Source organism: Mytilus trossulus, chromosome 14, assembly GCF_036588685.1.
Source record: "Mytilus trossulus isolate FHL-02 chromosome 14, PNRI_Mtr1.1.1.hap1, whole genome shotgun sequence".
Taxonomy (NCBI): domain Eukaryota; kingdom Metazoa; phylum Mollusca; class Bivalvia; order Mytilida; family Mytilidae; genus Mytilus; species Mytilus trossulus.
This window is the reverse complement of record NC_086386.1, coordinates 51,377,985-51,522,163: the sequence shown is the minus strand read 5'-3', so window position 1 is coordinate 51,522,163 and position 144,179 is coordinate 51,377,985. Positions and strand designations below refer to the sequence as shown.

The following is a 144,179-nucleotide window of genomic DNA, read 5'->3' as shown; positions in this document are numbered from 1 at the left end:
CAGTTGCATGTATGCTCACTTAGTTGGCCTTATCATGCAGCCAATATATTTTAACTGTGATGGATACGTACTTATTTGCCATACTTTCAATCATACCACATTACCCTTTATTTTTATATCAATTTTTTTTTAAAGAATTGAAGTAACCGGTTTTATCAATGCATTATTATATATACATTTGTGGGGTAAGTTGGAGTATTTTTTCTTTTTAAATGTTTGGTGATACGACTTCGTAGAAAAGTACAGTTTTGAGATGAGAAACAACAAAACAAGAGCTGGGCCTCGCCTGTTCGATTGGCTGTGCACACAATGATTTTGTTGTATTAATGTATGCCTAGTTATTTTTTTCTCTAATGGTAAGTCTTTACGAGCTTTAATGTGAATACGAGTACAGTTATATAAACAATTCTAATTTTATGTTTGGAAAAAGATGGATTGCTTAGAAGTGCAACATGAAAAGCATGCTAAAAACCATATTTTGTGGGAACCCCACCAGAAGCCTGAGGTTAAATCGTGTCTTATGCTAGGAAACCGAGTCCACTACAGAAATTAGTCTCTTGTTAATGATTTAGTGTAGTAAATCGTTCCAATCTTCGAAAACATAGTTTAGTAAAATCTAGATAATGTTTTTGACAAGTTGAGAATACGTGACAAGTTGATAATACTTATATTCCTGTTTTAAACATACATTTTAATACTCATGCAACGTATATAAATAAAAGAATATTTTTGTTAAAAGTTTTACTAAACTCAAGTCGGTGATTTCGAAAAGAACTCAAACACCCATCTTCTGAAAACATCATTATTTATCTTTAGGTTGTTTGCCATTCGTTTGATGTGTTTGAACTTTTGGTTAGGGACTTTTTTCATTTTCATTTTAATCGATGTTCAGTATGTTTGTGATTTAACTTTATCCGTAAGCAGAAACTGTTATAGTTAATTCTGACTAACCGTTTACAACTGGTTGTAGCACAGCTGTTTCTTCATTCATCTCTGTTTGGATCTGTTGCAGCTCTAATTCAACAGTACAACTATCTTTTTCTGTTTGAAATGATAAAGATTTATTGATATCCTTGTTGATCAATGAACGCAAAAATCATTTAGTAAAATGAGGAATGCAAGAGAACCTTAATACAGTAATAATCGACATGTGAATTAACCAAGGTATTTGTCGCTGCTAATATTGTCTTGTAATGCATATATTTATAAATATATATTTGCGAATAAACTCATTCTATTATCTATTCATAATGACTTGGTTATCAAATGAATGTTGTATTGTATGCATGACGACCACAATGTCGATGCTATGAATAGGAAACTTACAGATGTAAGGGCACACTAATCATGCATATAATCGTTCATCTGGTTCACAATTAATTTCTCCTAGCTTTTTTGTAAATCACGATGTGATATATACAACCAGTAACTTTTAGATGGGTTCATGATATACCGCCATCTTTGGTTGTACTATTGCAGTGCACAATAAGTCTAGTTATTCGCTGAAATGTGCAAATCTGTAGACAGATGTGCAATTTTATTTATTAGACTGTTTATTCACATAAAGAACATTTGCTGATTTATTACATTATCCAACATACCAAACATTAGTGTTTTACATGTTTTAGAATTATTGTTTTTTTCAACTAAGCCATTCAAGGGGAGATAACTCTTTAAGTAACACTGGACTGAAAGGGATTTTTAAACAATTTTACTTGTAGCAAGAAAACGAGTTCGGGGATATAATTTTTTTCTTTTTATTTTGTTAAAAGATATTTTATACCTATCTTCTCACAACTTATTTCTCAAAGCATTTTTTTATGAACAAAAATATTTTTTAAATTATTATTTTAAGCAAATTAAGGCAATTTTCAGCGAAACAAAAATAGCACAGAAACCCATCATTTTATTATATTTTTCAAGAGAGCATAGTAAAATCGTCATTTAGGCAAAGTATAGGAAACTTCTGTCTCAAGAAACATATACCTATGATCTACCTTAATACATAAAAAACCTTGTTGTTCTTTTTTTGTAAATAGCTGTTGATCTGAATCTAAATCCTGTTTTTTGTTTAGGCATATTGTATAATCGTTAAATAAATGAAATAATAATTACACCGATTATGATTTTTAACAGATCGCGAGAATAATTATCATTCAAAACTGAACTTGTGGCAGTGATATATGCATTTGTGTATAAAAACTGAGGACATTTAACAAATGATATGAATCACAATGTTGTTTACTACCAACCTAAGACTGTTTATACTAATTTAGATAAAAAATCAATATATTCTTTTATTCTTGTTTCTGATTTTTTACTTTTCCTCATTCAAGGAAACTTCCACTTCACGTTTGCATGGAGTGTCAATCTTTTTTGAAATGCGTTCCATCAACGTTTTGTTTTTTTATAAAAGGTTTCTGTTGTAAACATAGGTTAGTCAGAACACCAGCTATCTATAGCTAAAAACACAATCATAGTAATCTGTCAATACAGTTTTGTTTTCTTATTTTAGTACAAAGAATGTATACTGACGTCTTTTAATGATAATATTACTCACGTTTGTCTGTTTTTACTGTCATGCCTGTACAAACCCTCACAAACGGAATAATAATAATGAAAACTACAATAAACAAAACATCCTTTACAAAAATTGTGAAAAATGAGATGAATATGAAATGAAAAATGTGCTATTTTCACTTCATCTATAAGGGGAACTATATGTTAGCATCAATACAACATTTGGATGGGAACCAAAACATAGGCCAAGCAGTGAACCATCAAATCAGGTTCATAAGAAAGAAAAAAGATAATATGATATTTTAGTATTTCCTATCACAATTTTCGATTGAAAATTAGTGTATAGAATTGATTGCTATGTTCCATAAACAACACTGTATATACATGTATAGTAAAACTGACAATCAAAGGGTTGTAATTAGCATCTGAGAGGAAATGAGGGATGGGGAGTAAAAATGCTTTGCCCAAACGAGGATCATACCATGACAATTCATATGATTTTTTGTAAGGTAATGCACCCATTATATAAGTTCAAGACAGATTGGAGCTTGACATTTAACGTTTTTGGCTGGATTAACTGTGTTTCAAACTTGTTTTATGAGAGCTATTATCAATAATATAAATCAAAACATAAAGGTTATTCCTGAATAACTTTTCGAATTCTTTAATTGTTAGAGGTGTTAAGAACCTTTGGTGACCCCACAGTTTAAATTCTATAATAAGTAAGAAGTGAGCAATGGTCGTTACAGACAAACGTTCACCTAATCTATCCCAGTCAATGGGATAATTCAGATCGTCAATCAATGGCCGCGACCACACTGTTTTGAACATGATTCTATATGTTTTTTTAATTATTCTGTTTTTTAACAAATGAATGTATGTGAAAATAATCTTGTTTAACCAGCGATATTATTGTTTAATTTAACCTAGATATTGAAGTATCTTTAATATAATTAATTTACCTGCAATTAGTGTCAAAACACAAGTAAATACTGGTATTGTGTTCGTGAATCTCTGTTGACCTGGTTTTGGATTTACTGAAAATAATTAAAGCTGGATTAACGCAGATGAATAACTCTTAATCGAATGATGCATTTTTACTGTAACAGTAAGTTAACAGTTTATAACATTATGTATCGAAAATAAAAACTTCTGAAAAACAAACTACATCTTTGACAATCCTGGCTGTGTATGTCCATTTGAGTGGTGTGATGCTCTCAGTAAATGTATCTCAACCAAACATTATCAATTTTTTTAATTATTTTTCTCTAAAAGAGGGGTGAAAGAAAAAATCATTATGAGAAGAAACATGTCTGAATAACTTACCAGGAAGAAATACTATTTCTGCTGATTTATTTCTGAAAATACAATTAAAGTGTTACGAATCACATACATGCAACTAAACTCTCTTTGTTCTCATACATACAGACACAAATTGAAGATAAAGACATATGCTAGATCTTTTTTTTTTCGTGACCAATTTATGCCTTTCCCGAAACGATAATTTATTTTTTTAATATTAACATGTTGTTCGTTTGATCACTGGTTAAATTGTCTTGCTTTCTTCTGAAAAACATATCTGATGGTGTCATTTATAAAGCAAACATCTTTTACAGATGATTGGCAAAGAATTATATTGTTTTTTTTTCATATAGTCTACAAAATAGAAACTGATATCAACATTCCTCGTTAAGATGTAGATGGGAGAGACGATATTAGTTTTATTAACTTTGCATATTTAACAAATAGTGTTTCAGATGAAAAAATATCTTTAAACTATTGTAGATGTAACTTGTTGATATAACATAAATCTGACTTTCGATTAAGCTTACGAGATGTCGTGCTCTTGATAACTATCAAATAATTCTATTGAACCTAACGTCATGTCAGATGCTTGCTTGCACAAGTTTGCAGTGATTTTTAATATGTTGTGCTATCTTGAAAGCCTCACTTTGACTTTAAGATGCATTAAGGACCGCATTAAAAGTGCTTTTCATTTACTTATTAATCGGTATCATGCATATCTGCAATTGTGTTTATGAATAGTTCACAATTTATATTTATATTATGTCAAATTTGATATTGAATAATGCGTATATCATATATGATTAAACAAAATAAAAAAAAAGTAAATAGAACAACAGTATTTTCTTTTACCACATTTTCTATTTAAAATGTTCTAACAATTATAATATTTTATCGCATCGACTCACTTTGAAGGGAGATTTGGTTTGCTGGTTGTGCTTCCATTAGGACTAAAACTACCTGTTACACATTGATAACCTTTGAACAAAATAATGAAATTTAATCAAATGCAGATTAGGACAAAAATTAAAACAACGAAGAGATAACATTTTGAAATTGTCTTAAAGATAGATATGGAAATTTTATCAATGTTGTAATGATTTACGAGCACACTCAGTTCGGGATAAATCTCTAATGTAAATAATCAACTACTACATATAGAGATTTGTTTACGTATTTGTTTTGATTGTTCTGAGTGGTATTATGATATATTATGCGTCTATGAGCCATGGATGCCATTTTCATGCTGAAGCCATTTGTACGTGTTGGTCTGCAGCCAAATAGACAAGCACATGCAATTTAAAACGTTTTGAAAAAACTTAAGAAACGTATTTTTTTAAACATAGTTGTTTTAATTGAAATCAATATGACTGTATACTCAAGTGATGGTGCCTAAATGATGATGTTTCCTTTAAATATACAGCAACGTTTGATAAATAATACGACGCTTTTACTTAAGAATCAACAACAGGATATGCAATGCATACATAAATTTAACATTTTTTTGTTTTCGTTATTTACGTTTCACATGTGAATCATTAATGTTACTAGTATTAACTACTTGTTTGCTAATAATGATATATACCTGCATTTAGAATATATCCACCAAGACATTTCTTACTGTAACATGAGCAGTCTTCCTCAGAAGGCACACAATAAGTGATATGCTTAGGTTGTATAACAAAAGAAAATCCTTTCGTGTAATCACAACGGCAAGTAGTATCTGTCCTGGTTAATTTGTCAGTCACACTAATCTGACCCTCTCCACTGCACAATGATTTTTGATATGTACATTCACTGCTTCCGTTTGTCCAAAACATAAATGGCTGATATCGGTTAAAGGCACACATTTTCCCATTTAAACTTCCCAAAAGCACAACTTTGAATCCTGCAAAAAAACCTGTTGCGTAGCTTACTTCAATTTATGTATAAAAGAAACAATTAAGATAAAATATCGTATAATTGAAATAACAATTCACACATTTGTTTCTTCGAAAAATATATTTAAAAACTAATTTTACATTTTCGTCTCGGTAAACAGCAAATTTGAAAAACTCACATGAGTTTTACTCACCTAGAACAGTTATAATTTTACAAGGCATGCACTTTGGACCAAAAATCGGATTGCAAACAAGATATTTGGGAATATAAACGACTGGATCTGGACACATATTGCACAATGGTATAGCGTGTTATTTTTGCAGGCGTAAAATTCGCGATATTTACAGATTGAATAAGTTATATAACATGTAAACGTAATTTTTTGGCGGTTATTATGTTGGCGTATTCAAAGCTTTAATCAATTGCAGTACCTCTGACATGATTTTACAAACTCTAATACATTGTCTGTTTATGAATTTTGAAAGTACATGTGTATTATGCAACTAAGGTTTCAACTCACTCAGATAATGTTGGCTTTAGGTGAATTTGGCTATTTATTTTAGGTATTTTTGACATATAGCTCTTCAACAATTTTCGGTACTTATTCATCTTCGGATATGAAATATTTGGCTTTAAGCGTTCCTAGTGAAGGTAAATCCAGAAAAGCGCAGGGACCCAATAAACTATTAAACGTGGTGTTTTCCGTCTTTTGCATGTGCACTTTTAAATCAGAAAAAAATATCTTGGCGATTTTGTTCTATCCGCGAAAATGAGCGACATTTTACACCCCGCGAAAATAACCCGCTATACGGGTCTTTTCCAAACTACATTCGGTATGTGTTTGCGCCAAGTCAGGAGTCTACACAGTGGTTTGCATGTGTTACCGAATATTACATTTGTTTGTTCTCAGTTTTTTCTCTTAAATCAAGCCATTAGTTTTTCTTTTAAATTGTTAAACATTTGCAAATTCGGGAAAATTTATAACTATTTATGCAGTATCGGTTTTGATCATTTTTGAAGGCCGTAGTTGAACTATAGTAACTGTTGTAACTTTCTACGGCATATGATCCCTGCTTGAGAGGTGTTTTATTGGAATATATACCAAATCTTCTTGTTTTATACTATCATGAACTTACTTTGTGGTATGGCCATGGGTGTCAGTCATTGTTGAAAGCCGATTGCTTATCAATTGCTGTTAAATTTTATGTAGTTCGTTCTCTGGCATAATCTTACCACACCATTTCATCGTATGTTTATATATCATTGTGTTGACTAAGGTGGTGTAGCAATTAACATTACGCAAAAACTGTTAAATAATTTCTCTGTACCTCTGCAAATTCTGGTACAAAGACATAGTTGCTTAAAAAGAATATTACTAAAGTTTTTTTTTTCCTTTCATGTTTAATTTGTGTGCTTTGGTATCCTTTGCACGAAATAGAGTTTTTACGTTTTTACTTTTGAAAAATGAAAATTTGATTAAAGGTAAGTTTATGAAACAATACATTTCTAACCGGACCACGCAATGTACAAAAACGCACATAATTTCAGGTAAATGATAGTTCCAAAAGATTTTCAAAAATTTGATATTTATTAAACGATATCGGGTTCCCTAATTTTACAGTTAAATCCTAGGTATTTCAAATAATTCCCACTTTTGCAAACAGTACATTTAAAAAAATGACTACAGATGATATTCGTGTCAACACCAAAGTGCTAGGCTACCCTTAGGGACGAACCATTCACCAGCAGTGGCATCTTCTAAGTGGTATCAATAGGTATCACACTAATAATTCGATACGCCAGACGCGCGTGTCGTCTACACAAGACGCATAAGAGCCGCTCAAATCAAAAAAGTTAGACAGCCAAACACGTATACAGTTGATTTTTTTAGATTTATGAGTATCTTTCGTTCCTCTTTCGAAGAGCATTGCGGACCCACAATTCCAAAACTGTGTGCTAAATACGTCTAAGTTTGTTTATGTCTAGGATAAGACAATCGTAATCTTTCACAATAATTCATACTTTTGCAAACAAACAAAAGTATACCGGAATTTGAGCGGAAACAGTCATACAAGTGAGAGATTTGGCTTAACTATAAAACTAGATTTATTCCACCATTTTCTACATTAGAAAATACCTGTACTATGTCAGGAATGTGACAGTTGTAATTATCCATTCGTTTGAGTGTTTGAGCTAGTGATTTTGAAATTTGATTAAGGACTTCCATTTTGAATTTTCCTCGGAGTTCAGTTTTTTTGTGATTTTTTTTCTTTTTGTAAATACATGATTGTATAGTAAATTTATAAAAATGACCATATAATTGAAATGCTAGTCAATACAAAAGTGCTGACTGCTGGCCTGATGATACCCTCGGAGATAACATTCATGATAAAAAAAAACAACGCTGAAAATTAAAAAACATAATCTGATAATTAAAAAGAGGGATGAACGATACCAGGGGGAGAGTCAAACTCATAGATAAAAAATAAACTGACAACGACATGGCTAAAAATTGAAAAGAATAAAAATAAAAATAATAATAGCTCAGAAGACACAACATTGCAAACTAAAGACTAAGACGAACCCCTGCAAACACTTGGGGATATCAGGTGCTCCGAACAGGTTAGCAGATCCTGCTCTCATGTGGCTCCCGTCGTGTTGCTTATGTTATTACTAATCAACCAACTCGTGATGGCTAAAGTAAAATTTACGAAGGGACGATTTCAACTTCACCATTTAGAAGACTTGGTTTAATAGCTTCCTTGTGAGTAGCAATCATTTATTATAATAGGAAATACAAACCCGGGCATATCGTATCAATTGGGAGATATATACTCAATATGCAGGCGCTGGCCTGCTGGAATGTTGCGACATAGAAATTCAGGAGTCTACACAGTGGTTTGCATGTGTTACCGAATATTACATTTGTTTGTTCTCAGTTTTTTCTCTTAAATCAAGCCATTAGTTTTTTCTTTTAAATTGTTAAACATTTGCAAATTCGGGAAAATTTATAACTATTTATGCAGTATCGGTTTTGATCATTTTTGAAGGCCGTAGTTGAACTATAGTAACTGTTGTAACTTTCTACGGCATATGATCCCTGCTTGAGAGGTGTTTTATTGGAATATATACCAAATCTTCTTGTTTTATACTATCATGAACTTACTTTGTGGTATGGCCATGGGTGTCAGTCATTTTTGAAAGCCGATTGCTTATCAATTGCTGTTAAATTTTATGTAGTTCGTTCTCTGGCATAATCTTACCACACCATTTCATCGTATGTTTATATATCATTGTGTTGACTAAGGTGGTGTAGCAATTAACATTACGCAAAAACTGTTAAATAATTTCTCTGTACCTCTGCAAATTCTGGTACAAAGACATAGTTGCTTAAAAAGAATATTACTAAAGTTTTTTTTTTCCTTTCATGTTTAATTTGTGTGCTTTGGTATCCTTTGCACGAAATAGAGTTTTTACGTTTTTACTTTTGAAAAATGAAAATTTGATTAAAGGTAAGTTTATGAAACAATACATTTCTAACCGGACCACGCAATGTACAAAAACGCACATAATTTCAGGTAAATGATCGTTCAAAAAGATTTTCAAAAATTTGATATTTATTAAACGATATCGGGTTCCCTAATTTTACAGTTAAATCCTAGGTATTTCAAATAATTCCCACTTTTGCAAACAGTACATTTAAAAAAATGACTATACAGATGATATTCGTGTCAACACCAAAGTGCTAGGCTACCCTTAGGGACGAACCATTCACCAGCAGTGGCATCTTCTAAGTGGTATCAATAGGTATCACACTAATAATTCGATACGCCAGACGCGCGTGTCGTCTACACAAGACGCATAAGAGCCGCTCAAATCAAAAAAGTTAGACAGCCAAACACGTATACAGTTGATTTTTTTAGATTTATGAGTATCTTTCGTTCCTCTTTCGAAGAGCATTGCGGACCCACAATTCCAAAACTGTGTGCTAAATACGTCTAAGTTTGTTTATGTCTAGGATAAGAACATCGTAATCTTTCACAATAATTCATACTTTTGCAAACAAACAAAAGTATACCGGAATTTGAGCGGAAACAGTCATACAAGTGAGAGATTTGGCTTAACTATAAAACTAGATTTATTCCACCATTTTCTACATTAGAAAATACCTGTACTATGTCAGGAATGTGACAGTTGTAATTATCCATTCGTTTGAGTGTTTGAGCTAGTGATTTTGCAATTTGATTAAGGACTTCCATTTTGAATTTTCCTCGGAGTTCAGTTTTTTTGTGATTTTTTTCTTTTTGTAAATACATGTATAGTAAATTTATAAAAATGACCATATAATTGAAATGCTAGTCAATACAAAAGTGCTGACTGCTGGCCTGATGATACCCTCGGAGATAACATTCATGATAAAAAAAAACAACGCTGAAAATTAAAAAACATAATCTGATAATTAAAAAGAGGGATGAACGATACCAGGGGGAGAGTCAAACTCATAGATAAAAAATAAACTGACAACGACATGGCTAAAAATTGAAAAGAATAAAAATAAAAATAATAATAGCTCAGAAGACACAACATTGCAAACTAAAGACTAAGACGAACCCCTGCAAACACTGGGGGATATCAGGTGCTCCGAACAGGTTAGCAGATCCTGCTCTCATGTGGCTCCCGTCGTGTTGCTTATGTTATTACTAATCAACCAACTCGTGATGGCTAAAGTAAAATTTACGAAGGGACGATTTCAACTTCACCATTTAGAAGACTTGGTTTAATAGCTTCCTTGTGAGTAGCAATCATTTATTATAATAGGAAATACAAACCCGGGCATATCGTATCAATTGGGAGATATATACTCAATATGCAGTCGCTGGCCTGCTGGAATGTTGCGACATAGAAATTGACAATTCACAATTGGGAATCTGAAATGATCTCTTTTGTAGTAAATTTTTGTTTTCAACCGACCCTCATTGTAAATTTTTAGTGTAAGTCAAGATCTGAGGCAGACTTAGCTGTATCTGTGTACTAAAATGACAATGGTTAAGAATTTCGATTATAGTTAGTTTGTCTTGCTATGTTCTTTACAAGTACGGCATCATATCTTCATAACAATAATGTGCAATTATCACAGCCCGAGGTGTTTAAAAAGTATAACATTAAGGTTTTACCTCGTGGCATGTATATCCTGTACTATACATGGACCCCCTTCTTTATGCAATTTTAAGCCTATAGCAATTGACTGGAAATCACTATCGAATGAAAATTGCGTTGTGGATTTCAGAAAAGCACATTATAAGCATACTCTGCACATCAACCACACAATGGTATTGTAAGGCAACGTACATACAAAGGTTATAATAGTTGGTTCTCCACTTTTATATACAAAAGCATGCATTCCACACTAAAAGATACAATTATAAACGTTACAGATGTTTGTTTGATTAACGTATTCAACATGAAATGAAGTATTCCTTACGAATGAAGCATTGCACTGACTATAATGGTCATAAAACTTTAAACCATTTATATTGTTAGGCTCTTTCACTTTCGACGAATATCAAGAAGCCCTTTAGAAAATACAAACTTGTCTTTAGAAAAATAGTTCAAACACTTAATACACCAGTTTACATATACGTTTAATTACTTTTAGTAAAAATGATGAAACAGCATGTTCTCTATAATAACGCATTACTCAGTTTGACTTAGTTTTGATATTATGAATCTGATTGGTTTAACAGTCATACCAAATATCTTAATTTCATAATGCACCAATGCAGTGATTTTTAGTAGAATATTTAAGAATTGGATGCTTCTTTTTGTAAATTTATTGGAGTGTAGAAGCGTTGACCGAAGTTCATTTTGTATGAAGCGCGGAAGCACTTCATCCTAAAAATTTGCGCATGGTCAACGCTTTTACAACCATATGAAGTTGAAAAAGAAGCCTTCAAAACTTATAATTACATTTTGTAGCTAGGATCATGAAAACACGACTTGTTTATATATATATTTTTTTTTAATTCACCTGTGCACTTTATTGTGGGACCTCGTGTTATCATAAATGATAACTTGTATTGAGCAATGCAATTGCTTAAGGAATTACACGTGATGTACATTTAGCCAATCATAATAATGTATTACGATGAAGCATATATCCAATGTTATTATACTGATTTAAAATATACTTTGAAAATAGAAAGGCCTGACCCAAAAAGACATACCAAATTTGGTGATATTGTAAAACAAATCTAATACACGTAAAAGCCTAGTATTCAGGATACATTTGAAATATAAACGTGCCAGTTATATTTAATGAAAAGCAATATTTGTGAGCATAAATATTTTTTTATAGTCATACAACTTTTCCATTTATTTCTTACCTTTCAAAGAATATAAAATAAGTAGCAAGAATGTCCTACTACAATAAGTACAACTAAAGCTAGCGACCAATGTCAGCGACCAATCAAGCTAGAGAACAAATATTGCAACCACTTAAGATTACAATGAGAATCAATGTGTCAAAGAATCATGATGTGGTATTGTCTGTTAAAAAGAAAATCTACCAGTATGTTATATATTGTTTTCAACGTTTATAAAACATGATATGTCCTGCATTTGAGCTGAAAGGGAACACTTCAACATCAATGACTGCGTACCCTTCCAGAGCACCTTAGATCATCCCCAGTTTTGGTGGGGTTCGTGTTGCTTAGTCTTTAGTTTTATTTGTTGGGTCTTCTGTACTATTTTGTGTCTGTTTTATTTTTATATTTATCTATGGCATTGTCAGTTTACTTTTTTATCTATGAGTTTGACTATCCATCTGGTGTCTTTCGTCCCTCTTTTGAGCTGAATGCATTGACTATAGATATAGGAAGATGTGGTATGAGTGACAATGAGACTCTCAATCCAATCAACAATTTATAAACGTAAAACATTATAGGTCAAGGTATGGCCGTCAACACAGCGTCTTGGGTTACACAGAACAGCAAGCTATAAAAGGCCTAAACAATACTTGTGTAAAACAATTTAAAAGAGAAAACCTACTTTGTCAGCATCAATATCAATTATTAGAGAATTTAAGTTTCGTTTTACAAAATAACGTGCCATCAATTCGAAAAAGGTTAAAACATCTTAACAGATTAAAAACAAAGAGTTTACACGCTCAATTGTCTCGCCTAATTTACTTACATTTCATATTTTGTTGATAGTCCTAAATGAAAACCTTTACTCTATCATAAAACTATCACATAAGTTTAACATGATCCAATTGAATAAGGTCGAGGACATATAAACCAGACAAGATATACTAGTACTTTTTGCAATTGTTCAATACAATAAATATAGTTTAGCTTTTGCTTGTAGTTTCTACGAAAAAGACCGAAACCAAGAACACTAATACAAACTCAGCAATGAACCATGAAAATGAGATCAAGGTCAGATGAATGATAGCATGTCAGGAAGACATGTACCGCGTACAGTCATTTCATATAACAAATATACATGACATATTACTTAAAGTTTAAGAAAAACAGACCAACAACAAAAAAACTTAGTTCTGTACAATGAATCATCAAAATGAGGTCAAGGTCAGATACAAACCTTCGAGACTGACATATCCATGATAAAATATGTCCATACACCAAATATAGTTGACCTATATCAGCTGGGCATGTACACCTTACAATCCTTCTACAAAAAAAATGTATCTGGGATATGGATTTGACCACCAAAACATAACCTTGTTCACTGATCAATTAATGAATTGTGTAAAACTATGTAACAGGTATGAGGACCTTGCAAGGTACGGGTATGAACCATGAAGTGGGTCAAGAACAATGGATTTGTGACAAACGGACACTACGTATTATAAGGCATATATATACAACATGTACAAAGTTTGGTTAAATTTGGTCCAGTAATTTCACACGAGATTATTTTTGGACGGACACCAAGTGAAGAGAAAAGCTTACTTGGCGCATACAACAAAGTGAGCTATACAGAGAGTGTTAATCCACCACACATCATATGGCTATATAAACGTACATTGCGGATCATATGATAATAATATTTAAACGAGTTGAATTTAAATAAAAAACAAGAATAATTGTCGATGACGATTTTATAGAATATTCGATGAACCGTGAAATTTGTGTCAAATGCTATAAGCATTCGCTTTAGAAAGAATAGATATTTTGGTGAACATATCGTATGTCGTATGAATTGATCCATGGACAAATGGACGATGGACGAATGAACTAACAAACGAACGAAAAATAAACTACATGTAACACACAGGCAAGATAATAGTATTTAGAAAAAAGAAGATATGGTTTGATAACCAATGAGACAACTTTCCACAAGAGACCATGTAACAACGAAATTGACAATTTTAGGTCACAATACGGCCTTCAATAATTGGTAAAGCATATGGTGTTGGCTTTACTGGCAATTACGTTTTTTGTTTTTAAAAAAAACTAACATTCTTGGGTTATAATTATTGATTTTGACGCAGATATTTAGCAAGCGTGTTAATCAGAGCATTCACCAACATTTACTGTCAATTAAAAGCTAAAAACAATAGATTAATACCGTACTTGTAGTTATAATCATATTATGTACTTTTCTGGTCGCTAGAATTGGTCACTACCATTGGTCGTTAGTTAGAGTCTTGTGAAAATACAATTACGTCAAACATTTCAAACTCAAAATAAAAGAATTACAGTATACGATCTCTGGCGCAGATATATTTTCTACCTTTTTCATATTCATCATTATATTTATCACAGAACATGCCAGTATTTGTACTTATGTATTGTTTTTAATAAGTGTAGTTTTTGTGTAAACGGAGACAGATTTGATTGTTTTTGAATTACTTAATCGAATTGTGATGATTTACCTGACTACTATTATTGTTTACACTAATGACAACTTATATAAATGAATTAAACGAGAAGTAAATACCTGGTCCTTCAAAATCTGGTTGTCGCCTACAAAATTCTGTGTACATAAGGGTGTTTTCGTCGAACAAACAGTAGTATTTTGATGTTGCATTACAATCTTGATACGCCCTCAAGTTCCAATGTGAAGTATGGGGACACTGGATCTCATAAGTTTTGTATAAACATATGTATATCAAAATCTAAAAAACAAAATTGTGTATTATAGATATCAATATATTGTGTGAACATAAAATTTAAAAATTAAAAAGAAACTATGCAGTGAGCATTTACAGGTTTATCACTAACTTCTGCAAGGGAATAACATGCTCCAACTATTTAAACTGAGGTTAGCTTATGTTACTGTACTTGTTGGTTAAATTATGCCGCCCAAGAAAACTTTTTTCTTAAAATGTAAAACGCACTCTTTAATCTGCTATTGTTATCCATATAGTTGTGTAGCACATCGCAATTATTTTCTCTGTTCATACAATTTATGCAGACAACAAACAAGTTTTCACTTAAACGAAAAAGAACCAAAGTGTAATGTGCACGAGTGTAATACACAGGAACAACAACAAACAAGAAACTCTAAAGATCTAGTTTCGATTACCTTTTTTTTTAATAACAATTGCCACATTTCAGTAACACTCATCATAAAAGGGGGATAACTCTTCAAAGAAGATATTTGTAAAACAGACGACATTATTCTGATATAGTACTTTACGTACTTTGAGTTACGTTCTTTAAATTATTTTCCTTTAATATCGGTCTGATATGATTTATGAAAACCCCATATCGAATCGTCTGTTTTATATGGAATATAATTGAACACGCTGCTTTTTTTTGTCTTTCTTATTATCGCCAAACGGTCCCTGAGAGTGTTACAACGCAGTTGATTGTCTTGTTGTTTAAAAGAGGCGATGCATAATGTTGATCATTTAATTAAAATCCAATTTAAGCAAATGTATACGTATATGTTATATTATTAGTCAAACTAATTTATAAAATATAAAAAAAAAGAAGATGTGGTATGATTGCCAATGAGACAACTATCCAAAAAAGACAAAAATGACACAAACATTTAAAACAACTAAAGGTCATCGTACGGCCTTCAACAATGAGCAAAGCCCATACCGCATTGTCAGCTATAAAAGTCCCCAATAAGACAATGTAAAACAATTCAAACGAGAAAACTAACGGCCTTATCTATGTTAAAAAATGAACGAAAAACAAATATGTATCACACAAACAAACGACAAAAATGTGGCGGGGTTAGACATGTTAGCGGGATCCCTACCCTCCCCCTAACCTGGGACAGTGGTATAACAGTACAATATAAGAACGAACTATAAAAATCAGTTGAAAAAGTCTTAACTCATCAGATGGACAAAAATACATTCAAGTGGACGTTAAGTATACTCACTATTTGTGTAAAACATTGCCTGAACGACATTTCTTCTATCCAACTGAAATTAAAAATTTATAAACGAATTGATATTACCAGATTATAATATTACTATAAACCTTAGACGATGTAGTATAATTGCAACGAACAAACTCTAAGACCGATCACCGTGATGTTAATATCTATAAGCCATTATATGGCATTCAGCAGTTAGCAAAATCAATACTACATGGTAAGACATTAACATAATTACAATATGAAAAAGTCTTAACTTTTTTTTCATGTAGTCACTGAACCATGAAAATAAGGTCAATGACAATGAACATGTGACGTGACAGAGGGAAACTTCGTAACATAAGACATATATATACAAAGTATGAAGCATCCTGGTCTTCATCCAAAATTTAAAGCTTAAAATAAGTTTGTTAACTCTGCCGCCGCCACCGTCGGATCACTATCTCTTTGTATGCCAAGCTTCATGCAACTAGATTCGCATGCTCGACAGCAACATTTTCCTTACAAACTATTTATTTGGTGTAAAGATTTATTACAAGGTATCAGTCAAAATAGATAATTTTTTCATCATTTTGCAGTCGAACATCTTCCAACGGTTCAACATTTAAACCACTAAAGACAAATGTTATTGGGCCGGATCTCCTCTTAAATCAGAGGAGCCGGTAATATTTGTGAAATGACGTATAAATGTAGTGGTTTCCTAAATTTGTTTTTTAAAAAAATGTTTAAAATAGAAAACGCCTTTTTTATGAAATAATCTAATTCGAGGACCGTTCTCGATCCGTGTCTTATACGCTTTCCTGCATGATCAGTAGACATGCCGCCAGCGAAATCTTAAAATGCTTTGTATCAACACTTGACTTGAAGGCTATTTGCCAATTTCCGTAATTGACACTGTAATTAGAAACCCCCTTTTTGGTTGTCTCCCTAATAAGGGACATTATTTTTTATTTACTATGGAGAGGTAGCAAAAAGAGCAAAATTATTAAAGATAAATCTGGAGTTGCTTGAATTGGTAATACTTTAGTTTCAAAACAAAGGCAAGATATATGTTGAAATCGCTTACATTTCTTCTCCTGATTTTTCCTCTAACCAAAACGGCTTTCATGATAAAGTAAAAATGTTTAGTTTATCCCAATGTTCTTTTCGAGACATGCCTCCAGCTGAAATCAGTTCAGTAGTTTAAGAGCAAATTCTTTTGAATGCATATACGACGGACACAAAAAGTTGTCAAATACCATTGCAGAAGAGCTAGAGGCTTTAACTCTTTTCCGATACTGCAGTTGTTTCGGCTGTTTGTCCTTTTGAGTAAGTTTTGTATTTATGAATGTTTTTTGTTTGTTTAAAGTTTCTATCCAATGAAAGCATCTGTATCTAAATTATTCAAGGCTATAGACAAATTGAGAAATTGTTAATTTCCCCAATTTAATCACTCCTTATGAATCCATCTAAACATTTTACACAAGTCATTTTTGGGGGCCCTTTAATAGCTTGCTGTTTGGTTTTAGCCACGGCTCTGTGTTGAAGACCGTACTTTCATGAATTATAATTTACTTTTACAAATTTTGACTTAAATGGAGGGTGGTCTCATTTGCACTCCTACCACTTCTTTTTATATCTATTTAAAAAAACAAATAAAATTTCATCTTGACATTTTGTACCTTGTTTGCAAATTATATTGTCTTTATTTATACATAAGAACGGACTATTACCCTACGTTTATTAGAAATTGGTTAAGAATTTACACCAGAGAAGATCTTTGAAAAATAAAAAAAAAAACACCAGACGACAGGCGACGACGTACACCAAGTGTATGATGACACATAACGTAAAACCTCGTTTAGGTCAGCTACATGTACAAGTAGCTAGCTCAAAATGTAAACATCAACGGAAATAAAGAAAAACAATAGAAAAAAACTTGTGTGTGAGTTCATATCAAATTAATGTCTAAGTTATTAGCATATACAAGCTGTTCAAGAATGGCACATGCTTGACAATTATAAAATCGAAAATCAAAAGACATTTGAAATAAACTGTAAACACAGAGATATGTCTCGCATTTTGTTGCAATTTTAATAATGCAAATTAAAATAGCAGCACTTTTACAGGTAAGTTTAGCAAATATTCAAAACCAATCAACTATGACTGAAACGAGGGCACATGGCAAAACAATATCCGTGGAAATGAGATGTGACAATGCTATTACAACTGTATACCAAAACCATTGACTTTTAATAGGTCGTTCACTTTTAAAAAACCTAGACACAAACTGATACTGTAACATGTAAACTAAGCAAGATGTTAAAGGCAATAAACCATAACTGAGGGGGAGGATCCAAAATGTCTTCCTGGTAATGAGATGTACCAATGCTAATACGACTGCATGCATAATATCATTGACTTGCATACACCACTAGTGGTTCCATATAAACCGACCCAATCACAAACTATTACATAAAAATTAGGCAAAAGTGTCAGGGTCAATACACCATGCCTAGGGGGTGGTGTAAAATAATCTCCATTGAAATTAGATGTACAACTGTAAACTAATTATCATGAACTTACCACTGGTGGTTCCCAATAGTCTGACATAATCACAAACTATAACATGAAAACTTGGAAAAAGATTGTAAGCCAGTATACCACAATCTAGACCTAATCTCAAACTATTACATTGCTGACGCCGCCGATGCCGCCGACGCCGATACTAGAAATAAACTCATCATAGATACCAGGACTAAACAGCATGTTTTTGTCTCTCTGTTTCACATCATTGAGGCGACAAACACCAAATTTACATCCCAGCTCCTTCGTAGTGTCAGGGGTGATCTCAGCCGGATCACCCCTACCATATCATCCTAGTTTAATTGTCTTAGTTTCCGTGCGTTCCTTTAAGCTTTGTTCGTTAACATTTTGGCGGAAATGTCAAATCCACAATAAAATTTATAATCAAATATACAATTAAACGGAAAAGACTATCTATCAACATTCTTGTAGAAAAAATCCTACTTAAAGAAAGCAAGATATTTTTATAAGTGGGGCGAGTTGGCAGACCTTTATTCAGTGGGGTTTAAACTCTTTTCGTTAATAAGGTTGTTATCGGTGAATGTTCAATTTGATTATTATACACTTTTTCAAAAGCCGGGCGAGTCGGTAAACAGTGTAGGGCGATTTTTTTCATAAAGTGGCGATATAGTATGAGCCGATTGGCCAGTGGGGTGAGTTTGATTATTTGATATCTACTCATCGTGTTCGGGGTTCATAAAGTGTATAAATCATATAGGAATATATTTTGTATATTGTTGTGGCTGTGTGGCGTTCTGAACTAGATTTTATGAATTGTATATGATAGTAATCCACTATTCTAGCTCTGATGAAGGTATTTTTTTGGACCGAAACCGGTCAGGCTATGAAACATTACAAGGCGCTATTAATTATGTGTATTGGTACAATGTATATATACTGTATTTTTTTGCTTTTACATTTTTTAATAACAACAAAACAGGGGGGTAGTTATAGTTTTGACATGCTTTCTTGGTGTATCACAAGCGTAAACGTCAAGACTGCATGACTACAATGAATAAAAGTATAAGACTTGATATTTAGGCATGATTATGTGTATCATGAGCCAAACATCAAGACTTAATAATTACCATGTACTTCTTAAATTAATAAAAACACCCTTTGTACAATGCTAAAGCCCAAATCTGGTTATTTCTTCAGTCACATAATTACCGTATAATGTCAAAATGTTTACCGTAACATGTCAAAAAGTGTACTGTAACATATACATTAGCTAAATATAGATAACTGTAACCATGGAAAATGCCACTGGGATTTTTCATTGAAAGGATAATTGAAGTTGTTTAGATATCAACCAGATACATATTCATCCATTGGATAACTTTTATCTGCCGGTTATATTTGATTCGCCGGTTAACTCTGAACCGCTGGTTTATTCTGCCGCCAGTTACCATATATATATATAAATAGGGTGCAAACATTAATCCACCATTCTGCCTCTGATGAAGGTTCTGTTTGGACCGAAACCGATCAGGCTATGAAACATCACCAGGCGCTGTTAATTATGTGCATTGGTATAGATGTAACATGCCAATTTTTTTTTAGTTATCTCTCTTATTATATATAGAGTTCAGCTATTGAAGTTTTGTCACATGTCAAATACATTGTATTACATTAGAAATGTTTGAGTTATCTCCCTTTGTATAGAGTTAAGCAAATGAAGTAAAATTTGGAAATTAAATAAAATTGGAAAAAAAAGAGAAAAGATACTTTTTATATTAGCATTATATATTTTATAAAATCATATTTATGATACAGTTTGATTATTTTGTCCAAATATTATTTAAAGGTATTTCAAAATATTATTTACTTCATTCTAGTAATCAGTGTACAGGTAAAAACTGTTCACTACATTGTATATTTTTTACTATTGATGAATAACTGATCAACAGGTGTAGTTGTGTCTCAGTTTTGTGAACAAGAATATTTGAAGATTTAAGGTTGGTGTATTTATGAATATTATAATGATTGTGAATATGATTGTTTGATATAGAAAAGTTTTATGAAATACCAAAAGAACAAAAATATGAGATGTGCATGTACATAACATTCTATATCTTTATCTGACGTTTTGCAAATGCAAATAAGATTTTGAAATTTTGTTTAATCATTTGAATTTGAAATATAGTTTTATTGAACTTATTGTTGAGAAATATTTATACTTTGAAAGATGTGTTTTACATTTTAAATATTAAAGGTTCTGATAAAGTAAATATTGTTCACAGGTAGATCTGTGTGATTTTCATAGTAGAGGATGATATCATTACAGTAAAATTGTCTGCCATTTCCTTATTAAGGGTATGTATATTAAATTGTTAGTATGTGCCCTTGATTGATATTATGATTATGTTTAGGTATTTCTTGATATTTCTAATTGAAATATTATTGATTATTCATAAACAAATGTTGTTTACTTTGAAGTGTGTTCATATTTTGATTTGAGAAATGTTATGAATTGTAATATTCAGAAAGGGAGATAATCGTGTTCTTATAGCTTTTATACTGCTTTGTATACATTAATGTTTCTATTGTATTTAATTATTTGAAAAAGGAATTTTTATTTCAAGTTAAATTTAATTGAATTTATATCTTCATTTAATAAGACTTATGATCATGATGATGTTCTGTGTTTTTCTATTTTCCCACAAATATTGAACTATTCAGCGTTGCCAATAATAAATGTTATTAATATTTTCAATGTGTGTATAATGTGATTTCGAATATATGAATACAGTATAATAAATTCATGAACCTTACATTTGTGCTTTCGTAAGCCAGTTTTATCGTTTTCGGAGTTTACATAAATACTATATTTTCATACTAGCCAATGTCTACTCTTTGTTTTTGTTAAATGTAATTTTGTATTTGTATCCATCTGAAGACTGTTAAGCCTTTTTAAATAGAGTTGTTAATGTCGTTCTTATTTTGTTCTGTAACACCATGTCACAGGTAAGGAAAAAGATTGGGATCCCAAAAGCATTTCTTACCCGCCACATTCTATATGTATGTGCCTGTCCGAAGTCAGGAGCATGTAATTCAGTGGTTGTTGTTAATTATCTTTGTATATTAAATGGGGCGTTGATTTTTTGTTTTGATTTGTTTTACATTGTAATTTTCAGGGCTTTTTACGCAGCCTATGTGGTATGGGTTTTGCTCATTTTTGAAGGTCGTTTGCTGACCTATAGTTGTTTTTTTCTGTGTCATTTAGTCACTTGTGAAGAGTTTTCTGATTGGCAATCATACAATATGATATAATAACTATTGCACCTTCGACAGTTAATTTGATTTGCCCCCTTTGCACAGAATCTCAAGTTTTCAAAGACATATTAAGATATGGGATACATAAATACTATATTTAATAAATAGACATTGACAAGCTGTGCACTACCACAAAGGAACAAAGTTAGCAGAGTGATTATGCAAAAACAGCAGGTGCCGGTGGTTTAGAATCGTCTCGAATTATCTTATCTAAATCTATTTTCACAAAAAGACATCCTTAATGTTTCAAATTTATTTCAATATGTGTTCCATATGAGTTATGACCGCCTTCTGCTTTGTTTGTCCTAAATAACGAAATATTAAATATAGATACATATACTCAGTTGAAGTAACCAATAGACAAAAGTACAGAAAAAAAGAATCATACAAAATTTAACAGACGCAGTCTTGAAAGTTGATACATCGAATGATACTAAAAAACAACACATACATTTATTAAGCAGTTATAAAAATTATGATAAAATAAGCACATGAAAATAATAAACGAACAATTTACCAGGGATACCTTTTTCATGTATTACTGTTATAAATTGACAGAGTCTTTTTAAACGTGAAAAACCTTCTTGTATCTGCATAAAGTTCTATGAGGTCAATATCACCCCTGCTTATGTGCTTGATGCTCTAGAACCATTACATATGCGATATTAATTATCATAAGTAATTACTTTTAAATAGACATTATGTTATGCATTAAGTTTTTTAAAGGTGGTGATCTCATTGTGAGTCAGATTTAGAGGATTTTCAAGCCCCCCCCCCCCCTCCACCCGTCCCTTTTTGTTTGTCGGGGGAACAAAATTCAATATAGCATGTAAAGGAAGATTAAAAAAATAAAAAATAAACACTCAGCTATTTCTTCCTAGATCCACTAAAAGAACGAAACATATATTCTTTGCACTCGTTTAAAAAGCGCTTAATTTTATACACATAATATAGTGTTCAATATAATTGATATTATTAAATCTTTACTGCAGAGTGCTATTTAACCCTAAAGTTCAATGACCTACAATATTGAAACATTCATAATCTATTGTTCTTGATAACATTACTAAACAATGAAACTATTCATTTCTCTTTAGAATATAAAAGAAATTGAACTTTGTATGTCACATGATTCTTATATTTATATCTATTTGATAGTATATATATCATATACATAATATGTATAATTATTAATAAATCTTACCTCACTTTAAATTCTATTAGTTGTCTTTAAATAGGAACGACGTATATAAACGACGCTAAAATTTAAACGTACTAGGGACAAAACGTATTTATAGATTTTAACTATTTTAACAAGGTATTCTACACAGTCACGCGGTTGTACCTTTACATAAAGTCACTTAGTGTAATTTATCTTTAGTATGTGGAGGTTTTGATTGCATGCAGTCGATAGATTACACATGCCTTGCTTAGTGATTTAAATATGAATATTTCCCAAGGAGACATCTGTTGAAAAAAAATGAGTATAATGATATTACAAATAAATCTAAAACCGAATTATTTGTTGTCAGATGAGACATTGGTATTTTATATCATTTAATAAAAAATAGTTTTACAATTTACAAGCTTCCATAGAAAAAAAATCGAGCACAATTTGAAAAAATATCTTAAAGTGGCCTTGGTAAATATACTTTTTCTTTCGTTCTGTGTTTAATATATTTACACAATTAAAAGAACAGGGCTTGCATCATCTTCTAAAGTCTTGTCGGAATTTATCGTTGTATTTTCTGTTATGTTTAAGTTACATTAAATAAGACCGCCGCCCCCAAAAACAATAATTAAAAAATACAAAAAATAAAAACAACAAAGAACGGTTAGAAAACACTAGTATATAGCCATGCAAAATGTACATACAACTTTAAAAGGCAGAAATCCTGAAAAAACATTTTTACCGAAATTTCGCGAAATAACAACCTACACAGAATCTGCATACTTAGGTAAATATATAACATATGAATACATAGAGGGAGGTGCACATTATCGTTGTCTTTGTTTTTAAAAAAAATATATTAATCATAGCTTTCATATATTTATATGAGGAGTCCGGTCAAGTGATTTCTTTTCTCTCTCCCCGAATCTTTTTCGTGGCTTCGTGCTCCTTTTTGCTGACTGCATTTCCTTTCTGCAACCCCCATGACACATTTCAATTTTCTAAATGCAATAAATAATACTAAATTTAAAACATGTATACAGGTAATGAAAATTCCTTCTATCAGAAATATTCATATAACATTGTTTCAAAAAGTTATATTTCAATGAGAATAGAAGTATGCGGTTTATGCACAACATTCAATAGTTACACAAGAATGTTTCAATATTCTTTCAGTGTGTTTATACCCACATTCAAAACCTAATCATGTGTAAATACAACAGGAAATATTTGATAACAAAAGGAGGCCATTGAGGGGAACGCTATAAACGTGAATAAATCAATAAGTTAAATATAGGTGTGTTTTATTGTCAATACACGGAAAATAGTGTTTGCCTTGCTCTGTTGTATAACCGCCTATCCTCAATTTACACAAATCAATCCCTAAGTGCTCTAATTTAATGCCAGGGGAATACGGCACCGACTATATATCTTTAGTGAGTGCGGGGGGGGGGGGGGATAATTTTGGTCTTAGTGCATTGTGTCGACTTAAAGGTAAAAGAGAAATAAGGAAACAGGAACAAGATACGCGATGTGTTTGGGAAACTCAATATGGAAATCCTTTAAATTAATGCCTATTTATTAGTTTCACTATCCAGCTGCATACATAAATTTAAATTAAACCATTTATTGGAGAGAAAAAAAACATATTTCCCCCCCTTTATAATATCAAAACAATTAAAAAATCTGAAAACATGATCTAGATTGTTTTGGAAAAGTCAATATAGAATTTATTTATTTTAATGTTTTTAATTGGTAAAGAAAATATACGTCTATTTATTAAATTGAATTTCCATATTCAAACGAAATTTAAAAAAGACAATGTATTTAAAGAAAATAACCATGCTCTCCCCCTTCAGATCAAAAGAATAGAAAAAAAAACATGGAAACATTAACCAGATTTATTTGGAGAAGTCAATAACGATTTTATTTTTCAAAATGTTTTTAATCGCTAATAGAAAATACACGTCTATTTATTTATTTCACTTTCCACATAAAACATGTAAGCAAAAGCTATGAACAATAATTCAAATCCCTCAATCTTTTGTATGTTTCACAGTATACTGGCTTAAATTGTGTATGAGGGTTTCAACAACATATTGGTATATTGTCTAATATAATACAAAAGTTTTGTAGCTTATGATGGTTTGAAACTGCAATTTTGACATATTTGGTAATTGTTAGGTATATTGCAGCGGCTTCAAGCAGATTTCAGAAGAATTGTTCTAATCCTGCTACAAGCATCAAATTTGGCAGAACTCTCCCTAAACCATTACTATTTTAATTCAGATAGGATCATGAGGATGGCATATGAAAATAAATGTCTCACTTCCGGTAAAATGCAAATTGGCGGACCTCATCTCCTTTTCAAGTCAATGTCGACGAAAAGTTTGTTTATAGACGCACTACTCAACATAAATGCATCAAATTTGGCACACAGCTTTCTTTTGTGTTTCTTTGTGATATGATTTTGAACAGACCTTTATAAAATACTGTATTTTAGAAAAAAAAATAGTAACAGTTCTATCCACCAAATAGAGAAGATCAGTATAAAAGTATAAAAAGTACAAAGAAGACATACTAATAACATTTTGAACCAATAAAGAAAAACAGAATTGCATATCTTACATATATAACTCCTAATGGAAAACTTTTTCGGCAATGAAGGACAAAATAATCATACTGTGATGTGTTGTTATTTGAAAGGATCTATATATCTTGTCAGACAAGAGGTACAAAATGTAGGGATTTGGAAGACTTCTTTAAATATGAAAATAATATAAAACTGCCAGTATTGAGTCAGAATGGGAAAACTCGTCTAGGAACTACTAGTAAATCGGACCTTAACAGTAAGTGTTAAGAATCATTAACGACAACTACATAGATCATTTAGAAGGTAAAACAATGTAAAATAAAAAAATCGGCGCAAATGAAATGCAAAACGCCGAAAATGATTGAGTACAACAGTCAACATTGAGTTATCTTAATCGCTATAAACACAAAATACGTAACAAAGAAACACAAAAAGGCATATAAAAATATAGAAAACTGGCATGAAGAAAAATATTGAAAATGTTGAGCACTATCAATTTGTCTATGTAAGTCAAAGCTGTCAGACAATTTCTAATCGAAGTTATTACCCACATTTAACCTTTTGTTTAAATTTTTAATATTATCTAGAAAACTTTAATATCATTAATAATTAGCAAGATACGTTTTACAAATACATGTCATGGTCAAAATCGTCTGGGAACTTCTAGTTAGAGTTTTTTTTTCCTTTGAATGTTTTTCTCATTATAATGGGTGTTTTGGCGTTTTATCTTAAAACCTATAGTATATAAATAAGATCCTAATTAGCAAAAATGATCAAATAGACATGAGATAGAATTGAAACAACAAGGGGAAATCCTCTGACGATTAAAAATGAACTCCTTATTGCAAAAAATGAAACAACAAAAATACCGAGCTCTGATGAAAATTCTAAACGGAAAGTCCCTAATCAAATTGAAAAATTATAAAATCAAACACATCAAACGAATGGATAACAACTGTCATGTTCTTAACGTGGTAAAGTTTTTCTTTAATTAAGAAAACGGTGAAGTGAACATTGTTGTATAACTAGCTAAACCTCTCACTTGTATGACAGTGGCACTAAATTCATTTATATTGACAACAATGTTTGATGAACACAAACACAGTTATTGATCTTAAGTGATGATGACTTTTACATTTGATTCTGAAGTTTGTCTTATATGATAAACGTTGAAATATAGAACAGGTTTGAGCTGTCTGAAATGCTGTAGACTGCTTCGATGTATCATAATGTCGGTTATATATGTGTGTGTGTGTTTGATTGTTTATTCAATAACCAACAATCTTGCAATGCAAAGTAAAACCATATAAATGTAAACAGCAATACATTTCAAGTTTCAGTGAAAATGGTGTTGTTCTATTTTAAAAGTGTGCGTTGTACACCCATGCTTTAAAATTTTGTTCACCTTATGTGTTGAGAATAAAAGCATTACAAATAGACACGAATCTGGAGTTATGCCTCTCTTGATGTATGTGTGACTCGATTGATAAAAGTAATAAAATACAGTCAGGTAATGCATTTCTGTATACACTGTAAAGGTACATTATTTAGCAAAAGAAATCGTGCATATTACAGATTTACGACGAAATAAACACTTATTTATAATTGATATTTTAATATAGACTTTCAGTGTGCTATATAGTTAAACATTATAAAACGAACATTGATTAATTACATTTGCTCGGGACTGAAATACTGATAGTTAATTTTCCGGCATTTGATGTCGTATTCTGAGACCAGAAAAGTCTGTAATTCTTTATCTGATTGAAATTAATAGCTATTGCTGTATTTCAGTCGCATCATAAAACAAACAATCATAATCTACATGTGATAAGTAATTATTTCAAGATGGCGTGTATATCGATTCAAACTAATAGATCCGCACCGTGCTGCGAAGCAAATAAACACTTCAAATAAAATAAAATCACAAAGTCAGTATCTACCAACACATCGAACTTTGCCAATATATCTAGTAGATTGTCACTCTTTATATTAGGGATTGCCTTAAAGGAAGATTTGTACACCCTTACTTGTGATTTGTGTAAAAAGATAGAGAAAAAAAGTAATACAAGAGATTTTTGTCATGTATGTCTTGCAACTACAAATGAATATTATGGATACAGTGTCGTGTTCTTGTGATGTTTATGCAGCACACTGCAATTGTATTAAGCCGGAATAGTATGAGTCATAGATCTATTTTTCAAATTACAGGTCATGCAAATTTGCACAAATGTCCATACATTGTTCATACCTAAACAGATAGATTTGTGTTTATCAAAAAGAATATATTAGTTGGAACTTTGAAATAGAATATGAGAAGGTAGGTTTTGAATAATGCTTTTAAGAAATGATATTTCCGACCACTGTTTTCTTTCTACATTGACAAGTAAACAATAAAAATGTGTCTATCATTTCATTAAAAAATTTCCCCTTAGATTTTTGATTAACAGTATAACCCATTTATTACCAACCTGTCTCAAGATTTAAAGATATTGTAGACAGGAAAACGTAAACCTGTTATAACAAAATAAATTCACGTCAGAAACTTGTCTTGTTGATGTCCTTCTTAAAAAAATACAGATCAAACGGATGTGTTAACGACCATTAAACATTTGCGGAAACTAGATCTACAAAATGTATACCTAGGATTTAACTCACGACTTACGATAACAGGTGACAAAAACAAGGGGTCATCACAAAATTTAAAAAAATCAAAATCAATACAGATACAGAGAAGCAAATGGTGTCTTCAAAAAGCCACAAAAGAGAAATGTAAGCAACACGTTAAAATTTCATGTTTCCGAAGCGCTTTTCTCGATCAGGACCGAACAAAGCCGAACATTTGAAGACACGGATTTAAAAGGACCAAAAGTGTAGATAGATGTATGATATAGATATGATACCAAAGATCTGTATTATGATAATTGCATAAAAGAAAAACAAATTGGAACTTGTTTGTCATTTTTTGTTTGTTGTTGTTGAAAACATAGATATCAAAATTTTAACTATTTTACTACACCTTTTTTGCAACTGAGTCTTGCGAACAGTCTAAAATTTATTTCCGACATAAACATGATAAAGAAGTTCGTTGAAAACGGTTTTTTAGGTTTTTTTCTCGAATAGTTGTGATTTGTTTTCTTTTGAAACCAACATGTAGAAAAAAGTGAGTGTCCTATTCAGGAAAAATAAAAGATATCAAAATTATAACCAACGGCAAGTGAATTTTCATGAAGAATAAATAGCTCAAAAACACCCGTCTACTGTATTTCCTAATTTTAAAAAAATAATAAAAGAGAGGATGTATGTCTTAGCATAAACATGCTAACATGCTCCTCGGTTGATTGCACCTTTCCTAACACAAAGTATTTATGACCTTTTTCAGCAATTGTCCCAATCTAGCTACTGCAACGACAATTGCGACATTTTGTGTGTCTCATGATACAATAATTTTAAAATAATGTTAGTTCATTCAATCATACTTCGTGCAATTACAGCATTTTCAAGTTAGATAACACCGTATACAAATATAAATGTTAACGCATTGCTGCAATTATATCAGAAAAAATCGTTGCTCAACTACAGAAAAACATCACTTTCGTTACATTGTTTCAGATCGACGTTTTTTTTTTTACACTTTGAGAAAGCCCAAGATGTAAATGCTTCCTGTAGGTAAAATCGTAATCCTAATCGTAGGTAATGACAGTTTCCGCCAATGTCTATTAATGATCAGATCAAAATGTACAATGTAGTATCAATACCATGTCAATAGAATTTGACTACGCACCGTCATTTGCAAGACATACGTCGCAACGTCAACTGCAAATCAAGCCAACGGCATACAGATTTATTCCATATATACCTAGTTGCAAAAGAATTGCTGCAGCACTAAGGTTTAAACCTCATAATTGCAGATATACACTATGATTTGTGAGACAAAAGCAAATTTAGAACTCCAAACATGCATGGCCAACAGAATTACCTGACCTTTATTATGATGTAGGTACAGACCGGGTTTTTTGCAACGGTGACACATCTTTTGGTTTTAGAAAACCCCGATTTAAGTGCAGACCACATGATTTGAACATTGTTTTATAATTTGTATTCACACCAAGTACCATTTCATTCGTCTGAAATCAGTAAATTACTCTCAACATCAATAGAATCATGACCTTTAAAATACAAAATATATTTCCGGACATTTAGTTCCGTACTTTATGATTTCCGGTGCTCTGATTATATTTATAGAACATTAAAAAGTCAAATGTTTCCTTGTTTTACAACTAAAACGAAGATGTAAACCATGTTAGCAACATGACATTTTACATATTACTAGTAGTTCAGCTTTTAGTATTATTTGAAAATGAATATGGATTTTCGCAAAAGTCAGAGAGAATTTGTTATAATAATAGGTAATGTGTTCATACATACTTCTTGCATGACACTGAGGTTAATTTGAAATCAAATATACTCATTTAAATTCATGGTGAATGCAATTCTTCAAATTTGGCCGGAATGTAATGAAGATACAATGTTTTTTTCTTTTTTAAACCGGGATGGGTCACATATTTTTTCAGGAAACATGAATAGTCTGAGCAAATTGCCTTTTCTAACATTGATCTACACCATATATTGTCTGTTTTTTTGGTGAGCATTATGTCGACTTAACATATATATTTATTCCTAAATTTCACAAGTACGATTTGGTGATACTTGCAGTTACTGGAAACTAGTTGAAAACCAAAAGCGATTACCTTAAAACAGTCTGTATCATAGATTAAAATCAATTAAAACACGTCCTAGTGATTTGGTGGTTTAACGCCACGGAGAGTAAAACAAAAGACATGACTTATGCAATGCCAAAACTAAAATATCAATAAACAGTAGAATAGTTAGTACTTAGACTTATGCAAAAATAAATGATGATATAGTATATGTCTATTCACTCATCCCAAAAACCATTCGAAAAGAATACAAATCTAATTATGATGACAATGTAAACTACATTCAAGCCTTACTAATGCATTTGTTATGAGTGTGTTGAAAGGGTCGATGGGCTTTCCGCACGTTTAGTACAATATTATGGTAAAACATAGGATGTTTTTTTAATTAGATGTCTCAAAGTAATGCAAGCTTTTACATATCTAATTTTTATATCTGTGAAAGAATTCAGTAAATGTAAATTTGCAGTTAAGAAAACGGTGACTTAATAATTTCACAGTAATGGATTGTTTACAATAATAATCATTAAAGTATGTATTGTCCCCCTATTCTAACATTTTATATACATGTCAATGCATGTGTTGATCCTTAATTTACTCAACTTATTAATCATATAATGTTTGTATTTACAGTTCTGGTGTTGTATATGAAACATGTTGTTCGCACTTTGAATTGATTGACAATTTTTGCAAAGGCAAGTATCGCATTGGTGCATAAATAAGAGTCATAAAAGTAGATGTTGATTTTTTTGTTGTTGTTGTTGGTTTGCTCAAAACCGATCTGATTAGTCTAGCTGCAGTTACTTTTCAATCAATCTTCACACATTATCAAGCTTCTATGTCAGGAAAGACTGAGAATGTAGAGCTCATATACGTTGAAGGCCAGAGTATGTTTGTTTCTGTGAGTCTCATAATTGACATTTCTTTTTTCATTTTGTTATGAATATTTTTACTGTTTGTCAAATATTTCTCCCCCTCAAAATAAAGTATGAATTAGTAAACTCGCAGTTTGCTGAAATATCTAGACAAGGACTACATTAAAATAAAATGTAGCCGACCAAAAATTCATATTTTCTATGTATTGTCGTTGGCATATTTAATTTGTTTTAGTATTCTTTCTAGTGTTTCATTTTGAAAAATAGCATATCAAGTAACATTAGTCATGTTAGTGGTCATATTTCATCTTAAATATGAATTATGTTCTCAATACATGGATGAATATCTTTCATATATTCAGAACAAAATGTCAGATTTACAATCATTATGTAGGATTTACTTAATAATTTTGTGTACATTGAGCTTATCTACTTCTATCGATAACCAAGTGTTTTCCCTCTCAAGTATATAGGATTGAACCTATCGTGATTGTATGAAGATATAATTTAAAGTTAAATTCTTAAATGAAAATACTTTACATTTCAGCAGTTTAAATTTTTTAAGTGAAGAAAATATAGCCATTTTATCTTTAACATGTTTTTTAATCCTAATTCGTATAACATCCTTCATATGAAAGGATTGTTTTCAGTTGTCAAATTCATGACCACATAACTGAATCAAATTATCTATGTTAATTTGTAACTGTGTACTTAATAAAACAGTTACTAGAACTACAACAGGTCAGTAGTGACCAATTACTTATGCGTGGAAAAAAAGTATAATGTTTAAAGACCAAATCGCTAAAAAGAGTGGTTCTTCTTGCATTTTCATTGGATTAAATTTTCTGTGTTGGCATTCTTTTCTCTAATGCATGTATCCCTATACTGGTTGCGCGCTGGAGCAAATTATGATAAATGTTATGATTGCATGTATATGCACTCACAATTGTCGATTTTGTTTTGCATAGATATAACTAATCAACGTCTTTTTCATACAATATAGAACCAAATTGACTTATAAGGGGGAATATTCATTTTGTTTAGTTTTTGTGACCGATGTTTGAAATAGAACTAAATCATGTTAATTTATTATTTTCTTCTAAGACGTAACAAGTGCCCATTTAGGAGTGTTCATTTTTTACGGATACATGTACATTGTGTATCTTGCATTTTTCTGCATGTATTTAAAATAAATGTCACTGCACATCAAGTATGAATATCATTTTATGAAAATTAAAAACATTTTAAATTTTAATTGAATATTAAGCAAACTGAATACTCATTGATAGTATACTTAATCTATGTTTCTTTTGCTAAAGATTTGGGAATTACACCAATTTTGTTTTACAGAAGGTAAAGTAGGACATTATCGGATTCAAAAGGCAAAGAAGTGTGAGCAATGCCCTCCAAACCTGTATGGGAAGAAATGTGCCTCGGTTTGCAACTGCGAAGAAAATGAAAGGTTATTATCAAAACTTAGGTTTTCTATAGAAGAAAGGCAATGCAAGTGAAGGAAAAAGATATGTTCAAGGTTTATAAATGATATCCGGGTTCGCACTTCTGGTTCCGAAGTACCTTCATCAAATCGGTTATGATTATTTTGTGATTCAGATATGCATTGGAAATAAATCAATTCATAGTACTTTTGAGGGTTTGAAAAATTAGGAAAAAAAACCCCGTTGGGAGTTAAATCATGCTCCAGTCTTTCATTGTTTAAAAGTACACAACAAAAAAAAACATAAACAACAGGTTGAGATGATACTAGGTATATTTTAACAGTTTTAAATATTTCAATTTTTCCAAATCACGATGTATTATAAGCAATCTCAAAACTAATATTTACTAACAGTTTTCCTGTTTGTTTCACTATATCATGACGACCCAGTTTACGTAAAGTAGTTTGTGAATAAATAATTACGTACATTGCACATTATACACGTATGAACAAGTGATCTATATGTTCATTTACAACATATCTGTTGAATTGTGAGGATCGTTATGATAAATATATAAGCAATAACTGTTTAGTGTCTTTAAATACTAGCTGTATTTGTACGAGGCTAGGAAACAAGGTGTATGCGAGCTTTTAGCGAGCTACATGTACTACACCTGTCGAGCCAAGTAGAAATACAGCTGATATTTAAAGACACTTAACCGTTATTTTCTTTATCCTGCAATTAATTCTGTATATTGTTTGTGTCTTGAAAGACACAAAAACTAACATATTTAGCATTTATTTTCGATTTTTAATTCCTTGAGTCCAGCGTAGTAATATCAAAATCACACATTACGCTGAAGACGGGTTCGCAAAACATAATCTCGAATGGTCAACAATAATACATCGTTCAAGGTGAATAATTATGCATTTAAACATACCAACGAATTTCAACAGTAAAAACAAATAACTAAACATTGACAAATTTGAAACAGAAGTGTACTAGTTGTCCTACGCTTCAGACTTGACATTCAGCAAACATGCATGCTGAAATTGACATGGTTGATTTTGTAACACAATCATACACATTCAAGTTTTGAAATCGACAATAACTAATTCTGAGGTAATACAGGTTCAAACAATACTCAGTCCGGCAGTGAGCGGAGCTTTAAAGCGATATCTGTATAGTATACAGATACAGCATAGCGATATCTGTTGGGCTGTATCTGTATAGGAGGACACCCAATTGCAGGATAAACCGTATTAACTTCACAAATAATACACGATGGTCTAGAAGTATAGATTCTAGTTACTGACCTTGTTTTTCATCCTTATAACGTGTTATAGTATTCTTTTATCTGTCTTTTATCGTTAATGTTTTGACTAGTTTTTGGTGATACTCATATGACGTGACTCTGTTCTTATACATCTCGTCATTGTGTTATTGTGCTTTGGTCAATTTCTGTATTCTAGCTATAGACTTTCTTTTTTGAGACTGTACTTTGTAAATATGCCTATTTGGTTTTCTTTGAACATATTTGTTTGTTGTATTATGATAGAGATTATGACAATATTGACTGCTGTGTCTTTATTTTTACATTGATCATGTTTTTACCTTTTAAGTCTGTTTGTTTTGTTCGGACATCGTTGTCAATATAAAGGAAATGGATGAAAATGTCAACTTGAGATGTTAAGCTATCTATAAAACCAGGTTGAATCTACATTATTTTACATAATAAAATGCTTGTACAATTTCACATTGAGATTTGTCATCCATTCGTTTTGATCTTTTGATTTTGACATTTGATAAGGGACTTACTGTTTTGAATTTCATAGTTTTTTAGTTATTTTACTTTTTGCATTAAAGGAGTAACAATAGGTGTATGGTTCTTCTCTTGAATTGATCAACGGTTTAATAACAGATGGTGAATGACAAACGATTGGATTAGAATTAAATGAGTTCATTAATACCAATAATATAACTACTTACAGTGTATCAGACGCATAGTTTTACATTTAATACAGTAATTGTCCCTCGAGTATATTTCGCCCCTCTTTTATATCTGTTAAACAATTTGTTTGTTATTTTATATTCAGAAAAATAAAACGGAAAAATTGTACACTTGTATAAAATACATAATTTGCTGAAAATATGTAAAAGAGGGACGAAAGATACCAGAGGGAAGTCAAACTCATAAATCAAAAATAAACTTACAACGCCATGGCTAAAAATGAAAAAGACAAACAGACGAAACATAAGTACACATGACACAACATAGAAAACTAAAGAATAAGCATTACAAACCCCACCAAAAATTAGGGTTGATTTCAAGTGCTCCGGAAGGGTACGTAGATACTGCTCCACATGTGGCACCTGTCGTGTTGCTAATGTTATAACAATTCCACAATTCCTGTAAAAAAGTCCATTTTGGTAGGATACATTCTTGAGAGGGGAAGGGTATTGTAGTCACGACGTAAGGAACATATCCGATAACGAAGGAATGATTCAACATCCCCATTTTGAAGAGTGTTTAATAACTTCCTTGTGAGCAGCTACCAAGAAAATCATGATAGTAAATACAAGCACGGGAATATCTTATCATTTGGGAGATATATACCCCGTATGCTGGTGCTAACCATGACCATAAGTACAATTACGGTATTTATATTGTGTAATTTCAGATGTGACAGTGTAAATGGGACCTGTATTCCATGGACATCAACACTTGGAACATTCAATTATTATTCTACTTTTATGCGTAAGCAAAATCTGCTTGTATATAAATATATATTTTAATTTTTAATGTAAGATGTCTTCTGATTGGCTGACTTTGTTTTGTTTATCGTCTCATAGACATAAAAATAAAAATGTCACGTGACCATGACGTCTTTAACGATTTTACATTGTTTAGGACGGTTGAAAATAGAATTTAGAATTAAATGACTTATATTTTACTATCTATTTGAAATAACATGAACAATGTGGAACACATTTTATAATAAGACGATGCACGGGTTATTCAGTGTGCACTACAATCTTGGTGTTATTTCTTCATAGACAGAATAATACAGTACAGTTAATCCTTAAATATATTACACAGTAAATTTGTAGAATAACGGATTATGCATAATTCCTGAAAATTTCGGGGATTATCTGTAATCACTGGTTTCTTTTGTGATAAAATATGATTAATAACCAACTTAAAAACGTTTGAATTATGCATACTCATAAAAAAAATGTCCTGGATTATACATAACAACTAAAATGAAGAAACAATGAAGACAATTAAAAACTAAATTATTTATTCCTCTTTAGAATCATGAATATTAAATCTAAAGCACAATAATGTAATACAAACCATTTCTATTTACAAACTACAATTTGAATTGCATCTACTGAAGGATCTGAATGAAATTTCGCTCATTTCTTTATTCTTTAAGATTTTGGATATTATTTTCTGATTTATACAATTTAGTACACTATTAATCTATATTCTTAGTTTTGTGTCTATTCTTGATTTTTTTAGTTTACTTTGCGCTGTTTCAAATTACTTTCAATTTAGTAAACCCTATCCAACCCTTTTCGAGTCAAGGGTTACATGGTTACAAATCATTCTCTAAACCCAATCCATACCCTTTGTTATATAACATACTTGTCCATTTTTGTTTTGCAATAGATAAAAAAAACTCAGCCTACACATATTTTTTCTGATTTTATCTCTTTGAAAAGAAATAAAGTATTCATTAGAAACATCTGAAGGTCTCAATAAAAGCAAATCACTAAAAACTAATTCCTAGTGTATTAACAAAGCATTATTACGTGTTTCGTAGTCACTCATTATATTGTTCGACTCTTTTATTGACGAATGTCATTATGTTTTTGGTTTCTCCCTTTCCACAATCAACCTGCATGAGGAATCGGTTTCACCGCCTTCTCAATATAAAATGTGTTCGATCTGTCAAGCACATATTCTGTTTTAGGAGGTTAAATTACAATTTTGTGTTTAACTTTAATTCCTTGTTTTTAAATTTCATCCCCATAGTTTTTGAGCAAATTACATGATCTGCCCATTTATCTGTTTTATTTCTACCATCGGCGAAAAATGCATCTAAACTGGAAATGATCCTTTGGGAAATCATAACCTGGTTACAACTGTATTTTTGAATGTACTGATTAGTATATGTAACCAAAGAGCAAATATCTAAATTATCTACAAAAGAATGGTGGGACATTTTAATTCTAAAAATACACATTTCAAATATAACATTTTACACCTCGAAGTTTACATTTCCCAGTCAGAGTTGACATTTGACAGTTTCATCTTGTCATTTATGAGTTGTTATTTATAAATAATAGAAGAGGATTTATCAGGGTTGATACAAACAGTTGTTGTATTTCCTTTATCATTGTTTATAATCTAAAGTGATTTAAAAGTGCTTCATATTAAAAATATACGCGCGATAAAGCTTTATCAACTCGATGCAATTATACAAAGAAGCATTTATTTCTTTTTTTTTTAGCTCTATGCTACAACCATGAGATTAAGAGTTATTAAAAAAAATTTGGTTTTCAATGCATTATGTTAACACCCGAAGGCATAGCACGTGTACTTTATACGGAAATTAAATATAATACTGGAAAACTCCAGATGGTTAACGGTCAATCGATTTTTTGGATTCTTAGGTACAAAACATATAATGTTACCTGTTACCATTTATAAATATTTCCTTTATAATAAGAAATATTTGAAAGCCCTTTGTTTCTTTGACAATGTATTTTTCTCCCTAAAAATGTGAAAGTGGATAATTTATGTGCAGGAAGAATACATCAAGTTTGTATGATTTTTATTGTGTACGTTATCTGATAGTCAAATAATTTTGATAAAATATACTAGATGATTTTCAACAGAATACCAACATCAGTCAACAGGAGAAAACGAGAGACGATTAGGTGCAAATCACACAAGATCTAAAGGTGAGAACAACATTAAATAGGTAACAATATTTATCAATGTTTATACACAATAGTTATCTGTGAACACTGGCTTCCTTGCCGACTCCTAAAAAACGACGTCATACTGGACAAGTTGAAACGCTTGTGGAAACTGTTGTTTTGCCTCTATGTTCAAATTCGATCATTACAAATCAAAGTGTGTATTTAACAGAGAAAAGTCCTTATTATTGCAAACTTAGTTCTGTTATATTAAATATTCACCCTACCTTCAAGGTCAACAAATTTGTTGACAATTAATCCATGTTTTATTAACCTGAAATATTAATGTCTGTCGCAGAAATCCGACGTTGATTGTCCAGAGACATCAAAACATTCTTTTTAAACGAAATGTATTCGGTCGGCAATACAATGATTAGATGGAAGAATATGGAATGAACAAATATGTAATTTTTCAAGTGTTCATCTTATTAATATCAATTTGAATAAAATAACCATTTTTTTCACTTCGTACAGGATCTACAAACGAGGGAATACTTATCTACATAATCTTCGCCGGTCTTATCATATTGGTTTTATGCGGAGTTGCTGTTGTTTATAAATACCAAAATAAACAAATAAATTTACCACAATGCTTTCTTAAACATGAGGTAAAAGATTCGACTCCGCCACCAATTATTACACGATCGATGCAGCCTAGTGTGTTTATTGAATTCGACAACAGTGGAGGCGCATATGAACTAATTGATGACAATAACATTCTTAACCTTGAAGATTAAAAACAATCCACTATCATGATTCAATTGTATACCATCACAATTCAATGGCATGAAAACATATCAGGAGAATATTTCATGCATACAATTATTACTACATGCATCTATCGTACATTTGCAAAGGACAGAACAGATGAATAGATTGTTTCATTAATTGTACGCATTGTAACTTATATATGGACATTTTGTATCTGAAATTGATTAGGTGAATTGCTTTGAATATAAAATGTTATGTTAGAAAACTGTATGTAACATTTCAAAATTGTTTGCAAGTTGTGAAAACTATTGTCTGTATATTAAGACAACTTCTTACCGTCAATAAAACTAATTTTTGCCAGATTGCTGATTTTGCACAACGATATAACTTTGAATCATGCAGTCATCAGGTCGAGTCAAGCGACAAAAAAAAATTATTTGGCTTCTTTAACTTGTGAGATTCGAGTGTCATCGAATAGTCGTTTTGTAGACTTCTGGGCGTACAAAACCTTATTCTTTGGGTAAATGATAAGTTGATTGTCTTGTATATACGCTACATGTAGAAACTAGGATTGAAATTTTAGCTTTAGTGCCAAACCCGCGTTTCGTCAACAAAAGACTTATCAGTGAAGCTGTAATCAAAATATATAAGAGATATCAAATAATGTTGCATCTTTAAACGTCGTTGACACAGTATCATATTAAAATAATTAACAAAAAGACACAAACACTTCTTAAACATAAATAAATATTTTCCTTTTAAGAAACTAGTTACCAATGTTGTGTTTTGAGGTACATTTGTATATCCAACTAATTTCAATATACATGTATGTTATGAAATTGGTGTCAATCCTATAGATGTATTTGTTTATATAATAATGTACATGGTGACAAAATGGTCTATGATTGATGATAACAAGAACATTGTATCAAACATCTTGCATCTTTTAAATAAAAAATAGAGAATAATAACATTTCTGCAAAGGTTAAATTCCTGAAAATTGTTCTCGATAATTGTCTGAGATTTGGTTGTCACATACTTATATTTCAAGCGGCTTAGTATTTTTGTAAAAATAAAAATACATGACAAATTTCAACACAAGTGTGATTGAGACCTTGTAAATCGTAATGAGGCTATTAAACATATTTTATTAGTAACATGTTCATATATTTGACTAGATATAGTGAGTGCTATGATTAACAAAACTTTTTACATTGAACACATATTACAAATTTTAATTTGTGTAAGATTAGTTTGTAACATGCACAGTTGAAATATCAAGATTAAACAATGCTTAAGGGTGTAACTTTTTTTTCATTTGCATTATTCAAATATCAAGACGATTCCCGATAGTATAGTTTTATACATTTTCAAAAACAAAGTAAATGTACCTTTGTTTGTACTTTTTTTTTATTTACGACACAATTCTGACAGTTGAAACATATTCATTTACTAACTCTGTATCCACAAAACTTTCCTATAAGTCATGTATTGTTACTTCATATCTTTGAAAAACACTCCATGTATTATTAATGATTGATCTTATGTTTTATACTAATAGACATGTTACGAAAAGGTATATTCTCGACGCTGAGGTTGACAAATTAGACTTTAAATTAAGGGACGGTGTCAAAACATTGATTATAATTTAAACAGGTAAAATTTAAATCTTGTGCGTCTTGGTAAATTCAAATCACATTTATCTAGAACATCATAATGTAACATCCTATGATGGTAATTGCTTTTGTGATATCATTTCTGGCTATCATAAAACATGAAAAGTGTATTCGTGCAGGAGTGAGTGGGCTAGAAAAAGAGGGGCTGAGAGTTATACAAGTGCATTCGATTATAGATTGATAATATATACATATTAAGCTAAATAGATATTAGTTTTATTGTTGTATTACAGTTCCTGAAAAAGTTCATTCTGTCGCTCCACTTATCATACACAGAGATCTATAGTCTGGTTGAATTTTCTCTCTCGGGTGTCTTCGTAAGCTTCCAATGACTGAAAGTTTTTAAGTGCTTTATAGCGTGTTCGACATATATCCGACACTCTGATAAAGAAAATTCATTTGCTTAGATTTTCTTCTTTCTGCTCGTGTTTAAGCTTCCAAGTTGGTGGCGTCTATAGGGGTAAACATTTTCGAAGAACACATATGACAGACAGTAGCTAACGACCACCACTGAACTACAGGCCCCTGACTTAGGACGGGCTAATGAAAATATTGCGGGCTTTAACATTTTTGTTATATTTTTCCTGCCTTTTTATCGCCCTATTCTATCCGGACTTTTTATAAGTTTATTCAGCCTTGTTTGAAATGAATTGTCATCCTGCCTTTTTTGTGTGAAGTTGCTCATTCTGCCATTTTTTTAATCTCGAAACTCCTGTCCTGCCTTTTATCAAATTGAATCCTTACCCCCTCCCCCTCCCTGAAAAAAGGTACATCCGTAGAGTAGTATTAGGTACACATCCAACAGATTTGATATAAAACCGCCATAAATGTTATTAGAGAAACCCTAGCATTGCTATCTTAAATAGAGAAAAGACCCATCGATCATCGGTGTTAATTTTACTATCGTCATTTTTTAATGAAACGGTTGGCGAATTTCCACAAAACGTTTCAGGAATTTATAAAATACAAAATATCTGCATAAAGTGGTGTTAAGGTGTAAATGCAAAGTCATTATGCTATCATGCATTTGAAACGCTGTAGGGATGTTCAACCGGTGAGTAGTTGGGCATGTATTACACAAACCTCCTACCGTTCTGAACGCGCATGAAATATTTGCCACTGGATGTAAAGTAACCAACAATCAATAAATCACAAACCCCTTAGAAAATACAAATTGAGCTGTAACTGTTTAAATTAAGACAAAGTTGTAAGGAAATAAAGGGAAAAAATACATGTATTCGAAGCTATATGATCGCGAGTAAATTTCCTAAAACTATAATGCAACATGTTTCAAGTTGAAATTGTAAAACAAAATCCTGTTTAAGGTGTTTTAAAATAGACCCCGTTAAATAAAAAAAATAGGTGGTAAACAATAGGTGGATCGATATGCATACACTCCTTTGTTTGCTTTTCGCAACATTATAAAAATTAAAAGATTATAATACCAGATTATTTGAAAGACCTGTTAAAGAATTCACACACGTAGGTACCCCGTGTCTCCGTTGCCCCGCACATCTACTGCATTTACATGAACGTACCCCCCTCTCTCATTTTTTGCATTGCTATCTATTTCTCATATTTCTTATGGTAAACATGTTATTGAATATTCGTTCCATACGGAATTTCCTCCAAAAGGATCAATGCAGGTTTTAAAATTATAGTCAATGTATACACAGGTAATCTCTTTTGTGTTTTGACACAACCCCACATTTAAAATGTAATTTGTCAACCTCTGCATCGTGAATATACCTTTTCGTAACATGTCTATTATTTAATGTTTTAAAGAATAAATGTGTTTGATTTTAAAGTTCTTGTGTTTTCTCTATTTGGTTTCAATAATGAACCAATATTCCATGATTCCCAGTGAGGTGTATTGCAATCATAACACATCTTTTTGTTAATTTATTGCAGATATTTTACTATTTAACATTCACAAGTTTGAAAAGCTATTTAAATCAGCGTGAAAATCTCGACCATTTATACATTGAAGGTGTTCCAAACATTCCGCGCACTAACTCTAATGAATAACCTGGTCGACGCTGCGTTTCATGTCAACCATGATATTCTCACTTTCTCATGTTGCTTTCATTTCATTTAAAATTAATATTTTGTAGTTGACAACAAACAAAGAACTACAAAACACAGTTGGCCAAGATTTAATTACCTGTACGTAACAGCTGGGGGTGCAAGTCTGATTTTGATTTGTATGTGTGCTTCTTTCATATTGGTTAAAAAACGGTCCCGAATGTCCGACGTTAGAATTATCATACCACCAGTGATTGCATTGAATAATCCTGAGTCCAACCAAGCAAGTGAAGCATTCGCACTCAATCGTTTGTATCATGATTATGAAGAAATAGACGAGACAGTTTTGAACGACCTCCCCGAATTTCGAAATGTTCAATCAGAAGAAATTGATAGCGATTCGACAGAAGGTTCCCATAGCAAAGCGAGCGAAGACGTCGAAGGATATCTAAATCCTTATCATTCGTTAGTCCATCATTGTAGAAAATGTGAATTCAAAACTGTCAATTCAGTGAGAAAATGTGGTTCCCCGTCTTTCAATCAAAATCCATATGATTTTCTGATTTTGTCAAAACCAATTGGTTGCCTCACTACAAAATCAATGAGTCATGGTACAATTGTGAAAACCACAGAGAATTGTAATAAACACATCGCTGTCCACAGAGTTACAATTTAAAAATCAGTAAACTGAGCACGTATATCCCATTTATGTAAATGAAGACAGCTTGGTTGGGTGTTTTTAATTTATTAATTTAATTTTATTTAATTATTTTTTTTTTGGGGGGGGGAAGAGGAGGTTTGAAACTTCTACTTTTTAAACCTTCTTTTTTATTTAATTTCAAGATTTTGCTTGAAATATTACTCAATCAAATGTGCAAACTCTTGCACACTTTGATTGTTTGATTTGTAAAACATTCATGATATTTAAAGTAAAACTTCACATTTATCGTGGTTATGGCATTTTCATATAAATGCAGATTTATTGCTTTTCACTTTACATTTCTTTACCACATCCTTTAGTATTGATAGATATTGTAACTACCTAATATATACTGTTCTGGACCTTTCAGAATAGAGATCAAATATATCAATTTGGCGTATAATCAATGTTTGTTAAAGAAAATCGATTACACCTTGAACATTTAAGAAAAAATCAAGTTAAACCACAATGACTCCTACCAAAAGCCCAGATAGTGACATAAACACCTTAATTTTTTTTAATTAACAGCTGATATATGATATTTGATATTGTTACAAGATTCGTACGCAGGACTTGGAACATCTCATTGGTAATATTGACATATGTTTCATATTTGTCAACCTAATCAAAGTTAGTCCATTGAACATTCGAGATTATCAATTTTTTTCATTAACAACAGTAGTTCAAAAGCATTTTCTTTATTCCATGAAATCACGAAAGGCTTGATCTTGGACGGTTGTCAAGTTGGTTTAATATTCAAAATTCAACTTTAATTTTTTTTAGGCATTCATTTTCAAAATTCAACATTTGATTTCAACATTTAACATTCATTGTTTTGTTAAACTTTGTTCCCACTTTGTCTCTCAACATCACGTTTCCAACATTCAACTTTCGTTTTCAAGATTCAACTTTCGTTTTTAAGATTCAACTTTCGTATTCAACATTCAACAATCGTTTTCAACATTCAACATTCATTTATAACTTCAACATTCGTTTTGAAAATTCAACATTAGTTTTCAATATTCAATATTCAACATGTAACATTCATTTTCAACTTTCAACATTCATTTTTAACCTTTAACATTCGTTTTGAACATTCGTTTTGAACATTCGTTTTGAACATTCGTTTTGAACATTTGTTTTGAACATTTGTTTTGAACAATTGATTTTCAACATTTGATTTTCAACTTTTAACATTCGTTTTCAACATTCAACTCTCGTTTTCAACATAAAACATTCAGCATTCTTTTTCAACTTTCAACATTCGTTTTCAACAGTTGTATTCAAAATTCGATTTTCAAAATTCAACATTCGATTGTTTTTCGGTATTAAGTGGATAGAATGTTGATAATCTTTGTATTGAACATATCCATATAGTATGTCTGTCCAAGGTAAAGAAAGTCTCCAACATTAGTCATACATTGTAGGGAAGTGCTTTTCATTTCGGATAACTTGAAAGAGAGGCTATAGATACCAAAGGGATGCATTAACGCTTAATTTAAACAAAAACTAGAGGCTCTCAAGATACCTGTATTGAGGTATACTTGCCGACTTGTTCCTTTTTAATTATGAGACTGATTTCAAACAGGAACATTTTTGGAATAACAATAAAAAGTAAGCAATATCCTCTAAATCTCATAGATCCTGCCTGAAAGTTATAAGTGGGGTGTTTTGTTCTGTCGACAATCCATAAGTGAGCCGTAACACCCGAAGCTTTTTTGAGACCGCAATATAAAAAATTCAAGATATAAATACATAAGATAGGCGAACGATACCATAGGAACAGTCAAACTCATAGATCGAAATGCCATGGCTAAAAAAGAAAAAAAGACAAACAGAAACATAAGAGTTCACAAGACACAATTTTAAATAAAAAAAAGACAAAGCAACAATTTCCCACCGAAAACGAAGGGTGATCTCAGGTGCTCCGGAAGGGTAAGCACATCTGAAATCACATGTGGCACTCTTAGTGTTGCTTATGTTATTAAAACCCCAGTAAATACTAAAACTGTGTTTATGGTCAATAAATTAACCTTTTAGGTATTCAAATTAAATGAATATTTAACATGTTGAAATAGTTTTGTTTACTTTGAGCATGTTCATTGATTTGTATAATTCAGTAAAAACTAAGCTCTCACAGTGTTGCAAAGTTATCATTAGGCTAAGCTGAAACATATTTATCTCTGGCCTTAGTAAAAGATATTGTACATATTTTCACAATTTAAAGATGTACATATATATTTGATAGTTACTGTTATACTCAAGTAATATTTTCATTAACCCTGAATTATGATCTTTTGTAAATCTTGTGATTTTTGTCAACTTTGAATTGACAGGTAGGAAAACCTATTAATGTTTGTTTTATTGCAATTACCAACTCTATTGTGTATAGCTGTAGGGTAATATATATGATTAAAGATAAATCATACATTTACAAAAGTATCTAATTAGCGCAAACAAAATTAAAATGTTGTTTAAAATAAACAGATGTTGGTACGTATTTGGACTGGATATGTAAAATACAATGATTTTTTTAGCTCACCTGGCCACAAGGGCCAAGTGAGCTTTTCTCATCACTTGGCGTCCGTCGTCCGTCGTCCGTCGTCCGTCGTCGTCCGTCGTCGTCGTCCGTCGTCATTAACTTTTACAAAAAATCTTCTTCTGTGAAACTACTGGGCCAAATTTAACCAAACTTGCCAACAATCATCTTTGGGATATCTAGTTGGAAAAATGTGTGGCATGATCCAGCCAACTAACCAAAATGGCTGCCACGGCTAAAAATAGAACATAGGGGTAAAATGTAGTTTTTGGCTTTTAACTCAAAAACCAAAGCATTTAGAGCAAATCTGACGCTTTTAAATTGTTTATCAGGTGAAGATTTATCTGCCCTGAAATTTACCAATGGATCGGCCACCGTGTTGTTAGGTTGCTGCTCCTGAATTGTTTTTTGTTAGGGAAATATTTCCGTTTATTGTTATTATCTTGAATATCATTATAAATAGAGATAAACAGTAAACAGCAATAATTAACAGCAAGGTTAGACCTAAAAATAACTCAACATGACCAAAATTATCAATTGACCCCCTAAGGAGTTATTGTCCTTTATAGTCAATTTTTAACAATTTTCATAAAATTTGTAAATTTTTACTAATATTTTCCACTGAAAATACTGGGCCAAGTTCATTGTAGATAGAAATAATTGTAAGCAGCAAGAATGTTCCGTAAAGTAAGATCTACAAACACATCACCATCACCAAAACACAATTTGGTCATGAATCCATCTGTGTCCTTTGTTAAATATTCACATAGACCAAGGTGAGCGACACAGGCTCTTTAGAGCCTCTAGTTAGTACGTATATGTTGTTTACAATTTGATTAAACAATCATATAAAGATTTTACATAGTTTTAAACTGGTAACTTTATTGCATGCATGTCTTAACTTCCATAAATTCATCTTGACATACATAGAAAGTCCGGAAGAGGTAAGAAGACAAAGAGCTAACTCTTTATAAACCTTTATTTAGTTAAAATGATGCACGAAGTGTAATTGGTCATTACTAATATGACCAGTGACACAATGTTTGTGTATTTATGTCAGTGTATAAAGTAATTTTTAGAGATTCATTAAATAGATAAAATTTTAAGTTATCATTTTATATTTTTTTTGTAAGAAAATACTCTTAAAAATACTATAGTTATATCAAAAACGTTTATTCATTAACCTTATTCAAATTGGTTTTGAATACATTGTAACTACATGTAATCATGATCATTTTGCAAATGTAATCATTAATTTAATCAGACACTTACAGAAATGATGTAATCATTAATTCAATTCAATCGTACAAATGACAAAGTCATTGTAATTTAATTACTTACATTGAAAGGAAACGGACCAATATCTGGTAAAAAGTGTAATTCTGTGTTCCCATTTGTGAAAAGGGAAATGGATAGTAGTAACGACGTATGAAACATATCCAATATTTGAAAAATATATTGCATAACGGTTAACTCATGATGACGTCAGCAAAATTAACGAAGGTACGATGATTCAACCTTGCTATTTAGAAATCTTAGTTCTTGTGACCAGCAACCTTCTAGCAAGGAAAATTTGATGGAAATTCAAGACCAGGAACATCTTATCAATTTGGAGATAAATATTTAGAGATGAATACCTCAAATGCAAGCGCTACTTGAATGTTGCTACCTAGAAATATAAATTTCACAATTTGGTAGCTGAAATCATCTCTTTTGTCGTGAGGATTTGTTTTCAACCAACCCTCATTATCAACTTCTAGATATGACATGTATGAGTCAGATCTAACTGTAGATGCGGAAAAAAAATATAATGAACGATCATCAAATATTAGCACTTTTACAAAATAGATTACAAATAAGCATATTTTATGAAATAATTTTGCATTCATGGCTTAAAGTAAACGATTCGTACTGTTCACTGTGAATTTCTGCTGAGACGTCAAAGTAAGGACCAGGTTTTTCTCTTTTTCGCATGTTTATGTAAACTTTAAAAAAATGTTTGAATTATATCAACATCTCTGAGATAAAATATATTTGTTAAAAAAAATAATGTTATCACCCGCTCCTCCCCCCTTATACATGATATTGGTTGCATTACAATAAATTTCGACAATGAAATTTCAAATAGGAAGTCATTTAAACGGCTACAATCGAACCACTTCTACTTTGCAATTTGGAAAAAAAGATATATCATTCAATTCAATCTGCACTACTATTTTTTAAAGGTCAACATATAGGGCCGTGCTGCATATTTTCAACGTTTATAAGCCCAAAACTTCTTAAAGTTAAAACTTACACTGACAGTATGAATCACCCCTACAAATACTAGGATTTCAAAAGATTTCATTTTAATTATTATGAATTTGTTATTCCCAATGGTAACCACTACGTCAACCAAATCAATTGTCAATGAATATATCATACTGACCAAGAGAGGCTTTGTTTGAGAAATAGCTGTATGTACAAAATGCAACCTATAGAGGAGACGATTTTTTGGTAAAATATAACAAAAAATTATGAGATATGTTTAATAATTGACTCTAAAGGGCAATATATCCTTAAGGGTTTTATCGACAATTTTGGTAATTGACTTATTTCTAGATCCTACTTTACTTAACACTATTGCTGGTTACAGTTTATATCTATCTGTAATAATAGTTATTGAAGATATTCACCAAACACCTGCAAAATTTCTTAAAATTGACAATTCAAGGGTAGCAATACAACAACAAAAAAAGACTGATTCGTTTGAAAAATTCAAGACAGAATGATCTTCACCCGATATACATGATTATGTCATACTTTTACAAGTTGGTTTTAGATGAATTTGGCTATTTATTATTGGTATTTTTTATATAAAGCTCTTCAACCGTCGCGTTACTTTCACATCTTAAGTGTTTACATACAGATCATTATCAACATAGTGATTGGTGGTACTTTAATTGTGGTAATGATAACATGTAATGTAAGCTGTGTGTATGCTATCTATAGGAAAGGTAAAAATATGTCTGTGGTTGGAGGAAACGTGCCCCAAACAAGTCCACATTTCTTTCAAGTTACAACTGTGCCCAACGACACAGTGGTTGACACACATTTGGTGGATCATGATTATGAAGAAATAAACGAAGCACATATTGATAATACTAGCCTGAACATCGATAACACCCTACCTGAAAGTGAGACAGATTCAAAAAACGGTTCTTCGATTTCACCCACAGAAGACAATGAAGGGTATCTACACCCATACCATTCATTGCTTCACTCTGTAATGGATGGCAACGATTTAGATAAGCATTATAGTGCAACAGATCTACGGTCTACATTTGTAATGAACTACTCCAAACACCTTAAAATCTTCTTGGAATACATAGCAAAACACTAATCATCATTAGTATCTCTACATGTATTTGCATCTCTACATATATATTTGCATGTTCTTCTTTCACTTAGTTGTTCTTCACTGTCAATGGATTGAAAACGCAAATACATGTAGAGATGAAAAGTAAACATTACCTGCACAATACAAAATAGACAGGCCTCTTTATATTTCACTCTATCTCTCAATTTATATTAAAACACATTTCTTTTAATATCAATCCCAATTATACAATTTGTTCATTTCAACAACATGCATAGTATAATTTATATAATTATATTTAAGGGATATTCAACCTTTTTTAATTACGTACTTTAACGGCTAAAACATACGTAGTTTGAATTTTACAGTATTTGAAAAGTACCAAAGCTCCAAAACGTTTAAAATAATGTATATATATATATACATAAGTACGTCTGAGTCAGTGACAACCCTACAACAGATGTATCCATCGGATCGCCATCAATGATGGTGATACATGGCTGTGTACATAATGTATATACAACTCGTCTAAACATCAACCCAACAATGTTAGATCTGTAAATTTGCTTTCGCAAATTTTTGGTTCTTCCCTCGCCGGGATTCGAACCCATGCTACTGTGATTTCGTGACACCGAATCGCCTGCACTGCAGCCGTCCCGCTAGACCACACGACCACCTGGGCTCTCTAAAAAGAGCTTTCGGTGGCCATATGTTACCTTTCCACGTCAGTTTTAATCTAGCGGCGTACTACAGTACATGATATATAAGGCATGAAGATGTTATTGTTACAGATCAGCTAAATTATCTATAGTAAAGGATCCTACAAATTAATGTAAGATACAGTCACAGAAAATAATTATATTCATAAGTTTAGACGGGTTGTATATACATTATGTACACAGCCATGTATCACCATCATTGATGGCGATCCGATGGATACATCTGTTGTAAGGTTGTCACTGACTCAGACTTACTTATGAATATAATTATTTTCTGTTGGGTTGATGTTTAGACGAGTTGTATATACATTATGTACACAGCCATGTATCACCATCATTGATGGCGATCCGATGGATACATCTGTTGTAGGGTTGTCACTGACTCAGACGTACTTATGTATATATATATATACATTATTTTAAACGTTTTGGAGCTTTGGTACTTTTCAAATACTGTAAAATACAACTCGTCTAAACATCAACCCAACAATGATAGATCTGTAAATTTGCTTTCGCAAATTTTTGGTTCTTCCCTCGCCGGGATTCGGACCCATGCTACTGTGATATCGTGACACCAAATCGCCTGCACTAATATACAACTCGTCTAAACATCAACCCAACAATGTTAGATCTGTAAATTTGCTTTCGCAAATTTTTGGTTCTTTCCTCGCCGGGATTCGAACCCATGCTACTGTGATATCGTGACACCAAATCGCCTGCACTGCAGCCGTCCCGCTAGACCACACGACCACCTGGGCTCTCATAAAAAGAGCTTTCGGTGGCCATATGTTACCTTTCCACGTCATTTTTAATCTAGCGGCGTACTACAGTACATGATATATAAGGCATGAAGATGTTATTGTTACAGATCAGCTAAATTATCTATAGTAAAGGATCCTACAAATTAATGTAAGATACAGTCACAGAAAATAATTATATTCATAAGTAAGTCTGAGTCAGTGACAACCCTACAACAGATGTATCCATCGGATCGCCATCAATGATGGTGATACATGGCTGTGTACATAATGTATATACAACTCGTCTAAACATCGTCTAAACATATATATATATGTCAATGTAGATAATTGACTAGTTTCAAAATTAATTTTCCTGTTTCCTGATATGAAAAAAATGACCTTCATAACTATACATTCTGATCCTGTTTTTATGAAATTGGGGAACACACGATACATTGGCTAAAATCATGTTAAACTTTATGATAAACAGAAAGAAGTTCAAGAACCAAATAAATATATTACAGAAACCGTGTCTAATTATGAATACTTCAGGGTCCGATTTCCAGTTCTCTGTTATTTCTAACTTATGTGAGTGGTATACCACTCTATCAATACTAATAAATGTAGATTTTCAACACTTCCCTATGAGGTCATCTCTAAAAACGATCCATATTTTGGAAGACCCTAATATTCTTTTTTTATACAAGAATTCATTTTTTACCAATTAGATTTAGAATTAAAGTGTAGGACTCTTGACATTGTCAACCACCCACTAGGCTGGAAGTAGTTTATTAGGAGAAAAATAGTCACAAGTGACAAAATGGATGAGCAATATTGAGAAAACAGTACAATTTACATCATTTTTATATAATTAATGTTTAACTGATATACCAAGGGATACAGCACAGGTACTTTGATTTCATGTTTTACAGTTGCCTTTCACAATATTATATAGAGGTTCAATAATATCCGCAAATGATTTTGATTTTGATGCAGACTAGTCGAGTAAAAAGAAATGTAATACTTGGTACAACATGTTTGTTCACCCATCGAACTTGCAATTTCAAAACGTCAAAAGAATTTTTTGCTGTATTTGATTTAACTATTCACATGATTTTTTCAAGCGATGTTAACAATAAAAAAAAATGGTGTTCATCTGCTACGGAATCAAAGTCACACAAAAACTCTGACAGTGATTGTCAATTTCATGCTTAACATAGATGATACGGGTTCTTACTTTGAGATTCGATTTAATACGGAAATGACACGGTTCAGTACGCAAGACACGTGTCGGGGCGTATTTACTGCGGATAAACAGCGGTTTGTTACGATATTACAAGAATTATTAAGGGTCAGTACTATTGAGAAAGGTTTAAAACGGAAAAGCACGAACCGCCACATTTTCTTAAAGCCGTTAATCATGAGGGGCTCATACTGATCATGGATGATTGTAGGTAGTCAGTCCCTTGATCAATATCTGCTTTGTCTCCGGTCAACTCTACGTCTGCTCGACCACTGCCCTGGCATGTTGTGCCATGTCAATATCATATTCCAATGTAATTACAAGAAGCAGTTGTTGGTCATACATGTCAGGTAATGTTAAGTAAACTTCAACGGAAAGCACAGAACACTAGGAACCCCTTAAGTAGGGGGTATTTATACAAAATCCTTATGACAGTTTGTCATAGACAGTTATATTCCGTATCTTGTCATGTTCTAACGTAGTAAACAGTAACAGACTGGCAGAACCCTGGCTGTTCACTAACTATCTGTATTGCAACGTTATGAAATCAGGGCGTTCCATGAGCATCTCACACCAAACTGTATTGTATTCTTAACAAATACGTGGTGTGACTGTACTAGTATATATACTGTAGTTCTCCGTAGGAACTTACCGTAGTGATCACTCGAGCCTACAAATAAGTACGGATTAAAACGCTCTTCATGGGGACTAAAACGGATTTGTTCGTTCTTATAAGGTTAATATAAAAAAAGATGTGGTAAGATTGCCATTTAGACAACAAACAAGACCGAAATGACATAGAAAAAAACAACTATAGGTCACCGTACGGACTAATACAGATTTCTACGAATGAAGCCGGATAGTATCCGTATCTTATCCCGCGTCAAACCCGTAAAAGTGTGACGTAGGCATAAGGTAGCAATAAACAGTTAGGAAAAAATACTAAAATTTGCCCTTATGAATTTTACCATTCCCTTTTCATTGCTTTCTTGCAATATCAAGATTTTATTTCCAGTATATAAAATGGTAAAATATAAATTCTTTTTGGTGTATCCATGGCAACAATCTGCATTTATTTGTTATGAAATGTTGCAAAAAAGGGGGGGGGGGAAAGATGTCACATATTTCCCCAAAATTTGGCTAAAAGTAGAATTTCAATCGCCTGAAGTTATACCTTTTCTGAAACTGTGTACATATATCATTCAGCAAATCCAATGAAAACCATATGTCTTTCGTCTCATTTTTTTGTAAAATTGCGTCAAAAAGTTCGTGTAGAAAAAGAGTGTTTGTAAACAGTACATTAATTTCTGGACCGATGGCCGGTCTAGCTATGAAAATACGGACTGTCAAACAGAAAACAGCCCATAAAACATGTAAAAAATAATGTTGATGCTCTTATAAACCACCTTTGAAGGCTAAATTAATACTCATCTGTCTAAAAATGAATTTTATTACACAATAACTTTCCTATTTGAAAAATTCACAGGGGCCATAATACGAAACTTAACTCCTAACTGTGTATTGCTACCTTATTAGTAAATATTTTTTTCAAATTCTCCCTTTTAACTTATTTTCTGAGTTCTGCTAGCTAAAACGAGTAAAATGGCCTTTTATTTTTGAAAATTGGTTGAGTAATGAATATTTTAAGAAGGTTAGCAGTTGACCCTGACACGCGACAAAAACTGATTTTAAGAAAGGTGCCAAGTCAAAGTGTAAAATCTTGTCTCTACCTCAATTTTTAGCCAAATTTTAAAAACTGTACCTCTTTTGTGAGTTTTTTAATGTTGAATATCATAATAAGATCTCTGATGATGCAACATTGTAAAAAAATTAGCAATTTTAAGCATAAAAATGTTAATCTTTCTGCTTATTGCATACAAAAGACTTGATTAAAAAAAATGGTGATAGGGAATCAATTTCTTACATCTGATTTAATTATACATTTAATAAAGGCCAAAATGTAACATGAAATCTTGATAAAAACAATAATTATATATATTCGCAAGAAAAAAACCAACGCGTTCAATACTTGGGCTACTACATGCAGCCCAATCCATCAGAAGCAAGCGTTAAGCCGATAGAGTACAAATATAAGCCTAGTGTCAAAATGTCTAATTTTGGTTGCTAAGGACTGTAAACAATAAAATTGACATATATTGTCATTGTTAAACACTTAATTTACTCAGAATTTGATTTTGAATCTGAATATCAATAGATTTGTAGCATGAAAAGTCTTAAATTATACAATTCTGAGCTTGGTAAGTATGCCATAAGGTAGCAATAAACAGTTAGGAAAAAATACTAAAATTTGCCCTTATGAATTTTACCATTCCCTTTTTATTGTTTTTTTGCAATATCAAGCTTACTGTTTGTGTCATATATGGGCATATGTATGTAATCAGAATCGTCCATAGATTTTATTTCCAGTATATAAAATGGTAAAATATAAATTCTTTTTGGTGTATCCATGGCAACAATCTGCATTTATTTGTTATGAAATGTTGCAAAAAGGGGGGGGGGGGGAAAGATGTCACATATTTCCCCAAAATTTGGCTAAAAGTAGAATTTCAATCGCTTGAAGTAATACCTTTTCTGAAACTGTGTACATATATCATTCAGCAAATCCAATGAAAACCATATGTCTTTCGTCTCATTTTTTTGTAAAATTGCGTCAAAAAGTTCGTGTAGAAAAAGAGTGTTTGTAAACAGTACATTAATTTCTGGACCGATGGCCGGTCTAGCTATGAAAATACGGACTGTCAAACAGAAAACAGCCCATAAAACATGTAAAAAATAATGTTGATGCTCTTATAAACCACCTTTGAAGGCTAAATTAATACTCATCTGTCTAAAAATGAATTTTATTACACAATAACTTTCCTATTTGAAAAATTCACAGGGGCCATAATACGAAACTTAACTCCTAACTGTGTATTGCTACCTAAATTAAAAAATAGACGATTGTAATACTCATTTTAGAAATAAAAATTCCTACACTGCAACAAGTGTATTACGATATTTATCCATTCGAGACAGTTAAATTTCATTATTTAAAGCGCTTGGCTAAACTATAAGTTAACTGTCGAGAAATATTTTTCTTACACCGATCGAGAAATGTGAAAATAGCACTAAAATAAAGGAAAATAAAGGATTTCACTTCTCAATAAAAATCTTGCAAATACTTTTGTTTTCAGATTTTGAAAGCCAGTTAACGATATACATGATATAGGAAGTTCATGAAATTAATCGATAAGTAAAAGCAATTCAGAGGTGTCCGTCAAGTCATATCGATCAGATTTTCATTACTTAAAAAGGGATCATATTTGTTTTTTGAATAAATTGTTTTGTTATAAATTAGGCTATTAATGTTTTTAAATTGACTCGTTTCATATATTTTCATATCGAAGCCTTTTAAGTTGACTACCGGTATACGGTATGTTTGTTTTTTTTTATTGTAAAGACCATACGGATGCCGATAATTGCTAAAATCGACTTCGTTTGAGTTTGATGATTTGTTATCTGATTGCCAGTCATACCATATCTCCTACACTCTGAAACGTCTTCCTTGTTTTACTGGTTATAGTCAGATAAAATAAGCCAGGATACAAGTACACCTTGCAATCGAACCCACTAAATACATTTGACCTAATGTAAACAGGAAACAGACCAAACCATGGCCAACTCGCAGACAGATACATGTATGCACACCTACAAAGCATTCTTTGCTTTAAATATAGTTGACCTAGGAAAACTTCAACTTGACCAATCAACCTTGAAAAGGAGGCCAAGGTCAGATGTTAACTACCAGAAACACATAAAGCACTTACAATCATTCCATATACCTAATAAAGTTGACTTATTGTACCAGAAAAACGGAATAAAACATTAAAACATAACATTGAGCAATAAACCGTAAACATAACTTCAAGGGCATTTCAAACGTGCCAGAATGACATGTACACCATAAAATCTTTGCATACACAAAATATTGGTGACCTATTGCATACAGTAATAATAAAACAGACATAAACTCAAAAACTTAACTTTAACCACTGGGTCAATAAAATAAGGACAAGGTACCTTGTTAACTGATCCATGAAATGAGGTCGAGATCAAGCGAAAACTGTCTAATAGGCATAGCGTTCTTGATTTCTACGCGCGCACATACCAAATATAATTATAACTCCTTTTACTCATGATAAAAGAGTAATAAAGGATACTACAAATCTTATCTTGCTTTCAAGTAGTCATTGAACCATGAAATGAGGTCAATGACAATGGACATATGACAGACGGGCACTTCATAACATAAGACATCTTTTTTTTTAAGAATGAAGGATCCAGGTCTACTACCTTCTAAAATATAAAGCTTCCAAGAGGTATATAATGACCACTTGAATTGCAAAGCTAAATTAATGTAAACCGCTTTAAAATCTGTTTGTCATGCTTATATGTGTTATGCTTGTTTGAAATTTTTAGTCACTTGTGCTGAATGTCTGTGAGGTATATTTTCTGTGTTGGCTGCTTGTTCCGAATAATTGTCACTGTAATCTTTTTTTTTTTTGGTTGGTTTTTCATATCAAATCATGTAATTGTAATGGTTCTAAAAAATAACTGTTATACAAAGGGGAGAGTTCAGCTAGCGGTTCAACCCACCATTTTTTCTCGGACAATGCTTACTCCAAATCAAGAATATGACAGATCCTAGTTTTCCACTCGTTATGTAAGTTAATATAGAATATCATTTTATTTTGTCTGTTTTTATGGACCTTCCCCTTTAAAATTTAATTTGGAGTTCAGAATTTTTGTAATACTACATGACTTATATATCTAATAGGATAAAAGATAAACCAATAACATTGTTATTTCAGAAAACATATTTGCGGATCATACACAATTATTTATGTAGCGTTCTTTTTTTTAAATATTTACCCATTCGTGTGTTTCGCACATTGTAGGTTAATTGGCTATATTGGGGGAAAAACACAAATTCAGCTGTTATATGTTTTCTTAGCATATCATATTACAATTGTTACAATTAGCTGATCCGAAATTTACATATACGGTAATATACTATACAGTATGGTGTAGCGTTCTCAAATCTGTATTTGGATGTTAGAATCACGTGTTTCAAAGGTTATTTCAGGAATCCGAAGACTTGTTTGTATATTGACACGGTCAATAAAAACAAATCTTGCTTAAGAAATATCCGGAAATAAGGCATTTCTGTCCAATATTACTCTACGTCACACAACCATGAATGAAGCGCCGCAGAAGAGGAAAAACGTTTATTAGAGAATATGAAGTTCAATATATACAGAGGCTGAATTGACAAGCAAGTTAACTCACCAAGCTGTGAAATTATTCAAAGAATATAAATGTATGTATATTTACAATTACATGTAGAAATTCTTGCAAATACAATTTAAAACAATACACAAAAGGAACATTGAAATACATTTTATTATACATTATTACATATGTTAAAAACACACTCAAGACTATCGACGAGGTCAATGCGTTATATATGAAAAGGTTATATAACATTGACACCTCGTAAATAATTGATAAAAATGACTAGATACGTTATAATATTACTAGATACACTAACATATGACTAGAAACAAAACAGACAATCCATTAAAAAATGTAAAGTTAGAGATGTAAGAATTGTGGGATAAAATACCTGATTGGATAGAACCATAAATTTAAAAAAGACTAAATCAGTAGTTATGTGTGTTCCTTCAAAGAAATTACAAATATAACTAAAAGAATTACTTGAATTGTTTGATTCACTTTTTTTTGTCAGTATAACATAATACATTTGTAAAGAAAAATAGATAGCAAAATACAATGCGGTCATGACATTCAACAATTAACATTATCGGTCGAAGACAAAACACAATTTCAGCCGCTATAACAACAACAATCTTACCTTTATAAAACCCACAACGCGGTTGAGACAGGATGTAATATTTATCATGAAGAAGGTTCATTTTAGCGAACAAAATCCAATGTAGTTTTTACAAAATTATAAAAACATACATAAGTGTAAATTTAAATGGAAACCGGAACTCCTTCACAAATGCTTTTTAATTTCCGGATTGAGATGAAAAAAGGATTTATACTATTAGTCTCTTAGGGACGACATCAAAAGTCCAATGTAGGATAAAAAAAACTTAATTCACATAGTTTTTTAATGACCCCCTACCCCCCTCTTAACTTAACTTGGGGAAAATTGATTGACCCATATGGATATATGTAAAATCGATGTAGGATAAACAAAACTTGCAGCAAGTTTAACCCCCCACCCCCAAACTATTTGGCTTAAGTTTTTTATACTTCATTGATCTTTTGATGTCGTCCCTTAATACGAAAACAGTGAGTATATACATAAAATTGAAAATGGAAATTGGGAATGTGTCAAAGAGACAACAACCCGACTAAAGAACAGACAACAGCAGGAGGTCACCAACAGGTCTTCAATGCATTGAGAAATACCCGCACCCGTAGGCGTCCTTCAGCTGGCCCCTAAACAAATATACTAGTTCAGTGAAAATGAACGCCAAACTCAACTCCAGATAGTACACCAGTAACTGAGTAAATAAAATTAAAAATAGCACAAGACTAACAAAGGCCAGAGGCTCCTGACTTGGGAGAGGCGCAAACATGTGGCGGGGTTAAACATTTTTGTGAGATCTCAACCCTCCCTCTATACCTTTAGCCAATGCAGAAAAGTAAACGCATAACAATACGCACATTAAAATTCAGTTCAAGAAAAGTCCGAGTCTGATGTCAGAAGATGTAACTAAAGAAAATAAACAACAGACTACTACCTGTTCACTGACATCCCAGCTCCAGACTTCAATTAAACTGATTGAAAGACTATGTCTTCATCATATGAATATTAGGCACAATCCTTTCCATTAGGGGTTTAGTATCACACCATCATAAAATAAATGAGAAGAACATAACCCGTGTCATACCAACAACTGGTTTTTAAATAAATGTGCTTAGTTCCGATGGAAAGACCCTATAAGTGAATCTAAATATGCAACTTTAAATGACCTGACAACAGTATCGTAACTATATTCCTTCTTAATAAGTCTACATATTGAGCTATATTTACGAATATTGTCCTATACCGATGATAAAATTTAGTTAATATTTACTTATGAATATCAGTCTATCAATTGAGATATGATAAGTTACATAATAGTTGTTACTTGGTACTCACGCGCAATTTTACAAACACAAGGCCTGTTCACAATTGATAATGATAGACTAGTAAGAGTGAATATATGCTAGTCAAAATTCATCTTAATATCAAACATGATAACGGATGCGTCTACACACTATCTGCTAAAACCGATGATCAAAGTCGGCTAACAATGGATTTAGCATGTTTAGCAATCATGTTATATTATACTTTGTATTATGTAATGTTTTGTCTGAACTTATTAAAAAGGAATCGACCATCTTAGGTTATTGAGAGCGTACATTACTACACATTTGTATTTCAGATACACATTATTATTTTAAAAAAGACTTGAATTTGTTAGTGATCGTCACAGTAACAAGTTGTGAACATTTTAAAAAAGTATATCTTTTTTGGATACCTTAAAAATCGAACTGCAATCTAAACAATGAGTGTGTGTTTTCTTTCAATTTGTAATTCAGAAATATAAATTTGTGTTCGGGATTTTCTCAAACATCCTGATGAGTTTTACCCTTAGTATTTCGCATATTTATTTTGACATGATATTGTACTAATAAATTGTTTTGTCTCACTTGATATGAAAATGAGTTTTTATGATTTCAACTAGCGTCCTATTCTATTATTTTTGTTTACATTTTTTTAACATTACACAATAGCTAAAAACCACAGTAACGGTTTTGATTTAGCGTATGTATGCATGTATCTATAATATGTTAACAGGCTCAAGGAGTGAGTAAGTCTGACTCAATCTCAAGACTGACGTGCAAAATAAAACGAAGTAGTGTTGCTTTATATAACAAAAATCATGTTTGCTTTATTGTCAAGTAAACGAGAAAAATATCTGACGTTATTTATAAAACATTAGCCAAGACTTAGAGAGGATACGAGTAAACTTAAAACGGCAGGTTAACATACTTGAGAAAATCTATAACACAAAGAGAAAGAAACCCTAAATTCATACACTTCTTTCTTGGTAACTTAGCAAGTATGTATCAAATAATCCGGCATTTGTTTTTTTTCATTGAACACAAATATGGTACAAATATCAACAAGATCAATACAAGGGAATTTAAAAACATTATACAGAATCATGAAATGGCTTGATATCTTCTTCAGAAAAGTAACAAATACATATTTAAAGTTTTCGCATCTCTACTGTTCTCAAAAACCTTTCATCTGTCAACATATCACAGTGCGTATGAGGAAGTTTCAATAAACTGAAATTTTTATTCCTGTAGATGTATGATCTGCATGTCAAAATCAATTTAGTTTTCAAACTTTTACTTACAATCTGGTAGATTGAATTTGCATTTGCTTCCCAAGTCTTCAAACTGAGTTCGTCTAAAGAACTCTTCCCTACAATATCATCTATCACGAATATTTGTTTTTCGTCTATATCAATAGACTCAATAAGTTTCACTGGATTTGATACAAAACATATCTTGTAGTTTTCTGCCTCTCCAAGTTTCATAGCAGCGTGATATAAAAATGTTGTTTTCCCACACCCTGGTGGTCCTGAAATAACTGTAATCTTAGCGTCTTTTAGGGTTATATATATGCAAAAAAGTACTTTTGTATCTATAATGATATCTGCATGTGCCTTTTCTTCTGCATAATCTAAACGGGTCTGCTGTTCTGAAAGTATACCAACAAATTATAATTTATATTAAGCTATACTTGTGTAGAGTATGTAAACATATTTTATGTGCATTATTGTACATATACACGGTTTATAATATGTAAACAAACAGTTCATAAGTTATTACTCGTAAACAAAAAAAAGAAGAAATACAATGTGTGTTGGATTATCAGTCTCGGCGAGTATCATCAGTTACTTTGGTACTGGCATAATTGATGTCAAAACTTTCTTAAATTGTCCGTTTACTACTTTTGAAACTAAAACAAACTAATGTTTTATTTCTCTAAGGCATGTTGTTTTAGATGGAGTTGGCTATTTAACGTCTTGTTTTGATCATATAGCTTATCAATTGTGTCGGTTCTTCTGATTTCAAAGATGAAGATGGACAAACAAGAATTCGATATCCATATTTTCATCAGTCAAAGCTTTTTGCATACGAAAAGAACTGATTGGAAATTTGAAAGCGTTTAAAAGGAAACGGCATAAAACGGTACGTTCCAAATCATTGTCATTAAAATACATGGTATTTAGTTTTGCAGCTTATCAAGGACCTTAATTTTTAAACGGGAAAGTTGAAAATCGTTTTAATTCTTCTGTTTGTTCATATTCACTGGTATTTTTTTATCCCAATATGGCGACGGCAGATATAGGTAAAGTCTTTACAGTCATTTTTCTCAAGTGTAGCATGCTTTTGTCAATAGTTACTCAGCTGCAAGGTTTTTCTATACCATTACATCATATTTGAATCGTAACGGTGCACTGGAATTGTCTAAGTCCCCTGAAAATTGCCGTTGAAAAATTCGGGATGATAATCGTAACTCGAAAAAAAGATAATCGTAATTATGGTATTAAAAAATGAGACTTGATAATGTTTTATTGATATTGACACTGATTGATATTGATATCTGAAAGCACATGATGAAATTATGGTGATGAATGAACCACGTTTCAACATCTTATGACATATCTTTTTGTGCATAATAATTATAAATGGTTCTAATGAAAACCGCTACCTACTATTATATCATAAAATTGGAAGGGTGAACAAGTTTCAAGAAATTTGGATATGGGAAAACACCAACTATGTTAATATACAGAAAACTCCCAAGAACTAGGAATGTCACAAAATATAGGAATGAGCGAAGAGGCAATTTTAAAGGAAGTTATGATATATGGCAATACTTTTCAGGGGAAACGCATGTGTCACCCTACATCATACATCAGATTTGTGAATAATAAAATTGAGAATGGAAATGGGGAATGTATCAAAGAGACAACAACCCAATCATAGATAAAACAACAACAGAAGGTCACCAACAGGTCATCAATGTGGCGAGAAATTCCCGCACCAGTCCTTCAGCTGGCTCTGAGACTGTTAAAGATCATTGATTTATCCTGAATAAAAACATAGTAAATATAGTAAATATTGTTTAAATCATTTAATGCAGGTGGCTTTATGTGATATTTCTTCCCCCTGGAAGCGACTGCTGGTTCAATTCTAGCTCATACCCTTTATGCCATCATGAAGTAGAAAAGACGTTTAGTATTTGCCAGAGACAGTTTGACGGGAAATTAAGAACAACAGTTTTGCACTTTTAGGATATGGGATATTGCTAATCCCCCTCCATTTTCTCCCCCAAAAAACTCACATTAAACGCGTACATCACATTGAAACTTTGAAAACAATTAGAATATCTACTTACAACAATACCTGACCCGACAACTGCTTCATTGTCATTATCTTGAACAGGTACACGTATATATTAAAAGGTTATGCATATTGGTGTCTGTTATAAGGGCATTTTTCAATAAAAGTGTGAATTTTCAGACCTAAACAAATGAAAAATCAACTTGTCGAAATTTATATTTCTAGAGTTATTTTGAATACCTCTATTGTAGACCTGTTTGTAAATAAAAAGTGCAATCTTAAATACATTTTGAAATGATATCATTTTCATAATGTATGAACTGTTTCGTAGGGGACATTTGTCCACTAAGAAACTGCTTTTAAACGCACATCTTATTGCATTTTAATGTCTCTTATAGACATTCCAGTTTGTTTTACTTTATAAACTAGAAAGATCTCATTTTTTCCTGAATGTGAGAACCATTTTTTATCGATAAATATTAGACAGTACTTCACATATGAACGTTCAACTTATGTTACGTAGTGGACAAAACCGTTTCAATCGTAGTGGACAAAAATTTTCGTAGTTGACATCAACCCTATTCTATTCATACTAAAAATTACATGAAACTAACCCTTGTTATTTGTTTTGCACGAATAGAATTGAAAAAATCAAAATCTCCAATACTTGTTTCGTAGGTGTCCGTTTTGTAGTGGACACATTTACATGTTTTTTTTCTCCACAATCTCTATATTGCAATAGTAACAAGAATGATTATATTCACCAAAACACGTGCTAAGCTGTACACTGATTTTGTTTTATAATTTTAAAACCAGATACTGAAGGAGATTTGAACCGTTTCGAAGTGGACATTAACAAAAATACGGTATCACTCTGGTCCAATTGATGTGGGTTTTTTTTTTTGGCAACAATTAAACTGCCGTTATCAAAACATCATTTCTTTTGTAAGACCCTTACGTTTATATCTCTTGCAAACATTGAGCATGAATGTTGAAAAGGGCGTCTAGGAAAATGCCATTTTGGTTATTTTGAATCATTCAGCAACCAATAGTTTATAAGTACCTCTAAAAATAGAATGTTTCTTTGCTTAAAAAATGTTAAATGTTATTCCATGTACTGACTGCACAAAAAATTACTTGTAAAGATCAAACACATTTTTTTTAAAGTAGCTGGAACAAGAAATCACGGTTTTGTAGAAATCGCCAATAAATCGAGAGATATATAAGTAAATTTGTCTTAGATATTAACCTGTAAGTTTCTTTATTTATTTTTATTTCCGTTAATGTCATCAATACACACAATACATTTAATATTTTTCAGTTACTATTATCCGATAAAGAACAAGAAAATTCCATAGTGTTACGATTATCATCCCGATTACGATTCAAATATGATGTAATGGTATAGGAAACCCTTGCAGCTGAGTTACTAGTGACAAAAACATGCTACATTTGGGAAAAATGACTGGAAAGATTTCACCTATATCTGCCGCCGCCATATTGGTATTATCGTAATTGCAGTTACGATATCTCTTTAATACCAGTGATATTGATAGCTAAATCAATATTTGATTAGTAGAGACTATCCCACATCTCGTTGAACAAATCTCCCTGTTACACTCTGAGCATCATATTACCCTCTGTAGATGTTAAGTTACGTGCGGCTAATTTACAAACTGTTTTGACGATGTTTTTTTTTAAAGTAGAGTTAATGATGTCATTAACTTTGTAACATTTTTAGTTGGTTTACCAGTTCCTTTATCAAACACCAAACAATAAACACATGATTTGGCCAACGAACAAAAACAAGGAAACAAACTACAAGTGTAATACCAACAAATCATGGTACGTCACATCCGGTTGTATACAAAAGTAGACATAAAAAAATATTCCCTTAAATTAGACAGTTGTAGCAAATTAACCCTGTATCTAAATGCCTTTAAATTTGTCTGAGTCATAAACATGTGTGTTGGGTGTCTGAAAGCATCATTCTTTTTTTTTTATTTGATGATCTTATAAAATATTTTGGAACGTTAAGGTTGCATAGTTACCAAAGCAGGTAACCAGTTAATAACAGTGTAAAAATTGGGTTGTTTACCTCCAATAATGGTTACTTTCTTATATCATGTATATGCATTGAAATGTAGTGTGAAATTTTCACTGTAGTACTTGAAAGGATTACACTTTAGACATGCAAAGTATTTCTTTGGTTGAAATAAAGGTAAATACTGTTCATTTTTTTTAAAGCGCCAATTTAAAAAAGACTAGTAGAGAAAAATCAATGGTGGTATTACACCAACATGAACTATGCAGTCACAAAAATGATTATCATAATCCTTCAGTGTATACATTTACTCTAGCATAAAATATTTGTTACTTTTAGTACACCATTGGTTTTGCTGCACAATGTCTATTATGAACATGGTTGCACAACATATCTGACGTTATTTATAAAACAAGACTCAAGACTTAGAGAAGATTCGAATAAACTTAAAACGATAAGTGGTTGATTGCATGCACTTTATATAGCAATGTTTTCATTTCATGAACGTCTTTAACAACTTTAATAGTCTATCAACTCAGGGAACAAACTATTGCTCATATTCAAATATTTTCTTTATGCTAAAAATAGTTAAGCAGAATTCTCAAATTTACACCTTTGTCAACGTTGTTTAAATATAGTTGGAGAGTGTTTTACTATAGAGAACATTTTAATATATGAGCGTCACTGATGAGTCTTATGTAGACGAAACGCGCGTCTGACGAACTTAATTATAATCCTGGTATATTTGATAAATATTCACATTTATTTGAATTTTCTTACAAATATGATATATAAATCAATGATGCAAAATGCATATGGTTGCAGAAAAATATTGTTTACATGACCTTGAGCGGTTTAATGGTGTTGCACTTTTGCAAGTGAAGGTTTTGATAGATTTAGATAAAAACAAGAATGTGTCCCAAGTACACGAATGCCCCACTCGCAATATTATTTTCTATGTTCAGTGGACCGTGACATTAGGGTAAAACTCTAATTTTGCATTAAAATTAGAAAGATCATATCATAGGGAACATGTGTACTAAGTTTCAAGTCGGTTGGACCTCAACTTCATCAAAAACTACTTGACCAAAATTTTTAACCTGAAGCGGGACAGACGGACGGACGGACGAACGGACGCATAGACCATTTAACTTAATCGTAGGTTGGGCATAAAAAAAAGAAACATCAAATTGTAGGTGTGGGTTATATTTATATATAGATGTGTTTAAGGAGAAATCTGTGTTTACAGATCTATAGATGTTCTTCTCATATATTTTATGATAGTATGATACTAAACCCCTAACGGGAGGGAGTGTATCTGATATTTATATGAAGGAGACATAATCTTTCAATCAGTTTAATTGAGGTCTGGAGCTGGCATGTCAGTTAACTGCTAGTAGTCTGTTGTTATTTATGTATTATTGTCATTTTATTCATTTTCTTTTGTTACATCTTTTGACATCGGACTCGGACTTCTCTTGAACTGAATTTTAATGTGCGTATTGTTATTCTTTTACTTTTCTACATTGGCTAGAGGTATAGGGGGAGGGTTGAGATCTCATAAACATGTTTAACCCCGCCGCAATTTTGCGCCTGTCCCAAGTCAGGAGCCTCTGGCCTTTGTTAGTCTTGTTTGATTTTAAATTTTAGTTTCTTGTGTATAATTCGGAGTTTAGTATGACGTCCATTATCACTGTACTATTATGCATATTTTTAGGGGCCAGCTGAAGGACACCTACAGGTGCGGGAATTCTCGCTACATTGAAGACCCATTGGTTGCCTTCGGCTGCTGTTTGCTCTATGGTCGGGTGGTTGTCGCTTTGACATATTCTCCATTTCCTTTCTCAATTTTAAAGATACCACACACACTGAATGATAAATAAAAGGAGCAGTTTAACAGTAGTAATATATTTTTGAAAGTTTTAAAATTACAGTAACACATGTTGCAAAAACGAATGTTCTCCTTTAGACTGGCATTAGCTGTGAAATTCATTTTCATCGATGTGATTCAATTTATCATATTCTATTCGTAACATACGTATATCCAAATTATGAAAAAAAATCTAAAACAAACAATTACAATAAATTTGCTTGCTTATATGTATTAACATTAAATGAGTATTTTCGTCAATACGCCATCTAATTAACACATGTAACTATCGAGTTTACCTCCAGAGACTGCCAACTTTTATATAAATAAAGGCAACAGTAGTATACCGCTGTTCAAAACTCATAAATCCATGGACAAAAAACAAAATCGGGGTAACAAACTAAAACTGAGGGAAACGCATTAAATATAAGAGGAGAACAACGACACAACATTAAAATGTATGATATAACCCAATAATTATATAAATATAGATATAGATAGATAGCAAATTCGTCCAATTGAATGTTTTTCTAGGTCTGTTTAATTTCATATAATAGGTAAATCAGATATGTTAATTATAGTTTTTACCTGTATGATATCAAAAATGGGGTTTTGTTGATCGAACCTGTCAATCAAATGATTAACCTCTGTTTTGCTTTCAATATGGACATATTTTTCCTTTCAAAAGCTGAACAATTCTAATTCATTCCTTACCGATCTCTTGCTAATGATTTAAATGGATGGTTACATTAGAACGGATTGAATGAAATCGAATTAATACTTGCAAGTAAATAATTCATAAGCAATGTCTTTTTTATAGCTTATTTTGACAACATTGAACCAAACTTGCTGCTGAAAGCGAATTATTATTTCACTATTTCCATTACATTTATATTGAACAAAAAATAGCATATTGTATTTCTTATAACATCTCGTAGTTAATACCTCTTCAAAAGCCATTGTGATAAAATAATATACAAAGGGTAGGTACAAATTGTCATACGATACCATCCAATTCTCCATATATGACATTGACAACCATACAACATTGCCTTCAGATGGTAGAACAAACTTATTATTATCATATAATCGCGTAGGTTGAATGTACTAAGCAGTGCTAAGCAGAACATGAAGTTCCGCCTTACTTACTTTTAACAACTGGCTCTTCAAAATGTGGTGTATGGACTTCTTCAATACAAATTCCTCGTGCGTGTTGTAAAGCTCTGTTGTCAGTACAGTTATCTGTCTCTGTTTTCAATAATGGGAACAAAAAACAATAAATGTTTATGGTTTGTAATTGAAGCAGGTCATTGTTTTGTCTCTTTCAGAACAAGTAATAGAGCCCAAAATATCTGCACAGCATGCAACATGTTATTTGCCCGATTGCTACTATCTCGATCACTTTGACTTTTTTTTGTTTTATGTTCTTTATCGAACTTTTTGTTTTTAGCTTCTTTAACTTAAATCAATGTTAAATTATTTTTGAAGAGTTTTCCCACGAGATGTATGATAAGTGTTTGTCCAGTCTCGAGTACAAATGTATGCCTTAATTATTTGCCTCTCTAAGTGAGACGATACTTATCACTTTCAAATAAGAATTTCATCATACCAAGCTTTAAAATTAAACTACATGTAACATATTTCAAACCCTTGATCTACTATATTTCAATACTAGTACTTACTTGAATCAACTGTTTCTATATTGTAATAAATTAATAGAGTGGCAACCATAGCTGCAATATAGAAAACAGTAAAATCATAGCGATTTTTTAAAACTATTTTTCATAGTACTTGTATAAAGATAAAGAGATACTATCATATCCAACAAACAATACATAATAATTTATCAAAGCAACGAGCCTAATTTTTAATACGCCAGTCACGAGTTGCATCTACATATCACTCATCAGTGACGCTCATATCAAAATAATAAGAAAAAGAAACAAATACAAAATTGAAGGCCATTGAGGACACACAATTCCAAAGTTGTGTCAAATACGGCTAAGGTATTCAAATACCTGGGATAACAAAATCCTTATTATTTCGATTAATTCATACTTTTGCAAACGGTAAATTCATAAAAATTACTATATGATTGATATAATGTCAACACCCAAGTGCGTACTACTAGGCAGGTGATACACTCGGGGACGAAACATCCAACAGCAGTGGTGTAAATAGTTATCAGTGACACTCATATCAAAATGATTATTACTTCAGTTATAGTACGTCGTTACTACAATCCCCCTTCCCTTTCATGAATGTGACCTACCGAATTAGACTTTTTATCGGATTTGTAATCACATAAGCAACACGACGGGTGCCGCATGTGGAGCAGGATCTGCTTACCCTTCCGGAGCACCTGATATCACCCCTAGTTTTTGGTGGTGTTCGTGTTGCCTATTTTTCAGTTTTCTATGTTGTGTTGTGTGTTCTATAATAATTGATTGTCTGTTTGTATTTTTTTTCATTTTTAGCCATAACGTTGTCAGTGTATTTTCGATTAATGAGTTTGACTGTCACTCTGGTATCTTTCGTCCCTCTTTTATCAAAGGTATCAGACTTATATTTATAATCAATAATATTCAAGAAAATAACCACCGACTGTACAATTTCCTCCAAATTACCACTATACTATAGTGGTTGCAATCCAACAATGGGTTACAAATGTATCAGATTCATCTGAAAATTTAATGGCTGATAAAACTTGACCTAATGAACAGTTTTATTTCAGATTTGCTCTAAATGCTACTGTGTTTGAGATATAGGACAAAAACTGCATTACACTCATATGTTCTATTTTAAGCCATGACTGGCATGTTTTTTGACGACAAGACAGAACAAAAACACGAACTTTTAAATTATCCTAGATACCCTAAGTATCATTCAGCTTAAGTTTGGTTAGAATTGGTTATGTAGTTTCAGAGGAGAACATTTCTTAAAGTTAAAATACATGATAAACATTGTTCTTTAAGGCCAATAACACTTTAAGGGGTTAATTGACAAAGGAGTAGGTCCGGTAAGGACCGATTTTGGCCTCAAATTTCAGTTTCATCTGACGAAAGATTTTGACCACTTTTTAAATACTTAAGTATCTATTTCATTTGATTCAATTATTTTATGTGAAAGATTTAAACTCATTTAGTCTTAAAAAACGATCCGATTCAAGCTAAAATATGAAAAACCTACCAAATATGCGAAAAAATGTCACTTTTCAGATGGTTTTTGTCAAAAATGAAAGTGGCCGCATCCGTGTTCATCCTCAATCTTTATATATGTTATGTATTATCATCAAATACAACTTCCTTTTTAATATTTTGGATGAACACGAATGCGGCCACTTTCGTTTTACACGGAAACCGTCTAAAATTTAACTAAAATGCTTGAATTTTGATGATTTCCGTAATTTAGCATGACTTTATGGTGGTAATACTTAAAATATGTGCATTGCATTGCCAAAAACAGCCAATATTTATGTAGCCGAACCATTCTACTATTCAATAAATAACTAAAAGTTTACATTTTAACAATTTTGTAAAACTGCTATATATTGGGGCCAAAAAAGGCTCTTACCGGACCTACTCCTTTGGTCATATAATACTTATTTGATTTTACTTTGCTGTTTACACTTTTTCTTTATCATTAATAATATTCAAGGTAATAACCAAAAAATACATTTTACCCCTATGTTCTATTTTGCGCCATGGCGGCCATGTTCTTTTATGAAACAGAAAATAAAACACAAAATTATTCTAGATACTAGTACCCAAAGAATCAGTCAGCCTAATAAGTTTCAGAGAAGAAGATGTTTGAAATTGTTTACACTTGACGGACGACAACGACGGATGACGACGTATACCAAGTGGTGGAAAAAGCTCACAGTTCCTTCCGAACGGTGAGCTAAAAATGTATTTAAGATCAGTGAACATGTTGAATGGAGGGGGTGATGACCCATGCATGTCTTCTTGGTTTCATTCATTTCTTGGAAATATATGCAACGAAAGTTTAAATAAATGATTAGGCTACAACTTACCTAAAAGAATTAGCACTGTTAAGGAAAATGCAATTTTTTCTTTTGTGAGTCCATTTTGACTTTCTGTATTGCCTGGAAATAAATGAAAACACACTTAAGCATGAACATATTATGTAATACGCCAATTATATATTCATTGTTTTCTTTTTCGTATACACAAAAAGGATACCTGTCATTACCTTGTCCAATAATATCGGAAGCTACAATTTTGAAGAATGAATAAAGAGTGGCTACATTACGGATATGTTCCAGTTGTCGTAGCTTCATTCTTGTCCTCTTGCTCCAAATGTGCCATACCCAACTAAATATATCACCGAGTTCGTACTTTCATGAGCAACAAAATAAATGCCTAATGTTGAGCAGGATCTGCTTACCCTTCTGCAGGACTTGAGCTCATCTCCTGATTTTTGTGGGGTGCGTGTTGCTTAGTTTTTTGGTTTTCTATGTTAATTTTTGTTTGTGATTTCCCTTTTTAGCCATGGTGTTGTCAGTTTATACTGGACTTAAGAGTTTGAATGTCTTTTTTGGTATTCTACATTGTATATATCTCCTTTCTTCTATAGATATAATAGTTTTATACATGTAAAACTGTTCTGAATGTTACATATACATGATATATCTATGTTATTATTCTAAAAAAACTCACAATTAAGGGCCTCCATTACAGTTGATATATTTCTGCAAAATATAATGCCATTATAATGAAATGCATAACAAAATAATATATATAATTACATTGATGGGATATAGGATTTCTGTTTACTCATTTTCTATACTAAAAACAAATAAAAAAACAGCTCACGGACCTACATGTATCAGTGTAAGACATAAGAAAAAGCTTCAAAGAATTAGATAAGAACGTTGCCGCCAAAGCCGTATCAGGTTTTCTCTATCACGCTGTCTGTGCTTTCGCGTCAGTCGAGACAAAAACTGTTTCGTCCCTGCCAAAGGTACTCGTCAGGTGGCTTAAAGGCAACCACTACAGTTTTTGAAAGCATTTTGTTTTATCTTTTCTTGTGTTTTCGTCATATTTTAGAATGAAATAGTAGATAAAACAGGTATTGTTTGTAGAAGCCATGCATCTAAGAAGCCCCAAGTCTTTGCAGTAAATATTCATTAAACTTACATGCAATTAGATGATGAACAGGAAACGATTTATTTATTATATTTCCCCTGTTATGCATAAACATCTATTAGATGTGGAACGATTGTCAATGAGTATTCTACAAAAAAAAAACATGCATGTATTTACCAGAGAAAAGGAAATTCAGACGAAAAGAAATACATAACAACACAATGCTTCAAAATTTCTCCACTGAAGTTCCTTTTTATTCTAATTCATTGTCAGTATATACCTTTAACACAACACAAAATGCAGAATATAAAAATATTAAGGTGAAAGTTTGAACTATTTTATGACCGTTCATATGGTATTTCTAAATAAAATGATACCGTAACCAGATTAATAATATTTGTTTTACGTAGCAAAAAGCTTACTCTGAAGGTATGGATGGGTCACTTGTGGTGCAGTCGTTGATTCTTGGAATACCTTCTATGCATTGATATCCTGTATTTATAAAATATACTAGAATAATCAACTACAGATAGGGACAAACGTGATCACAAAAAAAAAATTGTCATTTGTTATTAATTTCATTTTACTATAATTCTACTACATTTGTTCAATTTTTTTTTATGGTAAACGGGACAATCCATTTAATTTGCAGTGTATATATTGTATGATACAATTTTTTTGTTCGTCAATTCTTTGTGTTGAGGATAAATTACGTGTTACCATGGTTGCTGATATTTTTAAGACGAGTATAACATGACGAAATGAGTACCTTTTTGAGCGCTTGCCCTCTCTTCAAACTTAAGGTGGTACCCAAGACCTTGACTAAAATTAATTTGGCTCGTTTAAATTCCTAAAATTTTGACAAGTTGTTTACTTCCACCCTTTGAAAAAAAAAATCAAAATTTCAAAATACTTGAACCAAACACTTTCTCAGAAAAAAATGATTGGATACATAGCAGTTTGACAAACACTAATTTCGATCATTGAGAAGCTTAAGATTTCCTTAACAATACAACTTGATATAAACGTTTAGCTGATTTTACAGAGTTATCTCCCTGTAGTGTGAGGTACCACCTCAAAGGGATAGCAAGAGCTTGAATAATCATTAAGACCATCTTGATCAATTATAATACACAAATTTGGGGAAGCAGTAGAATATAATAATAAAATATCTCATGAACGCAAATCAGGAAGTTGTAATGATGGCTTACACTCAAGAATGAACAAAAAGAGATAAAGCACATACTACAATGATTAAACCGATTAATAAAAGCCGAAACGGCATCTAAATCATTTTCTAAAACAAAGAGAATGTTTCTCATGTTTAAAGAAAACCAGTTTACCTTGTCTATATATACTATGCAACACAATACTGTACCTGAATTTAGTATATATCCAGCAGGACATGGTTTGATGTAACACGAACAATCTTCTTCAGATGGAACACAATTATGGATATGTTTAGGTCGTAAAACAAAGGAATATCCTCTGGTATAATCACAACGGCAAGTAGCATCTTTACTCGTCGTTTTGACAGACGCAATCATTTGACCTTTTTCTCTGCATAACGACTTTTGAAATGTGCATTGACTGCTTCCGTTTGTCCAAAATATAAATGGCTGATATCGGTAAGAGGCGCACAATTTCCCATCTAAACCACCACGAAGTACCAGCTTGAATCCTATAATAAAACGCCTTAATTCGCATTTACTCGAATACGTTTTCAATTGTTATCTTTATCTTCTATTTGTACTAGTACTGTTTTGCTGCATGCTTACATTTGGAACTGATGTAAAAATACTGGGACTGACAACTTTAACGTTTGCACACTATATCAATAGTAGGAGATGTGATTTGATTGCCGATACTGTAAATTCAGAAATTATTGCGTGCATTTATTATTGCGATTTTGTCATTTTAGACTTAAATGCGATTTTAATTTTTACGATTTTGAGAAAAATCCTATTAAATTCATATAAAGTATTCCAAAATGCGAGTTTAAATTATTGCGTTTACAACTCAGTCGCATTTTTCGCAATAATAAAAAACCTCGCATTAATTTCTGAATTTACAGTATTCACTTTATTCAAAATGCAGTTGATGTAAGCATTTATAAGCAATAGTACAACCTTCAACAATGAGGAACCAAACGCCGTATAGTCAGACCAACGACATCCACTGAACTAAAGGCTCCTGACTAGGGACAGCCGCATGACAAATATGGCGAGTTTAAACATGATTTAATGCGCACCAGCCCCCACCACACTCCTACTAACCTTGAACAATGGTTTAACAGTACAAAATAAGAAAAAACAAAAACAATGCATAAGGGTGCCGCGTAACGCAATATCTCGCGTACGTTTGATGTTGTCTATGTTTTCAATGTGATAGGCAAACACATATTTAGAGCCATTCCCTGTAAGCATCAAAATATGCTAGAAATGGACCTTCACAGATCTTACATTACTAATATTTGGTACAATTAAAGTGTACTAAGACTCTTTCATTATGGTACCTTAAAACAATCATTGTATTTATGTATTTCCATAGTAAACGACCCCATATTATCTTTTATTTATGTGAATTCTTGAATTCTCAGTTATCAACAATAATATTGTTAAATATTGGTTAAATTTCAGTATATTGAATTTCATTTCTTTGCCTCCCCAATAAATCACATTTTCCTATTTCTTTATTTTTTTATTTGCACTGCAATCCAATGAAAAAAAAATCGTAGTGATAAAAAAAGTCCCAAAAATAAGTTTACAAGTTATGAAATTGTTGATGAATCTAATAAATGTAACTGCAGACTCTATGTTATGTTGACCGGAAGAAAAACGAAGTCCATTCAATACATGGAAAAACAGGAAATATTTTTTTAAATGTCCTTTTAGATGTTAGCTTTAGAAAATAAACAAGCTCCTGTACAAGTTTGATAGAAACCAAGGGATATTTTAAGAAACCACAGAGTGAATGTTATGTTAACTGTCAGAAAAAAACTATAAAGTACATTTATAAGTGAAATATGGATTAACAAGACTTTTTGAACAAAATTTACTTCTGGATACTATCTTAATATGATCATCAACAAGTTGCAGTCCAAGTTCCAGGATAGATTTAAAAATTTATTTAAATTTCAAATATATCGACAGAGTAAATATTTTTGAACGCCGTCGCCGACAATGGGATTGTAGGATCGCTATGTCTAGATTTTGCGACAAAGGCGGAGGCTCGACAAAAATCAGATTAAAACGGATTAATTAATCAGACACTAAGAAGAACAATAATCTAACAGGTTCATACATCTATCACAACACAAAAGATTTAAATTTTAGATATAAAAGATTCATAGTTAATTTCGAAGAGAATGGCAATGCGATAAGTGATAGGAGGATAATATGTCACAAGAAAAAGACCAATTTATTTTTGAAGGCGTAAATAACTATAACAGACTTGTTTATGTTAACACAGTCATGACATCGGTAAAATCTCTTTGTTCTTACTGTGCTATAACCTTGATAATGCACAGCGAATGTGTGCATTAACTACCTCAGATATACTGCACAGTTCAAATCTATTTTTACCTTTTGGTGCGGTTCTTGGATTTTGAAAGGGGCGTTATTCTACAAAATTAAAACAGCGAGACTAAAAGCAATGTTATTAAATTATTATGCTTAAACACGATAATTTGTCCAATCCAAGGGTGAACGACCTATTCGCTCCCCCACCTCACCCCCCTTTTTCCCCGAATCCACCATCTGTCTTTAAATTACGACAAAGTTGAACTTTGTACAATCATCGTAGTTTCAAAATAGAAAAAAGAAAGATCTCTCATTCTTTCTTTTTTTTTTTATCTAAGCTGGGACATAAAATATTTAGAAGGACGAGTCTTAAAAATTAATACAGTAGATAAAAAGAAATGTGTGAGGTTGGGGGAGTAAAATATTAAAAAGAGAAATGTATTTTCTGTTTATCTAACATTTTAAATTTAGGTAATATAACATCTTAGACTTCCTCGGGTCATCTTAAATTCTCTAAGCATTTCATTGAGGGAAAGCAATTAATCCTAACTCAATGACACTTTCAGTTATGATTTGAATGTACACAATTTGTTAAAGTCTTAATCGTAACTTATTAAATAAAAATTTGGAATAAATTGAACTGAAATAAAAAAAAATCTACCATTAAATCGCAATTTCAGAATAAGTCTAAATATAAAAGAAAAGTTAATTTAAAACTTACCAAAGTCGGATTGCCCCCTTTCTTTACCCTACAAAAAAATTTCCTAGCATCCGTGTATTGCGGAAATCGTCCACATTTCTAAAGAGTTCACGTAAACTGATGGCGTCATGTGTTAAAAAAGTTATTGGCCAATCAAATCGGTATATACGATTTAATCTGCACGCTCTTGATGACTCCTACGACGTTCGGGTTAATTAGGGTCACCAGAGCCGTGCAGATTAAATCGTATATACCGACTTGCTTGCACTTGCTTGGTCAATAACTATAACATACACGTATGAACCAATTACAGGTCAGCAGGTATTGCAATAATTACGAGCAAACTCATTGATCATATTCCTTTAGAATTCAAAATAATCTTTTTTTTCCTCGAAATAACATTTTTAAAATTGACGCAAAAGACATTCGCAATATGATAAGTAAATCGTTTGATCATTATACACTAATGTGTCAAAATCCAGCTCCACATCGGCATGTGTATAACGAATGAAATTATGGAAACTATTTGATTTCAGAATGAAATATTGACGGGAAGAAAGAACTTAATTGTACTTTACGAATCGCAGATTCATGGACAAACAAATTGGGGGAAAACTATTACCTGGTCCTTCAAAATCTTGATTTTCTCTACAAAATTCTGTGTACTTGAGTCTGTTTTCATCAAACAAACAATAATACTGTGATGTGGCATTGCAATCATGTAGAGCTTTTACATTCCATTGTGAAGAATGAGGACACTGGATATCATATGATGTGCATAAACATACGTATAAAAGCATCTGAAAACAAATAAATAAATTCATTTCTAAACACTTTATGATATGTTTGTTTGACCGGGTTCTATTTAGTGTTGTTACATCTTAAAAAGCCTAAATCACTTAACAAAGCTAAACCTGGTGCTAGAACCATCATATTGCAGTGAGGTGAGATATTTTGCTCATTGATGAAGTCGTCACTGTGACTTTGAGACGAATAACAGCATTAAAAGAGCTGATTTTGTGTCACGCACTTTTGGGGATTGTTTTTTACACTAGTCATTCAGATTTCAAATCGATTTAAGTCGGGCCAGATCTTACTTCCCCATAAAGGCCAGATCTTATATATTTATAATTACTTCCACATAAAGGCCAGATCTTATATATATATATAAATACTTCCCCATAAAGGCCAGATCTTACTTCCCCAATGCCCGCGTCACACTGTTCCGATTTTTATATACGATGGACACCCGAATGCGAAAATTGTAAGTTCGTACGAAGTTGGTCCCGATCTCGTTAAAATACCAAAAAGTGACCGAAGCAAGTACGATGAATAACGAAGTCTATACGATGGTGCCGAAATTAAATACGATAGCAAAAGATGGACATACGAAGGTTACCCGAAGACGGGTATTTAAGCTTCATATCTCAGCCGAAGCCTACACGATGGATCACGAAGGCTACACGAGGGATTACGATGATGGCGCGATGGCAAGGCATACGATGTCTAAAAGACGTCGTGTACAGCTTAGTAAATACGATGCATTTAAATAATATACCGAAGGCATCACGCGTTTTAAATTGTTTGATCAATATTGAATATATATTATATTATACATTTAATTTCTGGTTTAATCATAAGACGGAAGACCGTGGGCTTGAAGGGTAAAACTTGACGCTGAGTCTCTGCATATAATGCAACCAAAATCAGGGAGAGGAAGAGGAAGAGGGAGGGGTTTGAGTCTAGCAAGAAAGTGCAAGACCAAAAGAAAAATAGATATAGAAGTGGAAAGTTCGGAATCGGATTATAATAGCACAGATAAAAAGAGACAAAGAACTGTCGCCTTGCTTGTTCTCATAGAATCATATGATATGAGCTCCATGTTTTGTGAACGTCTTTCTTAACTGTCGTATTAGACTGACCAGTGCATATCGCGCATGGCACTTTAAATGTATTTTAGCGCGAAAATTAACTTACATTTAGCTGGATTTATTGCCGTCGTAGTTCCATCTTGTCGCCTTCGTACTTTTATTCGATGGCAACACGACGGGATTACGATGTATTCACGAAGTCGTGTTGCCATCGTAAGACCTTCGGGTAGCTTCGTGATTCCTTCGTGTAAACATCGTAATGGCAAAACTGCCCGATGGAAACGATGGAAACACGAATGCAATACGATGTTCAAAGATGCATTCCCGGTGACATTACGATGGTGAGGTTGGTGATACGAACACAATACGAACCCTCAACATCGGACGCACCTTCGGGAATTTTTAAACATGTTTAAACAATTAGAACCCTTCCCGAAGCTGTCCCTCAAGGCTAGAAAAAGTGGCCGATGGTTCTACGATGGTTAAAGATGGCACTACGAATAGCCCGATCTGGATACGATCAGTCCCGATTTTGAAAATTTCCATAATCGTGTTGCCATCGGCGTAAAAATCGGGACAGTGTGACGCGGGCATAAGCAAAACCCGTAACGAACGTGTATTAATTAGGTATCAAGATAGAGATACCAAAGAGCCCGTGTCGTTCACCTGCTTCTTTAACCACTGGTCACTGTTTTGTAAAATTATTTATTAAACGGGAATATTATTATCAAGAGTTAAATGACCATATTTAAGTTTATAGACCGTATCATGCTGATAACTTTTATTTATAAAGTTTCTATTTATCTTTTATAATTTCAGCATAATACGCAAACACCTCCAAATAAGTAATAATTAGTAAAACATTATCAATAAAAGTTCAAATGTCCCAAGCGTTGCACCATTTTTATCTACCAAAGGTCAAGAGCAATACTTCTTATAAACTTTGTTTTGGTTGATATCTAAAGAGAAATGAAGGCTCTAAGGCAAATTCAATTTTGATTTCCATTATTATTTATTCTTCCAATGGGTATTACTCGTTAAAATATTTGATCAGTACTCTTTTCGAAAGTGTCAAAGAGATTGATGACAAAAAAAAACTATGACATAAGTTTCATAAAATTCCATCAAGAATTGAACACACGAGAGCGATAACATTGCAATTTTCCATATACTAAATCAATATTGTCAATGGGAATAACTTCTTTTTTTTTAGAAATTATTGATCGGCACTAATTTTTGAACTCTTCAAGAACAAAGATGACATAAACCATTAATATAAATTTCATGAAACAATTACAGAGTTACCGGTCCTTGCCGGTATTGTCGCAAAACGTTCTTTGAGACATACTTCCGCATGCTTTAACACATTTTTTTCGGTACGTGTGCATTGATATTAACACTGGCTTTTTATTTATATCTATATAGTGGCCACAAGTTTTCTGTTTTGTATTAAATTTATATTAAGATCCATTTTGTTACATCTTGTGATCAATTTTATTTGGCAATCGCCAATGGCAGTCAGCAGGGTTAAAAAACATTAGTTGTTCGACCTGTTAGTCAAATGCGTTTTGTTTAAATATACTTTTTCACTTTTTTGGTCTTTTTGGAAAATGTTGTTTGTGCTGTATTTAGACCCTTCTACAACGAAATTTGTTTTACATGCACACGTATAAAATTTGCGGTTTTTATCCAACGCAATCATAGGTTTGAACGTAGTTTTCAATTCAGACTCGTTTATATATATGTATAAAAATTGCGGTTTTTATCCAACTCAATCATACGTTCAAACTATCTATATATACGAGTCTAAATTGAAAACTACGTTCAAACCTATGATTGCGTTTGATAAAAACCGCAATTTTTTTTAAATATACTTTTTCACTTTTTTGGTCTTTTGGAAAATGTTGTTTGTGCTGTATTTAGACCTTTCTACAACGAAATTTGTTTTACATGCACACGTATAAAAGTTGCGGTTTTTATCCAACGCAATCATAGGTTTGAACGTAGTTTTCAATTTAGACTCGTATATATATATGTATAAAAATTGCGGTTTTTATCCAACGCAATCATACGTTCAAGCTATCTATATATACGAGTCTAAATTGAAAACGTTCAAACCTAAGATTGCGTTGGATAAAAACCGCAATTTTTATACGTGTGCATATACATGTAAAACAAATTTCGTTGTAGAAGGGTCTAAATACAGCACAAACAACATTTTCCAAAAGGCCAAAAAAGTGAAGAAGTGTATTTAAACAAAACGCATTTGACTAACAGGTCGAACAACTGATGTTCTTTAACCCTGCTGACTGCCATTGGCGATTGCAAAATAAAATTGATCACAAGATGTAACAAAATGGATCTTAATATAAACTTAATACTAAACAGAAAACAATTAACTTGTGGCCACGATGTTATGCCACAAACATAAGGTGTTCATATTTTTTGTACACCAGATCCGGATTTCGACAATAAATATCTCTTCAGTGATGATAGGGATCGAAACGGTATTTGGAAGGCCATATAAAATGTACCCTCATTTTTAGATAGACTCTTGAATTTTAAGAGTCAATATAGGATGAACGGATCATATAAACCGGAGGGAAAATTTGATACAAGCCCAAATAAAAAAATATAAACGAGTCTAAATTGAAAACTACGTTCAAACCTGTGATTGCGTTGGATAAAAACCGCAATTTTTATACGTGTGCATGTAAAACAAATTTCGTTGTAGAAGGGTCTAAATACAGCACAAACAACATTTTCTAAAAGACCAAAAAAGTGAAGAAGTATATTTAAACAAAACGCATTTGACTAACAGGTCGAACAACTAATGTTCTTTAACCCTGCTGACTGCCATTGGCGATATACAACTCGTCTAAACATCAATCCAATAATGTTAGATCTGTAAATTTGCTTTCGCAAATTTTATGTTCTTCCCTCGCCGGGATTCGAACCCATGCTACTGAGATATCATGACAACAAATCGCCTGCACTGTAGCCGTCCCGCTAGACCACACTACCACCTGGGCTTCATAAAAATGAAGCTTTCGGTGGCCATGTGTTACCTTTCCACGTCAGTTTTAATCTAGCGTCGTACTACAGTACATGATATATAAATAAGGCATGGAGATGTTATTTTTACAGATCAGCTAAATTATCTATAGTAAAGGATCCTACAAATTAATGTAAGATACAGTCACAGAAAATAATTATATTTATAAGTACGTCTGAGCCAGTGACAACTCTACAACAGATTTATCCATCGGATCACCAGCAGTGATGGTGATACATGGCTGTGTACATTATGTATATACAACTCGTCTAAACATCAACCCAACAATGTTAGATCTGTAAATTTCAGTGGCCATGTGTTACCTTTCCACGTCAGTTTTAATCTAGCGTCGTACTACAGTACATGATATATAAGGCATGGAGATGTTATTTTTACAGATCCAGTTATATATATATATTTCTCTAATTCTTCGTCAATTTATCCCTTTCTGCACCCATTGTATGTGTGGTTCGTTTGATCTCAGTACTTCATTGGTTAAAATCCGATTATGACGTCGAATTTTCTTGCTTTCCTCTGAATTTCCTATTGTAACGGCATGAAAAAAGGCGACCATGCCTGATGACGTCACATAGAAAGAACACATCTTTTTGCAGATCATTCGTAAAGAAGGAATACGTTTGCCTGCATAATGATAGAAAATCATTAGAGAAAACAGATTTCACCACCAAATCTCATGTAATACGATATTTATCCACTCTCGACAGTTAAATTTTAAATATTTAAAACGCTCGGGCAAGCCTCGCGTTTTAAATTTGAAAATTTAACTGTCTGGAGTGGATAAATATCGTATTACACTCAATGCAGTGGTAGAATCTATATAGAAGCCCAGGTGGTTGTGTGTTCTAGCGGGACGGCTACAGTGTATGCGATTTGGTGTAACGATATCTCAGTAGCATGGGTTCGAATCCCGGCGAGGGAAGAACAAAAAAATTTGCGAAAGCAAATTTACAGATCTAACATTGTTGGGTTGATGTTTAGACGAGTTATATATATAAAGTCTAAATAAAGTCTAAAAGGGTACAACATCACCAAAAAAACACAATAAAACGAACAATATGTTAGATATTTCGGATAACAGCACGATGTCAAATGAATCATGTCAATTCTAAGTAAGACTTTTTTAAAATCTTGAAATGTATACAATTTAAGCGAACGCTGGTACAATTTTAAAATGTCCAAACACGGCACAAAGACTACAAAGATATGCCCAAAAAAAAAAAAATATTTACGATGTGAACTGGCACAACTCTAAATTCCCAAGGGTGGTGACAGTTGAGATGTTAAACAAATGCGTGGAAATACAGTCCCAATCAACAGTCCTGACCGATCCAAGCTGGTATAATATTTAAAATATGACAACGGTAGAGCAATTATAACAGAGACTGCGTATTTAAACATCCCAAAAATATAGTAATTTGATGATAAGAAATATGAGTATTAAATTTTTACTAAGGTTAAGTAATAGAACGTGGCTGCGTATTTACACATCCCTGCGAACTGTAATTAAAACTAGTATAATTCAAAAATTCCTGAAAAGTGTAAGAGTCCAGTACGGAATCCGGAGTTACTGCATGACACAAGTAATGGCAGGAAATTAGTGATGGTAGGGAAAATGAGTGACTCTTCTAATGTTTTTTTCATTAATGCCCTCTAGGGAAACTGTCCTGAGCTTTCTTATCCAAACACTTTCCCGAGCAAGTCTGTCGGCCTTTGACCAATCCTCGTTGTGACCTATGATGGTGATGGTAAGTTTTCTTAGATCAGCTTGGGCGTGCCCAGGTGATCTCAAATGACGACTTACGGGGAGGTCTGGCTTGCTGTAGTCACTACGATGACCATTCATGCGTTTGTTGAATGGCTGTTCTGTCTCGCCAACATACTGCATGCCACATCGACACTGAAGAATGTATACAACGTTCTGGATTTTGCAAGTTACATTACAAAATAGTGTGTACACAGACCCAGTGGAGTGGCAAGTAAATGTTTGAGTATTCAGTATTTTTTGGCAAGTCAGACATCGTTTGTTACCACATGACTTGCACCATTCTTTAGTTGAACAGCTTTTATTAGATGAGACGGCAGCTTTTACAAGTATATATACAACTCGTCTAAACATCAACCCAACAATGTTAGATCTGTAAATTTGCTTTCGCAAATTTTTGGTTTTCCCTCGCCGGGATTCGAACCCATGCTACTGTGATATCGTGACACCAAATCGCCTGCACTGCAGCCGTCCCGCTAGACCACACGAACACCTGGGCTCTCAAAAAAAGAGCTTTCGCTGGCCTTGTGTTACCTTTCCACGTCAGTTTTAATCTAGCGGCGTACTACAGTACATGATATATAAGGCATGAAGATGTTATTGTTACAGATCAGCTAAATTATCTATAGTAAAGGATCCTACAAATTAATCTAAGATACAGTCACAGAAAATAATTATATTCATAAGTACGTCTGAGTCAGTGACAACCCTACAACAGATGTATCCATCGGATCGCCATCAATGATGGTGATACATGGCTGTGTACATAATGTATATACAACTCGTCTAAACATCAACCCAACAATATATATATATAATGTCTAAAAATAGCAACAATTAACATTCAATCTATTTAAGCGTGGATCAGTTTGTGAAAATAAACTGATACAGTTACTGAATTAAAATTATATAAATGTCTAAGAATATAACTAAAACACAATAATTCTACTTCTACTTCTACTATTTATGAAATAAGTAATACAATATATTGTATAATGTCTTTATCATATATTTAGAAGTAAATACAGTAGTTTTGAATATTTGATAAATAGCATGGTGTTTAATCAATATCGCGCAACTTTGATGCGCACCCTTTATCATACCATTTATCACACCCTTTACCACACCCTACCCTTTATAGCACCCTTTATCACACCCCTACTCATTTTTTTTTAACTCCGTTTTAATTTATGCAAGCTTCTCCAGAAAAAAATTTCTTCAAAATTTTTTCCTCAAAATTGATCCTAAATGAACGGTCATTCGGACGTGACACAATTTATTAAATGACGTCATTGTTTTGAATGTGACGTCACAAACGTCGAGTTTTCATATTTCTGACACACGAAATGCAACTATAAAAAAAAACTCAATGAAATACCATACAAAACACACAAAAAATACAATAAACAAAATATGTTTAAAACAACAGCACGCAAAATGTAAGGTAACCCAGGTGCTTCGGATGAGTAATTGAGCAGTTCTTTTAAAGCTTTTGAAACAAGACAAAAGTAGAACTGAAGGTAACCCAGGTGCTAGGGATAAGAAAGCAGTTCATATATACTCCCCCCGAGATACCAATATCAGCCAGAGGGCCATGTTCATGTTATATCAATTGAATAAATAAGTATAAAATTAATGTTGTACCTGAAGAAGGAAAAAAAATCCAGTTTTGATCAATTTACTCTTCATTTTTTTTGTATTACCACACAACTATCTCATTGCTTTTTCAATCCATACGTTGAAATGACAATAAAATATGATTTACATCCCGTATACTACATGTACCCACGTAAACACTTGGCCCGAGAACACATGCATGTCGTACTGAATTTTTTTAGACAATGAATGCTTAATTTCGGTTTGGTTTAGTTAAGTGATATGCATATGTGACGTCTAAGGGATTGACCCTGTTTGCCAGTCAAATCTTTTTGAAATGACGAACAGAAATAAACATGGTTTAGGAGTGGGAATCTCGATCGTTCTCAAACAAGAGGGGTGTGTTGACCTCAGGGACTCCCCATATATATTTCATTTGATTTGTTATAATGTCCCATACATGAATATGTAAGGTTTAGGGATGGGGATCTCGACCGTTTACAAGTTCTCAAACAGGAGGAAGTGGGGTGACCCCAGGGTCTCCCCATATATTTCATTTGGTTTGTTAAATTGTCCTTTAAATGAATAAATATGGTTTAGGGGTGGGGATCTTGACCGTTTACAAGTTCACAAACAGGAGGGTGGTGTGACCCCAGGGACTCCCTATATTATTTTGATTTGTTTTATTGTCCCATACATGAATGTATATGGTTAAGGGGTCGGGATCTTGGACATTTCCAAGTTCTCAAACAGGAGGATGTTGGTATACTCCAGGGACTCCCATATATTTCATTTGATTTGTTATATTGTACCATACATGAATGTATATTGTTTAGGGTTGGGGATTGCAACCGTTTACAAGATAAAAGCACATTTTCAAATTAAATAGGGTTGGGATGACCCCAATTATGGGACTCACCTTAAACTTTATTTGATTTGTTTTATTGTCTTGTACTTATTTCTGAAGACCGTCTATCACTTTCTGTTTTCGAGAATTAGTCATTTGAAAGTTTATAAAAATAACACCTGATAGACTTAACAGTAAACCCATCCCTTCGTTAGGCCCCTCAAAATACGTACTCCTAAATAGACCCCAATGCACAAACAAAAGATTGATGGCTCTGCTAAACATGTAAGTCTAACATTTTATGAAACCCTAATTAGATCTGACAAGCAGTACGAGTTGTGTTCTTAGACGGTTAGAGTGGATTTGTTCCGACTTGTCTCGGGGACGAGTTGTCCACATCACTTTTAAGAGCTATCTTTGTACATGATATATATCAATTGAAAAATTCGTGAGATTACAAAAGGTAACACCCGGCCACCGAAAGCTTTATTTTTTGTGAAGCCAATGTCGTCGAGTGGTCTAGCGCGCCGGATGCAGTGCAGGCGATTTGGTGTCACGATATCTCAGTTGCTTGAGTTCGAATCCCGGCGAGGGAAGAACAAAATAATTGCGAAAGCAAATTTACAGATCTAACATTGCTGGGTTGATGTTCATACTAGTTATATATATATATATATATATATATATATACATGTACATTGTATACTATATAAACAATAATTTTCATATCGTTATTTTACTCACCATTTGCCAGATGCAGTTCTTCACGGACGACATTTTCAATGCAACTGAAATGACATATATCAGTAATTTTTAGTGAAAAAAAGATTCTAGAAAATGTTGAAACAGTCATTTTAGGGAAATCAAATACCGTTAAACAAATCTTAAATATGGAAGATTTTGCCAAAGATCACACAATATATATTAAAAGTTTAAGTGTTACATGAACTTGTTATTAAAGTAAACAAGGACATTATTGATAATGTCGGACGAGCGATGACGCGCAAGTAGCGCTAGAATTAAAATACATAATAAGGCAAACTCTCACATTTGATTTTAAAAAAGTATAACCTTATAAAACATTTATCCAAATTGTAATAAAATGATCCGCATGGCGCAGCTTGATACGATCGCAGAGGTCGAACTCTGAACAATTGGGGCCAGTATGGACACAACATTCAATTACAAGCTTGATACATCTCTGAATTTAGATTGTAATTAAATAAATATTTGACATGTCTTGCATAGGTTTCTGACACAGAATGAATGTGGTCTAATGAACTTAAAATATTTTTTTAATCTATTATAGTTCAATATCCAAAATCTAAATACATGGATTGATTAAGCATATCAAAGAATCCCAGGAATTCAAGATTTGATGAAATCAAACAAAGTTTAACTTTGGACCCTTTTGACCTCCATGTGGACTACTTTGACAACGGGGCCCAGAAATCAAAAAATCTAAATACGTGGTTATATGTGGCATATCAAAGAACCCCATATATTCAGTTTTTGTTGAAATCAAAGTAAGTTTAATTTTGGACCCCAATTTTGAACAACTTGAAAACTGGGCCCATTATCAAAACTCTAATTACAATTTGTCATGTTTAGATTCACCATATCAATGAACCCCAAAAATCACATTCTTTTGTTAAAGTCAAACTATAATACCAAGTTTAGTGTTGGACCTTTTGGACTTTAATGGAAACCAATTTGAAAAAAAGGGCCAAAAATTAAAAATATAAATACAAGTTAGATTCGGCAAATCAAAGAACCTTACAATTCAATTTTTGATGAAATCAAACAAAGTTTAATTTGGACCCTTTGAACCTCATGTTGACTAATTTTAAAACAGGGACCAAATAACTTAAACTTAATACACGGTTATATTCAGCATATCAAAGAACCCCAAGAATTCAAGAATAAAACCTCATTAAAATTGGTCAAGGAGTAAGCAATTTATACAAAGTATAAGAAAAGTATTGTTTATTGCCCCTTTTTAGCCCATAATTCTTAACAGTATTGGTCATAAGCCCCAAAATCAATCCCAACCTTCCTTTTTTGGTATGGAACCTGGTGGTACAATTTCAGAAAGATCCATACACTTACACACAAGTAATCATGGTCTGGAAACTAGAAAAATGCATATTTTGACCCCGTTTGACCCCCTTGTTCCTGAACTATTAAACCATAACCCTCAACCCTAACCTTCATTTTGTGGTTTCAAACCTTGTGTTTAACTTTCATATAGATCCATTTACTAAAACTAAAGTCGTATAAAAACGGTATGGGCTCGATACATGTAATATGTAGTTTCGTTTCGTGTGTAATTAACTATCGAGTGGATACCGAAGACCTCCGATGGTCTTATAAGCGATATAAATAGGAAGACTACAATTGCTATCATGTCTATTGGATTTGTCTATGTCTGTTTAATTTCATATTATAAATATATTATGTTAATCATCGTTTTATTTGAATAATAATGATTTTTGTGGATTGAATCAGTCAATCAAATGATTTACCTTTATCTCACTTTCAATGTTGACATTCTTAATCTTGAAATAACCGAAATCGCACATCTCATGCGTTAACCATCTGGAATTGAAGATGTTTAACTAAAGTTTACATGAATACGGATTCGATGAGGTCAAATTATTTACTTACAAGTGAATAATTTAGAATCATTGTTTCTTAGCTTAATTTGATAAAATTGATCCATACTGGCTGCTTAAAGCGGATTAATAGTTCACAATATCACTTTCATTAATGATTGAATTCATACATTTAGATTTGTTATATATCTCGTAGATAGTGACCCTTTAACATGTTTAAACATAATTGGTCGATAGTTCAATGGCTGCGCTCAGAGAAGTTGTATGGTTAAACAAATTAATGATGATCAGGAAAATATCAAAATTGCATGACATATGAGAGGCTATCAGAGTGACAGCAAACAGGATTTATCTGCAGAAGTGGGAACCCTGAACAGTTGGGCAAGTATGGACACAACATGTAAGCTTTAAACAGCACCGAATTAGGATTGTGATTAAATATTTAAACAATTGGACAGAGAAAATCATTGATAGACTAATTAAAATCCATAATAAACCATTTCCGTTCAAAAGGGAAATAACTATAAACAGTTATACTACACAATACACTTATACAATATGACAATTAATTCATTCGTAAACATGGACGTTATGGACCTATTTCCTGTTTCTAATTCGAAATTGTTCTCTTTAATATATTCATTTCATATTTGATATTTTTCTGATTATCATAAATTTGTTGAACCATACAACTTCTCTGCACGCAACCATTGAACCATATCATCAAACTCGAAACTTAGAAAATAAATCTCATATTAATTTCACTTATTATTTAAAAAAAACTCGGTTTGAACTGTTGTCAATTAAACTGAATGTTCACATTTTGTCCCGTGAAGGATTTAAGACTGTGTGGTGCTTCTCATAATCGTTTGGTTAGTTTTGTAGTTGGAAGTAAATTTGGGTTACTGTATCATTTTTTTTTATAACTTTGCCACATATCGGGAGATAGCTCAGATAAAGTATTTTTTTACAATAGAAAGTGTTGTGAATTTATCTATTTTAGCAAGTAGCAAGTAAACAAGTTCGCCGGTAACACCATATTCGGCTCACCCGTCCCAAAAGAGCCAAGTGAGTTTTTCTTATCACTTTGCGTCCGTCGTCCGTCGTTGTAGTCCGTTAACTTTTACAAAAATCTTCTCCTCTGAAACTACTGGTCATTTTGAAACCAAACTTGGCCTAAATCTTTCTTATGGTACATGTATCTAGATATTAAAATGTATCCGATGAACCCGCTCATCAACCAAAATGGCCGACATGGCTAAAAAAAAACATGGAGGTAAATTGCATTTTTTGCCTTATAGCTCCGAAACTAAAGCATTCATAGCAAATCTGACAAGCGTCAAAATTGTTTAACATGTCAATATCTATTTCCCCGAAATTTTCAAACGCAACAGACAACCGGTTATTGGGTTGTTGCCCCTGAATTGGTTATTTAAGGACATTTTGCAGTTTTTGGTTGTTATATTTAATATTATTATAAATAGAGATAAACTGTAAACAGCAATAATATTTAATGTTCAGCAAAGTAAGATCTACAAATTTTGAAGATTTTGGTTATCATATTGAATATTATTCATTGTTATTAGACAAAACGAAATTAACTGTGAACAACGGCAAAATTGTTCAGCAAAGTTAGATCTACAAATATATGAAATAAGTCAACATGATCAAAAAGGTCCATTGAGTAATTACCATTTGAATTCAATTTTTCGTATATTTTTATAAGTTTTTACAAAAGTAACCAATTTTTGGTAATAATCTTAAATAATATAATAGATAGAGAACTGTAAACAGCAAAACGTAAGAGCAATGTAATACACAAATGTATCTATAATAATAAGTCAACATAACTAAATGGATAATTGACCCCTATAGAAGTTATTTCCCTAATAGTAATTGTTTTACATTTTTTTTTGTAAATTTTTGTAATCTTTTACAAAAATATTCTCCTCTGAATATACTGAGACAAATTAAAACAGACTTGGCCAAACTCATCATCAAGGTATATAGTTACAGAATGATTCCGCCAACCAACCAACATGGCTGACATGGCTAAAAAAATAACATAGGGGTAAAATGCAAGTGTTGTCTATTATTTTTTAACGTTATTAATAGAGAAAATCTGTAAGCAACATATGTAACTATGTTCAGTATAATGAGCTCTACCAATTGTCAATATGTCAAAACTGTTAGACAAATACTAATAGCAGTTATGGCCCATAAATGACAAATTTTCGATTTTTGCCTATATTATCATGATAACTATGACATGTATGACATTTAGAGAGACACATTTTGTTTCTGTTATGCCTCAAATGGTTTAGATTATAATAGAAAATAAACACTTTAAATCACTAAATTAATCAGCAAGGCAATATATCAATAAGTCAAGCTTAAGGAAACTAGGAGATCACTAACACAAGATCAACAAAAAAAGAGATGTTTGTGATGAGGTTTATTCTCCTCTACAATGTTCATGATGTTGTAGCTGAGTGTTCTTCATGATTTATATATGCCCATGGACCAAAGTTGACGGTGACACAGCCTCTAGTTTCTTATCAGACAGCATGTTGTAAGAGCCTCTCTCACAGTCTCATCTGTTGTCTTAAAATTCTATAGTGTTGTATTCTGAGGGGGCAATACCTTTTTGATTCTTTTTGTGTTAGCCTGGTATGGCCTTTTCCAAGGTGTTGTTAACTGTTATCTGAGGTCAATTTAAGCTGTTAACTGTTTTCAACCCTGTTTGTTAACTGTTTTCAGCATTTTTACATATATAATATACAAAACCTGACAATTTTGAACACAACATGTAGCGTGAAAAAGTCCAGTGACCAATACTTTTCCTATGTTTTGGAAAAGAAAACAGACAAATACTTCATTTTGATACATTTTTATCATTTCAATTACGTGTTATGTATCCACCTTGATGTAAAAGAGGAACGAAAGATACCAGAGGGACAGTCAAACTCATAAATCGAAAATAAACTGACAACACCATTAATTTCATATGTAATATTCATAATAACCCAGGGGCGGATCCAGCCATTTTAAAAAAAGGGGGGGTCCTAACCCAGGACAAAGGAGGGGGGGTGTTCCAATTACATGTCTCCATTCAAATGCATTGATTGTCCAAAAAGGGGGGGGGGTTCCAACCACTACGTACACAGTTAATATACACTATAAGGACTGTTATGCTATAAGTGTACATTAATGATCATTACGATTATTCACAACAAACCAATGTTTAAACCTTTGTTTACACAAGACTGAAAATTCGAAATTGTCCCGTAATGTTTAAATATTGTAAATATCGACCACTATCGAGACTGATCATTCAACGATCAATTAAAACAAATTATTGAACACAAAAGCAAAAGGTAAACATGGTAAACAATCTGCAAGTTTTACGCGTCCATGATTCATTGTTGTCATTCGTTAAGTCTTTGAATAGATATGCTATGATAATAATATCTCTTTAAATCATACAAAATGTCTTACCTCTAAAAATACACAGATAATATGAATTCACAATGTTCAAAACAAATACCACGTACATGACGTATACGGAAATGAATACTAGTATACAAGTAATAGCTTTTCTAAAAAGCTTGCCGTATTTTAGCTGATTATATCAGAGACATGTATACTAAAGAGATTGGCAACTTATCGTTACGGCTATTACCCAGCGGTCAACTTCACGCGTGTGCACGAGATTTCCCGAGAGTAGAAAATCCGCCAAACTATCCGCCATATTGATTATTTACAAACAGCTTTAACGTACAGAAAACAACCAAATTATAATTAAATACAACCTATATCAAGAGAATTCAGGTAAGAATAACTTAAATTATTATAGAGGCACAGTTTATTTTTTATTTTTAGCTTTCTTAAGTAATATCTAATCAAATTATAGGCGAATTTATATCCCGATTCAAGAAGCCCAAATTTTAGGTTCAGTTCTCGATAGACTCCCGACTTTTGGATTAAAAATAAATAAAACTAAGCAATATTTCGAGGTTTTCCTTGTTTAAACAATGACATATAAGGTAAATAAAACGCTTTCTCCTATTATATTTGGACTGGGATAATCCTGAAAAAAATTATCGTTGGATAAAAAAGCGACTTGAATGGTCTCAAAATGGGGTCTCGGGGTCACTATTTAGCACAATGTCGTCCTACTTCATTCTCATTCTGAATGAAATGTCACCTTTAAACATTGTTTATATAGATTTTTGATGTCTTACATAGTGAGAAAGACAGATTTGTCTATTCAAAATCTATAAATCATGGTTCTTTATGCCCTCCCCCTTTCTATTCACCTTTATTTTCCCACATCTTGCTATTCAGCTACTGCTTTAAGATCCCAGATTCGTATCAGGTATGCGTGCTTAATGTCATTTTTGTTTTGCAGATAAATATATATGTGTAATGATGCATATGTTTAATTACTGATTGGCATTTTTGTCTTTATACATGTGTCAAGCTTGCACTGCAGACATATTGTTTGTAACTAAACTTCTATATACATCCTTGCTTAGCAGCATGGGTTTTACTCGGTGTTGAAGGCAATGTAGCAACTTGCTGTCAACCGCTAAGTAAATTGGTCTCTGGCTGTGAGTTGTCTGATTCCCAAACATACATCTTTTTATTATATACAATGTACATGAATTAATACTAGCATCAAAGACGAAGACCCAACAGCATCTTTTCATAAACATCCATATTGATTTTTAATAATAAAAGACGGGTAGCAAATAAGACATATGATATATATATTAAAGTCTATACATGTACATTTAAGACAAATGTTTTTAAACATGATGTACCACCATAAGTGAAAAGCCTTAAGCTTCAATCCGCCTTTTATAAGTAACATATTATTATTTTTTTTTAAATATTAGCTCTGTCTACCTTAATTTGGTACATTCATATATTTATTGCAAAGTATTGTTTCAAGGCTTAATTTGTCCATTGTACGTCTACTTTTGTCTTATGGATCAGTATTGAAAATAGAGATATCTGTTGTCACAAAACTGCATATCATATATAAAGTTACAGAGAAAATATAAACATGCACATGTTGCAATTCTGTTTCTATCTTTACCCTCATATAATATCATATAATATGAATTTACATTGTCGACAATAAAGGATGCAGTTTACTTAAGTGTTGTTGTCAATGTAGCGGTATTTTATTTTTTTATCTGACAATCCTGCATACCACCTGGTATCCACTTTAGGGAACTCTACCAGCACAAAACATAAGAGGCTTTGGTTCAGCAGCTCTTTATTTATATTTACAAATTGTATACAAATGCACATCACTTGCTTTTTAAAGCAGGTCACATATTGAAGATTTAAAATATAACTTGTTTAATGTTAAATACAAAACTGCTTGTCAGGTGATCAAAGTTAGGTCTGTGATATTTTATCAGATTGACCATATTACTATAGAATTTGTAACAATTTTTGTAACTCCTACTCTCGTAAAAGCTTGCATTATATGTATAAATACATTTTTAGAGGAAGGTGTGGTAGAAGTGCCAATGAAACAACATTCCATGAGACACCTAATAACAGAAATTAAATACTATAGGTTACTGAATGGTCTTCAACAATGGTCAAAAGCCCATGCAGCATAGTCAGCTATAACTTGACAAATATAAATAAATTCAAACAAGAAAAATAACGGCCTAATTTATATTTTAATTTAATACTTATTAATCATTCTCATTGCTGATTTAAAAAACTTTTGCATTTTGTTTTGCAATCAAAAGTACATGCTTAAAACAAAATTAAGTTGACCTTAAATGAGTGTTTATAATCATGATAATGTACATGTGAATATTGACCTAATAGAGACATGTAAAACTCCTTTTATTTAGCAACAAAAAATGCTCTTCACACATTTTGAGTGAGGATTTATATCCACGCATATGAAGCTGTAAAATATTTTAAGAAATAGTTTTAATATCTCTTTGCTCTTGGAGGCATAGTTCTGAGGACTGCTCTTGTCGAGGGATATATTTATTAACGGTCTTTTTTAATTCATGGTATATAATCTCTGAGTATATCACAGTATAAGTATACATTTTAACATGCACATTCAAAAGTAGGACATTTAAAGAAAAATAATGTGTTCTTAGTTGTTGTCTGGTCAAGATTACCCCATGTCTATTTATTCATCAAATGTAACTTTAAGAAAATTTTCACATACTGTGTAAAGTTTAAAATATTGACATAATCAGAGTCATAATGTTCTTTTCTTGAAAATTAAAGTAATGATAATTAAATTACTAAACACATGCTAATGTTCTTGTTGTTAAGGTTCATTCGGGTCTTAATGTTGGTAATTAAAAATCTTGATCATGGTAATATGTTTATAATTTGACACCTATTAATAAGTAAACATCCTGTAAGGTACATGATGTAAAGATCAAACATGTTAGGTCATCAGTAGCTGTATGATTCTTCCTCTTATTTAGTTATTAACTCATGTAATTAAACCACTTGGACATGCAGAAATGTCACCTGTTGTTAAACAAGGTAGTGTGAATCCCTGGTGTTTAGAACTTGAAAATTTTTATCACAGTGCAAAGTAGCCCAATATCTTGTCAAGTTGTTATGCATAATAAAAGTTTTAAATTTTCTTGTTTGAAGAAGGAAATATCTTTTTGCAATTGCAGAGACATATATAGGCATCATAAAGCCATTTAAATTAAGTACCAATCCACTTTGACATTTTGTTTTCATAAAAATTATTCAAACATTATTGATATTTCTTGAATACATTTTATTTTCGAAGTTGGTTTATACATTATACAATGTAGTTCAAGCAAAACTTTTAATTATTTTTTCAAAAATATTTTTTTCTTGAAAAATAATCTAAAACCTGAATTTTGACTTTTTGTCCTGTGACTTTCTGTCCTACCAGAGACATATAAATACAGTTTAATAGTATACATGTCTCTGGTCCTAGTACATTCTAATATTTTGGTCATTTTTAAATTTTTACATTGAAGTTAACCCCAAAAAAGTCCATTTAATGACAATTACATATATATATGACACCTGGACGAGTAAAGGTAAAATAATGTTTGGAATTCCTCTACCTCTCTTTTACTGCATTAAGATTTAAATTTGACTGATAACAACAGCTATAATATATTTGCTTGACTTTCTAGCAGTTTAAAAAAAAATGTTTAATTATTTTAAATAGTTTTATTTTTACTTCTACTGTCATGACTGTCTGAGGTTTTACAATATTGTAGTTTGTGACTTGACATGCCATTACTATCTTTTGCTATGAACCGTCATAGAAATAAGGGTTTAGCATTTACATTTGATGATTCTTAAAGTTTTTCTTAGGAAAGTATTACAAAATTAACATAGCACGCATAGACAGGACCTTAAATACTTTTTAAAGGACATGATCTTTGGTCCTGGACTACTTATTGTTACTCGCTGCCCAATTCTAAGGGAACTTTAGATTGCACTCTGTCTGTCATTTGTCTGTCCATTTTGCAAGTCAGTTTCCACACCTTTTTATTCATGCTTTAAGATATTGATTTGATATTTTGTATACATAGTTTTTAGCCCGACAAGTTACAGTTCAAATTGAAATTTTGTTCTCTTTGATGCTCTTGTGCAGAGTAGAAAATGTACTCTAATAATCAGTTTTCAACTCTTTTTTACGTCATGCTTTATAATGCTAAAGATATTGATTTTATCTTAATGTTATATTTATATATAGTTAACATGTATGTCAGACTATATTTTGCCATGCTGTAATACTCTCAGAATGCTTGTTTATATAGTACCATGTCTTTTCACAAAATGGGACTTTCCCAGGAAGATTTTGAATAAGGCAATGTTTTACGTTCAATGTACATGTATTGTATCTATCTACAGAATATCGGATTTATACAAGTTATGTTCATTTGAAGAAAAAAACATGTCATGCGATGATGTTGATTGAAGTCTTTGAACTAAGTCTTTAATAATTTTTCATATAATTTCAGAATGCCAAAAAAAAGACCCATCGCCCAGAGAAGGAAAGGCTATAAAGATAAACGACATAAATCAAATGTTAATTCAGATACAGAGTACCCTTATTTGGACCATAGCTATTGTGCCCTCCCTGAATCTGACGACTATTCAGATGGTGAAAAAGCTACAGTTGCAAGTGCATATTATGAACATTCGATAATGACTGAAGTTTTGAACACTATTGACACAGAAAACAATGGTCAGACATTATGCAGCAATGAGATTGACATGTGCTCTAATGTTAGTGGAATAATTTTAAGCGATGTGTATAGACCTAGTGATTGCCATCCTCAAATGACAACAGTGCAAGGACAATGTGAAATAGAAACATCACCAGGTACATATGATATACTTAATGAAGCACTGAGATGTAGTTTACCTGCACCGTATATATTGAACTCTACAAGTAGTGATATACAGATCCTATCATTTTACAACAACTCTGGAAAAACTGTCATTCAATCTGCTATTAACATTTGTAGAAACTTTAAAGTCAATATAAGAATACATCAGATTACAGTGTCAGCCGACCACGAGATATGGGAAGGAATGCCATCAAGTTTCACCTCGGCTAAAGATGTAGTATTGCTTCTAAATAAACTTTCAACATACAATGTTTGTATAGGAAATCCAGATGAGATTAGAGGATGCTGGGTACGAGTTTACACGCGTGAAGTCAGCGGGATTTACAAGTCGCGAATCTCTGTATCTATATGTCTCTGATTATATTGAGATCAGTGGTTTGTGAGTATACGTTATTTTTATTGGAATATTGCATGTTTAACAAAAAATTTGTTCCGGTGTGACATTTGTTCCGACGGAACAAATTTAATAGAAAATATGTTCCACCGGAACTTATGTCACAGAATATATGTTTTAGCACTATAAAATTTGTTCCGGAACTAATTTTTTAACCAAGTGTGAAATAAGTTCCGGAACAAAAATCACAGCACCATGAGTTTTGTTCCAATATTAATATTTAAAAAAAAAGTGAAATAAGTTCCTGTGATATTAGTTTTGAACGAAGGTATTTTATAGAAGTCAATGAAAATGTTCTGTTCAAACTTAGTTCACAGAAAATAAGTTCTGTGCTTGCATGGGGTACATTTGCAATTGAAGGCATGACTGTAGAATGAAGATAAGAAATAAAAGCGATTATAATGTATCATAATTTGTATCTATGTTTTATAGTTTATGTGGTATTCGACCTCCTTGTTTCCTGTTAATCTGTCATGGGTCTTCTAATCATACATGTACTTAGTTATGGTCATTGCACAGTTTTTAAAGAGTGTGTCTTTTGTTTTTTTGTTTTTTTAAATATAATTGATCAGTCACTTTGTCCTTTTCAAAAAAGTACAAATGTTCATCTTTAACCGTTTTAATACTTTTTTTTCGGAAAGACTTCTATTATTATTTCTTATTCCACTCTCTCCAGGATCATAAGTGTCATTTTTAGTATTATTAATTGAGTATGTTATTAAACTTTTGCTTTACTCCACATGCTCCAAATTGGATGTTTACACTTTCTATTTATTGCATTATCAATATAATACATGCTTTTTATAATGACTTTAAACTTACTGATGACTAGTGCTCAGTATATAAGATAACTTGTTTAACCAGTGGAACAGTTTTCACAGACAAGGAACTAATTTCACCAGGTGAGGAACAAATTTCACAAATCCAGAACTTATTTCACCAGGTAAGGCAGCAACCATTTGATTTTCTGGGGGGGGGGGGGGGGGGGCTATGGTTTTTTTTCTGTGCAAACTTTTTTTTTCGCCTTCGGCGAAGAACAATCTATTTTTTTAGCGACAAACTGAAAACAATTTTTTTCTTTCAATTTTAGCATTACATATAGTGGCAGCTGAGGGTGAAACAAACAATTTTTTTTTTCTCAGGGTCCAAAACAAATTATTTTTTTCACCAAAACCTGGAAACAAACTTTTTTTTCCAAAAAAAAACATAGCCCAAACATAGCCCCCCCCCGAAAAACAAATGGTTGCTGCCTAAGGAACATAGCTCACAAACATGGAACTTATTTCACTAGGTAAGGAACAAATTTCACCAACCCAGAACTTATTTCACCAGGTAAACTGTGGAACTTATTTCATAGAGATGGAACAAATTATATAGAAATTGTCTGTGAAAAAAGTTCTCCCAGAACAAATTTCCTGTGAAATTAGTTCCACTGGAACTTTTTTCACAGGAACAAATTTTGGCTCACACATGCACTCCAAGCAATATGAATGCATAGCGCTTTTTTTCTACTAATTTGTGATTTTAGTTGTATTATTGGTGGACCAGGGTTATAATGGAAGGAGACTTAATAGAATTGAGAATGGAAATGGGGAATGATATTATAATAAAATGCATACTGGGTCTATAATGAAATTGATAAAACAAGCATATAACCTACATGTACTTTTGAGGATTACTACTTGACAAAATGGACTACTACAGAAGGCCTTTCAAATTTGAGAATGTTACATCGTATACTTACATGTATAGAAGTAATTGATATCTTATCTGACTTTTGTCTTAGCTGATGCAATTAGTTTTGACGGTACAAGTTAAGTGTTGTTATTACTAATTTCCAGATGTAGTAATACTTGAAAAAGATGGTTTTTATGGTAATGGGATTTGGAATGAATATTAATTGCAAATAATTTTCTTCAACATGTTATCACCTGTCTTCTTATATTTTGTAATATATCACGTTGTGGTTTGTAATCTTGACAATTTTTTTTTGAAGTACCAGTGGCGGATTCAGGGCTGGGGGTTCCGGGGTTGGAACCCCCACTTTTTTTGGCCGATCAATGCATTTGAATGCATATGGGGACATATAGTTGGAACACCCCCCCCCACCCCCTTTTGTCCTGGGTTGGATTCTCCCCTTTTTAAAATGGCTGGATCCGCCCCTGAGTTCTGTAGATGAGAGCTTCATATTAGTATTAGCCTTTTATAGTGATTTATATTTGGTTGCACGTGTAATCAAGCTTTTGTTACTTTGAATATTTATATTTTCATTTCTAATGGCAACCATTTCATGTAATACATATAATCAGGATTATTAGTTAGTTTTACTTGTTAATGTTTATTGTCATGATCAGTTGCGGATCCAGAAATTTTCATAAGTGGTGGCTGGCTGACTGCCCAAGAGGGGCTCGCTCCCGTCACGCTTCAGTGATTCCCGATATAACCAACCAAAATTTTCTCAGATATATGCCTCTAGTGATTGATATGGACTATATAGAATTGCTGTTTGGTGTTAACCAGGCTTTGCGTTGAAGACCATACTACAACCTATAATGGTTTACTTTTATAAATTGTGATTTGGATAGACAGTTGTCTTTGGTACTTATATGAGATCCAGTTATATCTATCTACAAGATTGAGAACATTTTTTTGTAATAAATTTAAAACATATTTAATTCTGTAATACCTGATAATATTTATCAGTTATTTGTGCTTTTTTCATTTTATGTGTACTCTCTGATAATGTCAGTATAAGTTGACTGCTTGTGATAAAACAATTGGGTCAGTTTGCAATTGTCATGTGCGGGTACAACACGTGTGGATCTTCTTTCCCCTTTCATTCATAAAATTGTGCATGATATTTATCACAAAAACGCACCAGTATTTTGGTGAATGAAACACTTGTCATATTGTTTTAAAGTCAGAGGCTGAGTTAGAGGGTTTTTCAGGGGGGCCTGGGCCGCCCCTTTTGTAAGAAAAATTTGGTTGTTTATATAGGGAATCACTGGAGCATGACTGGAGCGGGCCCCTTCTTAGGCAGTCAGTCCCTGCTTATGAAAATTTCTGGATCCACCACTGAAAGTTTCAGTAAAGTTAGATTAGCATTTTTGACAAATTATGTTGAAATTTGAACAGAAAATGAATGAAAAACCTAATAAATCTAAAAAAAAATGCACTATTATTAAAAGCTTTCATTGCTTATTCACAATGACGTAACATATCCTCCATGCTATTCGGATCTGAGTTTTTATTCATACATAGTCTGGTGCTGTTCCAAGTAGTCTTCTTTTTTCTGTTTCTTGAAAAGTATATGTTTTACCTGTTCAGTCACTATAAAGTGTTACAATTCATATTTAAACGCAACACATAAATAGTGACCAAAAAAGTACCGCTATCACATGAGAGAAGCCAGGAAAAAGTAAAATGTACTATACATTCTAAATATTTTTGTGGGACCATGAAATGTGGTATATAGATAGATATTCATAGACGATAGAACAAATAAGCCAAAAAATTCAAAGGAGATGTACATGTAAGATGAATAATGAAAAAAGAAGAGCCATGGTCAGGGGCCCCAAACTTGACAGCATTTGGTGTTGAACAGGTAAAATGTCTGCATTGACAATAAATATAGCCTTTGTTAGAGGTGAGCCAGGTTGCCTTTCCATAAATCAGCCATATTAAAGGTCACCCAATTTTTCTGGGCTGGGTTGAAAAATAAATGAGCACGACTTTGAAAAAAGCTAAAATTTTATGCTGCAAGAAATACACCAAATTGGGGAGACATCAATTTAAAAAATGTTTGAAATAATGAGGAAGTTGACAAGAACTAAGCTATTCAGATAATATACAGCCCAGCAAACACAAAAACATCCTTAAAATGTTATTAAAATGTTGTGTCAAATGTCATGAAAATATCACCAAAAATCATTAGAATAACATGAAATGTATAGCTGAATATATATCGTTAAAACGTTTTCTAAAATATTTTCTAAAATGTTTGAAAAACATCATGAACATCAAATAATGTTATAAAAATGTTTTTGGGATGTTTTCTTTTAAGTATGACTGTGCCTAAAAAATGTTTTTAAAATGTTTTAAGAAGATGTTTTTGGTTGATATCTTGATCATATCAATATTTAAATTTCTGTACTTTTGAATGAATTTCCTGTTTTTTTAAATAACAAATCATTAGTTTAATTGATACACAGTGATTCATTGATAATACAAACAAGAATAAATCATTTTCTTTGCTAAGCATATGAAAATCCACCATTCAAAGTATATAAAACAAGAAGTATCTACAATTTTGACACATCCAAAATGGCAGACACAACTCATCATGGTCAAGCCACTTACCAAATATGAAGTTATTTTGTTCAGCAGCATTACTAATAAAAGTAATGAAAAATTTGAGAACATTCAACATTTTGAAATAAAATATATAAGCAAACAGGAAACAGGTGCCATATACAAAAATGGTCACACATCCCAGTTCATAACTATCAAGCAACTCATCAAATATGAACTCATTTTGATCAGCAGTTTTGAGAAACACAGTAATGAAAATATTTGTTGAACAAAATCCGACAAATTTAGGTTGACAGACAATGGTAAAATGTTTAGTTTTTCACTCTCAACTTGTACTAACTGTCTTATATATCAACCTGAACATGCATGATACATGTATGTTTGCCATTGGACATCATGCAAGCATTATACACATTTTTGAGTTGAAGTTACACTGACTTAAACTTGTGTCCAAAATTCAGATTTTTCAATATAACTTCTCACTTTAAACTAAAACGTTACACTTCTAATATAGTTTCATCTTAAGTAAATAATAATTCATAATTGGCTTAAGAGATGAGAACAAAACACCATTTTGTATCAACTATTTGATTTATTTAAGAATACATTGAAAAAGTCAATCAATTGTCTTATTCAAAATCACTTGGAATGTCTTGTAGTGTCTCATATCTTTTTCTTGCTGTGCCATGCTTCTGAAAAAAAACATAATAATCTTACTTTCATATATAAACTTCTTGCCCATTCCTTTATTAGAGAATGATTCACATTGCCTAAAGGATACACATCCCCTCCCCTTTAAAGTTTTGAAACAAATAATGATGATAGTCTGACGGAAGGGGACAATAAATGGCTGAATTTGTTAAGCGAGAGCAATATGCCATGCTGAACTTCATTTAGTTATAAAAAAAAACGCATAAAACTTACATATGTGTCCAGTCAAGAGTTTTATTTCGTTGTACTCATTGATTGTTCACAATCATATTTGTTTTCTTTTATTGATTTGTATAAATCAGGCTGTTGTTTTTTTTTTTTAGTTTTTTTAGTTTTTTCTTATTTTTTAGTTTTCATTAAATACATTGTATCATAAAGGGGCATTTGAAAGCCATGTTACACTATACAAGTTATTGTCCTTTTTAAGTGTTAAACTCTGAAGAGTGACATAGTATATAATTTATCACATTGGCGGATCAAAGGGGGGGTGGTTGCGTTCCGGGGGTTGGAACCCCCCCCCTTTTTTTAAATGGCTGGATCCGCCCCTGTATCATTTGTATCTACATTGTAAGAGCATAAGATGAAAGTCTTAGTAGTATTATAGTATAGGCACATAATAACCTATAGAAGTGTTACGCATTGTTTTCGCAATGATCATAATAATATAACTTAACTTCAGAGAAACACACAGATGTCATTAAATGAGTTGTTTATATGTATTTGAAATACTTCAAAGGAAAGCATATATGTTGTTTATGAAAGCACACCTTTTGGACTAAAAGATTAATATTATAAATAAAAACTTGTTTCTATTTTGTCACAAAAAAAATAATTTATTCAAATATCCAGATATATAATTATCTGTTCTGTTTTGTATGCCCTTAATCTTGAATGTAATGTATTTTTATGCTAAATATTTGAATTAAATATGAAAATCTTACTTCAAAAAACAATTCTCCTGAAAGGTTGTAGAAATTCCAAAGAATGTGCGCCACTTTCAAATTGTAAACCTGCATATTGAGTTTGTCCTTTGTGCATGTTGTGGCTTCTCTTTTACAAATGTAGCTCCTGTTAAAAAATAAAAGATATACATTGTATGAACATTGTGTGTATGAACATGATGAATCAATAAATATAATTTTAAGCAACAGTTTATATTATCTTGCTTGTACTGAAGTCTTACATATTATTTGTAATGTTCACTAAGCTGTTATAAGGGAAATTTGATTTACTATTTTGCTAATACATATACTTGTATACTGGTATACAGGGATTTTACTAGAGAAAAAAATCTCCATATTCACATGGTGCTTATAAGTGTTATTGTACATTTTTAACTTGTTTGTGTGCCTCAGAACCAGGTATTAAGGCATGCTTATTGCAATAGTTATTTTTGGTTCAAGTCTGTCATATTTGTTTTTCATCATGTTCATAATGTGTATTTGATGTAGGCGGTTAGTTGTTTTTATTCAATTGTGTTGAGAAAAATTTAACATTTGTTTGTAAAGTGGAATATATGGTATGGGTTTTCTCAGTGTTGATATAATTTCTTTTATCCAAGTAATTTGAATTATGGTGGATAGCTGTCTCATACATACACCTAAACGCTATTTCAGTATTTAGAAATCTATCTGTCTAAGACTCTGGGAGAGAAATTAAGACTTTGGCAATGGTAGCCCACAGGCTATAATGTAAACCATCATATAAAGTTGTACTTTTAATAAGGGGATGGTCCAAGATGGTCGTTAATACTATAAACACTGGTAAACAGTATTTTTTTATGTTTAGAATTCTAGTATGCCTGAGCATAGACCCATGATATTCAATATACAAAGTACACGGTAGGTAAAGTGTCCAGCTAGGATCGTGGTTTTTCGGGTGATTTGATCGGTCTTTTTCGAGTGTGACCACTTTTTTCGAGTGAATATGAACAAAAATGTAAACAAACAGACTTCATCTCTAACAAGACGTGATATAGACGCTTGTGTTTAATATACAATGTTATAGTATGTATGATAGTATTTGATATAGAAAGATATTCCTAACCCGACATTATTTTTCGTTAAAAAAAAGTTGAAATAAGCCTTAAAATGCTTAAATTCCAAAATACAGAATAAAGCCATTTTTATACACATAACACTGATAATGTTGAAGCAAATGCATAGATGGAATCTATATATCCTTAGAAATACAGATTCTTTACAAAAATTCTTGTTTTTGCATTGAAAACGATATTTTGAGACTAAATTCATTTATTTATGTTCGGTTTTTTTCGAGAGCAGTCCAGGCTTTTTCGAGTGTGTCCAATTTTTTTCGAGTGATTATGCAAATTGCCTTAAGTTTGAAATGCTATTTGTCAGTGTATTTACGATAAGAAATAATAAACAAAGTTTCAAATTAAGTATTAATTTGGATTGAGACGTACATACAGATATTTGAATTCCCGATGAGCTATTCCTTTCATTGTTTATTATGTATAAAATCAAATGTTTTTGTCAATTGGAATAAAAATCGAGCGGATTAATCGTGTCTGTAGTTTTTTTTTTATTTTTCATTCATGTTTTTTTTTGTGTGTTAGGGCGGGGGTATTAGTAGAATGTGTTTTATTACATAGCACTTGTCTGATTCTTCTTTGCTGTCCAGTACTGAGGTGTCTTACTCCGCTTTTTTAATAAACAGCTGCACCATTGTCGCATGATACACCTGTCACGTCTGCATGGTTGTGTCTGATTATCTATTTCTTGCATGAATAGAATTTTCTCGTATCATCACTACGCAGAGTGTGATATGAAAAGACGAAAATCTGCGTTAATTTGATCTGCTGGTGTCCAACCACCAATTACTCCCTCCAATGTAGAACGTATGTAAAAGTAGCCCTACTCTGACACAAAATAGTGCTTTCGATGTCCTTGATTACTTACTAACCAACAAATTTTCTAGAATCAAATTTTTGATGAAGGAGAAATATATTTAGTCCATTTGACCCAAAATTTACTTGTCTACATGTACGAGTTAGAATTAAAAATTGAGGATTATTGCGCTCAACGGTATACTAATTAAAGATTTCGAAGGTCAATTTGTTTTCTTAAAAGGCTTTAACGGTATTGGCACGTAAAAAAGATGTAACATGTACATATCAGAATATACCTGGTTTCTAGGAAGTTGAACTTAGGGTAAGATATTTAGAAAGCTGTGAAAAATGCATAATTTGGTAGAACAGATAGGAAATTTTAGATGGTGGTCTGGCACCTTATACATCATCATAAGACGATATTACGACATTTTCACTGGCTATTCGTAAGGTCATTGGTGACCTTCGAAGGAAACGACGATGTACATTTCGTGTGCAAAATGCTAGAACACGATTCTCTGAATTTTAGTTTAACGCAATGAGAGTGTTGTCCGTATTAAGACAACTTGGTTTAATTAGTTGTGATAATGGGATATGATCGCTTGATATCAACTCTCGCCAAAGGCTCGTTTATTATTATATTGAAATTAAATAACTCGAGTTGATCAAAAGCGATATCTATTCTAATTCGTTATGACACCTATAAATAATTTCTCAATGTCAAAATCTTAACTTTTACAAAAATCTTCTTGTCTGAAACTACTTGACCAAGTTCATTATATATAGAGATAACTGTAAACAGCAAGAATGTTCAGTAACATAAGATATACAAACAAGTCACCATCACCAACACAGATAATTTTGCCATTAATTCTATTTCTTGTCGGTGACCTATAGTTGTTAATGTTTGTGTCATTTTGGTTTTTTTTGTGGATAGTTGTCTCATTGGCAATCATACCACATCTCCTTTTTTATATTTAATATTGAAGAGTGCCCTTTGTGTGACATGCACTGAAGCAAATAGACTAAGGTGAGTGATACAGGTTCTTAAGAAACTCTATAATGTTTAATAAAATCCAATAACTCGGAACTGTAAAATCAATAATTTCTAAAACTTCGAAAGGGATGATACCTCAATAGACAATTCACTGAAGTTTCATGTAAATTGGCTACAGCGTTTTTGAGTTTTTTAGCCGACATGATGACAATGGACAAATGGACAACGGGGTACCATAATACGTTCCGTATAAAAACTCCATGGTTTTATTTACTTTGACAACAAGAGTACCAAAGTGGAAAGGGATTAATATAAGTTGCAATAACTTGTTTCCCAATCAACTATTAATAAATATGTTTAAAGTAACAAAAGTACAATGAAATGAAGTTAAAAAGATTATGATTCTATCTTTTATAAAGGATCTGATAATTTCCAATTTAATGCAGGAAAGTTTTGGTAGAACGATTTCCGAACAGAAAACTTGCATTAAATTCAAAAAGGTTAGTTTTGATCAATGTAGTATTATGTTTCTATGATTTATTGAGAATAAATAATATTTTCATTCATTGAATTACAGGTATAAACTAGAATAATCATTTTCTACAGTCTAGAATACATTTTTTCTTATTCAAATTTTCTGAAAAAAAACCCGGACCAATTGTCTAAAAACCCGGACGATTTCACAGTTGCTCTCGAAAAAACCCGGACAATAGTAAACCCTGAATTTTCTATTTAAATACAAGGAAATTGTGCTTCTTTGTTGATCGAAACATGTTCAGTATTTAATATAAGATGGCTAGTAATGTAAAAAAACTATTATAATTACGAAATAGCAGTTAATTGAACTTATCGCATGTGTTATAACTCGAAAAAGCCCGAACTACACTCGAAAAAAAAATATGGACCGAATCACTCGAAAACCATCGATCCTTGCCGGACACTATTTCTACATTGTACCGTGAAGTAGGTGTCAACAATTTGTATGGTCCTCAGAACTACATACATGTTTTTTTTTAGTATAATTTTTTTTCAAATTGCTGACGTTAACCTAGCAGTGGCAAGGTCGTCTGGCAACTTGACAACAGTATGACATTCACCATTGCTCGCAATGGCAATTCTAGTAGTTTTCGTAATCTTATGGATTTGTACAGAAAGGATCGAGAAAAGAAATTGACACGTCTTTTAATATCCCTTTCCGTTATATATTTATGATGTACTGTCTCTTAGTGATAATATATTCAATGATTATATTATGGCAAGCCGTTTTACTATTTATTCTAACCAAGATATCTCATATGATATATAAGATATCTCTCTCATATAATATATGAGATATCTAATATAACATATAAGATATTTTATATAATCTACTTTTTATAAGCTATCTTACCAACTTAAAAAGATAGCTTATATACTTTATAAGATATCTTATTAATTTCATAAGATATATTATATACTTAAGAAGATATATTATAATCGAAATGATAAAAAAAGAAACGAACAATAACAATATGCCCCTTTGAAAGGGATAACATAGAACGTCCTGTAGCAGATGCACAATTATTAAACAATAGGGGATCCACTAGACCAACCCGGGGATCCCATAGACCGCCCAGGGGACCCTATAGAACGCCCTATTAAAGATACATGATGAACAACCAACAGGGGGTCCTATAGACCGCCCTGGAGATTCTATAGAACGCCCTATGGCAGATACACGATTATTACAAAACAGGTAATCCTATATACCCAACAAGGGATCCCATAGAACCCTCCCTAGTAGATACATGTACATATAGTAATACATGATTACCAAACAACGGGATCCAAAAGAACGCCCTATAGCAGATACCCAATAATTAAACCACAGGGGATCCTATAGACCGCCCTGGAGATTCTATAGAACGCCCTATAGCAGATACACGATTATTACAAAACAGGTAATCCTATAGACCCAACAGGGGATCCCATAGAACGCTCCCTAATAGATACATCTAGTAATACATGATTACCAAACAACGGGATCCTATAGAATGCCCTATAGCAGATACACAAATATTATACCACAGGGGATCCTGTAGAACGCTCTATAGTATATCCACGAAAAACAAACAACAGGGGAATCTAAAGAACGTCCTATAATAGATATATAATGTTGAGAAAACAGGGGATCATGCAGACCGCCCAAGGGATCATAAAAGCCCTATAATATAAACATGATAAACAAACAAGAGGGGAACCTATAGAATTTCCTATCTTAGATGCATAATTTTCAAACAACAGGGGATCCTGTAGACCGTCTAGGGGTCAATACTTTTGATCTTCAGTGCTGTACAACTTTGTACTTTTTTTCACTTTCGATCTTTTATATCTGGGCGTCACTGATGAGTCTTGTGTGGACGAGGCGCGTTTTTGGCGTATTGAATTTTAAACCTGATGCCTTTTGTTATTTATTAATCATGTGTTTCTTTGTCTAATACGTTCTCCTATTTATTTGTATTGTAGTCCTGTAATATTATGTTGTCATTTCAATGTTATATTTAACATTGCCATTAAAGTGCGAGGTTTGGCATGCCACAAAACCAGGTTCAACCCACCATTTTTATCTTTAAAAATGTCCCTGTACCAAGTCAGGAAAATAGCCATTGTTATATAGTTCGTTTCTGTGTGTGTAACATTTTAACGTTGTGTTTCCGTTGTATCGTTTTTTCTTTTATATTTGAGTGTGAATTCACATTACTATAAGACGTGTCACGGTACTTTTCTATCCCAAATTCATGTATTTGGTTTTGATGTTTTATTTTTTATTCTCATCGGATTTTGTCTAATGCTTAGTCCGTTTCTGTGTATGTTACATTTTAATGTTGTGTCGTTGTTCTCCTCTTATATTTAATGCGTTTCCCTCAGTTTTAGTTTGTTACCCCAATTTTGTTTTTTGTCCATAGATTTACGAGTTTTGAACAGCGGTATACTACTGTTGCCTTTATCTATAGTAAATATATAATGTTAGGACAACAGGGGATCCTGTAGACCGTCCAGGGGATTCTGTAGAACGCCCTATAGTATATAAATGACAAACAAACAAAAGGGGATACTTTAGAACGTCTTATAGTAGATATATAATGTAGAGAAAAAAGGGGATCCTGCAGACCGCCCAAGGGATCCTAAAAGCCCTATAGTATTTACTTAATAAACAAGCAACAGAGGAATCTATAGAAGGTCCTATCTCAGATGCATAATTTTTAAACAACAGGGGATCCTGTAAACCGTCCAGGATATCCTGTAGAACACCCTGTAGTCTATAAATGAAAAAAACAAACAACAGGGGATACTTTAGAACGTCTTATAGTAGATATATAGTGTTCAGACATCAGGGGATCCTATAGACTGCCCTGGGGATCCTGTAGAAAGCCCTACAATATATATATGATAAACAAGCAACAGGGGTTCCTATTAAACCTTCTATAGTAGTAATTTCATAAACAAACAACAGGGGATCTTATAGAATATCGTATAGTAGACATATAATGTTCATAAAACATGGGATCCTGTAGACCGCCCATGCGATCCTGTAGAAAGTCCTCTAGTATATTCATTATAAATAAACAACAGGGGATCTTATAGAATATCTTATCTTAGATGTTTAATTTTTAAATTATAGAATTATAAAAAAAAAGGGGGGTCCTTTAGAACGCCCTTTAATATATGTGCATGAAAAACACACAACAGGAATCCTTTAGAACGTCTTATATATAGTAGATATATAATGTTCAGACAACATGGGATCATGAAGAACGCCCAGGGGATCCTGTATTACTACCGGTAGTAAATACTTGATAAACAAACAACAAGGGATCCTATAAAACGTTATATAGTAGATATATATTTATTTCTATTCCGTTATATTTGGAATTTCCCTATTCTATTTCTATCTTTAGACTTGTGGTACAAGTTTGGCTAGTATGTAAATCAGAGGTGGTCTGATGTTACTGTTGTTTTCTGCACGAATATTTCGAGGGCGGTAGTACGGGTCGGGTTTTATAGGCATATATAAGTCCTGATTACGTTTGATTATTATCGATGTGCTCGAGTAACTTTGATAGACGAAGTTAATGTTAAGCTCTGCATAATATGTCCGAGGAAGGCTCCGACCATGATGAACGCCGTGCTACTACTCAACATGCTGAAACTAGTAACGAAACAGAGTTAAGTACGGACGGGGCTATTTCGCTTTTTACGTCAGCTTTAAACAATGCTTTAGAGAAGCAAAAACATTCCTTGATTAATCATTTCGAAGCTCGTTTAGGAAAAAGTGTTAAAGCAACCGGTGTCGATCAACCAGAATTTGTATTCCATAGTGAGGGAATTAAAGTGCAATATTCGTTTAATACCGAGCGTCTGGAGAGACTTGCTGCCGTTGAAAGTTGTATAAAGCTTGGAAACGCTTCCGAAGTTGGTGAAATCATTTCCCAGGAAAAGGAAATCATCCGTAAGCGTAACAAAATTCTAAAGATAGCCGACAAGCATGGATGGGACACGGTTAAAGAATACTTGGATAGTCCGTTGGCCGACAATAAAGAAGATGCTAGTGATTTGCGTGCTGCTATTTCCAGGGCTTCTCGTAAAAGAAGTTCCAAGCCGTACAGTAAACCAGAATCTTCCAATAGTGGTTCCAGAAAAGGAGAATTCAATTCCAGGAGTTTTTTTTTCGTGGCCTTGGCCAAGTCAGTGATACCGAGTTCTCCAAAGCAGGCAAGTCAGAAAGTTACAAGTGTTTCTATTGTAACCAGCCCGGGCACTTTGCAAGGAACTGCCCCGAAAAAAGGATTCCTACAGCGACAGTTGGTGCAACAAAGTTCCAGGAACAGAACACAGGAAAGACCCAGTAACAAAACAGATACAGACATAGATGAAGTTGAGTATTGTTTTCAATTTGTTAACAAGTATGAGAAAAAATCTGGTCAAAATCTTATAAATGTGAAAGGAAATTTAAGAAAACATGCATTGTTTTGGAATAATGTACTTAACGCTAATGATTTTATTATGAATGTTATTAATTTTGGTTATAGAATTCGTTTTCTGAGTGAACCACCGACTATTTTTCTAAGTAATAATAGATCCGCGTTAAAACACTCAGAATTTGTAGAAAATTCTATTGAAGAACTTTTAACTAAAGAATGTATAAAAGAAGTAAATCGACCATTTGTCGTTAATCCACTTACTGTGTCGGTAAATAGTACGGGTAAAGAAAGATTAGTCTTAGATTTGAGGCATGTTAATAAATTTGTCAAGAAACAAAGTTAAATTTGAAGGAGTTAAAGAAGCTATGACATTTGTAAATTTTAGCGGTTTTGGATTTAAATTTGATTTAAAGTCTGGTTATCACCATATAGAAATTCACCCTGATCATCAAAAATATTTAGGATTTTCTTGGCAATATGGTGATACAGTGCGTTATTTTACTTTTTCGGTTTTGCCTTTTGGACTTTCATCAGCTGGTCATATATTTACCAAGACAGTACGTGTGTTAGTTAAATACTGGAGATCTTTAGGATTTCCCATGGTGGTTTATTTAGATGATGGTATGGGTACAGCAGAAAATTTTGATACATGTTTTGAATTATCGAAAACAGTAAAAAATGATTTACTGCTTTCCGGTTTTATTGCTAATACAGAAAAGAGTGTCTGGGAACCAGTACAAAATATTGATTGGTTAGGTTTTGTTTGGAACTTTAAAGATTGTACTTTAGAAATATCGCTTAAAAAATTATTTGCTTTAAAGCTGGTAATATCGAGCGTAGTAGATGGCAAAACTATTTTGACTTATAGATGTATTGCTAAAATATGTGGAAAAATCATTTCTATGATTCCTGCTCTTGGTAACGTTTGTCAAATGATGACGAAGCATATGCATATGTTAGTCTGTTGTAGATCTGCATGGGACGATGTCATCCCTATAAATGACAACATTTTGAAGGAACTAAAATTTTGGTATTTTGAATGCGAGTCATTATCTTTCCAACGCATTGTACCTATAAATAGAATACCACAGCGTGTAATTTTCACTGACGCTAGTCAGTATGCCGGAGCAGGGTTTATAATGAATGATAACAAAATTGTACATTTTATGTTTGATGGTCATGAAAGAAGCAAAAGTTCTACATGGAGAGAATTGAAAACTGTAGAAAAGAATATTTCTTCTTTTAAATCTGATTTAACAGGAAAATTTGTTAAACTTTATACAGATAACCAAAATGTAGTACAGATTGTTAAAAAGGGTAGCATGAAAGTAGAATTACTAGATATTGCTTTAAGCTTATTTCATATTTGTTTGTCACATAATATTTTCTTGGATGTTGAATGGATACCTAGAGATAAAAATACTTATGCAGATTATCTGAGCAAAATTTTTGATTATGACGATTGGGGTGTTTCCTATCAAATTTTTATATGTTTTGATAAATTATGGGGACCATTCACATGCGATCGTTTTGCAGATTCGAAAAACAAAAAAGTAGACTATTTTAACTCTAGATATTATTCACCGGATACTTCCGGGGTTGATGCTTTCGCATATGATTGGTCTGCTCATAATAACTGGTTAGTTCCACCAGTTTGTTTAGTTAGCAAGTGTTTAAATCACATGCGATTATGTAAAGCTAAAGGCACTTTAGTTGTACCTAAATGGCCATCAGCGTTATTTTGGCCTATCTTAGTGAATAGGTTTTCAGACAGATTTAAATCTTTTGTTATAGACTTTAGAGAGTATGTAAAACCTATGAACTTTTTTACAAAAGGTTCACAAGAAAAGAGTATATTTGCACAGAGACCTTTTAACAGTAATGTATATGTTTTGTTGTTGGATTTCTCGAAGTATTGAGATTTATACATTGAATGTTGTATACAGACTGTAGTTGATTTAGTTTTCTGCGATGGTTATTTGCCGCAGTTATATCAGATATGAGGCTATATTCGAAAGAACGTTAAATTTAACATTGTGATGTTTTAACTGCAACAATTAGATATGTCATTGTTAACATTGTTGATTAATTGTTTATGAATACAGTGAGGGTTAATGCCACTGTATTTATATAAGTATATGACTTTTTTAAATACTGTGAGGTTGAATGCCACAGTAAGTGTGCGAGGAAAATGCCGCATTCATTTGTTTGCGAGGAAAATGCCGCACTCATTTGTTTGCGAGGGAAATGCCGCATTCATTTGTTTGCGAGGGAAATGCCGCACTGGGTTGTTTGCGAGGGAAATGCCGCATTCATTTATAGTAGTAATGTTAATTATATTTACTTTGTTTATAGTTATTACTTGGTATTCATTATTATATTTATTTTACAGATCAATGGAAACAATTTGAGTGTTATGCCAATGATTCACGATTTGCCAGTATCATACGAGATTTACCCTCTTTTGTCGAATCGTCTAGATCAAATTCTACAATTAAGAAATACAAGTGCTATTTTAAAAAGTTTGAAAAATGGTGTGTTTCATGTTCACTTGAGTGTTTACCAGCGACAACTACTACGATTGCTATGTATATAGGTGGACTCATTCAACAGGGATCCAGTGTTGCGATTTTAGATGCAAGTTTTTATTCAATAAAATGGTTTCATGACTTTAATTTCAAACATAATCCTTGTTCAGACAAATTCCTTGGTCTTATTTATGAAGGAGGAAGGAGATTGTTAAGTAAACCTATAAACAAAAAAGAACCTATTACGCCAGATATATTAAGGAAAATTGTTTTAAAGTTCGGAGATTATAATAATCTCAAAAAATTGCGTGTAGTAGTATTATTTCTGTTAGGATTTTCTGAATTTTTGAGGTATAGTGAATTGGCTAACATTAAAATGAATAATATTGAGTTTCAAGTCAGTCATGTTAAAATTCGCATTGATAAAAGCAAAACTGATTTATACAGAAGGGGTAATTCTGTTGTTATAGCTGCAACAGGTACAGATTTATGTCCAGTTTTTTGGTTAAATAAGTATATCAATTTAGCTGAATTGAGTAAAAATTCTGATAGCTATATTTTCAGAGCACTGTCTTTTATGAAATCGAAAGATGTTTATAAATTATGTAATATAAATAGTCCATTGTCCTATACCAGAGCGAGATAAATTTTGTTAGAGAGTTTATCAGATATTGGTTTAGATAAGCTTAAGTTTGGGCTTCATAGTTTGAGAAGTGGTGGCGCTTCTACGGGGGCTAATAGAGGAGTCTCTGATAGGTTACTTAAAGTCCACGGTAGATGGGCTTCTGATAAATCCAAAGATGGGTATATTAAAGACAATTTAAAATCTCAAATGGCTGTTTCCTTGAATCTTGGCATATAGTTCTCAAATTATTTATTCCTTTGTTTTATCGAAGTTACTGCGAGCAAACAAACCTAAGGTATGACTTGTCTCTTATTTAGCCATGTATTTAGTATAGAAATGTTTTAAATTCGGACGAATTCATGAGGGAGAATTTAAATTTATTTCTATTCCGTTATATTTGGAATTTCCCTATTCTATTTCTATCTTTAGACTTGTGGTACAAGTTTGGCTAGTATGTAAATCAGAAGTGGTCTGATGTTACTGTTGTTTTCTGCACGAATATTTCGAGGGCGGTAGTACGGGTCGGGTTTTATAGGCATATATAAGTCCTGATTACGTTTGATTATTATCGATGTGCTCGAGTAACTTTGATAGACGAAGTTAATGTTAAGCTCTGCATAATATATTACAGTTATGTTTGTATTGATATGTATTTAAAGGACATTGTGAATGTATATAGATGGAATTGTGGTATATTTTTGTAATTTGTAAAATGTTTACAAGATATTAAATGTTGTTTCGCTGAGAAAATAAGAAAGTTACTGCGAGCAAACAAACCTAAAGTATGACTTGTCTCTTATTTAGCCATGTATTTAGTATAGAAATGTTTTAAATTCGGACGAATTCATGAGGGAGAATTTAAAATGTTCAGACAACAGGGGATCATGTAGACCTCCCAGGGGATCATGTAGAACGCCATAACAGTTGCTTTATTATAAACAAGTAACAAGGGTTCCTAAAGAACGCCCTATAGTAGAATGTTCATACAACAGGGGGTCCTGTAGACGGCCCAGGTGATAAATTGAACTTCCTTTAATAAATATTTTATATCGAGACAGATATATTTTTTTATTCAAATGCTAACCTAGCAATTTGTTTTCAATCAATTCAAAGCCAGAATTTATTATTCAACATACGTATACATGCTTATTGAAGATGAATTCAGAATTGTCTTTGAGCAATTGTATATATACTAGGCCCGATTTTTTTAATGATCAAAATGAAGGCCAGATTAATTCGTTTCTTTAAACGCAGACCAGCCCCCCCCCCCCCCGCCCCCACCACCCTCTCACACTCCCGTAAATAGGAAATGTCTCGTGCCTAAGTACGTGTAACCCACATTTTTTTTCAATTTGCCTACAAGAAAGTACTCTTTTAAGCGGATACAAAAATATTATTAACTCCATAGTATTTTCAAAGCTATGAGACTACGTGCATGGGACATTTGCAGGTCTTTACAACATAATTAACATGTGTATTTTAAAAAAGAATCTGTATATATATTTGCGTGAAGAGGGCACAATGATCCTACTGTAATGCAGTATATTTTCCTATTTTGCATGTGATAAAAAAATAGATAAGCAAATTCATCTGAGTGCATGTTACATGAAAGTTAAGGTTCATCATAACAAATGGTACAAATATGGCCGTATTTTCACCTCAAAAACTATGGAAAGCCAACGGGGTCAAAATTCTTAATTCGTAACTTGTCAATTTGTAACTTGTAACTGTGTGATTTTTCAATTTGTATATTGATGTTTTGTAACTTGTCGATTCGTGAAATGTCGATTTGTAAATTGTCTATTTGTATGTTGATGTTTTGTAACATGTCGATTCGTAAATTGTCAATTTGTATATTGATGTTTTGTAACTTGTCGATTCGTAAACTGTCAATTTGTATATTGATGTTTTGTAACATGTCGATTTGTAAATTGTCAATTTGTATATTAATGTTTTGTAACTTGTCGATTCGTAAATTGTCAATTTGAATATTGATGATTTGTAACTTGTCGATTCGTTAAATGTCAATGTGTGAAATGTCATCGTTGTATTATGCTAACGATCAAATAAACATGTTTGTTTACTTTACTGGTCACCAAACCTGGGATGGGGTGTGTCACTTCTTGTATTAAGGTATAATATATAGATGTGTCGCTGGAACGGGCTTCCTTAACAACTTCGCAAATATATTACTGTCACTTGGCAGGAAATTTCTACTTAATGTTTAACCGGGTCAAAATAAGACTAAATACCTGAAATATAAGACGGTGCTTGAAAATTAATACTAATATTGTCCTGGGCCGCAAATTTTGACTTAATGTATAATGGGAGAAATGGTTTGAAACCCATTATTCCTTAATATTATAACCTCAATATGAATATTTCAGAAAATAATGTAATTATCTAATGATGTTTTAATATAAGAAGCAAATGGAAGATCAATCTTTATTTATTTGGCTCCTGAGTAATGAAGAAAAAAAAATGTTTTATTATATCATATTTGTACTTTGCAAAACAAACTGAATGAAAAAATATTTTAAATGAGTCACTTAGTTAATGTATACTATATATTAAAACTGTTTTTTAATATGCACTATTTTGTAATAAAATCTTAAGGAACCAGAAAACTAAACGAGGACCTAAAATGGACTACCAATATTTCCAACGTAGCCAAGAACGCAAATTAACACTAGTATTCCTGAGAAATTTGAGATTTTATCCATCGGAATGCAAGAAAACCGCATATATTTCAAGGTCAGGTCAATAATGGGATATCATATGGTCATTAATATGCTTGTCTGTCTGTCTGTTTGTTTGTCAGTTTGTTTTGATTTTGTATTGGTTTGTTTTAGTACCAATCCTATTGTTTGGATTTTAAACTAATAAAATTCTTATTCTCTTATTCTTATTCTTATTATGGTCATGCAATAGTATGGGGCAAGTACACATCTACAAACATCAATAAGTTTGAAAGAATACAGCGACAACCTGCGAGAGTTATAACAGGAGACTACAAATCCAGAGAAGTTGGTTGCGTCTCAAACACGCTCACCACTTGAGCGTCTTGTCTGTATGTCTTGTGAAAGTACAAGACATACAGACAAGACGCTCAAGCAAGAAGCTTATATTTCTGTACGAGGTGTTCGAGGTGCTGGTTTCTCAGAGCTATAAAACCAGTCAATTTAGAAAAAAAGCTCGTCCAAAAAAGAACACTGAATTGCTGCCAAGGGCCCAATTTACCAATTATCAGTCAAGAAATGTTGTGACAAAACATGCAGATAAAAAACTACACAAAGTGTTTTGAGATGTCAACGAGCAAAATACCACAATTTTCTAACTCATTTTTCGTAAAAACAGAATTCGAATGGAATCACCTTGAAGAAACTGTAGTGCCGGCGCACACTCAGCGTTGACAGGCGTTCAGAAACTGCTCTCATGTATCGTCAATATATCGAAGTTAAAGCCAGTATTTGTATCCACAACGTTTTCTACAGATCTAGAATGATCATGGTACTACTTCGAAATATACTAGGAGGTGTCCCCTCTGGATATTTTGTTAATGACCATGATCGTAAAACTATAAAACTGTTTATTTTTTACTACACGCTTCACCTACATCAAAATGAGAATGGAAATAGGAAATGTGTCAAAGAGACAACAACCCGACCACAGAGCAGACATCAGATGAAGGCCACCAAGGGGCCTTCAATACAGCGAGAAACTCCCGCACCCGGAGGAGTCCTTCAACTGGCCCCTAAACAAATAGGTATACTAGTTTAGTGATAATGGACGTTTCGGGGCCTTTTATAGCTGACTATGCGGTAAGGGCTTTGCTCATTGTTGAAGGCCGTACGGTGACCTATAGTTGTTAATTTATGTGTCATTTTAGTCTTTTTTGGACAGTTGTCTCATTGGTAATCATACCACATCTTCTTTTTTATAGTCATACTATAAACTCCGAATTATACACAAGAAACTAGACATGATAGAGGCAATTATCTCCAATATATTTACACTAATTTTATTTCTCCATGAAAATATTTGCACATAATTTGGGGTTTGGCTCAGGGGTATGTATTGGGTCCTTTTTAGAGTAAAATGGTAGCCTGGGATCCTGACTGACTGCTCGACAGAAGAGACAGGCGGAATACAACTTGGTTTGTGAATTGGATATTAGGATTACATTGTTACGAATTCATTGCAAATGATTTTTTAAAATTTTATATGACATGCAAATTTAAAAAAAAATAGCTTTATTGATTAACATCGTGAATCATTTCGGTTAGTTAACGATCTAATCGACAAAATATTAGATTTGGTAAGGTTGCCGGGCTATAAGGAGGCGTGGCACCGGGTGGGGTTCATATCGGGAGGACTGGGCGTTAAGCAGCTGTTGATCTCGAGGGACTTGTCAATATTTTGGTCATTTTAGTTGTAAATTTTTATAAACAGAAATCTGGTAGCGGCAATTTTTAAGCTCAGTTACTGACCAGAAGAATTCAGTAGGCATGTATATTAATATATATATATATGTCAGCCCTTTCCCCTCCTGTCAGAATAAAATGGTCAGATATTAGCCTTTTAGGATTATTAGAACTCGTTTATTACTAGTACAGTGAAACTTCTCTAAACCGGTCCCTCTTAATACCGGTTCTCCCTTCATACCGGCCAAAACCGCAAGTCCCGGCCGGCATGTATGTAAATACACGGTCAGGTATACCTGGGTTTTCCAGTAATGATGTAGCCTTTTATAACCGACTATATGGTATTAGGGTTTCTCATTGTTGAAGGCCTTAGATTGCATATACTTGCTTACATCGACTTTATTTGAACTTCGCTTTGGTGGATAGTTGTCTCATTGGCAATCATACTGTTTATTACCACATCTCCTTATTGTATTTACCTGAATAATCCAGTCGTTGTATTCCACTGAAGAACGACTATTGCATTAACCTCGTAATTAGATTATATCGCCATGATTACGTCGAGGGACTGAACTAGTTGGGATGCATTTTTATATAATTTCCGTTCTCGAACGAAAGTCCACGTCAGTAAATAAAATAAAACTGGGATCCTGTAAACATGCCATTTTTGTTTTGCTTTCTTTTAGACGCATTTGCTGTAATTTATAGATTAAAATTACTTTGGTATCTATTCCATATGGAGGTGCTCCTACGTACAGGAGGCTTATACACCGTAGAAGAAACCGAGCGCCATCTGTCGTCATAATGATCGTTAGCATAATACAACAATGACATTTCACACATTGCCATTACAGGCTATTGTCTCAGAATTTTTTTCCCCGATATACGTTATATAAAGGTATATAGAAAAAAAAAATCTGAGACGAGTGCCTGTGATTGACATTTCACGAATCGACAAGTTACAAATCATCAATATACACATTGACAATTAACGAATCGACAAGTACAAAACATCAATACCAATTGACAATTAACGAATCGACAAGTTACAAAACATCAATATACAAATTGACAATTTACAAATCGGCAAGTAACAAAACATCAATATACAAATTGACAGTTTACAAATCGACATTTAACAAATCGACAAGTTACAAAACATCAAAATACAAATTGACAATTTACGAATCGACAAGTTACAAAACATCAATATACAAATTGACAATTTACAAATCGGCAAGTAACAAAACATCAATATACAAATTGACAGTTTACAAATCGACATTTAACAAATCGACAAGTTACAAAACATCAAAATACAAATTGACAATTTACGAATCGACAAGTTACAAAACATCAATATACAAATTGACAAATCACACAATTACAAGTTACAAATTGACAAGTTACGAAGTAAGAATTTTGACCCCGTTGGCTTTCCATAAAAACTACTCTGTGTACAGACTTACCTCTGCTGTTTTGAAAGTTTTAATGCCTTGCATCCACTAGATATATGAAAGTTAAATGCATTTTGTGTTTAAGAAAGATATATAATCTTTCTTGGTTTTTGATGAGCATTTTTTTCCTCTCTGCAGAAGGTGTAAAAATAAACAAACACCTGAATTACTTTGATACTGTCCACTCACTGACTCAGATAAACTCTTTAACTCACCTAAAGTTATGAAGATACCTCTTGTCTATGTCAATTAATGACAATCAAAACAATACAAACTGGTTTTTTTACCTGAGGGAGCATCTCATAGTTATACCACAACTTACAATGTAGTTGATTTTCACACCTTTTGCATGAAGGAAAAAAAATGCCCATCAAAATCCAAAAGAGATTTTATCTTTCTGAAACACAAAATGCATTTAACTTTTTTATATCTAGTGGATGCCAGGCTTTAAAACTTTTCCAACTTCACAGGTAAGTCTGTACTCAGAGTAATTTTTGGCATGTAAATACAGCCATATTTGTTCGTTTGTTATGATGAACCTTAATGATTTGAATCGGGTTTTTTTTGTTGAGAATTTTTTTTTGTTGAGAATATTCAATTTTTAGAATTAATATTTTCAGAATCGTTTATAAATAGCCTATAAATAGAATATGCATTATTCATGAATCGTGACGTAGGGCGGTCTACGGGATTCCTTCTGCCGCTTACCTCGATTATAATATTATATTAAACAACGTTTCAAAAATAATAGCATGATAACTCAATGAATTTTCAATTAAAATAAATGATATAACATGTATAAGTTCTAAATCTTTTCTCTTATTTCATTATTTTAACAAAATATCATTATATAATCTAATTGAATTGTTTCGCTTAATATTGATTTTGACCTCTTGTACACGTTTGTGTCTGAGGAAATAAAATATTTTGTCTTTGTTGTCTTTGACAAACTATTCAATTATGTAATAATGTCTTGAAAATATACTGATAACATGCAAAACTTGATTAGCAAAAGCCAAAGTACCATTGAAATTCTCGAGAAATGTAAGCCAAGTTTTCATGTCCTCCTTCATACCTAGTGTCACTCGGATAAAATGATTTGGCCTTTGTATACCGCACATAGCATCACAAAACCTCCTGTTAAAAGCTCGAACTGACGGAATCGCTTTGGCACAAAAATTAAGGGAGCCAACTAAAGATTGAAGATCCCTTAGAGTGATTTTTCTTTTTTTTAAAGTCAATTCCAGTTTTCCCTTAACCTCTGTTAGTTTGTCTTGTGGTATCCGAATAACCATCTCCAAAGTGTCTATTTCTAATCCCAGAAAAGTCATAATACACGAAAGACCTAAAAAAAATTTCCTCCCGCTAGAGGAACTCCAATATCGCTGCAAATAGTCCTAAAATTGTTCATGAGATGTAAACATTCCCCCGACCGAGCTTCTCCGGCAAGCAGGAAATCGTCTAAATAATGCTCTATTGATTCCTTGTGCGATTGAAAACGGACCAACCACTCTAAAAAAACATGAAAACTTTTCGAACAGCGCACACGCCGCCGAACATCCCATTTGGAGCGCTTTCTGGAAATAAAAGTTGTCTTGAAAGCGAAAACCAAATAAAACAAATTCATCAGGGTGCAATATTAATAATCTAAATGCCGAGACTATATCCATTCGTGTCATTTCTGCCCCCTTTCCTAGTTTACAAATAGTGCCAAGAACTTTGTCAAATGATGTGTATTGCACAGTTGCTAATTGGGGGTCAATAAAACTATTAATACTACTTCCCAGTGGATAACTCAAATGATGTATCATACGCCATCCGTGAATTTTAGAGCCAGGAGGAGGCTTTTTAGCTACAAGCCCTATCGGTGATAAGCGGAGGTTAGAAAAAGGTTTGTTTTTAAAGGGGCCCGCTATTCGCCTTGCCTGAATCTCTTTCGTAATTTTTTTCCTCTAATTCAGACTCATGTTGCTTTGCCGAAATCAAATTTGAACTATTTACAGCTTGACGCGGACCCATGTAATTTACTTTAAATCCATTTGTAAATCCATCTAACAATATATGTGCATCAATTTTATTTTGATTTTTTTTTTTTAAATTTTAGTCTTAATCTTTCCACTTTAATCGGTGACTTTCCTAATTCCGTTAGCCTATAATGGCTATATGCTTCCTGGGACTGACGATGCGGACTTAAATCTGAATCCATTGACATTGTTTTTATAGCTTTTTTCCCTCCGAAAGTCACTCCGAAATGATTCATAAGGCTTTCTTTTCTCATTCTGACTGTTTTATGCAGTTTTTAAATTGCAAAACAAAGCTGCATGAGCACCCCCGCATTTTAAGCACCTATGAAAATAACGACAAGCTGAACGGCCACATATACCTTTATTGTTGTACAAGAAACATTTTCCTGCATTCATTTGAGATATTTGAGGTTCTTGTGTAGGAGTTACACCCTTTGAAATATACAGAAGCCATAACTCCATGTCTACACAACCCCAATTCATTGATGGATTTCGGGCACTTTTTAGTCTAAATTGTTGATCATAGGTTAACCAACCCATATCAGCACATTTGCCTGTCCCCAATTTTACATTATAAATATACTTCAGTAAACCCGGGGTACTACTAGGGTGTGCTGCTGTATAAATGCTAGTATAAATTAAGATAGCATCGAACCATGTATTAATGTCGGGACATTTTCTTTCCGGATTTTGGCTTTAAATTAAGATTTCCATTATTATCCATAACAACTGCCCTTGATTGCTCGGAATGAGAAATATTCCCCATTAATAATTTTGTCTCTCACTTGTTGTGAAATGTGCACCCCAAGGTCATCATTGAAACTTTTAACAGGGACAATATTATCATTATCGTTTACAAGTATGCTGTTATTAGTGAGATTAATACATGACAAATCTGTATCTGGGGTTGAGCAGAGTGTGGGTGTCCTCTGGATAGCCTCAATTGCTTTGGCTATTTGGTCCTTTAATTCTGGCACGATGCGTAGGGTGACAGTATCTGCCACCTGCTCCAACTCAGGACTCAGGCTTGCGGTCGGCTGCTGTTGGGGAACTCGCTGAGTAGTGGCATTCACACTTCCAGTCCTCCGGTAAATAACTGTTTCCCCATCTGAAGAATGGTGTGCGGACTTCCTGTTGGCCGTCGCATACGGGCTCCTAGTTTTCCGGGCCGTTCTTCCCATATTACTAGGCTATCACACAATCTGAAAAACTAATATGTGAAATGTGAACAACAAATCCTTTTTCACTTATTTCATGCAAGTGTGTACGTTGGTTTAATTCAGAACTTATATATATATCGATCCTCGCTATAGAGATCAATTAGTTATGCGTTTACAGGATTTTATACAAAACCACGCCTAACGCTAAATCCCACTGCAAAACTTACCAAAATTTTATCTTTACTGAATCTTATAAAAAAATATTTTTTTTACATTACATAGAAATATATTAATACAAAACCCAGAATTTACTCTGACGAAAAATGTCTGCCTTTTCTTCTTAAATCTCTGAACGCCAATGCAGGCGATATATTGACGTCACAGACGATATTGGTCCGCTAGGCCACATGACCTTTTTTCGAGAAACATAGTTTGATTTTCAGAAAATTGCAAACCTACATTATAAAGAAACTGTATAAAGAAAGGTAACTCGATTAGCTGAAACGTCAGCTTCACAGAGTTAAAGCAATCTATCCCATATTAGGATAGATTGAATTATTCACGAAATAAACTAAATGTAGCTAATATTAAGCAAAAGCAAAGCAATTAAAATATAAGAATAAGCATAAGCAAACAAAATGATAAGCACTAATAGCAAAATATTTAAAGCCAGGCTCAATGCAATGCTTGCCTCACACTAAGGCCTAATTCGTCTTTCCCTTTACATGCTTTATAATGCATAAATTCCATAATTTCCATTTGCTTTTTATTTATTTTTTTATTTTCTATTTTTCTTTTTTTCTTTTTCCTTTTTTTGTGCAATATAGATTCAGAAAGCAGCGTCCATGCAAAACAGGAAATCCGCATACAATTTGTTTGCGCTAGATTTTCTCTGAATGTTTTAGACATTTTTCAGCCAATATACACTAATAGATAAATGGGTTTTTCTATATTTTCATGGGCCTTACAGTTGTAAAATGTACACAGGGTAAGCGTGTTATTTTAATTTAGAATGTAATCGTTACCAGATTGATACTGGATCTTAAATTGTTCTATTTACAAATTATATAACATGTAAACTTTCTTCATAAATTAACGTCAATGAACCAAAATATGTACAACTGCTCTTTGCGTTCTCATTTTAAAACTATCTACAATTATTCTACTTCAAATATATACAACTGGTTCCAATTTGTACTTTTTGTTCTTGGTCAGTAACAAACTTGTCCTCCTGGCACAATTATGTACCCTACAAGTTGGCCACACATACTCACGCTTGTCCTATACATGTTGGTACTCTTCAAGCTACGACTTGTCTTAATGGTACATTGTGGTACCCTACAAGTGAACACACTTGTCTTGTACGGTAAACTTCATACTTGACAAACTACAAGTTGTACAATTCTAAAGAAGAGGATTCAACCTTGTCCTTTGTTGAATTACAATAATGAATGCAGTTCAATATTAGAGAATACTAAAAGGCACCAACCTGTTCTTTATTACACTTATTAGCATAAACTATAAAAGAGACAACTATCTCAAATATCCTTTCTCTAATTATTTCTAATTAAAACGTATCATGGTCATCGTCTTCGTAGCATCAAACAAAAGACAAAGAGCTAATATATGGAAGTGTTTAACGACCTTGACTGGCCTTTCAGCCCTCGCACGGTCGGCTCGGTGCCCGAAGGCGTTTGGTGAGCTTTAAATGATTTGATGCCATGGGTCAGGAACAAGTAGTGGAGGTCGCAATATGTAGACCGCCATCTTGGTTTTGGTGAGTTGATTTTTCTTTGTTTACTATTTTGATGTTTTTCTTCACTAACAGCTGCTTTCAGGGCCAATTTGGTCAGCTTGGCAGCCCGCTAGCCTCGATGAAGGAGTACTGGCAGATGAATCGTGGACGTAGTTCTAAAGATGACAGGAAGCGTTATCAGGACCAAAGCCGTGAGGCAGTAAAATGAAGGTCGTATCACCCAACAGCCTAGGATACAGCCCTCGAAGAGCTAGTATATTCGCTCCTGCTTAAATACCCCAATGGTAACCGTACCATTATTGAATGAGGGGTGTTCTACCTAAGTGCCTCCTAACTCGCATTACAGTTTCCTTCGGAACACCCCTTCACATAAGATCTGACCCAATATTTACCCGCGAAACTTCGTATTCTTTTCTATGTTTATTCAAGTTTTATACAATGTATTAAAATAAGGCTTCTGCCGAACTGTAACTAATATAAACAATTTAACCTAAGATACAAAAGCATCACAAAATGATCAACGACCTTTCTGAGTCTAGATAGATAATCCACTTTTTTTTTTAACATTTATAACATTCTACTTTCACTCTCGACAAGCTGGATTATCTAAACTCAGAAAGATCATTGTTCATAGTTAGTCACATAATGAGGGGGAGGTGGGGTGATTTTAGGTCTTCTGGACGGTTAGACAGATCAAGCTTCATGTATGATACCGTTCTGTTGTGTTAGTATAAATACGTTGCAAATTTTGAACTCAATTAAACTGATTGAAAAATTATGTCGTCATCATATTAAAATCAAACACAGTCCCTGCGGTTAGGAACTAAGTATCATTATACCATAGAATATATGAGATAAATTACAATCCGTGTCATGCCAACAACTGGTCTTAAAACATATAGGTTTATTTCCATATATCAAGTATATCATCATGAACATGATAGGAAATAGAAGCCCTAAAATATCGTATCACCTGGAGATATATATTCCTTTTCCGAGCCCTGGTCGAATGTTGCTACATAGAAATTAAAGATTAATAAGTGAATCGATATATTCTATTTCGATTGAAATTGGTTTTTTTCCTGTTTGCTATTTGTAGGAAATATAATTTTATATAGACGTGCACTAGTGTAACTAGTTCAACATAATTTACTATTTATAAGGTTTTATGTTAGGGGATAAGGCACGAGAAAAGATTTGGTGGTTTTAATGGATAGTGTTTTATGGTACTATATAACGGTTGGCATTTAGATCAGTATCGAATGTGCTTGTAGTAACGTTAAATCATAGCTAGTCACATTAGTATAAATGCAGTTGCTGAATTTTTTAATTGTAAAAATGTGTACATATATTTAAAACGAAAATTGTATTGCAAGAGAAAATTAAATATTACTACGAGCAACTAATCCTGTATTGTGTTTGTCTTGTTTAAAGCCAATTGAACATACGGACGCGAGCAGGACGAGAAAGAATTAAATTAATCATGCATTCAACTTTACATACACAAAGTCTAATGTATGAATTGTACGACCTTTTTTTTTAATGGACCAGTTCAAGACGAATTTGATCGATCTACCCAATTGGAAAAAAAATGAAAACCCATCCCTAATTTACCAATGAGATGTTTTAAACGTATTAATACCATCAATCCCAATGTTAATTAATACTGACATTAAAAAAAATAATAATAATATTTTTTTTTTTTTTTTATTTCCGCTTGGTTTATTTAATTTTTTCCGGTGATGAGAAAGACAAATGTTTCCTGATAAATACTAGAACACATGATAATTGATCAATTCAACATGAAATCTAACATTTTAATAACAACGTTGTTATTGCATTTCTTTGGGAATATAGCTATGTGTTATAAAGAGACAAACGGAACGTGTTATTCTAAAAGGTAAACTAAATTGAAACAAATTCTTGTCCTTTTACATATTAGCTAAGTAGCATTTCATTTCGGTTTTAAACAATGTTCATTTTATCATAAGTCAAAATTGATTTAAATTTGTATTTTAAATGTGCCCCCTCTTTTATTAACATTTCAAGTATTGAAAACTGTGTATCCGGGCTACTGTTTACCTGAAAAACGATAATAACTATACTTTCAATTGCCAGCATTAAAGGATGGCACCATCGTTCCCTAATTGCCAGGAACAATGCAGCCATTTTGGATTTCAAAAGTCAAAAAGGGCATCTAGACATGCCAATAAACATAATTGTAAAGTTTCATTAAGTTTGGAGCATTTAGAAAATTTTGACATGCTTGCTGTTTCCATAGTACATTGTAACGGTGGCCATTTTGGAAAATCTTGGTCAAACGGGACATCTGCATATTCCAGGCAATATTTTGTGTGAAGTTTAATTAACTTTGGTGCATATCGATGTTTTTAATATTATTGCTGTGCCCATGGTAATGGTGGCCATCTTGAAAATACCATACCCCGATTGCAAATCTGCACATGCTGGTTAACATTATGGTATAGTTCCATTAACATTGGTCTATAACATTGGGAGATATAAGCTGTTAAAAAAAGTAGAAGAAAAAGAAGAAAAAAACGGAAAAAAGAAACGTACTCACTGTAGAATAACAATATGTTACCCCAACTCTGTGGATGTTGCCATAATAGGTGTACAAGACCGGTTTCAGGTGTTGGCGATGCCAACGATAGACATTAGCCGAGTCACCTGTATAAGAGCACTCGATTTACCTCCATTGATAAATGACATAAGTAACTGTTGTATGCAGTATTTTTACAATATGATAATATCAGGTTTTAATAGATGTAGTTTAAGAAACTGATAGTACTAGTTAGACGGATGTTTTTTTTTTCATTTCGGATGTCTGACTCTCACTGAGACAAGAACTGCAGAAAAAACATACTTAAATATAAATTTATACTAGGTTAGAATTGCCTAAAAGTAAAAATATTGTCGAATAAAAGTTTACAAACAAAAGTAACTCTGAAAAATTAAGATTATGGATGACAGATTATAGACGTTTTTCTTCATAGCAATTCTGACATAATGGAGAGAAAAAAACACAATATAACATTATAAATTGATCAAAATTTATGCTAATAAATACAATATTTGTTTTAAAACGTTGGATGCTTATGGATTTGAAAGTGAATAAAATAACACACAGTCAAGACCCTACTTCGTCAAAATTATCTCCCCATTACGCCATTTCATTTTCACAATCGTAGAAATGGAAGCCATTGTATGGATGACGCGCTACCAATTTTGCTCTTGGAAACCGATAAATTTATCCACTTTGCACCATAACGATCCTTATATGTCAATTGTATTCTAAAAGACAAATGTATCAACTAGCTAATGATCATCAGTTAATGATCTTGTCTGCATTGATTCAACTTAAAACTATTGTCTGATCGGTTGTCAGGTGGAATTTTCGAAAATTCATAAACATTTAAAAAAATTCTAATTAAATAATTCGTGGAAGGGCAGACTAGATTTTTTTCGTGATTGAAGTCTATATACCCTAGTTATCACAGACAAAAAAATATGATTTTTCGAAGATATGCATTTTCATCATCCAACTTGAAAGACTGTCGTCAAGTACTTTCAGTAAAAAAAATAGCTATTCGAACACACCTACTCTGTTTTTGTGATTCATTAGATAGGTATTTCACTTGACCCATATATTTCATCTTTTAGTACTGTGAGTTTTTTATGTTATAAAGTCAATCTGTAGCTTTGATATATAAAAATGATAGAATCTGAAGCGAGACGATGTATGAAATATTCTTGCTTTGTACGATATCAAGACAAAATATTCAACTCAAACACGCCCTAACATAAAAAGGTGCACTCGATTGTCTCTTTTCGATACAATTGTTACCCATTTTTGGAATTATTTCTTGAGTCACATAATGGAAGGGCAGACACGAAAATTACTGAACTAGTGGATTGATATGTTTTTCGACCGTGGATTAAATCGGAGGATATGCATTTTCTACATCCAACTTGAAAGATACCCATGTCGTCGACTTGATATCTAATTGTTCTGCTTAATTTTGTACTAGATACATTGAAAACTTATGCAAATGGTGTTTTTAAAATAAAACACATTGTAATTGAGAAGAAAATTGTAATTTTGTTTGTTCTTTAAACTTTTAAAATGTTTGTCACTATAGTAAACATTACAATACACATTTATCGCCTTCTCTAACAAAGAGCTTCGATTCTTTTGTTCTATTTCAACCGGGTTTCCGACTGCACAGTGACGGACAAACATTACAAATTAATTAAACGAAAATTCGATAAGGATAAAAGCTAGTGGTAGTTTTTTACTATATGAATGACAATTCATTACCAGTGAAAGTCCAAAATATGCGAATTTAGAACAATTATACTACTTTTATATATTTCGAAATAAACCTGAACAGTTTTTTAATTTGAGATGTTTTAAGATCCTTCTCATCTCTTAACTCCACTAGCCGAGTATATGATATATTACTTTTTTTGTTACAGTTCTGAAGCTTATTTGTCTAAAAAACGTTGTTGCAAACACCACGAACTTGTTGGAGATAAGTGCGAAGGCAAGTATCGTATTATGTATTCCATTGTTTCAACTCACAAAATGTTTATTTGTGTTAAAATCACGGAGTCAACTCATTTGTTATGCTCGAAAACTTGATTTAATTGTTTAGTTCTGGAATGCAGAAAAGAATATGTTTTATTGATGTGATAAAACCTTTAAAGCCGTGTCTGTAGTTCATGAATATATCTCCCTCGTTCCATACATATGTAGGTATCCGGATAAAAAAGGTTGTACGTTGAGTGTCCTTTTTATATTTTTGTTATTAACTATTCGTCCTCAAGTATTAAAAAAGACATTCATTTTCGAATCGCATTTCGTGCAGTAAAATTGGTATTAGGTACAGTGGAGATCACTTCTAACCTCTCATTAGAACTGTCAGAATAATTTGTCATAGAACTGTTCTAACCTGTCCTAGAACAGTTCTAGCTAGAACAGTTCTACCCTAGAACTGTCCTAGGTAGAACTGTCAGGATCAGTTCTAGGTAGAACTGACTAAATCAGTTCTAGGTAGAACTGTCAGGATCAGTTCTAGGGTAGAACTGTCTAAAACTGTTCTAGGTAGAACTGTCCAAATCAGTTCTAACCGTAGAACTGTCAGCAGAACTGACTATATCAGTCAGGACTGTAGAACTGTTCTAAATGACGTCACTGTAGTAAGGGCACTTTTGAATTTAGAAGAAATAAATCAATTCCAATTACTTTGCTATATAATAGCAGATTTTCTATATTTTTTACTGATCAAACGTTACATGTACAAATATCGAAGTGAATAGAAGGTTATCCAACTCATCGGAGAAACATTTTTATAAGATTGCATATATATATAGGAAACATCATTGTTTACGTTTCTTCGTTCCCCGTTTTTAACAGGCTCTTCATAAAACTCTGCGTTTAATTCATGGAAGTTTAATCTTAATTTACCTTGTTTGCCTTGGATTTACATTCATGATTTAAGATTCTGTTATGACAAATGTTCAAACGAAAATTGTACAGTGGATGAATTATGGGATATTTTAATGAAAAAAGTGTTGTTTAAAAACGTAAAAAAACTATGTAGGCTACATTTGCATCTCGTAGATAATCTTAGAGTCAGGAAGCACTGTTGGAGCGTCAGAAAAATATACTCAATGTGAACATGAATGAAACATTTGCCACTGGACTTTAGGACACACACAAAACCAATAATTTTCCTCCTTCAAATCATTCCAAGAAGAGAACTTCTCATACATTTTGTCATACATGTACTTTTCATTTTAAAATAAAGTATATGAATCAGTCATGTGAGTTTTGGATGATGCCGTTAAATAGTTTTGTTTAAAAAAACCATCATGAACTATACTGACTTAAAAAGTCACTTTTGTGACGATTCATTATTTAATATTTAATTTTGGATGTAACGGGTCTTCTGATTGGCTGACATTATTTTGTTATCAGCCCATAGAAAAAAGTTAGTCATGTGACCATATCGTCATCAACATTTTTTCATGGTTTGCCAAGGTTTAAATTGGAATTTAGAATTAAATTATAAGAAATGACTAATATTTTTTTCTGTCTATTCGATATAACATAAAAAAATGTGGTGCATGCACACTGTTAAAAAACCTGCTACTCACATTATTCAGTGTGCACCAAATTTTTTTATGTTATTTCTTCATAGACAGAAAAAATATTACAGTCATTCCTTAAATAACAATATTATCTATACAGAGAGGAAATAATGGCGCGCTAAATCTATTTTGAAATTTGGTATCGTCTTTATCATGCAATATCTATCCTGACATAGAAATATTATTAGTTTACAATGAGGCCATACATGTATATATTTACATGATAAAGTATATATGTTCAGTTTTGGTGCATGCGGTCAAATAATATTGTTATTAAAACAACTGAGTCTGATATATAGAAACTACTGAAATTTGTTAGCAATTCAATATTTAGAATATAAAGAGGACATGCTGTCATTTGAATTATACAATCCACCGTGATTGGTTGTTGTCTGCTCTTTGGTCGGGTTGTTGTCGCTTTGACACCTTTCGCCATTTCCTTTCTCAATTTTATAAGTGATTTACTATGCAGCTATTTAATTATCTATGTATTAAGATTTACATAATAAAGTGCAAATATGGTCAGTTTTGGTTGATGTGGTCAAAAGATTTTATTACACAACTCAGTCTGAAGTATGAAAACTACTGATATTTGTTTACGATTAAATACTTTGAATAAAAAGAGGACATGCTGGCACTATACATTCATGCAAACAAAGTTTTGAGGTCATTGTTTTCCAATATTGCTGTAACTTGTATATATTACAGTCCCTCTTGACCTAAAATTATATCTGAATTACTGTGCAGCTATATCATGTATATAGATTTGCAGAAAAAAAGAGCAAATAAGGTCAGTTTAGATTGATGCGGTCAAAAGATTTTATAACACGACTCAGTCTGAAGTATGAAAACTACTGATATTTGTTTCCGATTCAATACTGAATATAAAGAGGACATGCTGGCACTTTAAATTCATGCGAACAAAATTTTGAGGTCATTGTTTTCCAATATTGCTGTAACTTGTATAGTACAGTCCCTCTTACTTGACCTAAAATTATAACTGAATTACTATGCAGCTATATAGATTTGCAGAAACAAAAGGGCAAATAAGGTCAGTTTATATATAAAAAAAAGATGTGGTATGATTGCCAATGAGACAACTATCCACAAAAGACCAAAATGACACAAACAATAACAACTATAGGTCACCGTACGGCCTTCAACAATGAGCAGAGCCCATACCGCATAGTCAGCTTAGATTGATGCTGTCAAAAGATTTTATTACACGACTCAGTCAGAAGTTTGAAAACTACTGATATTTGTTTACGATTCAATACTTTGAATAAAAAGAGGACATGCTGGCACTTTAAATTCATGCGAACAAATGAAAACTACTCGTAAGCAGATATCACATTTGTTTAAGATTCAATATTTTAAATTAAAAGAGGACATGCTAGTATTATAAATTGAATGCAAATAAAATTTTGAAATCATTAATGTTTTCCAATATAATTGGTATCCTTGCCTAAAAATGCACTGGATTCCTGCAGTGTACGTGCAGCTAAATGTATATAGATTTATATGATGAAATAAAATATGGTCAATGGCAGATCCAGAGGGGGGGCCCTTTTTTGGACGATCAATGCATTTGAATGAGGACATATAGTTGGATCCCCCTTTTTTTCCTGGGTTGGGACATCCAACTTTCCACCCCTTTTAAAACTGCTGGATCCGCCGGAACAACGTATTACATTATAAAGGTCAGATAATTTTGTTATGTAAAACGAGCCATTCTGACTCCCGGAATGACAAATGTAAAACAATTGAAATAATAATCCCCCCTCTATATTAACGGCCTAACTTATGTTTAAAAAATGATAGAATTGAATTGAATTTATAAATCATTCTAGCCGTAGAATTTATAAATCAATTTCAGAAGTAGGATTTATAAATCAATTCTAGCCGTAGAATTTATAAATCAATTCTAGCCGTAGAATTTATAAATCAATTCTAGCCGTAGAATTTGTAATCAATTCTAACCGCAGAACTGTTCTATAAGATTTGGTCAGTTCTAGGTAGAACTGTCAGAATCAGTTCTAGGGTAGAACTGTCAGGATCAGTTCTAGGTAGAACTGTCCAAAATCAGTTCTAGCTAGAACTGACCAAGTCAGTTCTTGCTAGAACAGTTCTAACCTAGAACTGACTAAAAGGTGTCAGGCTGACAGTTCTACGTACTGTCCTAGAACAGTTCTCCTGACAGATTCTGACAGATTTTATGAGAGGTTAGAACTGATCTCCACTGTATATACATTAACTCTGTTAGCAGACTATTTCCCGCTGATAGTACCAACAGCCTTGGAACTAAGTACGTTAGTACTGACTGTACAATACGAATATTGTTTGTTTTACCGTTCTAAACTTAAGGGCGTAATACTGAATATGGATATATTTCAGGGATATATTCCTTCATCATGGTCATGATGGATAGGACTGGTTTCTTGTCTGGATTTGCTATACGTATTTGTTATTTATTGTTTAAACAGCTCTTCGCTGTATTTGATGTTTTTGATTTTTAAAAGTTTGGCTACGAGTATCACTGAATATACAATCAATTCTATTCAATATTTTATTTACGTCTCACCTTATGTATAAAATTACACAATACATTTATAAAAGATACATTTTGTATACATAAGCCAATCTGTACAGATTTATGAGAGACGATAATCACTTAAAAATGTAAAAGAATATGTTTATGTACATAATAAATATTAAACCTGATTGGTAAAATTATACAACAAAAGTATTTCAATATTATTTACAATATAAAACTTCTCGGCGTCGTTTAAGAATAAAATTACAGATTTTGGCACATAATCTTATAATATCTTGATTCGAAAATAAAAATACCATTTTCTGACAATCTGTAAAACTATTAAAATGTTCATCAATTTTAAGAGACTAAGTAAAAAGAACTTGTCTAAGATCATTATAAACAGGACAATGTAAAATAACATGATATTCATCTTCGACAGTATTAAAACAATTAAAACAACATTTCTCTTCCAGCGGCAAATTTTCATACCTCCCAGTTTCAAGTCTAATAGGAGCCACCCCACATCTAAATTTTGCAAAGGCGCTTCTTTCACAAAAAGACATTAACAGTTTGCAGTACATGTAGTTTTCAACAACATACTCCTTCTTAAAAATATTATAGGTTCTCAATTTATTACGCCCATTTCCCCGTCTAGGAGAGGATGAACTAACACTACTTTTCCATTCTTCAATATAATTATCAAACATTCTTGACATGACTGTATCAATAAACATATTTTTATTAAAATTAGTGTTTATATTACAAAAGTCAACCAATTCCTGTTCCGTGAAATGTTTTTTAACAATGAAATTCCAATTTCTCACAATTTTATACACTAATCACATTATCGTTTCATGATATTAGCCTCAATAAATTGAACTCCTATTTATATGTTTTTATATATTGTTTACGACTATATTTTTGTATATAATACTTGCATTGGATATCATTTACAACAGCATGTGAAGTAGGATATCATACGTTGGAAGGTGGAGGAGAAAAATGTATGCCTTGCCCTAAAAACAAATACGGAAGGAAATGTGCCTTTTCTTGCACGTGTGAAGCACATGAAAGGTAATACATGTTAAGTTAAACCGACATGTGAAAGTTCATGAAGGTACAATTTATCAGCCTGCACAGCTACTTTTGCATAGGTACTATTTCTGTACCAACAATCTGTAGTTCTGGAAATCTACTTTTAATATTTAGTACTATTTTGTTACTTTAAAATTATTGCAATATTTAGGCACCTGTATTCTACAGTACTTGATTTGTACTTGAAATTTAAGAACTACAGATTGTTTTCAGCATTTTGAAAGTTTATCTATTTCTAAATCTCTTTTACTTATGATTTTCAAATATGGAATATTGTGATCACTTTTGGTATTATTTCTGTACCAAAATTTTAAGTACAAATCAATTATTGTAAAATACAGGTACAAAAAGAAATGTACATGAATAATACAATAATTTTAAAGTAAAGAAATAGTACTAAATATTAAAAATAAATTACCAGTACAGCAGATTTTAAGTACACATATAGTACCTTTGCAAAAGTAGCAGTGTACATAAAAAAAACGTGTTTCTTTAAAATAAATTTCTCGGAATTAATTGACAAATTAATAAAAAAAAAAACTGTTTGCTGATCGACGTACACAGTCATCGACTCCAATATCTTAAGGATGTACTTGGGTGAGGTTTTGGAATTTGTGTCAAATGTTCGGACTCCTTGGTGTTTTTTCCATACAAAACAATGTAAAATATTTTGTCCAATAACAACCATTTATTTTTTCATATAAGACTAAATAGCTCGTAAAAGGTCATTTACCAAAATTTTAGAAATTTCTTGATTTCGTTTCTTTTGTTTTGAAACCCAAATAATACCAATGCAAATATAAGGTAAAAGCCCGAGTCGCCCCTTTCCCGCCATAGTTTAAATCTCAAATATCTCGAAAAGGAGGTCCATGACCTATCAATATTTTTAGCTTATTTTTATCCTTAATGGATGCTCTACCAACTTATAGTATCAATTTTAAATTCTCAATTTATTAATTTTCACCTTACCTCACCTAAGTACATCCTTCAGACTTTGATTTCAACTCATCACATGTTTTTTTATTCTAAATGTTTACGCTTTGAAAGTAAATCAAGAAATTGATGTTTAATACATGTAAAGTTAACATACGATATCAAGCTTTTGTTTTCCATCGATTCACCAGGATGTATTTCTTCGCATCACGGTGCGGAGATATAAGTTTCAGTCGACATACACGCCATCTTGAAATAATTACTTATCACATATAGACTCTGATTTCGTTGCTTCATGATGCGGCTGATATATAGCAATATCTATTGGCTTAAAGGAGATAAAGAATTACAGACTTTCTCGTCTCAGGACTCAGGATAAGACATCAAATGCCGGAAAATTAACAGACGAATCCTAGGCATTGTCTTACTTAAATGATGTCTTATTATTTTTGATTTTTGTAGTCTTTGTCTTTAGGTAAACAAATATTTTGTTATATATAATGAAAATTTATAACCTACTTGGTGGAAATTTGTATTTCAATGTGCTCTTGTAAATGTATACTACTGAGAGAACACACACAACCTAACCTAGCATTACAACTTCATAGCAACAATAAAATGAACGATGCAAAATAAAGAGATTTTACAGTAGTATTATTGCCCTGCAGATATATGTACACTACAGACATAAAGAAACGCCGATTTAAACAAAAACAATACCACCTCTTCAACGATGAGCAAATCTAATCGTATATAGTAGGCTGCAAAAGGCTCATTTAATGACAAGATTTCACGTATTTTATTTTGAGAAAAAACCAGCCTTTTATGTGTTTTGGCCAACAAACATGTATGTACCATTGTGATTTCAGTTATACCGGTTGTTAAATGTATAATAGTGCTGAATATTTAGTATACAACAGTATACTTACGCGTTAAATGTTTTTTTCTAGATGTAACAATACAAATGGGACTTGTATTCCCTGGACCACAACATTGGGAATAGTTGGTGAATCTTGGACGAACCCGAGTAAGCATGATTTATATTTAATAAAAATCTCTGTGATTCTAAATTCAAATCTTAAAGAATCTGAAAGTCATATATTCAAAACTTTTCAGATGAACACATTTACTAGATGATTTTAGGTACATGTAATGTTTATTCTGGTGTTGTTTGTTTGGCCATGTTATTATCAATTTCATACAGAAGGCTAGTTCAGTCACTTGTTATACATTGAACATGAAAAACATATTACAGTCATTCTTTATAGTTCAACTCTAATTTCCATTTTTAAAATTTTTGAAAAATAACGTTGATGACATCACGATCACACAGGAACATATATTTATTAGAAATACTATTCCCAGTGTCACCTGACAAAATTATGTATATGCACTGTTATAAAAAAGACAATCACGAATTATATAACATGCTAATCATGAGAGAAATGTATTACTTTTGTTGTATAAATGAAGTAATCAAAATTATTTCAAAGGATATGAAAAGCAGTCAACAGAAAAAAACGAGATAATGATTGATGCAAATGTAACAAAACCTAAAGGTGAGTCACATAACACATATGTAATCTTGTTACGGATTTTCAATTTGATATAACAGATTATCAATATGATATAACAGATTTTCAATTTGATATTATACAATTATAGCCTTTGTATGAGGTCGATACGAGGTTATATCGACCTACGAGAAGCATATTGACTGAGGACGAAGGCTACAATTGTTATATTATTAATCAACAACTATTGCATGAACAATGTAAAATTGGGGATTTCTAGAATGTATGTTTAGTAACATGCTGTATGCCCTGTGCAATATGCTGTTTTTGACCTACGAAAAGCTAAACACATCAGTATTGGCGTGCAATCTGAGTAAATACAAAATTAATGTACCTGTGATCAAGTTTAAACGAATCACAAATCCTTAAAAATATTCGATTACTAATATAACAGATTATCAATTTGATATACATGTAACCTTTTATCAATTTGATATACCAGAGCCCTACTGAACGGGTGTCCGATTCAACTGATAGATAGATCTTAACATGATGATTTTTTACCAACATTTACTCTAAGTGCCTTATTTCAGAGATTTAAGCCGCAAACTGTATATGTTCCAAATGTATCCATGTTGGCCATGTTTGTTAACAGGCGACCCTCTGACAATTTTTTTAAAACTAGAAAACCCAATAATGATCCTTACCAAGTTTGTTTAAGTTTGGTCCAGTAGTTTCAGAGGAGAATTTTTTTTCTCAAAGTTAAAAGACGATGACGACGGATGACAACGACGGACGACGACGAAGGGCGACGGACGCCAAGTGATTAGAAAAGCTCACTTGGCCCATTAAGCCAGTTGAGCTAAATATTACAATGATAAGATAACCACCGAAATGTCGGCCTGAATTGTGTCGTCATTTGTATCTTTGCTTATTCATTTTTCCCTTTCTCTCTCAAAAACACAATCTTCCTTATGTACTGTGTCTTGTCCCATTATTGAAGCCTTCAACGACGTCGTATTTTTGCGAAAGCGGTAAAAAAATTATGAGTATTTGTGAGTAATTCTTATCATGGTTATATTGTTTGCAATGCATTCATTCCTTCTACAAAATATACATTATTAATAATTTTAAATAGTCCTTAACGGAAATCTTGTCTACACAGCTACTTTAGTACACGCAATCTTGATGCACAGTTCTAAAGATGCATATCAAATGTACATCTGTTAAGTTGTATATAAACTGTGTATCTGTAAAACTGTATATAAACTACATTAAGCTGTATATAAACTGCAACTCTGTAAAAATGTACAATAATTGCATAATTTTAAATCTGTGTACAAGCTAAACATATAGAATCTACCACTGCATCTTGTGTGATACGATATATATCCACAGTTTATATACAGTTTTACAGATGTACAGTTTATATACAGCTTTACAGATGTACAGTTTATATACAGCTTTACAGATGTACAGTTTATATACAGCTTTACAGATGTACAGTTTATGTACAGCTTTACATCTGTACAGTTGATATACAGCTTCACAGCTGCACAGTTTATATACAGATTTACAGATGTACATTTGATATATCTTTAGAACTGTACATCAAGATCACGTGTTCTAAAGTAGCTGTGTATGACTTAAAAGACCATAAAATGACGGAAACAATATCCGGACGCCTTAAGGTGTCATACCACCAATTAAAAGTCCCTATCTGTTCAATCAAATTTTGCAATTTTCACAGCTTTCTAAATATTTTACATTATGTTTAACTTAATAGAAACTAGGTATATCCTGAATTGTACAGGTGTCACCTTTCTGCATGCCAATTTTCAACATACATTCAAAATCATATAAGAAAGAAGAGAGCTCCCGAAAGGAGGTAACACTAAAAATAACCCCTGGTTTTCTGGAAATCTTAAATTAGTATACCATGGAGCGCATTAATCCTCAATTTTAAATGCAAACTCCTAGACAGGTTAAATGCGGCTCAAAATGGTCTTAATATATTTCTCTTTCAACAAAAGTTTCATTTCTGCAAATTTGTTGGTTAGTTTAGGTGAACAATGACATCAAATGCACTATTTTTTGTCCGAGTAGGCCTACTTTTAAGATAAAAAAAAATCTGTTTTCTTTCTTCTTCGTACAGCCACTACAGCAATACTCATCTACATGATCTGCGCTGGGTTCATCATACTGGTTTTATGTGCAGTTGCAGCGTTTTACAAATACAAAAAGAATGTAAAGAATGTACAGAAAAGTACAATAAACCATGGAGAAAGAATGCAGCCGAATGAGTTTATTGAACTTCACGACAATGAAACCGTGTATGAATTAATTGACGACAAAAACCTTTAAAATCTTTAAAACTCAAAATACAATAACATTACTATGACATGGTGTTATTGTATACTTTCACAATGTTATATGTGATTTATGCATTGCAATATGCCTTGAATCTCACAATTATTTGCTAGAATCACTTTGACTATTACATCGATATAAATGCTGCTGATAACGTAGACGATCATGTTTTGATTCTTGGACTACACAATTATGATGTTACAAAATGTCGAAAAGATTTGTTTTAATCGTTCACATTTATGCATTTGTCTTGAACTCATTTTAAAAAACCGAAATTTGCAAGTAAAGATTAATTACTATATAGCAAAGGGACACAATTAACTATATCAATAAAGATGAAAAAAATGATAGATAGTATGTTCCATTGATTCTCAGCAGACTCTCAACAGAACAACGACTTCTGGAAGAGCTGTCACAAGATACGTATATTATAGAGAAACCAGTTGTTGACAATGTTTACACAGGCAAAATTAGGGCCAGAATAATGAAAACCTGTCTTTATTTTCATTTAAGAGAATTCAAATTTACGACCGCTTTACGAGAAAGTTGCGATGATGCTAAATAAAGGAAACAGTAGTATAAGGTTGTTCGAAATTTTATGTCAATGTTTAATATAACACTTTTACTTAAACGATAACACTACATGACAGGACTACAGTACAAATAATTACAAGAACATAACGGACAGAGACATACACAAATAAACATTACAATAGGACATTTCGATATCCAGTCGTGTGCTCATAACAATTTTACAGCTATCTGAGTATACACGTACGTCTGCGAATTAATCAAATATCCTTATCGACATTTCCGGAGCGGCCGCTTTTTGTTTTTAGAAGAGAATATTAGAATTTGCGGCAAAATTGACAGCAAGTCATTTGTGCGTACACACGATAGAAAAACGAACCTAAACGCAATACTTGTTTTATTTTTTTGTCATAATGATTGTTGAACTGTTACACCACTGTCCCAAGCTATCAGAGGGTTGGCGACTACAAACAAATATGTTACGAAGACATAATTAAAAAAATGTCTATTAATATATGTACACAGCTGCCCCATCCGCACTATCATTTTCTTTGTTCAGTTGACTGTGAAAATGGGAAGGAATCTATAATTTGGCATAAACATTAGAATGATGATATCATAGGAAACATGTGTACTAAGTTTGAAGTTGATTGGACTTCAACTTCATCAAAAACAACCTCGACCAAAAACTTTAACCTGAAGCGGGACAGAATGACGGACGAACAGTCGGACGGACGCACAGACCAGAAAACATAATGCCCATACATAGAATAAAAATGGGGCATAAAAAGAGAAAAAAAGAGCAATTATTACGTTATAAACTACGTCATGAACGTTGACTTGATATATCTATATTTGGGTACACGGACGCTGCTCCAAATCTTAAATAAACATATTACCTCCTACAAATAGAACGCACAAACTACACAATGTTTACTGTTGCATTTAACCAGAAGTTAACGTATATTGCTATTCCATTATGTTACCAATTAGCTGCAGCTGTCACACACAGTGGTATTCGATTTTTTTTAAAAGCACTGAGCTCTTTGCTGAACATGTCATCCTGACTTGCTTTCATTTCGTATACAAATATTAAAAAGACAATAACAATCAAAGCACAGAGGTAAACAAAGACTCAACAAACCAAACGTCATTTACATCAACAGTTACAAATAATAAAATTCCACTAAAAACCGGGAGTGAAATCAGGTGCTCCGGAAGGGTAAGACGGCGTGCACAAAGAGGACGGCAACTGTAAAATGCGCTTTTTCAATAGCTTTAAACATATAATATTCATATGTATTTATAATATTTTTTTAAAAAGATTTTTTTTTATGATAAAATGATGAATGCATGCCATAAGAATCCACATTACTAGTAAGGTAAATTAATATTTAATCTATAAAGCATGAAACGGACATATAGAAAACGGCAAAAAAAATCGGTGTAACTTGTAACATTAAATTAGCATAAAATATAGTTTTTGACCTAAAACTTATACAAAATAAACATTGTATCCCACATGTTCGTATAATAGAATTGTTCAGATTCGGACTCTGACATTATATGAAATTTACCGCAAAAAAATTAAAAACAACCATGGTAGATATGCTTGGAATGATCGTCGTTATGTGTAAGAAGTAGTAATTTGGAAGGACTAATAATCAAAATGGAAAAATCGGTAAGAAAAAATATGTAATTGCTATCTTTTTATTTTCAAAATAACTTGGTATTCGAAATGTGCAAAACCAGAGGTTTAATAAAATCTGCAACATATGAATGATTCGATAGTCCAGATTGAACACCTGAATTTTTTAAATGTCCAGCTATTATGTTACACTCTAAAGAAATGGCGTTTTGACGCTGTTTTCTGAAAAGGAACCACAACATTGTTGCTAAATATTTCCATTATACTGCTTGTACCAATATTTATTTATATTTTCAAAATGTGCATTTGCTGCACTTTTTTGTTCGAAAAAAAAGAAACATGTTGAACGTGAATGTTTAGAATTATGTGGTAAACTAAGTGTCCAGTGTTTTTGTTACGGTTAGTTTAAACATATTTTATTGTTCAAAACAAATGGATTAGACACAAGTTTTCCAACTTAGTTCCGTCTTCTCCATTATATACATGAATATACATTATATTTATATAGCACATTACATAAATTTGTATTTTTCTAATAAGCATGAAGGCATGAAAAATAATTAAATAAATCAAAACTATTGTTACTATAACATTTATACACAAAGAATAATAGAAACGGCTCAATGGATATCAAACGTTCTTCTTTTAAATAATCAAACACACCCAAACGATTAGTCTAAAGGGAAAACACCTACTGTTATTAGTGTGTGTTTTAAATGACTTTCTATAATATTTACCTGTATAAGTTGTAAAAGTAACATGCAATATTGTGAATATATATAATTGTGATACGGACATTAAATTCTGCCGTTAAAAATGCGGATAAAAGGATGACAAGAACAAAGATTTAATGTAAGTATCGTTTTTTTTTAACTTCAATAATTGAAATCCATTGAGGCGAAACATTATGTTACCGTTATGAACAATAAATCAATCATTCGAACAATGCATCGTCTGTACTTTAGACTAGTAAATAAAACAATAACCAGCAAGGTTGTTATCAGAGTGAGAAACGTTGAGTTTCTTTTATATATTTATGTACTGCAGAAAATATTACAAAATTGTCTTTTGTATCTAAGTTGTCATTACCAAACAATAACAAATCAATTGTAACAGGAATGTCTAAGTTACGGTTATGTTTTCTGTAGGAAAATACCGACGTCGTAAATGTTTTTTTTGTAATTTGAAGACGTTACATTTGTAGACTCAGCTTTGTGCACGCAGTCTAAGCATTTCATGCACCGTATACGGCACCCGTCGTGTTATATCTTTGTTCAGTTCGGTAATGATGGGAAGTTATTATGACTGATGAAGAATAGCAGATATGATATCTGACACACTTTTGTCATAATGGCCAATCAGCTCATGATGGCGACCGTAAAATTTCTTAATTTGATTGATTCTTAGCCCTGTCTTAGCAACTTTTGAGAAAGCAATATTCCTCGTTCTACAAAATCAAGGTACTTTGAGCTAGCTCTAGAGTAACGTATCAATTGAGACACATATACTTCAAATGATGGTGCCGCTGGGATGTTGCTACACAGAAATGGAAAGTTGACTATAGGAAAATAAAAACATCGCGTTTGTCATAAATTTTGGTATTTAACCTACCATCAGTAGTCATTTCGAGAAAAAGGTCTAAATATGAAGCAGATTTATCTGTGTCAGTAGTATCTTTAATTTCAAGTTCACTTGAATATATTAAATGTAAGTGATCACTGAATCTATCATTATCAAAAGACAGTACATCATCAATATACTTAAAGGTGAAATTAAAAGACTGGGCTAATTTCTTTTCTCCTTTCTGTACAAGCCATTGGATAAATTCTGCTTCATAGGAGTACAAAAACAAATATGCAAGTAGAAGAGCGCAATTGGTACCCATTGGGATTCCAATAGTCTGTTGGAAGACCTAACCTCCAAGTTCAAAAACATATGTTATCAATTAAAAAGTCCAGCATGGCAGTGATATCCTCTTCGAAGTATTTTTTGCTTGACTCTATATGATTTTTCACAAAGCACGCTGAATTCCTGCCCAAAACTAGATATTTAAAACGTCTAGTGCACTTTTTGTTAAAAAACATAAGCTGACGAGTTCTTTCAGTCGAGCTTTAAATTTAGTATGGAATAGTGGTATAAAGAGTTGAAAAAAACAGTCAATTTTTACTTTGAAAAAATTAGAAACAAAATTACATTCATATGGCATTAAAATCAAATGCGACAATAAAGTCAACTGTCACCAAGGTACATATGTAGTTATTAGCCTGCAGGAAACCAGAAAACTGTACAGATAAATTATACCAGTATTGATTATGTTTGCTAAGTGCTATATAGAAATGCTAAATGTTCACAAAAAAACTATTTTTTTCACATAATCAGGTTGGATATTTGATTCTTAAAATATTATTGAAATAATTGCTTCTTGTGTAACCTCGACCTCTACTGATAGTTAGCTTTACCATACATGCTATACTAATTTAATATTTTGTAGTTGACAGCAAAAAAACATCTACAAATAATAGTTGGCCAACAATTAATTACGTATACGTGGCTGCTGGCTGTATCACCCTGGTTGTAATGAGTATTTGTGCGTGTTTTACGTTAGTTAAAAGACGGTTTCGAATGTCCGGCGCTGTGGAAATCTTACTGCCAGTCAATGCATTGAATAATCAAGTGTCAAACCAAGCAGTTGGTGTTGTTGCGCTACAACTATTGAATCATGATTATGAAGAAATGGACGAGACAGATATGAATGACATACCGGATAATCAAAATATTCTAAAGGAAGAAAGTGATAGCCATTCGACAGAAGGTTCCCGTGGCATACCGAGCGAAGACGCCGAAGGTTATCTAAATCCCTATCACTCATTAGTGCATCCTCACTGGAAATGTGAATTCAGAACTGTTAATTCTATAAGAAAGGGTGGTTTACCGTATTCTGGTCCCAATCAGTACGATTTTCTGAATTTGTCGAAACCTATCGGTTACCGCACTACAAAAGCAATGAGCCATGGTACAATTGTGAACACCTCAGAGCATTTTAATAAACGCAGTACTGAAAACAGGACAACTATTTAGTATATAAATAATCGGTATACTGTGTATAAAACACACACTAATCAACACAGCTAGATTCTGTTTATTATGTTATAGGTCTTTCCTTATTATAACCGAAACACCTTCTTTGATTGCTTTAATATATTTTTCCTTCAATTGTGCAGATTTTGCTGAAACTGACTCTCTTTTTTAATAACTTACCTTGTTACACATTGTTAATAAAATTTTACGTCTACTGTTGTTGTGATGTTTGATTAAAGAATCCGTCTTGTGTTGCTTAGTTCTTTTAGTCGTGTTATGTTCTTATTATTTTAGACTTTTTTTAATCAAACACAAAGTATTTATGGGCTTAAAGGCTCCATCTAATTTTGAATATATGTGTACATAATTGACCATATGCAATTATGTACATTTCAACACTACATGTAGCCCTTTACTTTCTAAAAACAAACACAGGTGTGGATACTGAATGGCACAGTGACCACCTAGACGCACAAAGAAATTAGACAGAAATATACATGTACATAAATTCATAAGATTCTTATAAAATGATATACCAAGAAAATTGATATATTTTTTGCAAAATTTCTAACATATATCCGTTTTTGACGCTATCTGATTTCCAGCGATTATGGATTTTAATTAATTGATGAGATATGCTATTCTTAGCGGCAGCTGTTGTTTGTCTAGCATTAGGCTATGCAAACCAAAATTTGTTATACTACAGTCAACTTCAGGTAATGCCCGTAGTTTTCTCGGGGTTTAGTATACGACAAACAATTTTTTT

The 144,179-nt window shown here is 32.4% G+C and overlaps 3 protein-coding genes and 1 long non-coding RNA gene across 4 annotated transcripts; 2 read left to right on the top strand and 2 right to left on the bottom strand.

Moving 5' to 3' along the window:
* The first annotated feature begins 27,985 nt into the window (after positions 1 to 27,985).
* On the top strand, positions 27,986 to 38,695 carry LOC134697853 (uncharacterized). Its single transcript, XM_063560142.1, has 4 exons — positions 27,986 to 27,993; positions 35,384 to 35,460; positions 37,611 to 37,676; positions 38,169 to 38,695. The coding sequence occupies exons 1-4, from the start codon at positions 27,986 to 27,988 to the stop codon at positions 38,429 to 38,431; spliced, it is 414 nt and encodes a 137-aa protein (XP_063416212.1). The 3' UTR covers positions 38,432 to 38,695.
* A 21,047-nt stretch (positions 38,696 to 59,742) lies between these two features.
* On the bottom strand, positions 59,743 to 70,125 carry LOC134697852 (uncharacterized). The gene is made up of 5 exons (XM_063560141.1): positions 70,038 to 70,125; positions 69,859 to 69,930; positions 67,508 to 67,558; positions 66,975 to 67,073; positions 59,743 to 60,259 (listed from the first exon to the last, which is right to left on the bottom strand). The coding sequence occupies exons 1-5, from the start codon at positions 70,123 to 70,125 to the stop codon at positions 59,760 to 59,762; spliced, it is 810 nt and encodes a 269-aa protein (XP_063416211.1). The 3' UTR covers positions 59,743 to 59,759.
* Positions 70,126 to 72,493: 2,368 nt separating this feature from the next.
* LOC134696824 (uncharacterized) lies at positions 72,494 to 85,078 on the bottom strand. Its single transcript, XR_010103022.1, has 3 exons — positions 85,051 to 85,078; positions 75,777 to 75,954; positions 72,494 to 72,614 (listed from the first exon to the last, which is right to left on the bottom strand). It is a non-coding gene; the product is annotated as an uncharacterized LOC134696824 (long non-coding RNA).
* Positions 85,079 to 109,925: 24,847 nt separating this feature from the next.
* LOC134697851 (uncharacterized) lies at positions 109,926 to 112,950 on the top strand. The gene is made up of 3 exons (XM_063560140.1): positions 109,926 to 111,438; positions 111,953 to 112,094; positions 112,794 to 112,950. The coding sequence occupies exons 1-3, from the start codon at positions 109,926 to 109,928 to the stop codon at positions 112,948 to 112,950; spliced, it is 1,812 nt and encodes a 603-aa protein (XP_063416210.1).
* The last annotated feature ends 31,229 nt before the right edge of the window (positions 112,951 to 144,179 follow it).

Coding starts and splice junctions, on each gene's coding strand:
- LOC134697853 (XM_063560142.1), top strand. Junction 35,461..37,610: donor TTATTATTCTACTTTTATGC/GTAAGCAAAATC, acceptor GATTTTCAACAG/AATACCAACATCAGTCAACA. Junction 37,677..38,168: donor AAATCACACAAGATCTAAAG/GTGAGAACAACA, acceptor CACTTCGTACAG/GATCTACAAACGAGGGAATA.
- LOC134697852 (XM_063560141.1), bottom strand. CDS start 70,125: ATGAAGCTACGACAACTGGAACATATCCGTAATGTAGCCACTCTTTAT. Junction 67,559..69,858: donor AACAGTGCTAATTCTTTTAG/GTAAGTTGTAGC, acceptor TCTATATTGCAG/CTATGGTTGCCACTCTATTA. Junction 60,260..66,974: donor TGAAGAGCCAGTTGTTAAAA/GTAAGTAAGGCG, acceptor GTATACTTTCAG/AACAGCAGACCCGTTTAGAT.
- LOC134697851 (XM_063560140.1), top strand. CDS start 109,926: ATGACATTTGTAAATTTTAGCGGTTTTGGATTTAAATTTGATTTAAAG. Junction 111,439..111,952: donor TGCACAGAGACCTTTTAACA/GTAATGTATATG, acceptor TTTATTTTACAG/ATCAATGGAAACAATTTGAG. Junction 112,095..112,793: donor TTTAAAAAGTTTGAAAAATG/GTGTGTTTCATG, acceptor TGGGCTTCATAG/TTTGAGAAGTGGTGGCGCTT.